The sequence below is a fragment of the Ovis aries genome, chromosome X (assembly GCF_016772045.2).
Source record: "Ovis aries strain OAR_USU_Benz2616 breed Rambouillet chromosome X, ARS-UI_Ramb_v3.0, whole genome shotgun sequence".
Lineage (NCBI taxonomy): Eukaryota > Metazoa > Chordata > Mammalia > Artiodactyla > Bovidae > Ovis > Ovis aries.
This window is the reverse complement of record NC_056080.1, coordinates 99,981,289-100,125,467: the sequence shown is the minus strand read 5'-3', so window position 1 is coordinate 100,125,467 and position 144,179 is coordinate 99,981,289. Positions and strand designations below refer to the sequence as shown.

Sequence of the window (144,179 nt, the reverse complement as noted above, 5' to 3'; positions counted from 1 at the left end):
GAAGCTAAATAAGTAGGGTGACAATATACAGCCTTGATGTACTCCTTTTCCTATTTGGAACCAGTCTGTTGTTTCATGTCCAGTTCTAACTCTTGCTTCCTGACCTGCATATAGGTTTCTCAAGAGGCAGGTCAGGTGGTCTGGTATTCCCATCTCTTTCAGAATTTTCCACAGTTTATTGTGATCCACACAGTCAAAGGCTTTGGCATAGTCAATAAAGCAGAAATAGACATTTTTCTAGAACTCTCTTGCTTTTTTCATGATCCAGCAGATGTTGGCAATGTGATCTCTGGTTCCTCTGCCTTTTGTAACACCAGCTTGAACATCAGGAAGTTCACAGTTCACATATTGCTGAAGCCTGGCTTGGAGAATCACAGCCTTAGTGAATTTAAATAATCCCAATCACCTAGAACAACTCCTGACATGTAATAAGTGAAAGTAAAGTGAAAGTGAAGTCCCTCAGTTGTGTCCAACTCTTTGCGACCCCATGGACTGTAGCCTACCAGGGATCCCGTCCATGGGATTTTCCAGGCAAGAATACTGGAGTGGGTTGCCATTTCCTTCTTCAGGAGATCTTCCCCACCCAGGGATTGAACCCCAGTCTCCTGCATTGTGGGCAGACGCTTTACCGTCTGACCCACCAGGGAAGTCCCTGACACGTGATAAGCAGTCAGCAAATATTTGCTGAAAGAAGAGATGAATGTGAGGCCCCATGTGATCTCGCCTCTGCTGCCCTCTCTGACCTCATCTCCTGCCCCTTTCCCCTTGGATCTCTCCTTCCAAACAGGACTCAACTCCTTCCAAACGGACTTTTCTGAACTCCTCAAGCATGCCATACCCTTCCACTTCAAACTTTGCACTCTTCTCTCTCCTTAGGGTTCTCTCTTCCCCAGCCCACCACCAGTCCCCCCAGGTCAGCACTGCAGTTTCACACTATTCATTTTTCTGGTCTCAAATTCAATTTTAAACACTATTTTTCAAATACATTAACTGAACTAGAATGGACATACAACAAATTACACGTATTTAAAACGTGCAATTTGATAAGTTTTAACATATGTACATACCCATGAAATCATCACAATCAAGATATATATAGATGTATAGATATATAGATACATGCATGCATGCATACTCAGTTGCTCAGTCATGTCCAACCCCTATGGCCTGTAGCCCGCTAGGCTCCCTCATCCATGGAATTCTCCAGGCAAGAATACTGAAGTGGGCTGCTGTTTCCTTCTCCAGGGGATCGTCCCAACCCAGGGATCAAACCCACATCTCCTGTGATTCCTGGATTGGCAGGTGGATTCTTTACCACTAGCGCCACCTGGGAAGCCCCATATAGGTATATAGATAGATATATATCACGTCTTATGCCCCCCAAAGTTTTCCCATAGCCCTGTTTATTCCCTGACTCCCCACCTTACCCTCCTCTCAAGTCAACCACTGATCTGCTTTTAGTCACTGGGAACTGTGTTTTTGCACTTTATTGAGTTATGATTGAATTACAAAAAACTGTACACATTTAATGTCCCGAGTGCACGTTTAGTTTTATATAAATAGAATCATATACTATGTCCTTTTTATTTGGGTCTGGCTTTTTTAAAATTCAGCATGATTTTGAATCTGCATTGTTATGTGTATCAGTAATCCATTCCCTTTTATTACTGAATAGCATTCCATTGTATGTATCACAGTTTGTTTCTCTGTTCAGCAGCTGATGGACCTTTGTGCTGCTTATAGTTTGCAACTATTACAAATTAAGCTGCTCTGAGCATTTGTATACAGTCAGCTTTATTCCTATTATTTTCTTCAGGAAGTATTTTCCATCTTCCAAAATAAGTTAGGTCCTCCTGCTCTCTCATCTAGTCATTTCTTTCTGTGTAAGGGTGTATTTGCTTAGGAGGAATGTTCTGTTAGTTTGGAAGAAATTATTTTGATAAATTGCTCAGGAGAGAAAGTGAGACCCAGAGACAGACAAGAAGAATTAACTTTTCTCTTGAGTGGAATGGGGATAAGGAGGGTGGAGAGAACAAAATCTTTGGATGCGTCTGTTATAATTTGATGCACACATACTATTGTGACAACTTCAAGTGTATTAGGCTTTGTTTGAGATATTGGTAAGAAACAGTAAGATCAATTTTAAATTGATATACATTATTTTAGTTAAGAAAGGGTCTAGTGCTGTGATTTCTGCTTATTATGGTGTCCTAGAATTAACACAGTTTCCAGTATCCTTTGTTCAAATATGCGCTAGCTAAGACTTCTACTCATCCCATTATCCCTGCATTCTTTCCCCGAAAACAAAGAAACCCCATCCTCTTTTACTATTGCAGCCTACTCCTTTCAGAACTCTCTCTCCTCTTCCATGCCTGGCTGCTGGATCTGACCCAGCAATTCAGGACCTAGCAACCCAGTGGAGGTGAGAGACCCACCCAGCAGCCTGGCTCAAGTTCCAGGCATACAGAGCCCTGTTTCCAATCCTGCTGGTCCTAAAAATATCCCAACCATTGGCAGGTGGCCAGGCTATTTTCAACCTTGGGGGCCTCAGGAATCAAAGGATCTTTGCCAGGCCAGGAAGCAAAAGAGCAAGTTCTTATTGGTGGGCTTCAGATAAAAACAGCTGTCTATGGCACTAGTTCAACTCATTCTCAAATGTCTAACTGGCATTGCCAGTTGTTTCACTTTTTAAACTCAATCATATTTTCCATTTCCACTCTAAAACATGAACCCAGGACAGCACATGCCGATATTGGGAGGGTAGGGTGGGAGGCCAGAGAAATGTTTCTTTCTTCAACTTGCCCAACTCTATGTTACTTTCAAGTTACAGAGGAACTCTGAAATACGTTACAGAAGAGCTCTAAAGTTTCTCTACAGTTTCAGCCTTAAACATCACACACATCTAGAAAGTGGGTCATGGTGTCTGCTTCTTCTGCTGGCAAAATTAAAGTACTATTATTATCATCCTCATTTTATAGAGGAGGAAACCCAAGGAATGGAAAGGTTAAATAACTTGCAACTAGAAACTGGCACAGCCAGAGCCAGGAAAGAAACTCAGATTTTTTGGACTCCAAAGGTTATGCTCTTAATCTCTAGTGTTTCCAAAAATGTGGTCCTGAGATGCTTCCCAGAATTGTATTAAGTGGATGACTACCTTATAACCAAGTCCTGTCATGCAATTTCAGCACTGGAATTTGCATTTCATTTACAATCATAATAGTACAAAGACAAACTTTTCTCTTGGATCCAAGAGAAAAGAACAGAGGTGGACCTAATACATAAATGATGTATTTGTTCCAAACAAAGGCAGATAATATCATAGTTACTTCAGAGGAAGTGTTTTAATAATGCACATACCAGTATTCACATTGAGGAAAGTAATTTAGTTTTAGAAAAGCAACATCATCCATCATATTAAATTAATGTTTATGGTTTGAATTTTATTGATTTTGTAGTTTTGTTTGCATTTAATATGCAAACTCATTCCAGTTTTATCATAGTTTAACTACTATAAGTTTATGTCTCATTTTATGCTACCATCTATTGGGTTGGCCAAAAAGATCATTTGGGTTTTTCCATCACAGCTTACAAAAACCCAAACTTTTTGGCCAACATTCAAGTAATATTATAATAAAAGATCAACATTGAGGTTCTGAAGGAATCTTTTTCCAACAGAAAGTCTTCACACATTGCTCATATTTGACAAACTGCTGAATAGCCAGTTGAAGACTGTAAAGAGCTGCATGACTATCCTGGGATTCCTGTTATTGGAATTTTGTTTTCGTTGCTGTTAGTACCTTTGAGATAGCTCAAAGGTTCAAGGTGACACTGGCCTCCCTTTAACCACTTGTGCATGTATGCAACAAAGCTGTGGGTCTTTGGCATTCCTTGACTATTCGGTCTGGCTACTATATCATAGTCATTTGTGTTTTATGTCATTGTTAGTAAATTGTTTATGCTATTTTCTCGGTTGTTTCTCCAAACAAAAATGATGCAGTGACAGGACTAGAGGCAAGAAAAGAGAAAAAGAAAGGAAGAGCTCCTGTTTTCTTTTACTTCCTCTAAGTTGCCTGTTACTTCCTTTCTCTCTACTTCTATTTTCTTACAAACCTGGAAGTAGTTATGAAATTGAGCAACATGCGGTGCAGAATGATTCTCTACTCCCTACCTTCCTCAAAGAGAAAAAGACAGAAGCAAATCAAAGTTCTTTAAGGAAGAACTGGAAGACCCCATTCCATCCCAAAAGTAAAGGGAAATAAATGTTTGGGATGATGCAGACTGGGACTCCAATTCTGGCTTTGCAATTTATAAGCTATGTGATCTTGACTCAGTAAAAACCTCACTGAGCCTCAGTTTTCTTATACCTAAGATGGGAAGAAGATAATATTTTCAACTCCATAGAGTTGTCATAAAGATAAAAGTAAATGATGTCATGTATGAATATAATCTAGAGAGTGCTTTTAGATCTCTTCAAATCTCTTCCCCAGCAGCACTGCACAAACCTTTTATGAACTTAAATTTCCTCTAACCTACAGGGCTGATTTTATTCTGTCCTCATTCTTTCAGGGCAGACACATGGAAAAATGTTTAGGATATAATGTTGAGCCAAAAAAAACAAAACTGAGGAGAAATAGAGGTGCAAAGTGCATGTACACAAGGCTTGCAACCAGGTCTGGGACTTTGTTGCAAACTCAGTCCCTAGATCAGTGAGTGACTGCTACATGGTATGGCCTAATAAATACCTGCGGAATGAAGGGATGAACTGTGCAAAAATCTGGAATCAGGTGAACAAGGACTGAAGGAAGCATCTGGGAATGAAAAATATTGGGGTTGGGTTAAACCAGAGGTTTTCTCCCTCCCTCCTTTCCTCCCTTCTCCCTCTCTTCCTTCTTTCCTCTCCCTGAAAAACTTGTTGTATTTCCAAAGAAAACATGGGAAAATAAATGACAATTCTGTTGGCCTTACAGAAAAATGCACATTAGCTATCTCAGTATGTGTGTTCAGTCGCTTAGTTATGTCCAACTCTTTGCTTCCCCATGGACTGTAGCCCGTCAGGCTCCTCTGTCCATGAGATTTCCCAGGCAAGAATACTGGAGTGAGTTGTCACTTCTTCCTCCAGGGGATATTTCAGTAAGGTACACCAAAGGAGCCACGAATGTATTATTAAATTATAATCCAGTGCTAAGCAGGCTTTACTAGGAATGTTCCTTGGTCCTTTAATTGTGCTCTAAGGAGGAAATATTCAGAATATTTCAAAGCACTCATGCTTGTCAAATAAATATAAAAGAAAGGGACCATTTGGCAGTGGGTGAAATGTCATGCAGGCTTCAACATGTGAACTGAAAGGAGCTACTATAGAGAGTAGTGAATTTATTAAAATTTGTTCTTAAAATAAGTTACTTTACTTTGAGTGTGTGGACAATGGACCTTGTTTCACGCTTTTGTATTTAGACTTTTAAAGTTTTGGATATACCTTGAAAGAGTTCAACCTTCTCATTTTACAGATAAGAAAACTCAACCCCATTTGGGGATGTGATTTGCTAAGGTCACATTTGTACTTCTATCCCTCGCATCCTCATCCCAATCATCCCCTATGCTTGCAGAACACTTCAGAGTTTTCAGTGTGTTTTGATACACCTTGTGGTGTTTCAGGCTCGCCATGAGTCCATGGGGGATAATCTTGGGCACAACCTCATTCAAGGGTATTGTAGGAATTCAGTGAGCTAACTTGGCCTTCAGTAAATGTTAGTTATTATTAATATCTTTATTGGGATAAATACTATCTTGCGGAGTCTTGTCTGCAACCCTGGAAGGTGGGCAGCAGAGGCCATCATTTCACTTGTGAGCTTATGGAAAGGCAGAGGGGTTAAAGTGGCTCATCTGACTTGTAAGTACCACAGTCACATCTGGTGGCACATTCTGCCACCCAATACATCAGTCAACCCCTTGAAGATCCTTTCCAACTCTAAAAGTCTATAGCTTCTATAGAAAGGAGTCTTGTGGCCAACCTTTTAAAAACTTTTAATGTCTTTTGGCTCAGAGAACAAGAAAGTAGAAAAAGGTAGGGCTTAAAGGAAATAACACTGAAGGGAGCCAGCTTCCTAGGATGAATAAACCAGTGATGCCCCATCTACTGTGTGTGTATGCTATCTCTCCCTCCCCACCCCATACAGGAAAATGAAAGAAAGACAAAGAGCTAGTCACTTGCCATTCCATTCAGTGAGCAGATGCCACAGGATGAGTGTGAGACAAGAGGAAATGAGCTGTACAGGATATATGCAAAGGCATGGGTAGTGTACTTGAGGATTTCGTAGGGCTTTTCAAGAATAATTTTAGGGGGATTTTGACTTGACATGACTTTATAATGTCACTTCCACATTAGCTGTCACACTGCTACTGCTACTAATAGCTGCTACCATTTGCTGAGCAATTATTATATGCCAAAGTCCAAGTGCATTATTTCATTTAATTACCATAACAATCCTATGAAGTAGGTACTTATCTCCATTTTAAATGGGAATTTATAGTAATAGTAATAATAACAGTTATAACTTCTTGAATATCTAACAGTTCAAACCGGTCACTTGTCCAAAGTCTTAATAGATCTCAAGCATCAGATCCACAAGTTGAGCCCACTTCAGCGAGGTTAAGACATCACTTGTCAAATGCAAAAGGCACTGAGAGGTGATTTCTTTTTGGTCATCTTTATGTTATCAGTTACTAAGTCTACTTTTTGCCTATAATATGAAGAACAAAAATTTCAAAGAGATCTTCCAAATTCGAGGGATGCTATTTTTCATAGTGATCTCTGTGCACCAAATCTGGAAACAAGTTATAGACCTGAAGACTACCTGCAAGAGCCCATCAACACTGAATGCAAAAGCAAGGATTTTCTGAACAGTTGTGGAAACCATTGAAAATATTTTTCTCTTTCACAACAGGCATTAAAGATGCAATTTAGTACATGCTTCCTCTGTCTCCCTGAGAATCTAATTTAGCTCTTGGGCTGTCTACTTCACATTCATTGTACTTTCTAATTTTACCTTTATTTACTCAAGAACTTTCTCATGTGTTTACCAACCTGGAAGTTGCCTGGACCTCCTACAATTGGAATGTTATGGAGGTTTGTCACGTGAAGAAGTGAAAGAAGTGTTAGTTGCTCAGTCCTGTCTGACTCTGTAATTCCATGGACTATAGCCCACAGGCTTCTTTGTCCATGGAATTCTCCAGGCAAGAATACTGGAGTGGGTAGCTATTCCCTCCTCCAGGGGATCTTCCTGACCCCTGTAGGTTTGATCAATTATTAGCTCTACTTCTAGCCCCTCTCCCTTCCTCTGGAGAATAGAGGGCGGGGCTGAAAATTCTAAGCTTCTAATCATGGCTTGCTCTTTCTGGGGACCAGCCCCCTCCATCCAGGAGCCAGCGAGGAGCCCCTTCTTGCAGAATCCCCCATTAGAACAAAAGATGCTCCTAGCGCTCCTATCACTTAGAAATTTATGAGGATTTTAGGAGCCCTGTGTCAGAGACTGGGGATGAAGACCAAATCAATATTTTGTATTATAAATCACAATGAGGGAGAGACAGAGAAAGGTCTTTACTATCACACAGAATACTCAAAACACTCTGATCACTCTGATACCAGATGAGTGGAGGTTTTCCCCTACCAAGCAATTCTGCAACCCCAGCTGGGTGTCTTACACTTAACCTGAATCCTGAATTCTGACACTACCTGAAGAGAACGTCCCATCACACAGGTTAAGGGTTCAGTCCCACAAGACTCTTGCCACCTGACTTCAGATGCCAATCCCAAGTCCAGGTTGTCACTTGTGTTGCCAAAATCTTGGCTCTCTGTGCACCAATGCCAAACAGAAATATGGAGCCAGAGTTATGGAGAAAGAAAGAACACAGTAGGCTAGCTGCCCAAGAACAGTGCCTCTCTCTCTGGTGAATTTTGTTGTTGCTCAGTCGTGTTCGACTCTGTGACCCTATAGACTGCAGCACGCCAGGCCTCTCTGTCCTCCACTATCTCCCGGAGTTTGCTTAAATTTATGTTGGTGATGCTATTTACTCCTCCTTGATGAATAGGGAGAGGTTATATAGTCAGGTGGGCTTCCCAGGTGGCGCCAGTGGTAAAGAACCACCTGCAAATGCAGGAGACATAAGAGACACAGGTTCGATCCCTGGGTTGGGAAGACTCTCCGGAGGAGGGCATGGCAACCCACTTCAGTTATTCTTGCCTGGAGAGTCCTATGGACAGAAGAGCCTGGTGGGCTACAGCCCATGGGGTTGCAAAGAGTCAAACACAGCTAAAGTGATTTAGCACGCACAGGGTCTTAGGTGGTTCAGTCTCCTAATCTAATGAGCCTCTAAAAGTAAAAGTGAAAGTCGCTCAGTCATGTCCAACTCTTTTTGACCCCATGAACTGTAGCCCGCCAGGCTCCTCTGTCTATGAGAATTCTCCAGGCAAGAATACTGGAGTGAGTAACTGTACCCTCCTCCAGGGGATCTTCCCAACCCAGGGATCAAACCCAGGTCTCCCACACTGCAGGTGAATTCTTTACCAGCTGAGCCACCAGGGAAGCCCAAGAATACTGGAGTGGGTAGCCTATCCCTTCTCCGGTGGATATCCCTGACCCAGTAATTGAATTGGGGTCTCCTGCATTGCAGGCAGATTCTTTTTTTTTTTTAGTTTTTATTTTTTAAATTTTAAAATCTTTAATTCTTACATGCATTCCCAAACATGAACCCCCCTCCCACCTCCCTCCCCATAACATCTTTCTGGGTCATCCCCATGCACCAGCCCCAAGCATGCAGGCAGATTCTTTACCACCTGACCCATGAGGGCTCTGGGCCCTTTAATCTTGCTTCACGTGGTTTTGTGGTTGCTCCTCTCTTGATTAACAACTGTCCTGCCCTTTGGAACTCAGAGACAGTTATGGACGCTGGAGTCTTGCTTATAAGAAATGAGGGACAAAAGGGCTTCCGTGCCTGTGGGCCCCATAAGGCCCTGTTCAACATCACTTGTGATTCTGACCAGTTGGCTATAAATGTATAAATCTGAGTTTCCCGTTTTTCTGATTGCATCTTCTGGGAAGGTGACACATCTCACCTCCATGGGCGTAGAAACTCCTGCACTCAGGACCCTCTGGCTTTACCCTGTGTCTCTGTTCATCAGGCTGCTCGTCTGCATCCTTTATCATATCCTTTTATAAATTTTAAACCTAAGTCAGTGTTTCTCTGAGTTCCTTGAGCTACATGAGTATATTAATCCAACCTGAGGAGAGATCCGAGAAACTCAGATTTATAGCCGACCTGTCAGAAGTCCAGTGGGAAGTCTTGTGGAACGGAGCCTTTAACCAACGGGATCTGATGCTCTCTCCAGGTAGATAGTGCCAGAATTCAGTTAAAGTGTAGGACACCCAGCTGGTGTCACAGAGAATTGCTTGGCAGGAAAAAACCAGCCACACACTTGGCATCAGAGTGATCAGAGTGTTATGAGTGTTCTATGTCATAGTCAAGAAAGACACAAGAGGAGAACTGTAGATTTTTTCAAATTCATTTTCTCCCTCTCCCTATCTCTGTTTCTATGGAGAATCCTGACTAATACAGCCACCAAAGTCCAATAACAATAGCAAATACAAGTGAAAAAGCTTCAGCTCTAACAGGATTGAGTGGACCAAGAGCCCCATCCATTCAGAGCCTCTCTCTCCTTCTGGGTTCCAGAGTTTTGATGAAAACCATTTATCTAGGGTCACCTCTTAGCTCTTAAACTCAAGGAATTTTTTTCTTTTTCTCCTAAAGAAAGGTGTCAATTGAAAAGTAAAAACACTTCAGCATATACTCTTAACTTCAGAGCTAATTACATTATTTACAGAGCTATTTACATTACCTGTTATTGCCACAAACTTAATGGCTTAAAACAACACAACATTAGGGACTTCCCTGGCAGTCCATCCAGTGGTTAGGACTCCACACTTTCACTGCAGGAGGCACAGTTCCCTAATCCCTGGTCGAGTAACTGAGATCCCACATGCCATGAGGCACAACCAAAAAAGAAAAAATCTCCACAGATTTATTTTCTTATAGTTTTGTAGGTCAGAAGTCCAAAATGGATCACACTGGGCCAAAATCAAGGAGAGCAGGGCTACAATTCCTTCTGGAAGCTCCAGGGGGGAATCTGTTCACTTGCCTTTGCTACTGCCCCAAGCCACTTATATTCCTTGGTTCATGCATCTCCCTCCATCTCCAAAGTTAGAAATGAAGGATCTTCAAATGCCCTTCTGACTCTGACACCTTACTCTCTTGCCTCCCTCTTTCACTTATAAGGACTCCTGTGATTACACTGGGCATGACTGAATAATCCAGGATAATACCCCCTCATCTTACAGTCAGCTGATTCAGTTCAGTTCAGTTCAGTTCAGTCGCTCATTCATGTCCGACTCTTTGCGACCCCATGAATAGCAGCACGCCAGGCCTCCCTGTCCATCCCCAAATCCTGGCGACCATAATTCCATCTACAACCTTAATTACCCTTTGCCATGTGCCAAAGCATATCCACAGGTTCTGGAAATTAGGACATGGACACCCTTGAGGGCACATTATTTTCATGAGCACACTATTCCTTAATTGTAGCCACAGAGAACAGTTGTTTTTTTTTTTTTTTTTCCAGAAACACTTATGACCTCTGAGCCACCAGGGAAGCACTTATGTATATGCAAGTGTTAATTCCTGTATAATCTTCTCAATTTGTTTATACATGCAGATGCTTTTAAACATGATATCGTTCTGTAACTTTTTCTTCAATTAAAATATATTTTGATCTTTTTTAATATCATCCCCTATAGGGTCACCTAATTTTTAGTCCACTTAAACAAGAGGATAATTACTGCTGATAATCATAAAGGGCATTGGTTACAGTAAAAATATCCATCAGAAATGAGTCCCAGCTTGTGTGATCCTCTACAGGCCATCAAAGTCTCATCCAATGATGCAAAGCTCAGAGTCACTCTGCAAAGCACAGCAAAAGAAGACAAATCAAACACCAGTACTGATGATAATGTGGCATGTCTGATTCCAGTGACTACAAAAATTTATTTGCTTCAACAAATTTTCCTTTAAAATGAAAAAGAAAATATGTACATTATTAAAATAACTTAAGAGTATAAAAGGATGTACAGTGAAAACTAGATCTCCTTATTAACCAAGGGCCCACGAAACCACTACTCTTAACTGTATCCTGTGTGGCCTTCTAGAAAATTTTTATGCATATATAAGCACAAATATATAGATAGATATAGATATGTATCCTTTTGAGGGCAAGATTTCAGAGTATACTGTACTCAATGCTCTGTGAAACATGCTTTCTAAAAAGACTTGTCACTTTGAGTTAATTGTAGATTTACATGTTTTAAGAAATAAAACAGAATCCCATACAGCCTTTACCAGTTCTCCCAATGGTCACATCTTACCTACAGAATACTGTCACAACTAGGAAATTAACATTGATACAATCCACTGACATTCTTCAGTTTTCAACAGTTTTACATGCATTCCTGTGTGTGTATTTAATTTTATGCAAAGCTGTCACATGTGTAGATGCATGTGATTACCACCATAGTCAAAATGTAGAACAGTTAGATTACAAAGATCCCTTGTGCTACCCTTTTAGAGCCACAGCCATTTCCCTCCCTCCTCCAACATCCTTAAGCCTTGACAACCATACTTCTATTCTCCATCTCTATAGTTTTGTGATTTCAGAAATATTATATAACTAGAATCATACAGTATGTTACCTTTTGAGATTATCTTTTCTCACTCATCATCATTCTCTGGAGATTCATTCAGATTGTTGTGTATCAATTTTTTATCCCTTCTTACTGCTTAGTAGTATTCCACGATGGATATGGATATACCGGGGTTTTTTTAACCATTTAAAAGTTGAAGGACATTTTGGTTTCTTCCAATTTAGGGCTATGATGAATAAATGTTACTTGATTTCTTTACCAAAAAACCCTGAGACTTAGCACTGCCTACATCAGGGATTCTGGGGTCCATGTACTCCTAGAGAGTCAATAAACTTCCTGCAATTATAAATTTGCCATTTTATGATGGCCTGATTTCCATTTTTTCCAATTCTGGTCAGAGGTTAATATGTTCAAGATACTGAAAATAAATGACATGACCTCTTGCTCCATTTCTCTGTACAAGCGGCAAATATGCTCTGTGCTTCCTACTTCTGCAACCAGGTCAAGGCTTCTCCTGCTTATGACTAAATGGCTAATTTTGTCTGATTTTAGAGGAAGGAATAAGAAGTCCATTTTGGCCTTAAGATCATGCTACATTCTCCAACACAGCTTTATTATTAACAAAACTCCTACTTTGATTCTGATTCACATGTATATTTCTCTTTTGGCTCAGATCCCATTAAGGGCGGGATGTGATTCATTACCATCCTTGACTTTCTCCCCCACCACATACAGAGTTTTACATTCAGTGTTCAGAGGATTCCATCATACCACACACACTCCTTAACCCACAGGAAAGTCCACAGCCCTTCACCTGGGATTCAAGTTCTTTTCAAATCTGCCTCTCCAAATTTATCCCCCAGTGCTTTCCATAACAAACCATCTGCTTCTCTCAAAGCAGTCCATCCATCTTTATTCCAACCACTGAATCGTTACTCAGCCATTTCCTCTCCAAGAGATGCTCCCCCCAATCCTATCCATATTTCAGAGCCACATACTTCTCAGTGAAAACTCTCCTGGATATTCCATCATGGAGTCTGAATTTACTTATCTTCTAACGTAAAGTTAATGTCAACTTCCTCTTTCTTTGTCTACACATGTATTCTCCCCACAATTAGATCTGTGAGTCTCTGAAAAACACAGATCGCACCATCACTTCGTCCCCTCGAAGCTTAACATGGGTTAGAATCACAATAAATATCTGTGACTAGAATTTATCTTCTCTTATTCCTCTATTCAGAACACGAGCTAGAGGTTTTAAGGGCGTTAAATTGCTCTTATCCACCATTAATAACAGCAATGTGTGTGTTAGTCTCTCAGTTGTGTCTGACTCTTTGGACCTCATGGACTGTAGCCTGTCAGGCTCCTCTGTCCATGGGATACTCCAGGCAAGAATACTGGAGTGGATTGCCATTTCCTTACCCAGAATAATAGCAATAGATTGTCATAAAAAAATACATCAACAGCTTCTATTTATTAGGCACTTAGTCTCTGCGAGGCACCAGGCTTTATCGGGATTAACTCATGGACTTTTCATACCCCTTTTAGAGATGAAGAAATTGAGGTTGAGATTCAGAAAGCTTAGGTAACTTATTCAAGGTCCACGAGCCCATAAGTGGCAGGGCCAGGACTAAACCTAGGTCTGACTGAACTTGGAAAGCACTGTTTCTCAACTTTGGCTGCACAACACAGGCTTTAAAAATACTGACGCCGGGGTTCCACCCCCAGAGATTCTGATGTAATCAGCATGGGTTGCAGCCTTGGCACTTGGAGTTTTAAAAGCTCCCCAGGTGATGCAAATTGCAGCCAGGGCTGGGCTATTCATTTCGACACTCCCCACTCTCCAGTCTCCAGCATGGGGAACATTGTCAGTGGGGGTGAGATGGTGAGAACCTCTGTTTACTGAGCTGCTTCAGCCCAAGCAAGAACTCAGAGCCAGAGGTGTGTGATTTAAAAAAAAAGCAGGTTCTCCTCCAGATATGCGGACTTGTACAGAGGCTCCTATGGATGGGTTTTAAGCTAATTCTATGGGAATCTCAAATGACAGGGTGACCCCAGTTGACATCTGATTTCACAGACACCCTCTGCCTTCCCCAGATGGTCATCCATTTGCCCTGTGATGGCTATTTGAAAGCCTGGGCAAGGCCTCCTTTTTTAAACTGTCAAGCCTCAAGAGCTTGAAATGTTTAAATAAAATATTTTAAAGTTGCTGATGGAAACAGGGAGGCATCTTCCATAAGTAAGGCCTTATCATTTGGTCTCCTGAGTCAGCAAAATATCACAGTCTTCTCTGGGCCCAGAGCAGGCCTCCTGGGAAGGAGAGTCAGTGAGTCTGGTGCAGGTCGAGGTCCCTCTCTGCAGGGCCATCAGGAAAGGCCATGCTGGGATGAGAGCCCAAAGGACCAGCCCAGCCAGTCTCCTGGGAGGTCCTGGGAAGGTTTTCTTACTGCTCAGGAACTTGGTTCCCTCTGAGGAATTCTCTGCCTCCACCCAGGCTCTACCCCTTCAGGGACCCAGAGCAGGAATGCTGAAGCAAGCTCCCCCTTCACCCAAGGCCCACGGACATAGGAACCTCACCAGTGTGGGTGCCATAGTAGCAGCCATAGGTGATAGGATAGCCCAGGAGAGGTAGCGATAGGGTGGTTGGACTCAGCCTGGTGACTGCAGCCTGCTGGCAGGGCTCCCGAACAGCTCTGGCCCTTGCCAGGAACAGTGGCTACATGGTACTGAACTCTGTGTGCCAGGCACTAGGCACCTTACTGTGTGATATGACACTCTTAGTTGCCCCAAGGGATTTTTCTCCTGTTCCGTTAGTAAAATTCACCCTTTTGAGGTGCACAGTTCAATGGATTTTATCATACAATCACCACCAGAATAAGATGTGGAATCTCTCCATCACCCCCCAGAGTTTCTGCAAATCCCTTCACAGTCAATCCCCTAACTCCTAGCCTGAGCCCCTGGCAACCACTAATCTGATTTCTGTCTCTGTAGCTTGCCTGTTCTCTTGGAATCAGAGCTAAGGACCTAAAACTTAAAGCAAAAGACATTCAATACCCCACATTCTAAGTTCAGAGGACCAGAAGCTACTAGCACCTGCTACCAGCCCACATCACTGTGGGAAAATCAACTTTATGCCCCAGGGCCCAGTTGACAGAAGAGGTCTAGTTGGGGGCTGTGAAATGTTTCCATTCCCTAAGCCAAGAGATGAGAAACTCTAAGAGATCCACTCATTAAAATAAGGGTCATCAGAAGTCACCCACCATCTTACTAAAATGGAGACTGACATCTATCCTTCCTCTGAAAGCTGCAAAGCGCCCATGTTAGCACTGTGCCTGATGCTGCTGGGCCACATGGGAAGGGACATCAGGAGAGATGGAGATCTGGTACACTGCCAGGTGGAAAAGGGGCCAAAGCCTCAATTTCCTGATCTTGAGGAATAGGATATATATGGCACTTGTCTGCAAGCCCAGGAACTGTCCCAAAATGAGAGATAAGATTGGGACCCATGGTCTTGCCAAAAACTACCTTGTTATGGGGGAAAAGAGTTTCACATCTCAGTGGAATGTAGTCTTATGCCTGTATCAGGAGCACACTGCAATTGAGGGATATTTACTGGGAAACATGAAAGAAATAAAATGAAACTATTTTAGGTATATACCCCTAATAAGTGGAGACACCTCATTTCTCCATTAATCCTACAAACACCCTATATGGTAACTACTTTTATTATTCCTATTTTAGATGAAGCAATTGAAGATCAGAGAGGGCAAGTAATGTGTCCGAGGTCACACAACAGGTAAATAAATGACAGAACCATGATTTGGACTCAGGTCTGCTTGACTCTAAAACCTATGTGCCTTTCTCTACATCTGTCTTCCTTCTAGGTGTGTCTTAGGAAGGGAGGAGAGACATAGTAGTAGTGAGATTCCAGAGGAGACTCAAGTGTCCAATTTAAGTGTTAGATCCCTATATTCTTCCCATTGGTGACCTTCCCTCCATCCCCCACACTCTAACTACCAGAATCTTGGTTCTTCAGAATGACCCTTCCGAGGTTCTGGGTCACTTTTTGCTCTAAGGTTTTATCAATATTCTTCTTGTCACTTCACACTGGAACCTTTTGACCTACTCTGACCACACACCCAAACACCAAGCTGCCCCCATGTCTAGGTCTCTGCAGCTATCTCCATCCTTCCATGCTTGGCTCGGCTTCTAATGAGAAGCCTCCAGCTCCACTACTAGGCCCCCAGTTCCCACCGTGGGAAACTGGGCTTTACTCTGAGATCTGACATAAATGCTTCCCAGCAAGCTTTCACCTCAGTATGAGAGTATAACTCAGTAAGAGCTGGTCAGTTTTTTAAACAACCATGTGATACTCAGTTTATGTACTTAACAAAACCTCTTCTTCAATGATAGAAAATAATCATCTCAAACAGATGGTTACTGTAGCCCTAGCACAGGAAAGAAATATCCACCCTAAGCTTCTTGCTAAGTACTTGCCACATGAGTTGTAGCGTACTATGGTATGTATAGGAATTCCCTTAACGTCAGTACTACAATTCTTTTCTTCAGAGCATTTATGTAATGAATAGCAGCAAACATTGAGCATTCATTTATGAAGATTTTAAAGCAGAAGCAGCACTACATGCCAGTCCAGTTTCACAGGTGCTGCTTAAAGCAATGCCAAGATTGCCTTATCAGGATTCACTAGGCCTAAGGATTTTCTATGTTGAAAGGTGGGTAATGCAATGAAACCTTGTTAAGTTTATATGAATTTGCAAAAATGCTGTAGCCACTATTTATAATCTCTTTTTCTTTGATGAAAATATTGGCCAATCCAAATCCTCTTAGTGCTTGAGGTCTCTTTTCTCTAGTTCCTTGCATTTTAAATTAACAAGGTGATCTTGTTAAATGATGCTAATTGCTAGCTAGTTGGATCACCTTAGAACATGGCCTCATTCCAAAAACTGTAAAAATAGAAAGAATGCAAATGGTGTCAACAATCAAGTATATACAGTCCAGGACACTGCTATTGAGTGGAACCAAAAGATGGGAGATTGATAGAAAAGGATGTGTCCCTCGTTGGTACCTGTGTGCTCAGTTGCTCAGTCATGTCTGACTCTTTACAACCCCATGGACTGTAGCCCACCAGGCTCCTCTGTCCACGGGATTTCCCAGGCAGAATACTGGAGTGGGTTGCCATGTCCTCCTCCAGGGGATCTTCCTGATCCAGGGATCGAACCTGTGTCTCCTGCATTGGCAGGCAGATTCTTTACCTCTGAGCCATGTGGAAAGCCCATCCCTCTTCGATATCAGCCTCCAAAAGATGAGGATTCCCTAGACCTCTTGAGATTCCTTTACTACTCTACCAAGCACCCAGGAATTCATGCCAATATTTTTTTTTAAGTTAAGCTTCAATCAGATGCTTAACCATGCCTTTTAAGTCTTTTGTCATTTACAGATAGTTACTTTTGTACTCTGATGATGTTGTAAAAAATGCTTCATCATGAAGGAGATTCATAGATTATGGAAGCAGATACCACAATTCCACCTCAAGAGGATGGCTATGTGGGGATTCCAGCCTATACAGATTAAAACAAGGAGTTGTCCTCCCCCTGGGGTCCCTAGATGAGTCATCCAGAGATTTTTACTCCCTGACAAGCAGGGTCGACATCCCTACTCAGCCTTGAAACAGTTACAGAAGACAAACCGCCACCCCTCTGCTTCCCATAAGACTATGAGAGTAAAAGCTCTGATGGGAGAATGAAACAGGAGGGAACGGTCAGGGCACAAACTTTAAAAGCATGACATAGCCATAGGAAATGATATAAACTGACTAGAACCAAATGGGTCCAAGATGATGGATTGAGTAGACTTCCACTAGATCTTGAGTCTCAGTATATGCTCATTGTAACACATCACTAAACTAAGTGACACACTCACCAGTGCCGTGACAATTCTGAGGCAGACCATCAAAGATCAACAAGTGGGCAGTGGTCCAATTCCTGAAAATCACCACCCCTTCTCCAAAATAATTGGAATAATCCTCCCACTCATTAGCCTATGAAATTACCCAGCTCATAAAAACTAACCGAGCCATATTTCAAGGCTGCTCTCATCTTCTGAGACAGATGGAGTCTGTAGATGGAGTATTTCTTTCTGAATAAATCCACTTCTTACCTATCCAAAACTTAACCTTCAACTGGTGGTGATTAAGCCACTAAGTCATATCTGACTCTTGTGACCCCATGAACTGTGGCCCACCAGGCTTCTCTGTCCTCTGTGCATGGGATTTTCTAGGCAAGAATATGGGTTGCTGTTCAGTCACTAAGTCATTTCCGACTCTTTGTGACTCCATGGACTGCAGCACACCAAGTTTCTCTTTCTTTCACCGTCTCCTGGAGTTTGCTCAGATTCATGTCCGCTGAGTTGGTGATGCCATCCAACCATCTCATCCTGTGTCGCCCCCTTCTCCTCCTGCCTTCAATCTTTCCCAGAATCAGGGTCTTTGCCAATGAGCCAGCTCTTCACATCAGGTGGTCAAAGTGTTGAGCTTCAGCTTCAGCATCAGTCCTTCCAATGAATATTCAGGGTTGATTTCCTTTAGGATTGACTGGTTTCCATGGCAGCTTTCAGACGATGGGTCCATAGCCCACTAGGGGAGGCGGTGCACTGGCTAGCTGTGATAGAAGCCAAGAAGCTGTTGAGTGGCTGTTTTTGCAGTGTTGTCCAAAGCCTCAGTTAGACTCTTCTTTCTTGGGCAGATAAGGCACAGGGGCCTTGAAACCATCACCACCTTCCCTCCCAATACCATTCATTACTCCTGCAGACTTGGCTGTGGAAGGTCGGGCAGCCATGTGAAGGAGAGGCTACAGGGGCTCAAAGTTCCATCTGGAATTGACTCTGTGTTAAGCATTCAACATCCATTTTCACACCCCACTTTTTGAATTGAGTTATGACTTGTATGCAGTACACAAATATGATTATAGCTCGGTGAATTTTTATGTGTGCATACCCTGGTTTGATTCCTAGGTTGGGAAGATCCCCTGAAGAAGGGATAGGCTACCCACTCCAGTATTCTTGGGCTTCCCTGGTGGCTCAGATGGTAAAGAATCCACCTGTAATATGGGAGACCTGGGTTCGATCCCTGGGTTGTAAAGATCCCCTGGAGGAGGGGATGGCAATCCACTCCAGTATTCTTGCCTGGAGAATCCCCATGGAAAGAGGAGCCTGGTGGGCTGCAGTCCACGGGGTCGCAAAGAGTTAGACACGACTGAGCAAGTAAGCACAGTATAGCAGATCTGTGAAATTACCTCCTGGATCAAGATTGGGAATTGCCAGCATCACTGAGCTGCCCTCACCAGTACCTGCTTTCCTGGCAAAGGGAACTATTATTCTATCTTCTCTCACCTACATTAGTTTCTGCCTGTTTTTGGTCTTAATTTCAAAGGACTCATATAATAAGTACTCTTGTGTCGACCTTATTTTGCTCAACAGCATGAGATACATCAATGGTTATATCAGTAGTTTATTTTTCATTGATATTTAGTATTCTATTGTATGAATTATGTATGAATTATTGTATGAATTATACTTTATTTTTTCATTTTATGATTGCTAGATTTGCTATTTCTCAGTTTTTTACTCTTATGAATAGCTTTGCGTAACTCAGTGAAGCTATGAGCCATGCTGTGCAGGGCCACCCAAGATGGATGGGTCATGGCAGAGAGTTCTGACAAAATGTGGTCCACTGGAGAAGGGAATGACAAACCACTCCAGTATTCTTGCCTCAAGAATCCCATGAACAATATGAAAAAAATACTGGCATGGGTAGCCATTTCCTTCTCCAGGGAATCTTCCCAACCCAGGGATCGAACCTGGCTCCTGAATTGTAGGAGGATTCAGGGAAACCCCAATCTTCAACTATTGGGTAAAAAACAATAACCAGAATTATGTCTGCTTCTATTTTCCCATGGATCAACTGGCTTTGACATACTACCTTACCTGGACATCTGGTTTCTGGATACTCACTGTTGATGACCTTTTTGTCATTGACATATGTCTTAGTTTGGGATGCTATAACAAACATCAAAGACTTAGCAACTTAAGCAACAAATATTTATTTATCTTGGTTCTAGAGGCTCAAGATCAGAGTGCTGGCATGACCAAGTTCTTGGTGAGGGCTCTCCCCTTGTTATGTCCTCACATGGCCTTTTCTTGGAACAGGTTGAAGGAACAGAGTCATCACCTGTTTCTTCCTCTTTTTTTATAAGGGCATTAAGCCCATCATGGAGGCTCCATCTTCATGACCTAATCTAACCCTAATTATAGATACTTCCCAAAGGCCCCACCTCCAAATACTATCACATTGAGTGTTAGAGCATCATATGAGTTTGGGAGGGGGAACACAACCCATTATGGTAATTCCTTCTGTCTTGCCTAGGTCAGTTAAATATCCTCGTTGGCTTCTGCCATCCCAGAATCCTCTCATCTCCACTGATACTGGGGGAGGGGGGCAGTTCCACCACAGCATCTCCTACTGTCAATCCTGGTCTAGAGAAGACAGCTACTATTGCTGTCCTCAGGGAAGCTAGTACTCCTGTTCACCAGTGCATTCCTGGTGAAGAAATGTCTTCCAAGCCTTCCCAGCAAACATGACAATGTTTATCTGGCAGTTTATCTGGTCTCACACTGTAACTCTATCCTAACATTGCCACATCCCTGACACTTTGAACCTTCTGACTCCTTCCCCAATATCTAATCAGCTCTGGCACATCCACTTTGTTTGTTGTGACCACTGTTTGTCCTCCTTCTTCCCTCGCTCCTCAGCCTCAAGTTGCCATTCCAGCGGCAGGTTAGTACTGCTAACCATGGGTCCTTACCAGGGCATGAAACTCTGAGTCATAGGAAAGTGCTTCCTAGGTCAGTGAGTTCTCCTCTTCCACCCTTATATTTATCCCCATCACCCCTGACTATCCAACTATCCTAACTAAGGTAGGGGCAGTCTTGGTCTCAACCCTGGACCCAGTGCTGCCCATTCCCTGTTAAGGAATAAGTGAACAAGGAGAGGCCAGCTGGGAACCACTATTTACAAAAAAATTCTAGGGTCTCTCAGGGATCAACAAAGAGGAAACATTGGGTCCCTAAGAACTTGGAGGGGGTGGGTGGCCCTTGACAATATAATGAGGTAAGATGTGTCTAGGAGAAGGCCTTGGCTGCCTTGCTGGATTCACCAGCCACAGGCCTGGACCAGAGCTCCTATTGTTGTTGCTGTTATTGTTCAGTTTAGACTGAACAATAAATTGTGTCTGACTCTTTGTGACCCCACGGAGTGCAACATGCCAAGCTCCTCTGTCCTTCACTATCTCCCAGAGTTTGCTCAAATTCATATCCACTGAGTTGGTGATGTTCCTGACCTTCCCTGTATTCTACTCCTTTTAGTTCCCTTGCAGATGGGAACTTGCAGGTGGGACCATTCCTCACTCATCCTGAGTGTTCTTCATGCCCACCCTCTTATTGATCCCCCACAGACAGTCACCAAATACATTCTGCCCTGGACTCTCACTTTAGTGGGTCCCCTCCCCTCCAACCCCAAGGCTGCCACCCTGACTCCAATGGCCTGCCCTCTTTAGCCTTCTGATGGCAAAGGCCCTGCCTCCAGTGCCCCGCTGATCCCTGAACCTATCTCCCTCTCCCTGCTCCTGCTGTTTCTCTGTCTCATGGCAGCTGAGAGCATACTGCCACATGATCAGAGGAGGGACATTTAGAATTTCAGAACTTTGTTGAACTCAGAGAGATGGTGAGCCATAGTTGGGCCCTGGGATTAAGCCTACAGCAGGCCCCTTGCTGCTACTGCTGCTAAGTCGCTTCAGTCGTGCCCGACTCTGTATGACCCCATAGACGGCAGCCCACCAGGCTCCCCCGTCTCTGGGATTCTCCAGGCAAGAACACTGGAGTGGGCTACCATTTCCTTCTCCAGTGCATGAAAGTGAAAAGTGAAAGTGAAGTCGCTCGATCGGGTCCGACTCTTAGCAACCCCATGGACTGCAGCCTACCAGGCTCCTCCATCCATGGGATTTTCCAGGCAAGAGTACTGGAGTGGGGTGCCATTTCCTGCTCCAGTAGGCCTCTTGAGGGCTGCCTATTTACTTGCCCCCCAAACAGACAACAACTGCTTGAATGAGCCACCAGAGGGCAACAGCTGCTCTGTTCTCTAAACATCTTTGTTTTTTTTCCGCTTATGACAGAGATTTTACAGTCATGAATACTCAATTGTTTGTAGAACATTTGAAAAAGCCATGTGACTTTGAGGCAGTGACTGGGTCTTTGATCGTTCCTCAGAGACCCTTCCCCCTCCTTCCTCCCTCTACGTTAGTGTGGCTGTAGCTTCAAGGGTATGATAGGGGCCCTCGTCCCTCTGCCCTGCCTGGGCCTTCTCACCTTTAGTATCTACTGCCCCTGTGTTCCCTGCTGTATTTTGGTACAAAACTTGGGATCTACGTCTTATAGGCTAAACTTGTCCTCCCCTAAATTCATATGTTGAAATTCTAAGTCTTAGTACCTCATAAAGTAACTGTATTTGGAGATAGGGCCTTTAAAGAGGTGGTTAAGGGTAAATGTGGGGAGGACGGGGGCATCATGAAGGTGGGTCCTAAACCAATCTGACTGGTGTCCTTATAAGAAGACGAAATTTGGATACACAGAGAGACATCATGGATGCCCTCACTCAGAGGGAAGATCACATGAAGATACAGCCAGAAGGCATCCATGTGCAATCCAAGAAAAGAGGCCTCAGGAAAAACCACCCTGCTGACAGTTAGGTCTCTGACTTCTAACCTCCAAAGCCATGAGGAGCTAAATTTCTGTTGCTTAAGTCACTCAGTCTGTGGTATTTCATGATGACCACTCGACAGACTAGTAAGCTGTGTCACTGTTAACATTTTTTGTTTTCTCACTCTTTCAGTCTCTCTCTCTCTCATTATATATATGTGTGTGTATGTGTGTGTGTGTGTGTGTGTGTGTGTACTATGAGTGAGTGAGTAAGTCAAGTCGCTCAGTCGTATCCGACTCTTTGCGACCCCATGGACTGTAGCCCACCAGGCTCCCCCGTCCCTGGGATTCTCCAGGCAAGAACACTGGTGTGGGTTGCCATTTTCTTCTCCAATATGTATACTATATATATATATATACACACACACATACACACACATACACATATACATTACACAGTTACAATTTGATGTAGCTGTGTGTCCTGCCCTTTTCATAATTCTGTAACATATTTATCCCATATTATTAAAAATCTGACAGAATATAATTTTTAATGTTTATATATCTAAGTCTGTGGGTATACCATAATATATCAAAATTTCCAAATTTCTTGTTGTTTTTCAGTCGCTAAGTTGTGTCTGACTCTGCAACCACATGGACTGCAGTATGCCAGGCTCCTCTGTCCTCCACTATCTCCTAGAGTTTGCTCAAACTCATCTCCATTGAGTCAATGATGCTATCTAACCATCTCATCCTCTGCTGCCCCCCTCTCCTTTTGCCTTCCATCTTTCCCAGCAGCAGGGTCTTTTCGAATGAGTTGACTCTTTGCATCAGGTGACCAAAGTATTGGAGCTTCAGCTTGAGCATCAGCCCTTTCAGTGAATATTAAGGGTTGATTTCCTTTAGTTCTCCTTGTTCTCCTTGTTGTCCAAGGGACTCTCAAGAGTCTTCTCCAACACCACAGTTCAAAAGCATCAATTCTTCGGCACTCAGCCTTTCTTATGGTCCAACTCTCACATCCTTATATGACTACTGGAAAAAACATAGCTTTGACAATACAGACATTTGTTGGCAAAGTAATGTCTCTGCTTTTTAATACACTGTCGAGGTTTGTCATAGCTTTTCCTCCAAGGAGCAAGCATCTTTTAATTTCATGGCTGCAGTCACTGTCCACAGTGATTTTGGAGCCCAAGAAAATAAAATCTGCCACTGCTTCCACTTTTTCCCCCTTCTGCGGTGCTGGAGAAGACTCTTGAGAGTCCCTTGGCCTGCAAGGAGATCCAACCAGTCCATTTTGAAGGAGATCAACCCTGGGATTTCTTTGGAAGGAATGATGCTAAAGCTGAAGCTCCAGTACTTTGGCCACCTCATGCGAAGAGTTGACTCATTGGAAAAGACTCTGATGCTGGGAGGGATTGGGGGCAGGAGGAGAAGGGGACGGCCGAGGATGAGATGGCTGGATGGCATCACGGACTCGATGGACATGAGTCTGAGTGAACTCCAGGAGATGGTGATGGACAGGGAGGCCTGGCGTGCTGCGATTCATGGGGTTGCAAAGAGTCGGACACGACTGAGCAACTGAACTGAACTGATGAAGTGATGGGACTTTGCCATGAAGTGATGGGACCAGATGCCATGATCTCAGTTTTTTTGAATGTTGAGTTTTAAGCCAGCTTTTTCACTCTCCTGTTTCACTTTCATAAAGAGACTCTTTAGTCCCTCTTCCCTTTCTGCCAATAGTGTGGTATCATGTGCATATGTGAGATTATTGATATTTCTCCCAGAAGTCTTGATTCTGGCTTGTGCTTCATCCAGCCTGGCATTTCTCATGATGTACTATACATATAAGTTAAATAAGCAGGGTGACAATATACAGCCTTGATGTACTCCTGATAGCTTACAGTGAATGGTGTCAGATTTGTAATCTCAGAAGATTTAGCTTCAGAACCAGGGACCAGGCTTGATCACTCATAGCAGAGTTCTATTAAAGTAAGAAAAGGGACAGAGAAAGCTTCTGACATAGACATAAGAAGGGGGCTGGAGAGTGCCCCCTTCGATAGTCTTATCAAGGCCTTATATGCTTTTACCAGACCCACTCTCACAACATAAGTCTTAAGATAGTGGGATTAGAACTAACAATAGAAAGATCTTACCAGACCCATGGGCTTCCCTGGTGGCTTAGATGGTAAAGCATCTGCCTGCAATGTGGAGACCTGGGTTTGATCCCTGGGTCAGGAAGATCCTCTGGAGAAGGAAATGGCAACCCACTCCAGGACTCTTGCCTGGAAAATTCCATGGATGGAGGAGACTGGTGTGCTAAAGTTCATGGGGCTGGAAAGAGTCAGACATGACTGAACTTTTGACTTTACTTCACTCATCAGACCCACTCCCATAATATTTATTTTAAGATAACAAGATTAGTTCTTGTTAAGGAGAAACATGTCCTTGAGCAAGATACATTGTTTTATTGACTAAGACAAAGCAGTGTAGATAAAACGTTTGTCCTTTTCTCCTCCTTGAGAGCCTCGGACCCCTTTCTCCTTCTCAAGGGCCCTGGAGCCCTTCCTCCTCAAGAGCCCCGGACTCTTCATCAACCTACTTAGGAATTGACTCTCTCACTCCTTTCCCAATTTTGAACCAGTCCATTGTTCCATGTCCAGTTGTAACTGTTGTTTCTTGATCCGCATACAAGTTTCTCAGGAGACAGGTAAGGTGGTCTGGTATACTCATCTCTTTAAGAATTTTCCATCATTTGTTTGATCCACACAGTCAAAGGCCTTAGTGTAGCCAACAAAGCAGATATTTTCCTAGAATTTCCTTGCTTTCTCCATGATCCATGATTGCCATATGCTGTCAATTTGATCTCTGGTTCCTCTGCCTTTATATAAATCCAGCTTCAAATCTGGAAGTTCTTGGTTCATATACTGCTGAAGCCTAGCTTGGAGAATTTTGAGCATAACCTTGCTGGCATGTGAAATGTGTGCAGCTGCACAGTAGTTTGAGCATTCTTTGGCATTGCCCTTCTTTGGGATTGGAATGAAAACTGACCTTCTCCAGTCCTGTGGCCACTGCTGAGTTTTGTAAATTTGCTGACATAATGAGTGCAGCATTTCAACAGCATCATCTTTTAGGATTTTAAAATTGCTCAAGTGGAATTCCATCACCTCCACTACCGTTATTTGTAGTAATGTTTCTCTGAGGCCAACTTGACTTCACACTCTAGGATGTCTGGCTCTAGGTGAGTGACCCCACCATCGTGGTTATCCCAGTTATTAAAACCTTTTTTTTTTTTTTTTTTTGTATAGCATTCCCAAATTAGACAATATTAATTTTTTTCTAATTCTTTTGCTATTTTAAAGGATGCTATTATAAACATTTCCTTATATATGTTTATCTGCTTTTGTGATCATGCTTTAGGTGAGAATTCTAGAATTGGAATTGTATCAAAGCCATGAACATTCTCCAGACTGTTGATAGATTTTCTCAGATTGATTTTTGGAACAGTTATTTCCACTTCTGTTAATAAAGTATCAGTTCAGTTCAGTTGCTCAGTCATCTCCAACTCTTTGCAACCCCATGAATCGCAGCTCGCCAGGCCTCCCTGTCTATCACCAACTCCTGGAATTCACCCAAACTCATGTGCATCGAGTCAGTGATGCCATCCAGCCATCTCATCCTCTGTCGTCCCCTTCTCCTCCTGCCCCCAGTCCCTCCCAGCATCAGGGTCTTTTCCAATGAGTCAACTCTTCGCATGAGGTGGCCAAAGTATTGGAGCCTCAGCCTCAGCATCAGTCCTTCCAATGAACACCCAGGACTGATCTCCCTCAGAATGGACTGGTTGGATCTCCTTGCAGTCCAAGGGCCTCTCAAGAGTCTTCTCCAACACCACAGTTCAAAAGCATCAGTTCTTCGGTGCTCAGCTTTCTTCACAGTCCTACTCTTACATCCATACATGACCACAGGAAAAACCATAGCCTTGACTAGATGGACCTTTGTTGGCAAAGTAATGTCTCTGCTTTTGAATATGCTATCTAGGTTGGTCATAACTTTCCTTCCAAGGAGTAAGTATCTTTTAATTTCATGACTGCAGTCACCATCTGCAGTGATTTTGGAGCCCAAAAAAACAAAGTCTGACACTGTTTCCACTGTTTCCCCATCTACTTCCCATGAAGTGATGGGACCAGATGACATGATCTTAGTTTTCTGAATGTTGAGCTTTAAGCCAACTTTTTCACTCTCCTCTTTCACTTTCATCAAGAGGCTCTTTAGTTCCTCTTCACTTTCTGCCAGAAGGGTGGTGTCATCTGCATATCTGAGGTTATTGATATTTCTCCTGGCAATCTTGATTCCAGCTTGTGCTTCTTCCAGCCCAGCGTTTCTTATGATGTACTCTGCATATACGTTAAATAAGCAGGGTGACAATATATAGCCTTGATGTACTCCTTTTCCTATTTGGAACCAGTCTGTTGTTCCATGTCCAGTTCTGACTGTTGCTTCCTGACCTGCATATAGGTTTCTCAAGAGGCAGGTCAGGTGGTCTGGTATTCCCATCTCTTTCAGAATTTTCCACAGTTTATTATAAGGCAGCCCATATCATTACACCCTCGCTAAAAGTAAACTATTACTTTATAATCATTGTATCTGACAAACAAGAAGGGTACCTAATAATTAATTTCATTTTCATTTCTTTGATTGCCAGTAAAGTGAAGCCTTTTTCATTTTTAGTATTTTTCTTTCGTCTTTCCATGTAATCTGTTCATTACCTTTGCATGCTTTTTTCCATGACTATTATTATAAAGATGTTCTCCTGAAATTTCTACTGTTTCATGTTTCACATTTAGATCACCAGTTCATCTTGGAATTAATTTTTGTGTAAGGTAAGACAGGGATCAACATTCACTTTTTTTCTATTTGGATATCTAATTAAGGGTCCCCAACCTCTGGGCCCCAGACCAGTACCTCCTACCTCCTATGAGATCAATGGTGGCATTAGGTTAGCAATAAAGTGCACAATAAATGTAATGTGCTTGAATCATCCCCAGAACATCTCCCCACCCACCCCCCCTATCTATGGAACAATTGTTTTCAACGAAACAAATCCCTGATACCAAAAGGGTTGCTGCTGCTGCTGCTAAGTTGGTTCAGTCATGTCTGACTCTGTGCGACCCCATAGACGGCAGCCCAACAGGCTCCCCCATCCCTGGGATTCTCTACGCAAGGGTACTGGAGTGGGTTGCCATTTCCTTCTCCAATGCATGAAATTGAAAAGTCAAAGTGAAGTCGCTCAGTCGTGTCCAACTCTTAGCGACTCCATGGACTGCAGCCTACCAGGCTCCTCCGTCCATGGGATTTTCCAGGCAAGAGTACTGGAGTGGGGTGCCATTGCCTTCTCCAGCCAAAAGGGTTGGGGACTGCCAAATTTACCCAGTACTGACTGGAAAAAGGCATCCTTTCTTTGCTGCTGCTGCTAAGTCGCGTCAGTCGTGTCCAAGTTTGTGCAACCCCATAGATGGCAGCCCACCAGGCTCCTCTGTCCCTGGGATTCTCCAGGCAAGAACACTGGAGTGGGTTGCTATCTCCTTCTCCAATGCATGAAAGTGAAAAGTGAAAGTGAAGTCGCTCAGCCGTGTCCGACTCTCAGCGATCCCATGGACTGCAGCCCACCAGGCTCCTCCTTTCTTTAGTGTCCTGCAATATCACAAATCAGACTATCTATGTGGGTTTGTTCCCGGAATCTCTGTTCAGTTCTGTTGGTTAATTTGTCTGTCCTCATACAAATACGATACTCAGTTAATTATTGTAGCTTTATAATAGGTCTTGGTATCTCCCGGTATAAGCCATTCAGGATAAGATTGTCCTGGTTATTCCTGGCCTTTGCATTTCCATATAAATTTCAGAAATAACATATTAATTTTCATGCACACATATGCATAAACTGCTGAGGTTTTCATTGGGATTGTGTTGCCTCTATATATTTATTTTGGGAGAATAGATAGCTTCACAATATCAAGCCTTCCAATTTATGATTCTGGCATATGTATCCACTTAATTTAGGTCTTATTTTTTAACATAGGTTTATTATTATTCAGGTATGGTAAGGCCAACAGATTGGGAGATGACTGCCATTGAAAAGATAGCTTGTAGCAGTTCCCAAGAGGAGGGAGCTCCTCATGAGGAACCACATGAGGAAGGCCCTGGGTTGGTCAGGAGGCAAAGGAAGCAGGTAAATGGGGAGCAGGAAACTTTATTGTGGTTTCTACTGGTGAGACAGGTTAAGCAGATTGAACATGGCTAGTTTGAATAATTTTAGTGGGCTCTGGGTCATAGGGGCTGTCCCTCGTTGTCTAGTACCTGGCCCTGGTGTGATTAGGGCAGGTGGACAGTGGCCCTAAGTGTGACAGCCCCATAGAGGAGATAATTAGTATGGGCTTTGAATTGGTTGACTTGCTCTTGAAAGGTATGCTCCCAGGTGAATTCTTGACTCTCTCTAGGAATTGACCAACCCTGGCAGGGGCAGTCCCTCCAGTGTCAGCAAGGCCCCAGATGTCAAAGCACCAAAACTTAGACTGGGACTTCCCTGATGGTTCAGTGGTTAAGACTCCATGCTCCCAATGCAAGGGGCTCAGGTTCAATACCTGGTCAGGGAATTAGTTCCTACATGCCATAACTAAATATCCCACATGCTGCAAAAAAGATGGAAGATGCCACAAGCTGCAACTAAGGTCTGACACAGTCAAATAAAATAAATAAATAAAAACATATATTAAAAAAAGACTAATAAAAAAATACATGAATGCATTTCCTCCATTTCAGTACTGTTTTATAGTTCTCAGTGTGAGGTTTCAACACATTTTAGAAAGATTTTAAGTGCTGCCTTTGCCCCCCTCAGCTCACCCCACTTAGGCTCTGACAGTCCAGGCTGCTTCCACCCTTCCCTGTGGATGCCCATCTCACTTCACCCAAGCTCAGACACTCTGGCCAAAGCTGCACACACGCTGTTGTCATCTCTTTCAGACTCTAACATTTGTTGCCATGATCCAACCTCCCACCTTTTGCTACTGAAAGCCTTCTTCACTATGCTTGGTTACTATTTTTTTCCAAACATATTCCAGACTTAGTGACAGGTGTATCTGTAGAGCACTTAAAGGCCCATGTCTCCTTTTACTCTAGGAAAATGAGGCAGGAACCAGGATATGTTTTGCTGATCCCAGTACAGATTTTTCAGGTACAGATAGGTTCCCCTTTCGTGTAGTTCTATAGCATATTTCACCATCCCATTTCATATTATATTTGAGAAGTTGTTGAGATCTCATTGACATGTAAGAATTGTATATTTTAAGTTGTGCAATGTGATTTTTGAAATACGTATACATTATGAAATGATTACTACATTGCTTGGTTTCTTATCAGCTCAACCTGGATTGGGCTAGGTCCTGCCTAGACATCCTTCTTGCCCAGTTTAGGCTCTAACACCCACACCAGACCATCCTCACCACTACCCTGCTCATCCCTCACCCTCAACTGTGTTGACTCTCTTTTATGGAGCTCAGGCTCCAAACCCCTGAGCTGGGTTACTGCACTTGTTGACTAGGGCTACCTTAACCAAGTACCATAAACTGGATGATTTTAATAACAGAGATTTGCTATCTCACAGTTCTGGAGACTCAAAGCCCCAAATCAAGGTATTGGCAAGGTTGGTTCCTTCTAAAAGTTGTGAGGGAGAATGTGTTCCATGGCTCTCTCCTTGGCCATCTTCTCCCTCCGTATGTATCTCTATATGTCCAAATCTACCATTTTCATTAAGACACCAGTCATACTGGATTAGGGCCCACTCTTCATCATCTCATCCTAACTTGATTACTTCTGTGAAGACTTTATCTCCAACTATGTTCACATGCTGAGATACTAGGGATTTAGAATTTTATCAGTCCAGTCCAGCTGCTATAACTGGGTAGGTTATAAACAGCAGAAGTTGATTTCTCAGTTTTGGAAGCTGGGAAGTCCAGGATCAAGGCAGGGGCAGATTCAATGTCTTATGAGGACCTCCTTTCTAGTTCGTAGATGGCCATCTTTCTCACATGGCAGGAGGGGGAAGGGAGCTCTCTGGGGTCTCTCAGAATGAAGGGCACTAATCTCATTCACAAAGGCTCCATCTTCATGACCTAATCACCTCCCAAAGACCCTACTTCCACATACCACCACACTGTGGGGTTAGGATTTCACATATGAACTTTGGAGAGACACAAACCCTAAGTCTATAGCAGACTTTGACATATGAATTTTTGTATGACACAATTCAACTACAAGTTACTTCCCATCCCATGTAGCTGTCCTCCTTACTGTCATCAGATCCTGAAACATCTTGCCAGACCTCCCTGCATGAATATCCTCAACATCCTCTCAGTTTCTAAAAAGCTGAGCCAACTGCTACTAACCACCCCTGCCCCTGAAATTGCTCTCCTGGCCTTACCTGGACTCTGACACCCTACATCAGGCCCCTGACACCATCCCCCACGTGGATGCTCTTCTCACCTTGCCCTCAGCTGACACCACATAATATAGGATCACAAAAGCTCCTCCAACACAAACACCTACATTGCTTGACCTCCACTAATAGCCTCTGGACTGAATTGGTCAGTGAGAGGAGAGAAAGAAGAAACCTGATCATTTTGGGTAGCCCTCTACTCCTTGTTCGTGTTTCCAGTTCTTCTAGTTTCTTTAAATATACCAAAGAAGGGCTTTGCTGGTGCTCCAGGGGACAAGACTCCAAGCTCACAATGCAGGGAGCCCAGGTTCAGTTCCTGGTCAGGGAACCAGATCCCATATGCCATAACAAAGACCCACATGCTGCAACAAAGACCCAAGATCCTGTGTGCTGTAACTAAGACCCAGTGTAGGCAAATAAATAAATCAGTATTTTTTAAAAACTAAGTCAAAAAATATATACCATAGAGATCAATTTTACTTTCTAGGTCTACAAAATGAGTGGAAGAATACATTTCTTCTTCAAACTAAAGCAGACATTTCCAATATCTGAGGCCTTTGGAGATTTGGTTTTGCCATTTGTTTCTGCTATCTCTTACTCAGAGTGTTTTTTTCCTTAATTGTCACGTCATGTTTATTGATGATTTACATGTAGGAGAAGGCTGGAAACCCTGCAATCAGGGTGGCTTCCTGTAGGTGCCAAACCAGATGACCTCCCTACTTCGGTGACAAAAGCCTTCCATCAGGTGAGCTGCAGTGGCCACAAAAGTTCTCCAACAGGCAGATATGAGCAGCAATGAGCCTAAAAACAAAGATAAACACACGTCCACAGGTCCAGAGGTTGGAGAGAAAGGGGTGAGTCAGAATCACATTCAGTAAAACAAAATAAAAAGTCCTCATGTTTCCAGTTATGGCAAAACAGCAAATGATAAAAGCAGTTTATGAAACAGTATATCAATGCTATGGGGTGCTCCAGGCCCTTCACGTGAAACTGTGTAGTAGGAATTGGGTTCAAAGGGATCCCTGAAATCATGACTCACAGAAAGTTTGAAAGCCAATGTTTTTGGAATTTTTCCTCTTCCTTTGGGGATCCTAGTAAAAGCTGAACCCCTAAGAAATGTAGAGAGGGTGCCCTGACATCCTGACAAGGGAGGTCGTGGGCCAGAGGAGGCTGTCTGGCTAGATTCAGTGGTCACAGGCCCAGCCCAGATCTCTTAACCTTCCCTGTATTCTGCTCCCTTTGGTCCCCTTGCAGGCCACACTACCATCCCTCACTCATCCCAAGTGCTCTTCATGCCCTCCCTCTTATTGATCATCCACAGACAGTCACCAAATCCATTCTGCCCTGTACTCCCACTTTAGTGGGTCCCCACCCCTCCAACCCCAAAGCTACCACCCCAATTCCAATGGCCTGCCCTCTTTAGCCTTCTGATGGCAAAGGCCCTGCCTGCAGTGCCCCGCTGATCCCTGAACCTATTTCCCTCTCCCTACTGCTGCTGTTTCTGTCTCATGGGAGCTGAGGGCATATAGTCCCCACACAGTCAATATGAGGACAATATGAAACTCTGTTGTGAAACAGAGAGTTTCACAACACTGCTCCTCTAGGACACAACCACTAGTCCTAGCAAAATATTTGGGAATTTTGAAAGTTCTGCCTTGGGAATAAGGCCTGCAGTAGTATCTGCTCTTCTGTCTGAGTGGATACAATATTCCTTCCTCAGACTAAGGACCATTACTGGATAAACCACCAGGGGGCAAAGATGCTCTATTTAATTCTAATTGCCTCATTATAAAAGTGGGGAACATTTGGAAAATATACATAAGCCAATAGTAGAAAATAAAAACCATCTGATACCCTGTATATCAGATAACCATTCAGAGCATCATGGCATTTTGCTTACATTATTTTTCCCATCTGAAAGTGAAGTTGCTCAGTCGTGTCCGACTCTTCGCGACCCCATGGACTGCAGCCTACCAGGCTCCTCTGTCCATGGGATTTTCTAGGCAATAGTACTGGAGTGGATTGACATTACTTAAACATAAATAAAATTTAAATGTAACATTTATCCACATACTATCTTGTTTCTACGTTGAAATAAAATCTTGTAAAGATCTTTCCAAGGTGTTATTTATTCTTCTATGGCATTACTTTCTCATATTTAATTATTGCTAAACACATGGACAGTATACTTCATTGTGGTTCAATTTCTATGCATAGAGAGGAAAAAGAAAGTTCCCTCTGCCCTTCTAGATTCTTGACTGAGACTCCCCCCTCCCCTTCATAATAAAAGACAAATACACAGGAGAAAAACAAACACGTTTAAAGACATAGATACCTCCTGCATACACAGGAGAGACCTAAGAAAACTGAGTAACTCGCCCAAATGGCCCAAACTACCACATTAAATAACATCTCCAGCTAAAGACAAAAGGAGATGTTGGGGGTGGGGGGCGGTTACAGGAGGGAACCAGGAAAGAAATAGTAAACAAGGCTAAAGTTGTGATGCAGACTAAAGTCTTTCTCCACTGATAAGAGTTTCAGGAGATAAAGTCATCCATCCCCCACCCCCTCTTTCTGGGAGCAGGAGACACCCTTACAAATGGAGATTTCCAGAAGTGTAAAGGTATTTTATAAAAGAGTAACTTCTACTTGGTTTTCAGAGCTTCTCCTCTGTAGCATCTCAGAAATAACCAAACCCAAATGATCAATATGCCAAAGGGGCATATTTTGGTGTGGCAAGCTCTGCTCTCCCTTCAATACCATTGATAAGCCCTTTAGTTTAGGGGATCAATGACCAGAAGAGAAATTGCTGGCTCCAAGGCAAGCCAACCAATCCTTTTAGGTCTGGACACCTATTGCCAAGTTGCTTTCCAGAAAGACTCTCTCTCTCTCTCAAAGTGTGAGAGAATGCTGCTGTGATCTTGTCATTTGCAACACTGGTCTTATCTTTTGAAGTCTTTGCCAATTTGGTGGGCAACATATTTCTTCATAGGTGTTTTAAACTGTGCCTTGTCAATCAAATGTAAAAGAAATATTTACTGAGCATTGATTCATTGTCATACCTGGTACACACTGGGAACCCAGAAGAGAGTAAGACAGATACCATGCCACTCTCCCCAGTCTCAGGTTCTAGGGAGATGTGCTGTGCCCAGTTGCTCAGTCGTGTCTGACTCTTCGCTACCCTATGCGCTGTAGCCAGCCAGGCTTCTCTGTCCACGGGATTTCCCCATTTCCTCCTCCAGGAGATCTTCCCAACCCAGGGATCAAACCCACATCTCTTGTGTCTCCTGCATTGGCAGGCAGGTTCTTTACCACAAGCACCACCTAGGAAGCCCAAAGTTAAACATTTCCTCCTCTAAATGATCATCAGCTACGTGTTTCCTCTTTTGTGAACTGGGGTGGGATGGGGGATAGGGGGTAAATGGTAGCTGATGATAAGAAGAAAACCACAGGCCAGAATACTGGAGTAGGTAGTCTTTCCCTTCTCCAGGGCATCTTCTCAACCCAGGGATCAAACCCAGGTCTCCCGAATTGCAGATGGATTCTTTTCCAGCTGAGCCACATAAGAAGCCCAAGAATACAGGAGTGGGTAGACCCAAGAATCAAACCGGGTTCTCCTGCATTGCAGGCGGATTCTTTACCAATTGAGCTATCAAGGAAGCCCCAAAGCTCATGAAACCAAAACTAGATTTAATACATGATCCAATTGTTGTTTCAATTTCTCCCAGAAATGTAATCTTAATCAACATGTCTGGAATTACCAATAAGGTAATCTGTCTCATAAACCCTCTCTATCCCCCAGAGGACGAAAAGGCCATCTGCATGAAAGAAAAAAAAACCCTTCCCTTTCCTTGCTCCCCTAATCACCCGATATCCTACATCTTGAAAAGGACAAATTCAAAGCCCCCGCCATTCTCTCTGGGCTGGCAACTGAAATGCTCACCTGGCCTTGCACTAAGAGGTAGCCTGTCTGTTCCCTATTTCACCAGGAAAGCAGATACATTATAATGCAGCAGACCCAATTAAGGGTCGTTCTCTCCGCTCCACTGCACGACGCATGCGCTGGGGGGGTGTGGGGGCGCGTGCGCTGCGGGGGGGTGTGGGGGGCGCGTGCGCTGCGGGGGGGTGTGGGGGGCGCGTGCGCTGCGGGGGGGGGGGGGGGGCGCGTGCGCTGCGGGGGGGTGTGGGGGGCGCGTGCGCTGCGGGGGGGTGTGGGGGGCGCGTGCGCTGCGGGGGGTGTGGGGCGCGTGCGCTGCGGGGGGTGTGGGGGGCGCGTGCGCTGCGGGGGGGGGGGGGCGCGTGCGCTGCGGGGGGGGGGGGGCGCGTGCGCTGCGGGGGGGTGGGGGGGGCGCGTGCGCTGCGGGGGGGTGGGGGGCGCGTGTGCTGGGGGCGGGGCGCGTGCGCTTGCGGGGGGCGCGGCGGGCGTGCATACACCAAGATAAACCACTGCTTGTGATAAGGATCACGCAGAAGCAGTCAGCCTAAGTCCCTGAGCAGAAACCCTGAACCCTTCCACCGTCCTTAAGCGGAGTCACAGAGAGGAGGCTTCAAGCCCGAAAATCTGTAATGACAGTACGCAGTATTATTTTAGAAAACGTGAAATAAGGAAGCCTTTGGCTTCCAAAATTCCTCCCGTACAACCTTTCTTGTCACTATTTTCCTGAATTCCTGAGTAGCCAGGAGACAAGGTGAGTTCTGGAGGGTTAACTTAACCTTCTAGTTTCTTCAGCAATCCATCATATTTAGGATCAGCTCTGTCATCCTAGACTGACGTTTGGTCTGTAAAAGTATTGGTGGAGAACATGCTTTTTCACATCTATAATTTTTTTTTTACTTGCTGCAAAACAACTTCAAAGCGACATCAAAAGAAGTAGTTGTATTGGGTGAGAAGCAAAAGAAGGCTAAAATCTCATCCCACTCATGCAGCTAGTACAGTCATTTTTTTTCACTCTTTTTCCTTTGGGACTTGACCTCTGAATAACAGGAGCATCTAACACAGAAGATTTGGATACAAGTTTCAGTTGGTGGTAGTATCAAAGATAAACAAAGCCAGACACTAAAGTGGTCAGGACAGATTTTAATCAGTAACATACTATTGCAACACAGAAAATATTCCAGTGTGAACTTTGATTTGTACAGAAGTGACTGGGTGTTTTTAAAGGGAAAATAAAGGAATAAGAAAGGAAGTGAAGGTTCAGTAGAGTCAGGGAAGTAAAAAATTACAAAAAGTGGAAAGTTGTTTGAGGGGAGTCAGTGTGAAACCCATCTGGGTTTATTAACTGGTGCCTGTCAATATTTAGGTCCTCCCCTCCCACAGAACCTGGGAGAAAGGGACCCTATGTTCTGCTGCTGCCTGGAAGAAACAGTAAATTATTTTGGCCGCCTTGAGTTTTCGAACACAGGCACTTTGAAGGGGACTAAGATCATCCTTGGGAGGAGACCCTGAGCTGTTAGAAACTATTTTAGTGTTTGTTCACATCTTTGTTGACCAAGATTGAGACTTAAGTGAGAAGAGGGCTCAGAGGAGACTAGCTAGAGTTTGGTCGAGGAGAGCACCTTTGTCAGCAGACCACAAGGCTTCAGTGGTATGTGACGCCAATCACAAGCCCACAGGATAGAGCAGAGGGGATCTCATAGGCCAAGATGGATGGAACTGCCTTGTGTGGGACAGGAGAGCAGGGCCTGAGCCACCCACAGTGTGGACTCTCTCTTTCCTCTCAGTTCTGTCCACTCATGCATACAAAACAAAGTTCTGTTCTGGTGAGATTGAACCTGCAAGACAACTTTGACAGGGAGCAAGAATTTAGACAACAGTGGCCAGCCTGCAAAATGTGTATTGGAGAGAGCCCAGATGCTCCTTCCTCTGTGCCCTGCTGTCCTGAGGACAGCTTGTGGATGGTTTACATTAATATATGCCCAGATAGCACTCAGGGACTTTGCTCTGCCCTCCTGGAAAACTGCTAGCAATGTGGGGCCTTGGAGAGGATAGGGTCAAGAGCTATTGGTCCTTTGTGTCACATGCAGACAACATGTCAGTATTTTCCAGGCTAGCTTTTGGGGTGGGGATGGAGTTGTGGGTGGGGTACACATGCCTTCCTGAACTCGTGCTCAGGAGCTCTGCTTGAAGAGTGGCTCAGGAGTCTTAAGTATTTCAGAGTTCTCCAGGAGATTTAAGCTTCCAGGCTTCCAGATATGGAGGTTTCACGGTTCCAAGAGTCTCCTTGACTAGGCTCAGAACTCCTACAGTATCACCCACCACCACCACCACATTCTACAGGTCAAGGCCAAGTCACAGACCAGCTCAGATTCAAGAGGGTAGAGAAATAGACTCCACTTCTTGATGGAAAGACTGGCATAGTCCCAGTGCAAAGGGCTGCACATCTAGCAATGGAAGGAATTGTTGGAACCTTCCTTGCAATTAACTGACCAGTCTACCTAGAATCAATATTTCACCATTCCAGGTGCTAGGGAATTGTTATGGAGTACTTGGCATGCAAGGATTCACAGCTCCTCCTTTAGCCATTTTGAAAGGACATCCAAATGATCCTCTCTGGAAATGGTGGCTTGCCATGGTTAATAACTGATTATCATGGTTAAATGGTATGTTCAAGAAGCAGGCCATGGGCTGGAATTGCACAGTACCATCAGTCATACATAGATATGTCAATAATCATTCTTGTTTTTACACAACAGAATCCACTCAACTAGTTTAAATTAGCAAATACATATTATAGATATATTAGGTTATAATCTGTGGGAAAGATAGTGGAACAGACTCTAGGTTGGGCTTCTTGGACCAACTCTGGTGGAGAGGTGAGGGAGAACTTAGAAATCACTAGCATGAGACTGGCAGAACCTAAGTTATATGTCTAAAACTTAGCAGCAAGGGAAGCTAGGAAAAGTAGGGGTTTTAGCGAGGAAAGAGGGCATACAGTTCTATGGTTTTTAATAGTCTTTTTATACAGTAGTTTTATCACTCCCCAAAGAACTCCCTTCTACAATCCCTTTATATTGATACCCTCCCCCTAGCAATATACTCTGGCACCCACTAATCTCTTCATAACTCTAGTTCTATCTTTTCAATAAAGTCATATAAATGGAATCATATAGGATGCAACTTTAGTGATTAGCTTCTTTCACTCAGCACACCTTTGCAGTTCATGCAACTTGTTAAATATATCGATAATTCATTCCTTTCTATTGCTGTATCTCAGTGTATGAAAGTATCAGTGTTTGCTTATCCATTCACTGGTTGAATGATATTTGAGTTGTTTCTAGTTTCTGGCAATGATGAATTGAGCTGCTATATGTGTGTACAAGTTTTTGTGGGAACACTGGAGTGAGTGGGTTGCCACTTCCTTCTCCAGGGAATCTTCCAACCCAGGGACTGAACCTGGGTCTCTTATGTCTCCTGCATTGGCATGTGGGTTCTTTACCATTAGCACCACCTGGGAAGCCATGTGGTAAGTGTATGGTTAACTCTATTAGAAACCACCAAAAACTGTTTTCCTGAGTGGCTGTACCATTTTGCATTCCCTCCAGCAATATATGAGAGTTCTGGTTGTTCTCACCAGCATTTAGTAGTGTCAGTATTTTTAATTTCAGCCATTATAACAGGTGCTGCTGTGGACTTTTCTCTGTGTGTGTCTCCCAAAAATGTACATACTGAAACCCTAATCTCCACTGTCTGGTATTAAGAGGTGGGGCCTTTGGAGGGTAATTAAGTCATGAGAGGGGAGCCCTTTTGATGGGATTAGTGTCCTTGCCGGGAGCCAGCGTGGAAAATCCTGCCCATGGCGAAGGTCATGAGGAAGAGGCCTGACGGGCAAAGGCAAGATCGGGACTCAAGGGACCCCCTGGACTTGCTCGAGCATCTACCCCCAAACCAGAATCTGTCTGTCTTACTATTTTATGCCTTTCATCAATTCCTCTGATATTAACAGGGGGCTGCCCCGACCACCTTTCTCTGGAAAGAGTTAACTTAGGGCTCTAGTTGATAAATCTCCTGGGCATGAAAGGAGTGTTTCAAACCCCCTGTTAGCATTCTAGTTTACTTGTCAGGTTTATCCAGACTCTTGCAACATTGTTGAGCCTATGCTTGCTGCCAAGTTCTCACATCCCTTATCCATTGTGTTCCTGGGAGTGCGTATAGTCAGGATGTAGTAGAAACAAGTAATAGCCTTAGCATTAGCAACATTAGACTTTGAGTTAATAAGTTCTTTCTTTGCTGTAACCCGCTGAATCTTTGCTCCATAAAAATGTAACTCTGTACTTTAAGGGTGACGCAGGCTAGGAATTTAAGAAAAAACACTTTAAGAGAAGATTATTGTTCTGGCTGACCAACATTTATCAAAAAGAGGTCATGGAATATCAACAGGCCTCCAGGACGGAAAATGATGTACAAAAAATCAGACTCTTGCAGGAAGGAACCTGATATCGATAAAAGTTATTACTGATGGAATGTTGAATTGACTCTGCATTTTTCACCTTGCTGTATGTATAACTCAGGGTATAAAAGCCCTGAGGTAAACAAAGTAAACAGGCTTCGCTCACCGAAGAAGCTTGGTCACCCCGTGCCTTTCCTTATCTCTTTCTCTATCTTTCTTCATTCGCTGATGTCGTCCATCCTGAGGATATCCCTGGACTCTGCTGAGGCTGGACCCCGGCATGTCCTTATACGAAGGCAATGGCAACCCACTCCAGTACTCTTGCCTGGAAAGTCCCATGGACGGAGGAGCCTGGTGGGCTTCACTCCATGGGATCACGAAGAGTCGGACACAACTGAAGTGCCTTAGCAGCAGCAGTGTTCTTATAAGAAGAGATAGGAGAGAACTGGCTTTCCCTCGCTGCTCTCTGCTATGTGAGGCTACAATGAGAAGATGACCATCTTCTCCATAGAGGTATCTAATAGTGGTCTGAATTTGCATGGAAATTGCTGAACATCTTTTCATGTGCTTATTTTCCATCTGTATATTCCTCTTTGTGAAGTATCTGTTTGAGTCTTTTGCTCACGTTTAAATTGCATTGTTGTACTGCTGTATTGTACTGTTGTTCTTTATAATATTTTGAATGAGTCCTTTGCCAGATATGTGATTTGCAATATTTTCTCTTGGTCTGTATCTGTTGTGAGAGACAATTCACCATGGGGCATGTATGTCCCTGCACATTCTTTGCTGGGTGAGGCCCTAACCATGTTTTACCCTGGCCATCTCTCACCCTGAGGGATGTGCTATCTCACCCCAATAAGGAAGAGGCTCGCTCCTGCTTATTATGAAAGAAACAAGGGACTTCCTTGGTGGTTCAGTGGTTACGAATCAGCCTTCCACTGCAGGGGAAATGGTTTCAATCCCTGGTCAGGGAACTAAGATCCCATCTGCCATGGAGCAACTAAGTCTGTGCACCACAACTGGGGAGTCCATGTGTCACAACAAAAAATTCCACATGATGTAATGAAAATCCCACATGCCACATCTAAGAACTGACTCAGCCAAATAAATAAACAAAAATTTTAAAAAAGAAAGCAGTGAATCTGCCAAACTCAGCATTTCCTCTTATAACACAGTGCACTCTGTGTGCAGGCACCCATGGTGGACCCTTTGCATCAGCCCCTGGGACTTGGGTGCATGAGGCTGGCACAAGCATTACACGAACACTCTGCTTCTACTTTTGCAGTGAGTAATAAAGTGCTTTGTCTGATTCTATAGCCTTGTGTCTTCTTTCAGCATCCATGAAACATGTATATATAACAGGTTAACTTGTTCATTTGTAAGTAGGATAAAATCTCAGATCCTGCACAGTACTTGACAGCTTTGGAGATAAGGGTGGGAGGCTGACAGAGACAGGGATTTCTGGAAGATAAAAGATAAGGGCCCACACAAGCCAGGTTAGAGAATATGAGAACACTTCTTGGGATCCAGTAGAGAATGCTGTTGCCCAAATGGTGAGCAAGTGAGAATGAATTAAAGATCCCTCACTGTCCTACCTGTTAATGAACTGTTGACTAAAAAAACGTACAACTTGAGACTTGTGAGTTAAGTTTTATTTGGGTAAAATGAGGACTGCAGCCTGGGAGGCAGCATCTCAGATAGCTCTGAGAGCCTGCTCCAAAGCAGCAGTGGGGGAAAGTCAATATATAAGGTTTTGGTGAAGGGGGAGTTCAATACCATGAAGCACTCATTTTACAAAAGGTTTTTTGTTAGTCATGAGGGTCTGATGGCACCATGAAGGGATTTAGTGCTTCTCCAGATATGAGGAGATGCAAGGATTGAGATTATATAATCTGTTCCTAAAAACATCCAACTATCTAAAGACCCACCAGATTCCCTGGAGCACAGAGTGCCTCACCCCACCCTGAACTCCCTCAGGGGTTGTGAAAGTCAACAGCTATAGCAGCATGGGGCTCAATTTCCATAGAGGCAGATGGCAAATGCCTTTGTTATTCAGTCGTTGGCAATGCTCTTGGTACGTGCCAATTTGTAGTTGACACGGCCCCCTTGTGGTCATAAATCTGACCATACTTTGGGGGGCATTTCATGACCACTGTGTCCCGCATTGCTGGGAAGGCTCATACCCAATTCTGAAGAAGGTTTTTGTTGATAAGATACTCAGTGTGCTGTTACTGGACTAGGTCTTAATAGTCAAAGATCTCTGGACACCTGTCTTCTAGTTATGGTCCAGAAAAGTATTCCCTCTCGTTGCATCTTTCCATACGGAGAGTTACACTGTTACAATCATTCATCATATATCAAGCTATACATTTGATCAACTGCTTCAAGTCTAGTCATCATTTTCATTGGACGCTCAGTCACACACTTGGTAATACAATAATAATCTTGTGAAACAAGCAAAATACAAATGGTATCAGTTCAGTTCAGTCACTCAGTCATGTCCGACTCTTTGCAACCCCATGAATCACAGCACGCCAGGCCTCCCTGTCCATCACCAACTCCCAGAGTTCACCCAAACTCATGTGCATCGAGTTGGTGATGCCATCCAACCATCTCATCCTCTGTTGTCCCCTTCCCCTCCTGCCCCCAATCCTTCCCAGCATCAGGGTCTTTTCCAATGAGTCAACTCTTCGCATGAGGCGGCCAAAGTATTGGAGTCTCAGCTTCAGCATCAGTCCTTCCAATGAACACCCAGGACTGGTCTCCTTTAGGATGGACTGGTTGGATCTCCTTGCAGTCCAAGGGACTCGCAAGAGTCTTCTCCAACACCACAGTTCAAAAGCATCTATTCTTCGGCACTCAGCTTTCTTCACATTCCAACTCTCACATCCATACATACTACTGGAAAAACCATAGCCTTGACTAGATGGACTTTTGTTGGCAAAGTACTGTCTCTGCTTTTGAATATGCTATCTAGGTTGGTCATAACTTTCCTTCCAAGGAGTAAGCGTCTTTTAATTTCATGGCTGCAATCACCATCTGCAGTGATTTGGGAGCCCCCAAAAATAGTTTGACACTGTTTCCCCGTCTATCTGCCATGAAGTGATGGGACCAGATGCTATGATCTCAGTTTTCTGAATGTTGAGCTTTAAGCCAACTTTTTCACCCTCCTCTTTCACTTTCATCAAGACGCTTTTAGTTCCTCTTCACTTTCTGCCATAAGGGTAATGTCATCTTAGTGGATTTAAAAGTAAATATTTTAGCCATGAGCCTCCCACACCAGTTTTTTTTTTAAAAGATCACCAAGACTTAAAGCAGAAATCTGATTTTTCATGTGGTTCAAATGTGTTACATTAAAGGATTTACCAGGTATGAAAATATAGCATTCAGTTTGAATTATAGCACAGATATCTCCCTGAGATGCTGTAAGGTGTCAAGGGCCTTGCAGTTGTGTAGCAATGCATTTCTCATCATAGATATCTCAGAATTCAATAGGCTAATAGCCCAATTACTATCATTTAAAGCTTATGAAAGTTGTTAAGACTTAGAAATGGTCAATTACATCCTCCAACCCCACTGAAGGCACACACACACACACACACACACACATAAGCTGCTAAATTGTCATACCAGTAGAATACAGATCTTTGACCCATTGGGATCATACCAATGGTAGATTGGTTAGGGCTACACCTTCATATCCATCCCTGTAGATGTGAAGGCCATAAATTAGTTTCACAAATCCACTGAATTCCATACCAATCACTCTCTCTAAGGGTAATAATAGACATAGTTCATAAAGCACCCAGGCTTGTCTCATGATTACCATGTTGATTATTTTTAGTATGATTTAACCCTTGCCAACATAAAGGAGCTTTTAAATGACCATAGCCTGATATTAACCATGTAGATCTACCCCATAATTGTGGGAATTTTCCTTTTCATAGATGAGAGGTTAATTTTTTAAATTGAGACTTAGCTCATCACTCTGACTGAGTTTAAATGACCCTAAGAGAAAAAAATCTATGGCCAGCACCCCCAGAGCAGGTATTATTAACTGGCCAGGTGAGAGAATCCCATCTAGTAGTATCATGAAGATAGAACAGGACTGAACACTCATCTAAAATAAATTTCCTAGTGGGTATCCCTAGAGAACAGAAATCTATCAAGGTAACCCAGAAGTACTAGACATAGGTAATTGGCCACAACCAAACAATTGAATTGAGTTTTACTTTTTTTTTAAGGCCAATTAGATTAGAGCTCATTTACAAACTGATCTCAGCAATCAGCAATATTATCAAAGAAACAAAGACACACACTGAGACATACATACATCCAAACAGACACAAGAGATCCTATAGCTGTGTTTTCCAAACTTGGTTATGCATAAAAAATGGTTGGAATAAGATTTTAAAAGGCTTTGTTCCCCTTTTTGTTCCTTTTGGTTTCAGGAATTAGATATGGTCTAGATCCAGAGAGATCTGGTCTAAAGGTATAGGAAGAATTATTTCCTCAGGGCAAGAATTCTTAAAGAGATAATTTTTCTTCAAGCTTTCTCTGGAGTGTAAAGAATATTGTGACCACATTGTCATAAATTGTATTTTTTGTGTGTGACCATAGTTTTACAGCCAAAATTTAGACCAGATAGTGCTCAACTTGGCCCTGATAACAAGGGCAAATTGGTCCCAGCAGGGATTGTCCCTCTGGGGAAGTAGGGGTCTTGGTTTGATCAGCTCCAGGCTGTTGATTACAGGAGGAAGTCCTGGACATAAGGGAACTTCAGTTCATTTTCCTATCCTATGTCAATAAAGATCTAATAGTTTCAGGCCATTTTTCTTGTCATTTTATCATAGCTATAGATTGACCAGTCATTTAAAAATATTTTCCCAAGGGGTTCCCAGGTCGGGTGTGGAACCTTAATTCACATATTAGCTCAAACAGTTTGTTTGTACCAGATGTCTATGCACTCAAACCAAACCTAACCAGAACTTCACCAGCCAGGAGTCACACTCCAAACAAAACAAAAGGCAAAGAGATGCCCAGAAATCAAAAGCCAAGTGGCAAGAGTGCCCCAAAAAGGTGGTAAGGTCATGCCCAAAAATCAAAAGCCAAATGGCATAAATGCCAAATGTGACTTCCCAGTTCAATCAGACCTGCAACCTGGCAAAGTCAGTGCTAGCAGCCTTTTTAGTTCTGATAGTTTCAAGCAATTTCTTGTTGATTTTCTGCGAAGAAGTTACTCTATCATTTCTTGTTTTAGAAGCTTCTAGATACCATGTAAAAATATCAATTTTAGAATATCAGAAGGACCCAAATTTGGCCATTTTAGGTTGAGATCTCTTTAGTATAATTTCTCCAATTAACTAGGTACTTGCAAGTATGAGCTCCGTATGTACTGTACATGAACCTGGCTGGAGTGTTAGTCAGAGGCTGGCTTTCTGACACCCCTTTATTTCTGTTGAGAGATCACTAGTGAACTTGTGTAGTGGGCCCATGTGCTGCTTGTGAGCCTAACTCTTCCAGGAGTTACCCCAGAGTCATTTCAGCTTGTCTTATTTGTCTCAGATTCTGCCTCCAGCAATCTAAAACCACCATGTCTGCTCAGGTCGCTGAATGACCAGTTCTTATGTGCAACCCCTGAAAGAGCAAGTATTTTAATTAATTAGTGTGTTTTCCTATGGGCCCACTGCACGGTATGAGGACTAGGCCTCCACCACTCCCATAAATTTCTCAGTCACCTGAGAAAACCGAAACCAGTCGGGAGGAGTCTTGTCCCTTTTCTTCAGAGCAAAGCTCTCGTGTATTTTCCTCACTTTTATCCTGACAAATTCTATAAAGGCAGTCAAATTGAAGAAAAGTGTCAGATCAGCCTCTTACTTAACCGCTCAGCCAAGACGATTCAGTCCCCTACAACAGAGCAACCTCGGCATCTTTCAGCCAAGCCCCAGGTATTCCTCGATTTTTTCCCAATCGAGCCCCACTACTCACTACCTTTCCACTGGGTGGGCAATTCTCCTGGCATCTTTCAACCAGCCCCCCACCTAGCATCTTTTGACTGGGTGGGAATTCCTCGGTATCTTTCAACCAAGCCCCACTCAGTGTCTAGACCATGAGTGGGTATGCCCCAGATGTTTCACCTGCCCCCCCCCCCCCAGTATCTTTCTTACTAGGAGGGGGTAGGTAACCTGCTCCACCACCAAATAAAACTCAGAATCTCAATCAATACGGGAAATTCAAGAATGAGGAGAGACTTACCCAAATTCATCTGCACTCCCCAAGGAGGCAGATGGGCACAAGGGGCAGCTGCTGGTACCAAAGCTCCAGTTCCTCATGGAGTCTATTCAAAGGAAGGAAGTCTACTCTGGGTCACTTTGTCAGTCTCCATAACTGTGCTGCTTGTGAGATTCTGTTTCCCATTTTAAGCTGTATTAGAGGATATGTGCTGAGAGTCAGGATTGAAACAAGCCACCTGATTGGTTCCTGAGTTCTTTTTTTCTGTCTCTCTCCCCTCCCTGGGTCCCATAGGTACCATCTCAAGAGAAAGGGTATTAGCTTCTAGGCAATAGTTTCCTTCAACCATCTACTTTTCCTATGACTTAGTATTCATTTCAGTATTCTGGTCCCATCACTTCATGGGAAATAGATGGGGAAACAGTGGAAACAGTGTCAGACTTTATTTTGAGGGGCTCCAAAATCACTGCAGATGGTGATTGCAGCCATGAAATTAAAAGACACTTACTCCTTGGAAGGAAAGTTATGACTAACCTAGATAGCATATTCAAAAGCAGAGACATTACTTTGCCAACAAAGGTCCGTCTAGTGAAGGCTATGGTTTTTCCAGTGGTCATGTATGGATGTGAGAGTTGGACTGTGAAGAAAGCTGAGTGCCGAAGAATAGATGCTTTTGAACTGTGGTGTTGGAGAAGACTCTTGAGAGTCCCTTGGACTGCAAGGAGATCCAACCAGTCCATCCTAAAGGAGACCAGTCCTGGGTGTTCATTGGAAGGACTGATGCTGAAGCTGAGACTCCAATACTTTGGCCACCTCATGCGAAGACTTGGCTCATTGGAAAAGGCCCTGATGCTGGGAAGGATTGGGGGCAGGAGGGGAAGGGGACGACAGAGGATGAGATGGCTGGATGACATCACTGACTCGATGGACATAGGTTTGGGTAGACTCTAGGAGTTGGTGATGGACAGGGAGGCCTGACGTGCTGTGATTCATGGGGTCACAAAGAGTCGGACACAACTGAGCGACTGAACTGAACTGAATTCATTTCAGAAGTCATCATTCTCTAGGGAATTTTCAATTAAGACACAAAAATTCATCTGCTGGATACCTTGGTCCTTATTCCCCCTGGTTTTATTGTGATATAATTGACATCCAGCACTCCCAAAGAAAGGCAATGCCAAAGAACATTCAAATTACCACACTGAATGTTCAAATAACCGTACTCGTTTTATATGATAGCAAGATTATAGTCAAAATCCTTCAAGCTAGGCTTCAGCAGTATGTGAACAGAGAACTTCCAGATGTCCAAGCTGGATTTAGAAAAGGCAGAGAAGCCAGAGATCAAATTGCCAACATCCACTGGATCATCGAAAAAACAAGGGAATTAAAAAAAAAAAATCTACTTCTGCTTCATTGATTATGCTAAAGCCTTTGACTGTGTGGATCACAACACACTGTGGAAAACTCTTAAAGAGATGAGAATACCAAACCACTTTATCTGTTTTCTGAGAAACCTGTATGCAGGTCAAGAAGCAACAGTTAGAACCAGACACAGAACAAAGGACTGGTTCAAAATTGGGGAAGGAGTGCAGCAAGGCTATATATTATCACCCTGCTTATTTCACTTATATGCAGAGCACATTATACAAAATGCCAAGCCGGATGACTCACAAGCTGGAATCAAGATTGCCTGGAGAAATATCAACAACCTCAGATATGCAGATGACACCACCCTTATGGCAGAAAGCAAAGAACTAAACAGCCTCTTGATGAAGATGAAAGAGGAGAGTGAAAAAAACTGGCTTTAAAACTCAAGATTCAGAAAACTAAGATCATGGCATTTGGTCCCATCACTTCATAGCAAATAGATGGGGGAAAAGTGGAAACATTGATAGATTTTATTTTCTTGGGCTCCAACATCACTGTGGACAGTGACTGAAGCCATGAAATTAAAAAATGTTTGCTCCTTGGAAGAAAAGCTATGACAAACCTAGACAGTGTATTAAAGAGCAGAGACATCATTTTACTGACAAAAGTCCATGTAGTCAAAGCTATGGTTTTTCCAGTAGTCATGAATGAATGTGAGTTGAACTATAAAGAAGCCTGAATGTCAAAAAAATGATGCTTTCAAACTGTGGTGCTGGAGAAGAGTCTTAAGAGCCTTGGACAGCAAGGAGATCAAATAAGTCAATCCTAAAGGAAATCAGTTCTGAATATTCATGGGAAGGACTGATGCTGAAGTCCAATACTTTGGCCACCTGATGCGAAGAGCTGACTCATTGGAAAAGACCCTGATGCTGGGAAAGATTGAGGGCAAGAGGAGAAGGGGATGACAGAGGATGAGATGGTTAGATGGCATCACTGACTTAACGGACATGAGTTTGAGCAAACTTGGGGAGATAGTGAAGGACAAGGAAGCCTGGTGTGTTACAGTTCATGGGGTGGCAGAGTCGGACACGACTGGACAGCTAAACAATAACAACTAAACAATAACAACAATAATAACAATACTTATACAAACAGTATATGTTTAAGGTGTACAGCATGATTTGAATTACAAACATCATGAAATGATGACCACAGTAAGTTTAGTGAACAACCACCATCTCATATAGATACACAAATAGAAAAACAGTTTTCTTTGTGATGAGAATGCTTTAGGATTTACTCTCTAACAAACAACCATCATAAACTGTATGAGTGAAGTGAAAGTGAAAGTCACTCAGTCGTGACCGACTTTTTGCAACCTCATGGACTACATATAAAGAGTATACAGCAGTGTCAATTATACTATCATGTTGTACATTACATCCCTAACATTTATCTTATAACTGCAAGTTTTACCTTTTGACCACATTCCTCCAATGCTCTCTCCCGCCACCAGTCTAATCTCTTTTTCTACAAGTTTCACATCTTAGTTCTTGATCCCTCCTCTGGGACGACAGAGGAAGGGTCGTTAAAACATTATCATGACAATGGGGCAGCCCTGGATCCCTAGTTAAAGGGAATATGGTTGCTGAGTCAAGGGGTCTCCTAAGCTGAAATAAACAGTATCAGAAATGAAGATGTACTGCTTTAGGTCATGAAAAACATGAGAGATTCAATAGCTGAGCCCAAGTGGGCAGCCACTCAAAATTGAAAGTGAATGGAGAGCCCTGCTTGCTGGTGCAGAGCTGCTCTCTCCCTTCATACCCTGTGATGCCTCCCTCCTCCTCTACCCAGATTCCAGGTGCTTTAAAGAACAAAAGAGTACACAGGGAACTTGCAGGGGGAGGGACACAAACTTTTATGACTGTTGACAATGAACGTCCAAGCCACCATCATACACAATCCTTTGGCAGGAGAAGGCATTGGGCACACACATGGCCAATGGCCTTGCAGTCTCCAGGGTAGAGCTGTAGCGAGTGGAGAGGCAGAAAGGAAGACTCCCAGAGCACAGCACTCTGGAAGGTACTAGGGGTGGAGGGAAGCTACTCCTAGTGCTAGGAGACAAAGAAAAAAGCTGGCCTCCTCCAGCCCACTTCCCTCCCCATCTTCCCTCCATCCATGCCAGGAGCTGCCTGGAGCTGCGGTTATAACTGCGGAAGTGCAGGTGCTAAGCAACTTGGGCTGTGTTCCCACAGGAGAACAAAAAGAGCCTGAAGTCAACTGGTAGAGCTTGAGTAAAACTCTCGGTGAAGGGAAACAGTTCAAGCGATCTTGTGGTTAGAGCACTCTGTGCCAATTCAATCTACTGATGTGAAAATGTACAAGGAAACTGGTGTGTTAAATGGCTTGTACTGTACTATAAAAGCTCACAAAGAGTCAGCAGAGGGACTCCCCTTGCAGTTCAGTGGTTAAGACTCCGAGCTTCCAATGCAGGGGTTGCAGGGTCCATCCTTGATAGGGCAAAACTAAGATCCCACATGCCCTGCAGGGCAGCCACAAAAAAAAAAAAAAAAAGTCAAAGGAGATACATCCTCTTTGCTTTCTGCCATAAGGATGGTGTCATCTGCATATCTGAGGTTGTTGATATTTCTCCAAGCAATCTTGATTCCAGTTTGTGCTTCATCCAGCCCAGCATTTCGAATGATGTACTCTGCATGTAAGTTAAATAAGCAGGGTGACAATATACAGCCTTGCTGTACTCCTTTCCCAATTTTGAACCAGTCCTTTGTTCCATGTCTGGTTCTAACTGTTGCTTCTTGATCTGCATACAGATTTCTCAACAGGGAGGGAACACCTGTGCTCAGTGGGCAGAATTCAAGGCTGTTCTCATCAGTTTGGTCAACCTGCCCCTTGATGAAACGTGTTATACTTTTACTGGCTCTGGGGCTTGGCCATTCAATCTGTCAGTTGAAAGAATACAGACTGGCAGATAAAAGATACCTCTTGGGGTGGGGGGCTATAAACTATGGAAACACAAACTGTGGGTGTTAATGAGAATATCTGGCTCACTCATAGGGATGCCTACAGTAAAGATCTGTTCTTTTCTCTTTTTGGGCTGTGTTGGGTCTTCATTGCTGCTTGGGTTTTTCTCCAGTTGTGGCGAGCAGGGGCTACTCTCTAGTTGCGGTGTGCAGGCTTCTCATTGTGGTGGCTTCTCTTATGGCAGAGCATGGGATCTAGGGCACAAGTGCTTCAGTAGTTGTGGCACAATGGGCTGAGTAGTTCAGGCTCTAGAGCCAAATCTTCCCAGACCAGGGATCAAACCCATGTCCCCTGCATTTGCAGACAGATTCTTTTTTTTTTCTTTACTTCTTTTTAACTTGCTTTTAATTGGAGGATAATTGCTTTACAATATTGTGTTAGTTTCTGCCATACATCAACATAAAATCAGCCATAGGCATACATGTGTCCCCTTCCTCCTGAACTTCCCTCCCACCTCCTACCCCATCTCATCCCTCTAGGTTGTCACGGAGTCCTGGGTGTGAGCTCCAGGCAGGTGGATCCTTAACCAATGGACCACCTGGGAGACCAACTAAAATTAAGCTGCTGATCAAGGCTGCACTGACACAATGTGATCAGACATGGCAACACATCTGGCATTGGGGACTAGGCACAAACTAAACGACTCTGTCTCTGATGCAGAAGCCACTACCATGTGCCAGATTTGTGACTTTTGCCAAAAGTTGGCCTGTTTGTTTGCAACAATGGGAGCCACAATGCATGGGAAATTGACTTTGCTCCCTCCTAACAGATTGACTACATGAGACCTTTTACTGTCCCCCTCAATGCCACCCATGGTCTCATCACTTTTGACACCTTTTAAGGTTATGTGTTGCTGTTTCAGCCTGATCACTTGACTTCGACTACACCATATGGCTTCTGTGAGTCTTATCTGTGTTACATTTTCAGTTCTCCAGTCCCTCTGCAGCAGGACAAATAGTACATCTTTTTTCCCCCTCAAATGTCACCCAGTAATGGACCAATAGTCAAAGTATTTGATGACCATTCCACACACCCTACCATCCATTAGTATCTGATATTGTTAAGCACTGGAATGACTTATGACTCTACTTCTGCTTGGTCCACACAACTTAGTGGGGCAATTTGGTCACTGAATGCAGCTGTCCCCAGAAAGAGATCGCTTGGCTGCCTCCTGTGCAATGGCTAGGATGAAAGTTCTGCATACAAGCAGAGAAAAAGTGAAGTTATAGGTATTAGGAAGGGCCACCCCAATCATGTGGCAGAAAAGGGAAATTACCAATCCCCAGCACCTTGACAGAGAACACCTTAGACCTCCAAGGATGGAGGGTGATTAATGCTGTTTTTGTCCCCTGGATCCAGCACTGTCACCTAAGTCAGGCAGCAACTGCACTGGCAATCTGACTTGCTGCTTAATATTGTAATCCCCTTCCATGTTCTATGAAATCAGAAAAACTCACGTGGTTATGACAGGTCTAGTGCCGGGGTCCAGCCCCAGTGGATCCAGGGTGATTTGAAGGTGGGGACGGAGTCAGCATCCTTAGAAAAATACATATTTAATCACAGAGAGATTAAGAGAGATTAGATTATATAGAGAGATTAGAGACAGATAGTGTAGTAGGAAGATTAGTGAAGAAAAAGAGGCTGAATAACTTGGATTACGTGGAATAGCATCCATGCTCCAGATCGGAATTCAGCCAGAAAAACGAGGAGCAAGAAAGAACGACATGGGGGAATCAGTCTTTCAGGAAACTGATCCGATTTCTTTATTTTGGGGTTTGCTTATATACCTTTTGTTACACATAGGGATGAATACAGAGTCACGCGGGGGTCAGCAGTCCTGACCTTTATCAAAATCAGGTGCTTCACATAAATGTAAAAAAAAAGGTCTTAGGAATATTACATCATCTTCTGGCCATGAGACCCGCTGACATTTTATGATCCTTTCTTTCTGATAACCAAAAAACTTATTTTTTCCAAGGGTGTTTTTTCTTAAACCAGGCACCACCCTCCAAATAAAGTTACATTCCTATAGGATGAGGGTGTAGTGAGTTACAATCAAGAAAGGAATTTATTTAACCCAAGGTTAACATGATTAATCTTAAAGGTTAATGCTTATTTCTCCTATATGCTAGTTATATTCATTATAAGGGCAGGGAATATGGAGATTTAGCAGCAAACATCAGCCCAAAAAATAAAAATCCTTTCACCAATGTTCCCCTTAAGATCTATTTAGTCTTAAGATAGTGATAAAGTTACATTTTTACGTAGCAAGGACACAGTGATTTATAACAAAGTACAGTGATCTATTACAAAAGAGAAAATTCATTAACTCAAAAAGTCTAGTATTGCTAACATCAAAAACTACTATATTTCCTTTTCTATATTCCAAATACATTGGTTAATATATTCCCAGGTGCCTAAGGATATGGAGGCCTGGCGGCAATCATTGACTCAACAAGAAGAAAAGGCCCTATGCTAATTAAGACTCTCAAAATACTCCAAAGCTCTCTGTGCTGTTTATGGTTGAGAGGTAGTAAACAATCATGTGCGTAGTGGCAGCAGTATGGATAATCCTGTCACAGAAGCTAGTCTGTCAGCAGAGAGGTTTGACCTGAGACATCCTTGTCCCACCCAGAGCAGGGAATTAGCAGCAATTATTGACACAACAAATGAAAAACCCTTCACCAATATAATTCCTAGCCAACCCACTATACTAATAATTTCTAACTCCCCAAAAGAATTTGCCTTTAGTAAGTCTAAAACATCTCATGCCTCTCAGGTTGGGAGGTTGTAAACAATCACATGTGGCCGGACGAACCTATACAGGTGGGCTAGATAACCTTCAGAGGAGTCTGTAAGCTGAAACACTCTTGTCACGCCCAGGAATTTTTATTGCCTTGGAGCTGCATGTTTACTTCTTCTCCGAGAGAAACGGCTGTGGGGGAAAGCATAAAACAGACTCTGGTTTTGGGGTAGATGCTCGGGAACAGGGGGTTTCCTGAGGCTTGATCACGCCTTTGCATATGCCAAGCCTCCTTCCTCATGACCCTTGCCATGGGCAGAGTTCCTCACACTGGCCCCCGGCAGTCTAGAACTATTTTGTTATATCTAATGCCATCAACAGCATCCCCTGAAAGTGAACATGTATAAACATGTGATCCAGTATAATGTTGTTTCGATCTAATTCGGATTCATATGCTTCTCTTGACACCCAAGTGGCCTTGAGTTATGTATGAAGACTGAGGCTACAAATACCTGGTGACACTGCCCATGTGGCTTGAGCAAACCAGTGTAATGGTGACAACAAATCCTGAACTGTGCCCTTTTGGGTCATATGTTTGTATGTGGGGGGAAGTGAGCCATGGCCTCTCTCCATTGGGAATAGGGATTGCTTTTTGGCCCTTATAATTATTGGCAATGATATTCAAGATCGTCAGGATAGTCTAAACTCCCTTTTGTGGGTTGTTATGGATAGTAGTCTGGCCTGAGACTATATCCTTAGTGTGTAAAAAAAGACCAAGTGCTCCCTGCTAGGACTTATTCAGAGTTGGGTGAGACTAGGACTCTGGGAGGGGTGGATGAGGTGACTACTGCTAGGCAGTCTCATCTTGCAGCTTGGAGTTCTGGTGAAAACAGTTTATGAGACAAACTCAACAGATTTGATCCCAGACTCTCTTGGTCAGATTAAGGTGGCATATTCATGCAAAAAAAAACAAAAACAAATTTGGCCCAGAATGTTGGGAGAGACAGTCACCATGGGCCACCTTTGCACATCTTTCTGATGGGCTGGCCAAGACTGGAAACACTGACCCTCTTTACCTGGCCATTTTTCAGGATTGTGTTTATATCAGAGCAAACAGCCTTGACACTTGTTATAAAAGCAATGTATTCACCAAGCCCACTGTCCCTCTCCTGTAATGTAGCCCCTGTGTGTCCTAACATCCACAATAGAGGCTTTGCATCACCTCCGTGGGACTTAGTGAGCATGAGGAACCAACATGAGCATCATGCTGATCCTCTAGCTATGGCTTTTGCCAGGAGCAATAAGGTCATTTGTGTCAGACCCAAGAGTCTTTTGCCAGTACCCATGAAACAGGTTAGCTTTTTAATCTTCTAAGTGTGATAAAATCTCATATCATCAAGTTCTTGATAGTACCTTGTCTTTTCATTTCCTTAACAATGACTTCTAAAGAGCACAAGTTTTTAATTTTGATAATGTTCATCAATTTTTTTCATGGATTGTGCTTTTGTGTCATGCTTACTCATTCTTTGCCTAATCCCAGGTCATACAGATTTATTCCTGTGCTTTCTTCTAAAACTTTTTATACTTTATGTTTTACATTTAGATTTATCATCCAGTTCAGACTTTTTAAATAAAGTATTATTTTTAAGTTGAGACAGTTTTTCTTTTTTTTGCCTATTGATGTTCAATTATTTCAACACATTAGTTGAAAGGCTGTCTTTTCTCTATTTAATTGCTTTTTCATCTTTGTAAAAAATCAGCTAGCCATATGTGTGTAGGTCTATCTCTGGGCTCTCTTCTGTTCCACTGGTATGTGTATTTATTTCTTCTTCAATACCACACTATTTGATTACTGTAACATTATAGTGTAATAATAGTACAGAATGTGTTTCCTACAATGCGGAAGAGTGTAATTCATATCCTATACTTTATAGTATCATCACATACTGCACCTAAAGATATAAACTAGTGAGTTCCTTAAGTATTAAATAGCTAGATAGTTGGATTACAAATGCTTTATATTGTACAGAAAACAGCGGATTACATAGATTTTTAAAGAGTCTTTTAGTAACATTTGGGAAAATGGGTTTGGCTAAGCTAAGAAACATTATTTTTCCCACTTAAAATAATGAAAGATAGGCTTCTGCTATCCAACAATGTGCTATTCAATGTATTTTCTGTAACAGATTAGATTTAAATAATGATGGATGTCTATTCAATCTTTTTCCACAATTAAAATTCCAAATAACAATGGTGACAACAATAAAATGTTCCAGGGACTTCCCTGGTGGTCCTGTGGTTAAGAATTTGCCTTCCAACACCGGGAATGCAGGTTGAATCCTTAGTCAGGGAACCAGGAGCCCACATACTGCGAGGCAACTAAGCCCACATGCCACAACTAAGACCAAATGCAGCCAAATACATAGTTTTTTTTTTTAAAGATGTTCCATTTAGCATATAACAACTATGCCTCGTACAAAACAAATCACACTCAACTTTTTCCCCAAAAGAGAATGCCCAAACTCTCACAAGTTATCACACCCAGCTCTAAATTTAGGATTTTTGACCCATGTTCATTCCTAAGTTCAACATAATCACATACTGATATTCTATAATTTGTGGACTAAATTGTGAAGTTCAGTCACAATCAACATCCCCTAGATAAGGGGACAAGGTGAAGAGGGTACATTAACACATCTAGAACACACACACATATTGCAAAATGAGAAAATGGAAAATAGAAATAACTATTTCCATTTTCTTTCTGAAACTAGCCACAAAGCTATAGTTGCTATTTATTAATATAACTTCATACTGTTCATACTGTTCATGGGGTTCTCAAGGTAAGAATACTGAAGTGGTTTGCCATTCCCTTCTCCAGTGGACCACATTCTGTCAGACTTCTCCACCATGACCCGCCTGTCTTGGGTGGCCCCGCACGGCATGGCTTAGTTTCATTGAGTTAGACAAGGCTGTGGTCCATGTGATCAGATTGACTAGTTTTCTGTGATTATGGTTTCAGTGTGTCTGCCCTCTGATGCTGTCTCACAACACCTACCATCTTACTTGGGTTTCTCTTACCTTGGCTGCAAAGCGCAGCCACTGCTCCTTACCTTGGACGAGGGGTATCTCCTCACAGCCACCTATCCCGACCTTGAATGTGGAGTAGCTCCTCTCGGGCCTCCTGCCCCTGCACAGCCACTGCTTCTTGGACGTGGGGTTGCTCCTCTCGACCACTGCCCCTGACCTTGGGCGAGGGGTAGCTACTCTCGGTCATGCTAATCACGATGGTGTGATCACTCACCTAGAGCCAGACATCCTGGAATGTAAAGGCAAGTGGGCCTTAGGAAGCATCACTACGAACAAAGCTAGTGGAGGTGATGGAATTCCAGTTGAGCTCTTTCAAATCCTGAAAGATGATGCTGTGAAAGTGCTGCACTCAATATGCCAGCAAATTTGGAAAACTCAGCAGTGGCCACAGGACTGGAAAAGGTCAGTTTTCATTCCAATTCCAAAGAAAGGCAATGCCAAAGAATGCTCAGACTACCACACAATTGCACTCATCTCACATGCTAGTAAAGTAACGCTCAAAATTCTCCAAGCCAGGCTTCAGCAATACGTGAACTGTGAACTTCCAGATGTTCAAGCTGGTTTTAGAAAGGGAAGAAGAACCAGAGATCAAATTGCCAACATCCACTGGATCATGGAAAAAGCAAGAGAGTTCCAGAAAAAAACATCTATTTCTGTTTTATTGACTATGCCAAAGCCTTTGACTGTGTGGATCACAATAAACTGTGGAAAATTCTGAAAGAGATGAGAATACCAGATCACCTGACCTGCTTCTTGAGAAACCTATATGCAGGTCAGGAAGCAACAGTCAGAACTGGACATGGAACAACAAACTGGTTCCAGATAGGACAAGGAGTACATCAAGGCTGTATATTGTCACCCTGCTTATTTAACTTCTATGCAGAGTACGTCATGAGAAATGCAGGGCTGGAAGAAGCACAAGCTGGAATCAAGATTGCCAGGAGAAATATCAATAACCTCAGATATGCAGATGACACCACCCTTATGGCAGAAAGTGAAGAGGAACTAAAAAGCCTCTTGATGAAAGTGAAAGAGGAGAGTGAAAAAGTTGGCTTAAAGCTCAACATTCAGAAAACTGAGATCATGTCATCTGGTCCCATTACTTCATGGGAAGTAGATGGGGAAACAGTGGAAACAGTGTCAGACTTTGTTTTTTTGGGCTCCAAAATCACTGCAGATGGTGACTGCAGCCATGAAATTAAAAGACACTTACTCCTTGGAAGGAAAGTTATGACCAACCTAGATAGCATATTCAGAAGCAGAGACATTATTTTGCCAACAAAGGTCCATCTAGTCAAGGCTATGGTTTTTCCAGTGGTCATGTATGGATGTGAGAGTCGGACTGTGAAGAAAGCTGAACACCAAAGAATTGATGCTTTTGAACTGTGGTGTTGGAGAAGACTCTTGAGAGTCCCTTGGACTGCAAGGAGATCCAACTAGTCCATCCTAAAGGAGACCAGTCCTGGGTGTTCATTGGAAGGACTGATGCTAAAGCTGAAACTCCAATACTTTGGCCACCTCATGAGAAGAGTTGACTCATTGGAAAAGACTCTGATGCTGGGAAGGATTGGGGGCAGGAGGAGAAGGGGACGATGGAGGATGAGATGGCTGGATGGCATCACCGACTTGATGCACATGAGTTTGGGTAAACTCCGGGGGCTTACAGGGAGGCCTGGCATGCTTCGATTCATGGGGTCACAAAGAGTCAGACACGACTGAGCGACTGAACTGAACTGAATATAACTTCTTTCTTCCACTACTTATTCCATTTTCTCTTGCCCTCAGTCAGTTTCTCAGCTATTGAGTTCTTTTTGCCCAGTGGGCAGAGGTAAAGCTTCATTACTCAGAGGTTTGAGCTTTCAGTGATCTTGCCTATGTGATGTGGCTGTAATCTTTCATTAACTTTGACCCCTGAATATTCCAGTTTCAAGAGGAGCCACAGAGTTTCAGACTTAATTTTCCCTGCATGCGTTGTGTGAGAGAAGCCAAACATCCCCTTGATGATCAGGATCAATCACACCAATCAAACTCATATTTTGCCTGCTGGCCCAGTGATACATGAAGCCCAAATGGCTAGGTTGCAGTCTCAACAATCTATTCAATAGAATCTCTGTTATTTCTACTGGTAGACTAATAATCAGAGTTTTAAATCAGCAGAGGCCAAAATGTGAAGAAAATACTTGCAAATGGAGGTTGAATAGGCAATTCACCATTTTAGATGATGGAGGGTAAGGTATGACCAGGGTGAATTCTGTTTAACTCTTTTTTTGCCTTTTTTCTATAAAAGAAGTTCCTTAGTCAGAAGCAGTGTTGTGTGGGATATCATAACTGTATGCCCGCGAGAGTGGTGCTGGCTGCAGTGTTGCAGTTAGGGACGGCAAGTACATATTCCTGCCCCTTCTATCATGGAAGGGGTCCAATGTAATTAATGTGCCACCAGATGGCTGGTTGGAACCTTCCTCCCAGAAGGAAATGGCACGTATCAAGAGTTTGGTATTGGCCTCTGCTATTGGCAAGTTAGGGTTGGACACTCAACTGATCTGATAACTACATCAGCCTGGGTGAGGGGACACCCATGTAATTGAGCCTGTGAAGAGCCTCTGTCCCTGCAGCCATGGCCACTTTGTATATGGGCCACTGAGCAAGATTCAGGGTGGGGCTGGCTGACATTCTTAGGTAAGTCGCCTTGTTTACGTGATTATTGAGAGCCTTCATCATAGCTAACATGCTCTGTTGGGCATTTATATGAAGCACAAATGTACTCACACTCTCTAGCCATTCCTAGAGGTCCAACTACATATTACTCCTCCCAAACCTTCTTGTCACCAGTACTACAAATTATTTTCTTTCCTAGTTCCTGAACACCAGACAATGTAGAGCCATACCTTAGGCCACTTCTCCTTCTAAGCAAAGTGAACAACCAGATATACCAATCTTCAGGGAAGATTTTACTTTTGCACTGTTTTTCTTGGCCTGCTCCTATGTGGGGCTGGAATGTTGCAGCAATATGCTTCTTGCTGGTGCCCTAATGTCATGCAAAGCTGTACTTCAATAGATCCCTTACTGAGTAAGGACATCCATCCTCACCAGTTTGGTGAGAGGACCTGAAAGGAACAAAAAGGCAAAGGGAGGATTCTCTCCCTTTTTGAGCTGGGACATCCATCTTTTCCTACCCTCAAACATTTGATTGTGGTGCTGGTTCCTGGGCCTTTGAACTCCAGGATTTATACCAGCACCCCTGGTTCTCAGGCTTAGGATTTGGACTGAATTATACCACTGGCTTTCCCGGTTCTCTAGCTAGCTGACAGCAGACTGTGGAAGTTCTTAGCCTCCATAACTGTGTGAGACAATTTCTGTAATAAATCTTTTCATATATATATCAGTTCAGTTCAGTTCATTTCATTCGCTCAGTCGTGTCCGACTCTTTGTGACCCCATGAATCGCAGCACACCAGGCCTCCCTGTCCATCACCATCTCCCGAGTTTACTCAAACTTATTTCCATCGAGTTGGTGATGCCATCCAGCCACTTCATCCTCTGTTATCCCCTTCTCCTCCTGCCCCCAATCCGTCCCAGTATCAGGGTCTTTTCCAATGAGTCACCTCTTCGCATGAGGTGGCCAAAGTATTGGAATTTCAGCTTTAGCATCAGTCCTTCCAATGAACACCCAAGACTGGTCTCCTTTAGGATGGACTGGTTGGATCTCCTTGCAGTCCAAGGGACTCTCAAGAGTCTTCTCCAACACCACAGTTCAAAATCATCAATTATTCGGCGCTCAGCCTTCTTCACAGTCCAACTCTCACTTCCATACATGACCACAGGAAAAACCATAGCCTTGACTAGATGGACCTTTGTTGGCAAAGTAATGTCTCTGCTTTTGAATATGCTATCTAGGTTGATCATAACTTTCCTTCCAAGGAGTAAGCGTCTTTTAATTTCATGGCAATCACCATCTGCAGTGATTTTGGAGCCCCCAAAAATAAAGTCTGACACTGTTTCCACTGTTTCCCCATCTATTTCCCATGAAGTGATGGGACCAGATGTCATGATCTCAGTTTTCTGAATGTTGAGCTTTAAGCCAACTTTTTCACTCTCCTCTTTCACTTTCATCAAGAGGCTTTTAGTTCCTCTTCACTTTCTGCCAGAAGGGTGGTGTCATCTGCATATCTGAGGTTATTGATCTTTCTCCTGGCAATCTTGATTCCAGCTTGTGCTTCCTCCAGTCCAGCGTTTCTCATGATGTACTCTGCATAGAAGTTAAATAAGCAGGGTGACAATATACAGCCTTGAAGTACTCCTTTTCCTATTTGGAACCAGTCTGTTGTTCCCTGTCCAGTTCTAACTGTTGCTTCCTGACCTGCATATAGGTTTCTCAAGAGGCAGGTCAGGTGGTCTGGTATTCCCATCTCTTTCCTATTGTTTCTCTGGAGAACCCTGACTAATACAACTGGTCTATAAAGAAGTCCCTATATTAGTTTGCCAGGGTTGCCATGACAAAGAACCACAGAATGGGTGGCCCTAACAACAGAAATTTACTTCCTTAGAGCTCTGAAGGCTAGAAGTCAGAAATTAAGGTATCAGCAGAGTTAGTTTCTTTTGGACCCCTCACCTCTACCATCTTCTCCATGTGTCTTCACATGGTCCTCTCTCTAGGCCTATTTGAGTCCTGATCTCTTTTTATAATCTCCCTGGTGGCTCAGTTGGTCAAGACACTGCCTGCAATGAGGAAGACCCAGGTTCGATCCCTGGGACAGGAAGAAGGAAATGGCAATCCACTCCAATATTCTTGCCTGGAGAATCTCATGGACAGAGGAGCCTGATGGGCTACAGTCCACAGGGTCACAAAGAGTCAGACATGACTGAGTGACTTTTACTCAGTCACTCACTCACTCTTCTTAAAGGAACAGCAGTCATGCTGGATTAGGGCTCACCTCAAGCACCTTATATAACCTCAGTTATATGTTTAATGACCTTGTCTTTGGACTTCCCTGGCTGTCCAGTGGTTGAGAGTCCGACTTCCAGGACAGGGGACACGGGTTCCGTCTCTAGTCTGGGAAGATCCCACATGCCTCCAAGCAATTAAGTCTGTGTACCACAACTACTGAGCCTGAGTGCTACAACTACTGAGCCTGCACTCTAGACTCCACGAGCTGCAACTACAAAATCCTGTGCTTCACAACAAGAGAAGCCACTGCAATAAGAAGCCTGAGCACCGCAACTAGGAGTAGCCCCTACTCGCCACAACTAAAGAAAGCCTGCACACAGCAACAAAGGCCCAGCATGGACAAATGAAACATATTCAGTTTAGCCCATAACAGTTCCCATGAAACTGTAAGTGGGGGTTGACAAAAGGAAAGCAATGTGGCAGGTGGAGGCACACTGGCAGTGTGAGTCACTGCTCACAAATGTTACTTGTGCCTTCAGAACCTACTCAAAGTCAATCCATATGTATCATTTCTATTTCAAGAGCCCTCTGTACTCTTCACTAGCCAAACAGGTATATCACATAAGAATGCTATGTAATAGGGATCACTACACTGGAATTTTAAAGTCTTGATGGTGACCCTAATTTCTGAGTCTCCCATGTCTGCAGTATTGGTTACAGTTTACTATTTAGACAGTACAGTATAATGGTTAATAGAATGGACTCTGGAGCCAGCTTCTGGTTTAAGTTCCACCTTACCAATTATTAACTGGTGACCTTGGGCAAGTTACTTAAGCTTAACTTTTCTGTAAAATGTGTACAATAACAGTACCTACTTTGAAACTAATACAATATTGTAAGTCAATTATACTTAAATTAAAAAATCATTTTAAAATACCTAAAAGCAAACAAAAATAGTACCTACTTTGTAGTGCTGTTTTGAGGAATAAATTTTTAATGTAGGTAAAGTGCTTGGAGGAGTGTCTGGCATGTAACAAGAGCTATATTTGTGTTTGCTATTCCTGCTACAATTGGAAAGGAGAATAAGTTCCAGGTTTCCACCTGTCCCTTCCTTAACAGAAAAATTCTTTTTCCACGGGGAGCCAGTTGGGGTATTTTGCCAGTTGCTGGTTTTACCTAGTACAACTGTAAACCTAAGAACTGGAGAAATTACCAGAGAGTGGGTTTGTACACTCCTGGCCCCACTATGAGTTGGATTTATCCATTTATCATTTGACATTCATTAGCCCTCACTCTGACTGTGGGTAACAGTGATGCTCTCATTCACGAGGATGACTGTTAGCTCAAAGCCATTGTCTAATAAACCTTGGAGAGTATGTGGGTTTTTATTTCTCTGCTACACAATTACTTTGGGAAATTGCTGTGGGTCCTTTCAGGGGTAACTAGGAAGATTTACTGTACATAATTACAATGTTACCATAACATCCTTCCTCAAGGCTCTCAGTCTCCCCTTCATTCTAGGGACCCTGGATATACAACCAGAGGAGCTATGACCCTCTCTCATGGTGACCCAACTCTCTTTTTGCCAGACTTCTTTTGGTTAAATGAGTCATGCTTCTATTTCAGTCCTAGGGCCCCATGATTCACGTAATTTCCACCAAAGATCAAACCACTCAAAACCTAGAGCCTTAAAACAACTGCCATTTATTTAATGTACAGTTGTTGGGGGTTGGCAATTTGGGCTGGGCTCAACTGGACTGTTCTTTTGCTTGTGTCCCCTCTCACGTATCTGTAGTCAGCTGCTGCTAGCAGTCTTGGTGACACTATGTCTGGGAGTTGGTTGGCTATTATTTAGGGATACAGGGATAATTGGGGCATGAGTTTGATCATCCAGTCTGGTGGCAGCAGGTTTACAAGACTAGCAATAGTGCGGGCCCCAGTGCATAGGCACTTTTCTAGCTTTTGTCTGCATTGTTTTTGCCAATGTCCCATTGACCAAAGCAAGTTAAAAGATATCTTCAAGAAAAAAACAAAGCAGGTCACCTCTTGACAGATCTGTAGTATCAGTGCAAAGTTATGGATTCAGGGAGAGGAAGCACTTGTGGTGATTTTTACTCTGCCCCAGGCACCAATTTTCCCCCCACCCCCTATTCTGGAGCCCTAGCCTTTTGCAGGTATATCCCTCAATTTCTTTAGAAAAAACACTGTTCATTTTCATCCAGGAGATAAACTTCACTGGTGATGAGGGAAAGGAAGATGGTGGAACCAAAACCCAAATTATTCAACCATTTTTCAAATAATTTTTATTTATTTATTTTCTTTTTTTTTAATTTTTATTTTTACTTTATTTTACTTTACAATACTGTATTGGCTTTGTCATCATTTCCTTTCCCCTCATCCTCCCATGTCCACTTTCCGTACTGGTCCTTCTTCCCTCAAAGTGGCTCTGCTTCTGCAGCATCCTTTGCCTGCCTGAGATTTGTTGGGCTGTGGTGCCCTCCTGTATGATTTCAGTTTGAGCCAATCTGTATTCATTCCAGGAATTTATCAAACATTTTGGGCCACTAGGGGCTTCCCTGATAGCTCAGTTGGTAAAGAATCCAATTGCAATGCAGGAGACCTGGGTTCGATCCCTGGGTTGGGAAGATCCCCTGGAGAAAGGAAAGGCTACCCACTCCAGGATTCTGGCCTAGAGAATTCCATGGACTGTATAATCCATGGGGTCTTAAAGAGTTGGAAAAGACTGAGCAACTTTCACAAGGTTATACAGTTCCCAAAGACAATGCATTGCCTGAGGCTGTCTTGTCTACTCTGTTTCTTCTAAAGCTGGGGTTGAGATTTTATCATTTATAGATTGCTTGCACTGTTCTGCTTGCCTTAGACAAAAATTTTAATATAAAAATGAGCAAAGGAACAAGAGCTTGGGCAACTTGAGGAGCAAAAAGACAGGGGTGAGGAGAAGGGAAAGTTAACTCAAAGCTTAACTCTCCTCTCTCCTACTGTTGCCACTGCCCCTGGGGTTTCCAAGACCCTTTTAGTCTGCCTTCCAGTCATCTAGTCCATGGGGCCCTCCTTCCTTTTGAGGCCACTATGAATGACCAATAAACATAATATTCATCTTCAACTGTAATCAAATATAAGCAAATTAAATAGAATAATGCTTTGTTTTTAGATTAACAATAATAAAATAATACATAATATGAGTGAGGATGTGGAGAAATGGACAGCTTCAAACATTACTTGAGGGAGTGGAAATGGGTACAAACTTTCTTACATGGAAATTGAATATACTGATTAAAATGAAGACTGCAAATCTTTTTTTTAGCTTATCCAAATGTTTATATGTATACATATTTATTTAATATATATTTAATTGAGGTATAATTTATTTACAATATTGTGTTAGTTTCAGGTGTACAATAAAGTGATTCAGTTATATATGTGTGTGTGCACTCAGTCATGTTCAATTCTTTGTGATCCCATGACTGTAGCCTGCCAGGCTCTTCTGTCCATGGAATTTTCCAGGCAAGAATACTGGAGTGCGTTTTCATTTCCTACTCCAGGGGATCCTTCTGACCCAGGGATCAAACTTGTGTTTCCTGCACTGGTTTACCATTGTACCACCTAGGAAGCCCTCAGTTTTATGGAAGGCTTTACTGTCTGAGCCACCAGGGAAGCCTATATATCTATATCTATATATACTTTTTCAGATTCTTTTCCACTGTAGGTTATTACAAGATATTGAATATAGTTCCCTAAGCTATACAGGTCTTTGTTGTTTATCTCTTTTATATATGAAAAAGTGAAAGTGTTAGTCATAGACATTCCCTTCTCCAAGGGATCTTCCTGACCCAGGGATCAAACCTGGGTCTCCCGCATAGCAGGCAGATTAGATTCTTCACTACCTTTTATATATAGCAATGTGATAATCCCAAACTCCTAATTTTTCCCTCTCCCTCCAGTAACCATAAATTTGTTTTCTATAAGACTACAAATCTTTTGGCAGAGTACTTTCTTTCATGCAAATGTGCAACAATATCTGTACATATAAAAGATGTCTAACCTTGCCAGTAAACAAAATATGCAAATTAAAACAATGAGATGTCCTTTTCACCTAGAACGCCCAAGATTTAAAAGAACATCAATGCCATTATTAAGAAAGTAGAGGATGTTCATGGATACCTTAGAGCTGTGTGGAAGACAGTTTGATAATATGTATCAAAATCATTAAACAAATGAAAAACTTTTGATCCAAGAACTCCATTTCTAGGAATGTACCGGATGTACCGGAGTGAGACATCAGAGAAGTATATAAAGATATGCATGAGGATGCTAATCTCAACACTGTTTATGACTGTGGAAACTTTGAAACCATCCAAATATTCTTCAGTTAATGATTGGCCTGCCATAAGGAGTCATACACAGTACTACTGATCACAAAGAATCAATATGGAAGGATAAGCAAAATATATCATTATGTTTAAAAACAACTGTCAAGGCAGTATGTTAGTATGATTTCACTTTTGTTTTACTATTGGTGTGTGAAATATATATGTGTGTGTGTGTGTGCTTCGTTTATTAAAATTGACTAAAACATATACCAAGCTGTTAATAGTCTTTTTTTTCCTGGTGGTTGTGATCCTAAAAACTTTACTTTTCTCATAATATATACTTAAGGGTCAATGATTTACAAACAATTGGTAAAAATTATATATATAAAAAATTAAGAAATTTTTTAAAGTTGCTAAGCTTCTCTGATAATTAAATAAATGCAAATTAGAAGAAGAATAAGATACAATTGTTGTCTATCATGTTGAGGAAAAAAATTCCAAGACTGACACTTAATGTTGTATAGAGCTTCCTTCTCTAAACTTTGACCAACTGCATGTATTAGGAAAACTTATTGACCTCAAACACTAAATATCTATGCTATGTGTAGGTTTTTTATAATAAAGATGGAATCATATGATTCATCCTCTTCTGCCACTTGCAAATTCATGTTTACAATGATGCTATTTCAATAAATTTTGGCATAAAAAAAAACTGGAAACATTCAGAACGCCCATCAAGGGACTTGTTAAATGAATTATTGAACATTATGAGCTAATATATGTATTGGTGTAGTTATCCATCTTCATGGAGAGTGAGGCAGTTTTGTGTTATTGACATGGTAAGAGCACCTTATCAACACATCACATCTGGAGGTATATTCAGGAAACGTTATCTCAGTTCATGGCTGCTGGGGCGGGGTAGGGAAAGGGAAGCTAAGCAGGGCATTTGCTTTCCATTGTTCTCATTGTGCTGTTGACAAAGTCGAAAAACTTGCTTTTAGACTTTTCCCATTAGCAGAATACTACAGATATAAAGCAAAAACAAATAAGACGCTTGAATGAATAAAGCAGAATGCACACAACTTAAAGTTAAATTAGTTGGTTTGGTGTGTTTGTACTAGCTTACAACTGGGGACCGAAAAAATTCCTAAAGGGATCTGAAGCGACAGGAAATGCGTTCAAGCTTCGAAGGAAAATTTCTAACGTTTGGAGCAAGTTTCACTTTGCTTCCATTAAAATTTAAAAATGAAGAGTTAAAAAAGGACCACTGGGGTCAGGAAGCTAGGTCTCCTGGACAAACTGCCCGCCCCTCTCCGTTGCTCCTGACTCCCCCTTAACATTCCCCCTTCCCCGTCCCAGGGCTCTGGATCCCTGGCACTCTGCCTGATCCCGCCCCACGTGGCCCCAAGGCAACCTAGGAGGGCGGCCCGGCAGGGCACCAGTGACCGCTGCGGCCAGAGCACAGCCAGAGGAGGAGGGAGCACAGCCAGAGGAGGAGGGATCCCGCAGTGCAGCGCAATTAGCAACTGCTGCCGCGCGATCCACCTACCGTGCTGATTCCCCCCGCGAGCGTCCTTCTGTCCGCTGAACCAGCGAGAAGCACCTGGCTCTGGGCGCTGTATCCCGGGCCACAGCAAACCGATGGCAGCAACAGCAGCCCTGTTGGGCGTAGCAGTGCGGCTGTCGCGCTCAGCCACGACCCGCGGCTCGTATGGCGCCTTCTGCAAGGGGCTCACGCGCACGCTGATCACCTTCTTCGACCTGGCCTGGCGTCTGCGCATGAACTTCCCCTATTTCTACATCGTGGCCTCGGTGATGCTCAACGTCCGCCTGCAGGTACATATTTAGAGCAACTAACTTTGTGGCAGTTGGGAGGCCCAGCAGGATGGCTGACCTCCACCCACTGGCTCACCCGCCCTAGGGCACAGTGACCAGCTTGCCTGGCGCACACACACTTGCTGACCTGTCCTGCTATCGCCCCATCTTTTCATATAAACGGGCAGCTAGAAATCATTATTTGCGGAAAGCCTGCAATATAACCAGGAAACTCTAAAATAAACGAGAAGCTGAATCTCAAGGAAGGAACAGAACTTAAAAATCTGAAAATCCTCAGAAATATTTAAGTTCTTCCATACATAAAGGGCTTCCCTCGTGGCTCAGCTGGTAAAGAATCAAATGAGCACGCACATTGGGAAATGACAATGAGCACAGGATGCCCTAAAGGAGAAAAGAGGAAAAGTTACCAACGACTTAAATAAGCTGCACAAGAATGGTCTGCAAATCTTCCAAATTTGAAAAAGAAGTGAAAGGACTTCCAACTGGATGGAATCAATTCTAGGCAATAGATGGATGGAGTTAGAAGCTGGAGGAAACTGATCGCATGATCTGGATGGCATACTTTTCTTCATCCCCCAAAGAAAAAAAACAGAACCTTCAAGGAAAAACAAACATTTCAGACTGTACAAGGAGAACATGCTTCAGATATGAAGCAACCTGTTTTCAAGCGTTGCGGGCAGTGTGAGAAAGGGAATCGGAACACTGGCATACGTGGATCAAGACTCTGCAATCACAGAAAATCCAATCATAGCTGCAACATCCCTATTCAATGAACAGTGTTTAAATAACCATTACAGTGGAAATATTAGTTATGCTTTTTTGTTTTTAGAGTAAATCTCTAGACAAAGCAGGGAAGACTTAATTATGGTCATAGAACAGAATGGGAATGGTAATCAACTTTGACAAGTACAGGCAACAAGTTGCCAAACAGAGGGGAGGAAAGGGAATAGTGGTGTTATTCTTCTAAACTAGCAAGTCTCTAGGTGAAAGAATAAGGCAAATTTAGGGGTTAAATTTTTAAACTGAAGGAGTTAATCAACAGGAAACTTAAAAATAGTGATACAATGGTAGGGAAGTGGGGAAGGAAAAGCCAGGAGACAGCAGGAAGGCAGCAGAAAATGTCTCAATTCATCAAAGTTAAAAAATAGTAAGAAAAGCATATTACTAGGAAAAATGGAGTTAACCTCTAAACAGACATGTAAAGTTTTTGCCTCTGGAATGGGAAAGTAAAAGTTAAGAAGGGTAGGCGGGGATTCACTGCTTTTCATTACATGTTCTTTTGTATTGGTTGATTTTTTTATTATCCTTTTAATGCATGTATTATCTTGATTAAAAATTAAAACTTATTAAAAGTGAATTTACTGCAGTTGGAAGGAAATTTGGGGGAAGGGGGTTGGGGAGTGGCCCATGAGTCCAGGTAGGTTCTGCCTTCCTATCTTTCTGCAACAATTTCCTAAACTGTTCCCTAATGAGCACATGAAATATGATTTCCTTGCTTTCTAAGTACACCATAAGACCATAAGGAAATGCCTAATGAAATGATCAGCAATCTTCAGATAGCCCAGAGCTTCCTTACGCTATGAAACTTCTCATGAGCTAATCTCTGCAGTGTCATGGTTAAGGTAAAAACAAAACAAAACAAAACAAAACAAAAATGTGATTTAATTTTTCAAAACTGAAAAATTGGGCAAGTACCCCATGATGTTTAGACAAGGTTCTCACATTTTAGTATTGATCATAATAGCAAGAGGGGGGACATAAGCTAAATGTGCAACAGAAGCTGGGCTAAATAGAAATAGTCTATCAATGGAATGGGGTAGTATGTGCATGCTCAGTTGCTCAGTTCTGCCCGACTCTTTGTGACCCCAGGCTCCTCTGTCTGTGGCATTTTCCAGGCAGGAATACTGGAGTGGGTTGCCATTACTGAGCCAGAGAGAAATATATATTATATAGCATACACTCTTCTTAATTATAGAGAAATAATACTTGGAAACACTATTGCACATTTACTATAACCATGTAATATCCCAAGCACTTTGTAAGCATCATTTCATTTAATCCTCACAACTCAGAGATATGTAACTATCATCACCCCTGATTTGCAGGAGAGGAGACAAACACGGAGAAGGATAGTGGCAGAGTGATGAAATATTGCCAACAATATTATTCTTCCTACTAATGTGAGACATTCATAGCTATGATTTGTTTTTTCTTTGCGTTATTCTGCACTCCCAATGCAGAGGGCCCCGGGTTTGATCTTTGGTCAGGGAATTAGATCCCATATGCCATAAATAAGACCTGGCACAGCCAAATAAATAATAAAATAAATATTAAAAAACTTTAGTGTAAAATTCACTATCCAAGTGGATGGCATGGATGCTAGGATTTGGGGAACACAGGGTTAGACACCCCATTCCTACACCCTTGGGTTAGCACTCCCAAGTACGTGTACCACTGCACATGAATGGAGGGTCAGGTGTAACTCAGAGTCACTCAGGATTTGAATTTTAACCAAATAAATTAGGTTTGATGAGATATTAAATTCATTCTTGCAACAATACTCAAAAGCAAAATAGCTTTAATGTGGAAACTGTAACTGTAATTAAATGCAATTAATTAAACTGTAATTAAATGTCACTCTCCTCAGAAAACAGTTTTTGCCCATTAACAGAGAAACATCAAATATACACAGTTCTAAACAGTTGCAGTTTAAAATTTTTTAACTTGCATAGATTATGTACAGATTTTTGGTTTCGGGGTTCACTTTTCAAATTATTTCCCCTAATTCACTGCAGGTATAATTTCTCTTTATCTGACAGACCGGAAAAAAAAAAAAAAAGACAGCTAGTGAAACCACAGCATCCTCAGGTTCATTAACCTGCTCAATTCCATGACCATCTGACTTTCATGAGCCAAATATTCCCGGCAACTTTTGGCATAGATTTAATTGTCGAGTGAGATGCAGTTCTCTTGAGCACTGCTAACACTATCCTAGAGCAACAGAAAATGTCCTTTAATTCAGGCTTTCCTAAACATGCAATTCTCTGAAAGCACCAGATGGGAGGGAACGCCTCTTTCACATATAAGATGAAAAGAATTCCTTTTCTTTCTTTTAAATTGAAGTATAGTTGATTTCCAGTGTTTCAGGTGTACATCAAAGTGATTCAGTTATGCATACAAATATATAAAGACTTCCCTGGCGGCCCAGTGGTTAAGACCCAGTGCTTTCACTGCCATGGACACAGATTCAATCCACAGATTCAATCCATATATATATATATATGACATATGTCTGGAGAAAACTCTTAATTCAAAAAGATACATGACTTCAATATTCATAGCAGCATCATTTACAACATATATATACATATATATAGGCTTCCCCAGTGGCTCAGTGGTAAAGAATCTGCCTGCAATGCAGGAGATGGGAGTTCAATCCTTGGGTTGGGAAGATCCATGGCCCCTGGAGGAGGGCATGGCAACCCACTCCAGTATTCTTGCCTGGAGAATCCCATGGACAGAGGAGCCTGGTGGGCTACAGTCCATAGGGTCACATAGAGTCAGACATGACTGAAGTGACTTAGCAGGTAGGCAGGCAGGCATATATGTGTGTATATATACATACATACATACATATATATATATATATATATATATTTGTTTTCAAATTCTTTTCCATTATATGTTATTACAAGATACTGAGTACAGTTCCCTGTGCTATACAGTAGGACATTGTTGTTTATCTGTTTCATACATAGCAGTTTGCATCTGTTAATCCCAAACTCCTAATTTCTCTTCCTCCCACCCCCTCTATCCCCTTTGGTAACCATAAGTTTGTTTTCTATGTCTGTGAGTGTATTTCTGTTTTGTAAATAAGTTGATTTGCATTATTATTTTTTAGATTCCTCATATAAATGATATCTGTCTTTCCCTGTCTGACTTATTTCACTTAGTATGGTATTCTCTAAGTCCATCCATGTTGCTGCAAATAGCATTATTTCACTCTTTTTTATGGTTGAGTAGTATCCTGTTGTCTATATAGACCACATCTTTTTTATCCATTCATCTGTCAGGGGACACTTAGGTTGCTTCCATGTCTTGACTATTGCAAATAGTGCTGCTGTTCACATTGGGGTGCATGTATCTTTTCAGATTGAGAGTTTTTGCATTCCTGTATACTAACAATGAAAAAACAGAAAGAGAAATTCAAGAAAAAAATCCCATTCACCATTGCAACAAAAAGAGTAAAATACTTGGGAATAAATTTACCTAAAGAAACAAAAAACCTATATACAGAAAACTATAAAACACTGATGAAAGAAATCAAAGATGACACAAATAGATGGAGAAATAGATGGAGAAATAGTCCGTGGATTGGAAGAAACAATAGAGTGAAAATGAGTATACAACCCAAAGCACTCAATATGCCAGCAAATTTGGAAAACTCAGCAGTGGCCACAGGACTGGAAAAGGTCAGTTTTCATTCCAATTCCAGAGAAAGGCAATGCCAAAGAATGCTCAAACTACCGCACAGTTGCACTCATCTCACATGCTAGCAAAGTAATGCTCAAAATTCTCCAAGCCAGGCTTCAGCAATAGGTGAACCATGAACTCCCTGACGTTCAAGCTGGTTTTAGAAAAGGCAGAGGAACCAGAGATCAAATTGCCAATATCTGCTGGATCATGGAAAAAGCAAGAGAGTTCCAGAAAAACATCTCTTTCCGCTTTATTGACTATGCCAAAGACTTTGACTGTGTGGATCACAATAAACTGTGGAAAATTCTGAAAGAGATGGGAATACCAGACCACCCAACCTGCCTCTTGAGAAATCTGTATGCAGGTCAGGAAGCAACAGTTAGAACTGGACAGGGAACAACAGACTGGTTCCAAATAGGAAAAGGAGTACGTCAAGGCTGTATATTTTCACCCTGCTTATTTGACTTCTATGCAGAGTGCATCATGCGAAACGCTGGACTGGAAGAAGCACAAGCTGGAATCAAGATTGCCAGGAGAAATATCAATAACCTCAGATATGCAGATGACACCACCCTTATGGCAGAAAGTGAAGAGGAACTAAAAAGCCTCCTGATGAAAGTGAAAGAGGAGAGTGAAAAAGTTGGCTTAAAGCTCAACATTCAGAAAATGAAGATCATGGCATCCGGTCCCATCACTTCATGGGAAATAGATGGGGAAACAGTGGAAACAGTGTCAGACTTTATTTTTGGGGGCTCCAAAATCACTGCAGATGGTGACTGCAGCCATGAAATTAAAAGACGCTTACTCCTTGAAGAAAAGTTATGACCAACCTAGATAGCATATTCAAAAGCAGAGACAGTACTTTGCCAACTAATGTCCATCTAGTCAAAGCTATGGTTTGTCCTGTGGTCATGTATGGATGTGAGAGTTGGACTGTGAAGAAGGCTGAGTGCCGAAGAATTGATGCTTTTGAACTGTGGTGTTGGAGAAGACTCTTGAGAGTCCCTTCGACTGCAAGGAGATCCAACCAGTCCATTCTGAAGGAGATCAGCCCTGGGATTTCTTTGGAAGGAATGATGCTAAAGCTGAAACTCCAGTACTTTGGCCACCTCATGCGAAGAGTTGACTCATTGGAAAAGACTCTGATGCTGGGAGAGATTGGGGGCAGGAGGAGAGAGGGACGACCAAGGATGAGATGGCTGGATGGCATCACGGATTCGATGGACGTGAGTCTGAGTGAACTCCGGGAAATGGTGATGGTCAGGGAGGCCTGGTGTGCTGCGATTCATGGGGTCACAAAGAGTCGGACATGACTGAGCGACTGAACTGAACTGAACCCAAAGCAATCTATAGATTCAATGCAATCCCTATCAAGCTACCAGTGGTATTTTTCACAGAACTAGAACAAATAATTTCACAATTTACATGGAAACACAAAATACCTCGAATCTTGAAAAAGAATAGAACTGGAATAATCAACCTTCCTGACTTCAGACTATACTACAAAGTTACAGTCATCAAGACAGTATGGTACTGGCACAAAGACAGAAATACAGATCAATGGAACAAAATAGAAAGCGCAGAGATAAATCCACACACCTATGGACACCTCATATTTGACAAAGGAGGCAAAAATATACAATGGAGGAAAGACAGTCTCTTTAACAAGTGGTGTTGGGAAAACTGGTCAACCACGTGTAAAAGAATGAAACTAGAACACTTTCTAACACACAAAAATAAACTCAAAATGGATTAAAGATATAAATGTAAGACCAGAAACTATAAAACTCTTAGAGGAAAACATTGGCAGAACACTCTGACATAAATCATAGCAAGATTCTCTATTACCCACCTCCCAGAGTAATGGAAATAAAAACAAAAATAAACAAATGGGAGCTAATTAAACTTAAAAGCTTTTGCACAATGAAGGAAACTATAAGCAAGGTGAAAAGGAATCCTTCAGAATGGGAGAAAATAAGAGCAAATGAAACAACTGACAAAGAATTAATCTCCAAAATATACAAGCAGCTCATGCAGCTCAATACCAGAAAAATGAACAACCCAATCAAAAAGTGGGCAAAAGAACTAAACAGACATTTCTCCAAAGAATACATACAGATGGCTAATAAACACATGAAAAGATGCTCTACACCACTTCTTATCAGAGAAATGCAAATCAAAACCACAATGAGGTATCATCTCACGCCAGTCAGAATGGCCACCATCAAAAAGTCTACACACAATAAATGCTAGATATATCTTCAGATATATGCCCAAGATTCCTGGGATTCCTGGATCATATGGTAGCTCTATTTTTAGTTTTATAAAGAACTTCCATACTGTTTCCCAAAGTGCCTGTGCCAATTTACATTCCCACCAACAGTGCAGAAGGGTTCCTTTTTCTCCATACCTTCTCCAGCACTTGTTATTTGTAGACTTTTTGATGACAACCATTCTGACTAGTGAAAAAAATTCCTTTTCTACCTTGACTCTATCAATTCCCCCTTCCTTTCCCCAAGGTCCTCTCCAGGTAGGACCAAACTTCTGACTTCACAGGCACAGATGATTTCCTTGGGCAGGACTACAGCCTGCACTTCCCATTGTGACCCTTGACCCCTTTTCTTGAACACAGTCCCATGACTGCCTTCAGACTGGTTCTGGTCACTTGAATGATTACTGGTGATGACTCCCTTCTCCAGCGACTCAGAGAGACTATCTTTAGAATCCTGGGCCCCAGGATAGGTGTGGGAGTGGTCAGAGAGTGAGAAACAGTCTGTCTTTTAAGACATGTTACCCTAAGTCCAGACCTTGGGTAGTGTTACTGAAAATCTAAGAACTTTGCTTCAAATCCTTCCCAAAGGATGCTTGGGAAGCTAGAAGTCAAGTTCATAAGCTAAATTTTGTTGAACCAAAGAATCTGAGTAATTCTGGGTAAGGTAACCAAAGTTTTAAAAGGTGGAGGCCTTTAAAAGAACAAGCAAGAGTCCTTTGGGTGTCCAATTTGGGGATCCTTTGCTGGGTACTGCTGTCCTTCCATCATCTGTATTTCTATACCAAGCACTCCTATGGTCTGAAGAAGAGAATCCCTGTGATTTTCAGCAGTTCCCTAAAGGAGTAAATGTTAGGTAGACAGAAACGTAATATAGGGGACTTCCCTGATGGTCCAATGGCTAAGATTCTGTGCTCCCAATGCAGCAGACTCAGGTTCAATCCCTGGTCAGGGAACTAGATCCCACATGTCTCAACTAAGACCCATGCAGCCAAATAAATAAATATTTTTTTAAAATAAAAGTAATATAGATGGTAACTACCTTCTACTCCTAGCTTGTACAAACACCCTTCTTCCGTTCATACCATTCCAAACATGGCTCCCTCCTGGCATACTTTAATTACTCCACATACCACCAAGAACTAACCAGAGAGAAACAACACATACAAACATTTCCAGCTATCACAGTCAAAAGTGAGGTTATGGGGCGTCTGTTTACAGTTCAGGTTTTCTTCACAATCTCTTCTTTCTCTAGAACCACATTATCCCAACTTATTGTTGTTATTCTACAGTTCCATGACCTAAATGGTGAATTCACTCCCACTCTATCCTATTTGAAGACTTTACTCTGGCTTAGAGGGTAAAGCATCTGCCTGCAATGCAGGAGACCTAGGTTCGACCCCTGGATCGGGAAGATCCCTTGGAGAAGGAAATGGCACCCCACTCCAGTATTCTTGCCTGGAAAATCCCATGGACAGAGGAGCCCGGTAGGCTACAGTCCATGGGGCCGCAAAGGGTCGGACACGACTGAGCGACTTCACTTCACTTCACTTCACTTCACTATCCTATTTACAATACTAAAGAAGAGGTGAGAGAGTTTTTAAAAAACAAAATCAGCCGGGCAACACAGGTAGAGGGTAAGTCCTTGTGTCTGCACATAGCCACAAGGTGGTCCTGTTATTTATTTATAACTTCTCTGTTAATTTCACTGTCCTTTTGCCTTACCTACTGGGGGGGTGGGGTGGAGCACAGTTTCATTCCTGAGGAGTCTGAGCTTTGGTGGGCTTCTTAGGGATGCAGTACTCTGGCGTGTAACCCCTCAGCACAGTCATATAAGAAGAGACCTTAGGGGATCCAAGTCTCATTTGTATTCCTCCCTGTTCTCATTCTAAAGAATGAACACCATAACCACCTGTTTTGAGTGGCTCCAGGAACTAAGAGTGAACTTCACATTTTGTGGAACCATTGTTTTGTTGCATACTAGATGTGCTTCTTCTAGGGAATGAGAACTTCTAAATCAGCAGAGATCAGACTTGCAGGGACAAAGTACAACTGTTGCAGATGGGTCAGATTTATTTATGAGAGACACCACCTTTGTTTCTGCCCTTCTGTTCTGAAACTTGCAAATCTTGGCAATGGGAGAAACAGCACCATAAATGGGTTCCAGGTTCATAATGGATATTACCTCCTAGCAGCCTGAGCTACAATTCTCCTTGCCACATGCTCCACAGAGCAAGCATACTGATTCACCCTAAACGTTTTGGGCACCACAGGATCTGCTACATGATAAGAGCCAAGAGGCTGACCTACTAGCATGGAGAGCCTGTTTTAGCTGTGGATCCACATTAGCCTGGGTGTGGTAGGAATAACAAGTGCTTTTTGAAGTCTTGGATGGTGGCCAAAATCTCTGAAATTCCCATAAGGATAAGCTACCCCATTTTACTTCCTCTATTGATAAGGAGGTGATTCGCTCCTTCTGAACCTCATAGCTCTTTCTCTAGTGGCCAGGGAGCATGGGGCAGTAGACAGGAGATGAGAGTCTGTCTCTGTCTGGAAATTTCTGAAGTCAGGAGGTTTCCTGGAGCAGTCTATTCCAGCAGGGTGAGCAGAGACCAATATGTGGTGGATTACGGAAGAAAGGATGGAGACAAACTTCCACACCCAGTCTTAACTCTGCATCCCTCAGAAGGTGCAGAAGATGATTTCAGTGTTTTCAGAGATACAACCGGTTGGAGCACAGAGGTTAGAGGAAGCAACAGAACATTAGGATAGCCCTGACACTTACCAGCCATATAGAAATAGATGACCATTCATCACCACATTTATCCTCACAGCAGTGTTTATGTGGGAGACACTTACAGCCTGGCTTTAAAAAAGCTCTCAATAAATGGAAAAAAATATGCACCTCCTCTCAAGTCTTCCCCAGGCCCCAAATCCCTTGGTCTCCTATAAAACACAAAGCATGTCAGTAGATTAATTAATTAATACCTGTCGATCCTGTATTAGGAGTACAGATGAGAAGAAGACCCACTCCCCATATCCAAATCTCACCATGTTTCTCTCCTTGCTGCTGACTTGGGCTTGCATAGCTAAGTCGGGTAGCTCACATCTTAATGGATAAGTCATTCTTTAACATAGTGAAGTGAAGTCGCTCAGTCGTGTCCGACTCTTTGTGACTCCATGGACTGTAGCCTATCAGGCTCCTCCATCCATGGGATTTTCCAGGCAAGAGTGCTGGAGTGGATTGCCATTTCCTTCTCCAGGGGATCTTCCTGACCCAGGAATCGAACCCAGGTCTCCCACATTGCAGGCAGATACTTTACCGTCTGAGCCACCAGCGGTAGGTAATAATACTGAGATAAAGAGGTAAATTCCAGCTCTGATGAGAGAACAGAGAACTTTCTTTGACATCTGCATCCTGAGGAAGCCCTTGGGCAGGAGGTGACACTTTGCAGCTTTGGGGGACCCCTAGACTGAGATGGCAAGATGTGAGTTGCGGATACCCACAGCCTATAAAATCTTTATGAATAATCGGGGAGAGACCCGAGCCCACCCACCTAGCGGGCACATCTTCAATCAGGACAGACTGTGACAGTCTTGCTTTCTTTTCCCCAGGAGGATGATTTCAATGAGGACAAGGTTTTAATGACCACCCTCCGCCCTCCCTGCCTCGGCCACTGCACCCCCAACTTGCGCCGCCTCACTCCAAGGCTGTGTGAGCCTTGTGCCTGCACAAGCCTGCTAGGTCTCATGGCCATGTGGAATAGGGTGTGCCTGTGGATGTCGGCATGGTAGGCAAGGTTGACGGCGTCGCCCAAGAAGCAGTTCCGGCAGCCATCAACCCCATGTTGGACCAGGTCAACACCTGCCTGGACCACCTGGAGGAGAGGAATGACCACCTCCCTGGCCGCCTCCAGGAGTGCTTGAATCTAGCTGGCAGACACATCTTGAGTTCCAGCAGTCACTCAGGGAGGCCCCAAGCGATTGGCAGCCCCTAGTGGAGCCCTCCAAGGGTCCTGGGGCCAGGCCTCAACACTGCCTGCCTGAGCCCTCACCACCTGGCTTAGGGCAGCCTGCAGATGTCCTGGGGGATCTGTTTGCCTGGGCCATCCTTCTGGTATTTCCCTTAGTGGGCCTGGCATACCCCCACCTCCTGGCATCCCCACCTAGCGTCAGGTGTGGGCCTATGACCCACCCAACTTGCCTGCCTGCCCAACTCCTGGATGCTGCTCACTCTGCCCAGGCCTTGAGTGTTCACAATGAAGTAGTCTCCAACAGTGTGTGCACACTCACACACATACACACATAAAGGTCCTTAATATTCTCAAGTTTATATAATATGGGCAAACCTCACACAAAAGAAGGGGTTAGGCTTGGTTTGGTGGATTCTAAATGGAGGTCAAAATGTCCCTTTTGAGAGGGTCCTTAAAATCACGGCAGATGGTGACTGCAGCCATGAAATTATAAGACGCTTACTCCTTGGAAGGAAAGTTATGACCAACCTAGATAGCATATTCAAAAGCAGAGACAGTACTTTGCCGACTAAGGCCCGTCTAGTCAAGGCTATGGTTTTTCCTGTGGTCATGTATGGATGTGAGAGCTGGACTGTGAAGAAGGCTGAGCACCGAAGAATTGATGATTTTGAACTGTGGTGTTGGAGAAGACTCTTGAGAGTCCCTTGGACTGCAAGGAGATCCAACCAGTCCATTCTGAAGGAGATCAACCCTGGGATTTCTTTGGAAGGAATGATGCTAAAGCTGAAACTCCAGTACTTTGGCCACCTCATGAGAAGAGTTGACTCATTGGAAAAGACTCTGATGCTGGGAGGGATTGGGGGCAGGAGGAGAGGGGACGACCAAGGATGAGATGGCTGGATGGCATCACTGACTTGATGGACGTGAATCTGAGTGAACTCTGGGAGATGGTGATGGACAGGGAGGCCTGGCGTGCTGCGATTCATGGGGTCGCAAAGAGTCGTACACGACTGAGCGACTGAACTGAACTGAACTGAACTTGGCTCTATCAGGGGAGTTCGGATGCCTTCAGGCTTGACATCAACCACAATTACAAAAATGCATACGCTAAGCAGTGTGCAGATGTTGCCTGATGCTAAGTGTTCCTGGGAACTGGTAGAATAATCCTAGAGGACGGGGTCAGGGTCTCCCTGAGCCTTCTGAGTTTCAACCTCCGAGAAGAACCCTTTTCCCTAACCTCCAAAAGTACTCCCTCCATTCTGTGCTAGGTACTACTGCGGGGGTGTCCTGGATCCCTTGGCAGTAGTTTTGCCTTAAAGGCAGTTTCCAGTTAGCCTCTGGAAGGCGTGTGGCTATCCTGCTTCCCTCTGTAAGTTGCCAGGGTTAACTGGTACAGGTACTTTGGGGCGAGGCCAAGAGGAAATTTCACAAGTGTTACAAAGGATTCACCTGACCATCCTCTAGTCTAAGGACTCTGGGTGTGAATAAATCATGCCTGGGAATTGAACGTGAGCTATTCCTTTGTTAGGCTAGTGTGGTGACTAAAATGCCAGGCACTTCTGTTGGCCAGACCTAAGAATCTTTTTGGTTATAGAAATCAAATTAGGCCCGGGTGGGTTATCTGCAGATTTCATTCACAGGACCTCCAAGGTTAATTACCCATGGCCAGAGATCTGTACATATGTTTTAGTCCACTCAGGATGCTGTAACAAAATGCCACAGACTGGGTGACTTAAATAGCTCACATTTATTTTCTCATAATTTTGGAGCCTGAAAGCCCAAGAATAACACTGCCAGCAGGATTGGTTTCTGGTGAGACCTGTCTTCCTGGCTTGCAGATGGTCCCCTTCTCTTTGTGCCTTCACATGGTCTCTCCTTTATGTGTTTGTAGAGAGAGAGAGATCTAGTGTCTCTTCCTCTTACAAGGACACTCATTCTATCAGAATAGGGCCCCACCCTGATGACTTCATTTAACCTTAATTATATCCTTAAAGGCCCCGTCTCCAAATATAGTCACATTGGGAATTAGGGCTTTGACATATGAATTGGGGGAGGGGAGCACAATTTGATCCATAACATGTCAGATAATCCCCAGATGTATGTTATATCTTCTTTGCTACTGATGTTAACTGTCACCACCTAAACTCATCTATGCCTGGCCCTCTCCAATATGCTACAAATCAGAGAGCCCATTTCAATGGCATCTACTTAAAGGCAAACTCAGTCTCAGCAGAAGTGCTTTTGCAAGCTTTTGATGCTTCCCTCACCCACTAATTTCTCAAGGTAAGGGTTACAGGAAAGATGCTTTAATTTCTTTGGAGGGCAAAGTTAGCAGTGAATGGGTAGACCCTCTTAAGATTCAATACAGTACTCTCATGTTCAGAAGTTTTGAATTTCCCCCCCTACATTATGCCAGTAGCCTTCAAACCACTCAATACCATATGTAACAGGCTAGCATCTGGTCCAGGTTTGCATTAGATAACCCAGAAAACAGAATCACAGCCTGCTGCCTGAGCTCACCACTGTAAATAAAATTCATGAATGCCTACTACTCTTTCCATTTAACTCTATTCCTTAAATGACACTGCATCTCACTTGCCATCCCTGGATAATATACCTTTAGTCAATCTAGAAGGATGACAGCATCTTTGGACAGTAAATAATATTACCATCTCCATGAGGTGGCCCCTTTCCCTCTGCACATAAATACATAGGGCCCATGGGATAGAATAAATGGACAGCAATTATTGAATCATATCACGAAAATGACCATTTAATACTTCTCATTAGGAATGACTTCATCTTTGCACCATAGCATTTTATCTTTCCAACTTGGGGACAAAAGAGAGTTAATAAACAGTTAATTTCAGTACTTCCTTTCCCGGAAAAAGATTAGTGCAAGCTCTTCAGGATTCTATCATTCCCTTTGTCAGCGTGTGAAAAAGAAATGGAAATATGCTTTAGTCGGGACCAGTGAGATGTGAAAAGTGTACTAGGGTGCTTCTAAGAAATGTTTGTTCTCTCCTAAGAACTAAATGCACAGAGGGGTGGTCCTTTTGTTTTCCCTGTGGAAATTGTTAGATCTGGATGTGACTCCTGGGAACTGCTGTAGCCATCTTGCCAAGAGCCTGACAATGAAGCCAAATCATGGAGGATGACGGATACAAGGGAATCACAAAGAAGTGGAACTGGAGCTCTGTGTCTAGAGCCTGCTATACTTCTGGACTTCTCCCCTGATGATACTAAAAAAGAGGGAAGCTCTTAATAAGTATGTAACAGGTATTGGAAACCCACGTATGCGGTTTCCTCTGTGTGTGTATCTGTGTGTGTGTGTGTGTGTGTGTGTGTATCTTGCTCAAGGTAAATTATTAGAGTCACTGGGCTTCCTTGGTGGTACAGTGGATAAGAATCTGCCTATCAATGCAGAGGACACAGGTTTGATCCCTGGTCCAGGAAGATTTCACATGCTGTGGAACAACTAAGCCCATGTGCCACAACTACCAAGCCCACATGTGGCAATTACTGAAGCCTGTGCGCCTAGAACCTGTGTTCCACAACCAGAATCCACTGCAGTGAGAGACCCATGCACCACAACAAAGAGTAGCCCTCACTCTCTGCAACTAGAGAAAGCTCACATGCAGCACAACCAAAAACTGAAGACCCAGCACAACCAAAAACAAAGTCATTTAAAAATAAATTATTAGAGTCACTGAAATCAAGTATTAGCCATCATCCAAATAGGCACTGATTTACAGAAGGAGTTTAATGCAAATAAATTAGATGATTAAACAGAGACTGAAGAAGGGAAGGAGATTTGCCTAAGGTCACTCTGGAAGTTAGTAGCAGATATAAGACTGGAACCCTAGTATTGGCCTGGGAGACGCTGGAACTCTCCAAATATTCTAGGATGCTGATGAAGAGTAGCAGGGACAAGAAAAAAGGATCTCAAAATGACAGACTTTCAAGAGGCATCTCTCTAAATGACCCATCATCAGATATATTTTTTAAATATGCATTCTTAAAGAATATATCAACAGAAGGATGGCTTGGGAAAACTAGCTGTCTCAGCCTGACATATATCTCTGCCCATCTCAAGATTTAGGAGATGGCACTGTGGGCAGAGTAGGCTCTACAGGAAAGGTACCCTTCACCTCTCCTTTCCTAATCTAGACTTCTCTTGCCCTCAGTTCTCCTCTTCCCAGGCCAGAGACCTGGCCTGTGAGGAATACAATAAACACCCCAGCAGATGCTTCATCTGCAGCACTGATTCACGAAATACAAAACTGTTGTATTTCAAGATTCAAATGGATTCAGTAACCATTCAACTTCTTCACCTGTGCAGGCACAGACTAAAACGAAGACACAGACTGCCACCTAGAGGTTATTTTTCAGTTTAGTTCAGTTTAGTTCCTCAGTCCTGTCTGACTCTGTGTGACCCCATGGACTGCAACACACCAGGCCTCCCTGTCCATCACCAACTCCTGGAGCTTGCCCAAACTCATGTCCATTGAGTCAGTAACGTCATCCAACCATCTCATCCTCATGTCTTCCCCTTCTCCTCCCACCTTCAATCTTTCCCAGCATCAAGGTCTTTTCCAGTGACTCAGTTCTTCCCATCAGGGGGCCAAAGGATTGGAGTTTCAGCTTCAGTATCAGTCCTCTCAATGAATATTCAGGACTGATTTCCTTTAGGATGGATTGGTTGGACTCCATTCAGTCCAAGGGACTCTCAAGAGTTTTTTCCAACACCACAGTTCAAAAGCATCAATTCTTCGGCACTCAGCTTTCTTTATGGTCCAACTCTCACATCCATACATGACCATTGGAAAAACCATAGCTTTGACTCGATGAACCTTTGTCAGAAAATAATGTCTCTGCTTTTTAATATGCTGTCTAGGTTGGTCATAGCTTTTCTTCTAAGGAGCAAGCGTCTTTTAATTCCATGGCTGCAGTCACCATCTGCAGTGATTTTGGAGCCCAAGAAAATAGTCTGTCAGTGTGTCCATTGTTTCCCCATCTATTTTCCATGAAGTGATGGCATAGGATGACATGTTCTTAGTCTTCTGAATGTTGAGATTCAGAAAAAAACCCCAGGTTTTTCACTCTCCTCTTTCAACTTCATCAAGAGGCTCTTCAATTCCTCTTCACTTTCTGCCATAAGGATGGTGTCATATGCATATCTGAGGTTATTGAAATTTCTCCCAGCAATGTTTGCCAAGAGAACGCACTGGTCATAGCAAACACCCTCTTTCAACAACACAAGAGATGACTATACACATGGACATCACCAGATGGTCAATACTGGTATCAGGTTGATTATATTCTTTGCAGCTGAAGATGGAGAAGCTCTATACCGTTAGCAAAAACAAGACCGGAAGCTGACTGTGGCTCAGATCATGAACTCCTTATTGCCAAATTCAGACTTAAATTGAAGAAAGTAGGAAAACAACTAGACCATTCAGGTATGACCTAAATAAACTCTCTTAGGATTATACAGTGGAAGGGACAAATAAGTTTCAAAGGATTAGATCTGAAAGAAAGACTGCCTGAAGAACTAGGGTCAGAGGTTTATGACATTGTACAGGAGGCAGTGATCAAGATCATCCCCAAGAAGAAGAAATACAAAAAGGCAAAATGGTTGTCTGAGCAGTCCTTACAAATAGCTGAGAAAAAAAAGACAAGCTAAAGGCAAAGGAGAAAAGGAAAGATATACCCATCTGAATGCAGGGCTCCAAAGAATAGCAAGGAGAGATAAGAAAGCCTTCCTAAGTGATCAATGCAAAGAAACAGAGGAGAACAATAGAATGGGAAATACTAGAGCTCTCTTCAAAAAAATTAGAGATGCCAAGGGAACGTTTCATGCAAAGATGGGCACAATAAAGGACAGAAATGCTATGGACCTAACAGAAGCAAAAGATATTAAGAAGAGGTGGCAAGAATACACTGAAGAATCATACAAAGAGAGCTTAATGACCCAGATAACCACGATGGTGTGACCACTCATCTAGAGCCAGACATGCTGGAATGTGATGTCGAGTGGACCTTAGGAAACATCATTATGAACAAAACTAGTGGAGGTGATGGGATTCCAGCTGAGCTGTTTCAAATCCTAAAAGATGATGGCGTGAAAGTGCTGCACTCAATATGCCAGCAAATTTGGAAAACTCAGCAGTGGCTACAGGACTGGAAAAGGTCAGCTTCATTCCAATCCCAAAGAAAGGTAATGCCAAACAATGTTCAAAGTACTGCACAGTTGCACTCATCTCACACACTAGCAAAGTAATGCTCAAGATTCTCCAAGCCAGGCTTCAACAGTACGTGAACTATGAACTTCCAGAAGTTCAAGCTGGATATAGAAAAGGCAGAGGGACTAGAGATCAAATTGCCAACATCTGTTGGATCATCAAAAAAGCAAGAGAGTTCCATGAAAACATCTACTTCTGCTTTATTGACTATTCCAACGCCTTTCACTGTGTGGATCACAACAAAATGTGGAAAATTCTGAAAGGGATGGGAATACCAGACCACCTTACCTGCCTCCTGAGAAATCTGTATGCAGGTCAAGAAGCAACAGTTAGAACCGGACATGGAACGACAGACTGGTTCAAGATTGGGAAAGGAGTACGTCAAGGCTGTGTATTGTCAACCTGCTTATTTAACTTATAGGCAGGGTACGTCATGCGAAATGCCGGGCCGGATGAAACACAAGCTGGAATCATGATTTCTGGGAGAAATATCAAAAACCTCAGGTGTTATTTATGGTGGAGGGGGAGATGGTCCAAATATTTGCTCTGTGCTCACGCTTGGGCAAGCAATTTCCCTACAAGGATCTTAATTTCGTCGCCTATAACATGAGAGGGTTGTCCTGGAATAGTAGTTCCCAAACTCAGCTCCACAAAACTCTCTATGCTTTTAGTCATTCATAATCTGGGGCACTCTGCCCCTAGGGATTCTGGTTCAGTAGGTGTGGAGTTAGCAAAGTCAAGGCCTGCACAGGTGTGAAACAAGAACAAAAACAATCCCCCAGGGCTTCCACAGGCCCCCATGTAAGAAATCTGTGATGTACATGTTCAAAGGTGCTCCTCCAACAAGGTAACCAGGTTTCCTCACTCTCGGGCTCTGAAAGTCTTTAATAGTCTAATGCAAGTTGTGAACTAGCAATAGATGTTAATATTATGCAACATTCTCAAAGGCGTTTGACCATAGAACCAAGACCTACTAACAGTCCAGGCACAACAGCATTTTCCAGATCACAGTTAAGAAAACCCTAGATTAGGTGTCTTAGCTCAGATTGTCAAAACAAAGAATCATAGACTAGGTAGCTGAAACTACAGAAATCTATTTCTCACAAATTTGGAGGCTGTTAACTCCAAGATTAAGGCGCCAGCATATGATTGCCTTCTCCCTATGTCCTCACACGGCCTTTCCTCAGTGTGTGTAGGCAGAAAGAGATCTCTCGCTCTCTCTTTTCCTCTTCTTCTAAGGCCATCAATCCTGTTGGATTAAGACTCCCCCTCATGACGTCTTTTAAATCCATCTCCAAAACTTTCTATCCTCAAATATAATCACGTTAGAGTTAAGTCTTGAAAAGACTAATTGGGGTGAGGAGTGGTTACACAAGTCAGGCTATAGCACTAGAAGATATCCAAGGCCACTCTGAGTCTATATCCTAAGATTCTCAGTGAACCATTTTGTTCTCATGAACCATTGTTCACAATATGAAGGAATTTCCCATGCGAAATAGTATAGATAACGTGAGTTCAGCTCAGTTCAGTCACTCAGTCGTGTCCGACTCTTTGGGACCCCATGAACCACAGCATACCAAGCCTCCCTGTCCACTGGTAGACTGCCGGAGTCCACCCAAGCCCATGTCCATTGAGTCGGTGATGCCATCCAACCATCTCATCCTCTGTCATCCCCTTCTTTATCAAGCCCATCTTTGCATGAAATGTTCCCTTGGTATCTCTAATTTTCTTGAAGAGATCTCTAGTCTTTCCCATTCTATTGTTTTCCTCTATTTCTTTGCATTGATCACTGAGGAAGGCTTTCTTAGCTCTCCTTGCTGTTCTTTGGAACTCGGCATTCAAATGGGTTTATATTTCCTTTTCTCCTTTGCTTTTCGCTTCTCTTCTTTTCACAGCCATTTGTAAGGACTCTTCAGACAGCCATTTTGCTTTTGTGCATTTCTTTTTCTTGGGGATGGTCTTGATTCCTCTCTCCTGTACAATGTCACAAACCTCTGTCCATACTTCATCTGGCACTCTATGTATCAGATCTAGTCCCTTAAATCTATTTCTCACTTCCACTGTATAGTCATAAGGGATTTGATTTAGGTCATTCCTGAATGGTCTAGTGGTCTTCCCAACTTTCTTCAATTTCAGTCTGAATTTGGCAATAAGGAGTTCATGATCTGAGCCACAGTCAGCTCCTGGTCTTGTTTTTGCTGACTGTATAGAGCTTCTCCATCTTTGGCTGCAAAGAATAGAATCAATCTGATTTGGGGATTGACCATCTGGTGAGGACCATGTGTAGAGTCTCCTCTCGTGTTGTTGGGAGAGGGTGTTTGCTATGACCAGTGCGTTCTCTTGGCAGAACTCTATTAGCCTTTGCCCTGCTTCATTCTGTACTCCAAGGCCAAATTTGCCTGTTACTCCAAGTGTTTCTTGACTTCCTACTTTGGCATTCTAGTCCCCTATAATGAAAAGGACATCTTTGGGAGGTGTTATTTCTAGAAGGTCTTGTAGATAACCTCACAGAGGTGTATTTTCAAAGTGTTCTTAGTGCCTCCAATGAAAGAGATTGCCAAAGAACAAAGCACTACCGTGATGACCAGTCCTTTTGGGTGGGGGAGGGGAGGTTGTCCTTTCTATGAATACTGGAACCAAAACAGGAACCAATATTCTGAACCTGCTCAGAACGCTAGTCCATATCACGTTACCACTTCTAACTCAGATGGTGCCAAGCCACGCCTTATTTATCATCATGTCAACACAAATAACCGATAAAACGATCTGTAACAGGGATAGAAATAGAAAAGAGTTTTCTTTGAACCAAACCGAGGACTATAGCCTAGGGAACAGCTTATCAGTAACTCTCAGAAGCTGTGCTGGAGAAGCCTGGTTTTCATCACAGTTTTGTGTCTTTTCAGAACAAAGAACCATCAAAGAGAAACATGCAGGGGTACATTCCTTCAAGATTTCAAAAGGGATAGATTAGCACGTACAAGAGTGAATCAGCAGGACCTTGGTATCTGGGAAGAAAAACTTATCTTTAAAGGAATACTTGCATAAGCATCATAGGAGAGGGTAGCATTTATCCCTACCTTCAAAGTGGACATACTTTACTTCTGGATAATGAATTCTTTTCTTAATGGCTAAAGCAGATGTACACTGCATGATAATCAGGTCATAAGACAGGCTGTTCTGGTTAGCATAAAGTTCAAGCTAAATCACATATAAGCCAGAATGATTTCCCCATACCTCAATTGTGAAAATTTCTTCCATCAATCACAAACTTGTACTGATCCCAAACAGTGGTCTAAAACTCTACCCCTGCATCTGAACTTTGCACAACATTCAAGTTGTGGGCTATATGCTTATTTTCTCCTCTACTCTCCTGGAGGTAGAAAGGAGATTCCTTTTATTTTCTGCTCCTCTTAGGATATGGAGAGAGCACACTGAGCTGAAATTCTAACCCCTTGCAAATCCACAGATGTTTCCTTTACAGCCATTTTTGATTCTGTGTCTACCCTAGTGGATTAGAAGGGATTCATACACCTTCAGTAAGCACACACCTTACCTACTGACTTTGTTTCTATATATTAGCTCATGTCTTTTTATGAGTCCGTATTCTGCTTATGGGACTCTGCTTCTAGGTATTGGCTCATATTTACCCATACAGACTGTGGTAAACTGACTGAAAAAAAAAGGCCACAGCAATTCCTCCTGTTCCTGGATGTGCAGCCCTTTGCTTATACGTTGAAAGCAGAGCTGAGGATTTGCTGATGCAGTTAGTGTGGGACATGAAAGAAACAGAGGCCTCAAGGAGGATGCCAAGGTGCTTGGCCTAAGCAATATGAAGAAAAGAACTTTCATTTACACAGGGGAAGAAGACAGAGGAAGAACAGATTTGGGAGGGGCAATAAAGCAGGCAGTGAGTAAAACCTTCATGAATACCAAACCTATTTTTTTTAAAGTAAACTTATAAAATCTGTAAAACTAAGATTCCCTTAAATGTTCCAACATATGTGCAATATATTAAGTAAGAGTTCAACTGAAATCCCAACTCCAAACAGGTTAGTTAATTACATATTTTCCTTTGGAACAAGAGTCACATCCTCTTCGGGTTGAGCTGTTGTGGGTATCCAGAGAGGTTGACCTGTAGCACTGTCTCATAAAACACATGATTTGTGAAAGAAATTGGTGTGCCATTGCCCTAAGTAAACAGTGAATTATGTACATATATGTGATGATGATGTCAGAGAAAGTAACTTAATGATCTGAGTGGTAATTTGATTTTCTGGTATTGGTAATAGACTAAAAGCAAATGCCTCTGGTAACATCAGATAACCCTTCATTTTTATCTTTTCAAAGCTGATGCAGATGACCAGATGATTATTTTCTTTTAGTCTTTTAATACAGAAAACTAAGAGATTTCTTAGCATTCAATCTTCCTTACATTCCCTGGTCACGGTGCACTCTTTGAACATGCTGCTCTGGATTATGCTGACTAGTATTTGGGACTTTCCCATTAATGTTGCAGGCAACATCGGCAGCGTAGGTGCCAATAATCTGTCTGAGAGATGCATGAATAAGCAGGGAAATGTGTTCACAGAACCTCATGCAAGCCAAGGAACTCAGAAGGACAAGTGAGGGGCGGGCTCGGCAAGGAGGGTGGGCACCTGGCTGACTCCTCTGCTCCAAGTGCAGCGGGCCTCGCCGCCATCCTGTAAGACGCAGAGTTCTGGGCTCCTCCCCTGGGCCCTGGCCCCTGCCCTACACCCCCGCCCGCCTGGGGAAACCTAGGCCCCGCCCCTCGTTTCTGATCCCGCCTCCTTACGCCCACCAGCTCCACCCTCCCCAACCCTCTTCTTCCGCCCCTTCAGCCCTAGCTCCGCCTCCATATTGCGCCTGTGCACTAGCAACCATCTGCTCAGGAGGGCGGTGCCTGTACAGGCGCCAGTATGGCTCACGGCCCCGCCCACCTCTGCCCTGGGCCCGCCTCCAGGAAAGCGCTGGTGAGGCTTGGCGTGTCAATTAAGATCAGAATGGTAGTGGGATTTCACGGTGTTTGGCAGCTGCTAAGTCGCTTCAGTTGTGTCCGACTCTGTGCGACCCCATAGATGGCAGCCCACCAGGCTCCCCTGTCCCTGGGATTCTCCAGGCAAGAACACTGGAGTGGGTTGCCATTTCCTTCTCCAATGCATGAAAGTGAAAAGTGAAATTGAAGTTGCTCAGTCGTGTCCGACTCTTCGCGACCCTATGGACTGCAGCCTTCCAGGCTCCTCCGTCCATGGGATTTTCCAGGCAAGAGTACTGGAGCGGGGTGCCATTGCCTTCTCCGGTGTTTGGCAGTCTACCTCAGGTAAAATCATACCCACTGACCTGAAATAGGGCCAGTGGGAGATGGCTTACAGTCTTTTGTGAGACTTGTTCTGTAGCAGGAGAGAATAATAAAAGGGATATAAAGTTCCAGCTGCAATTAGAGCAAAGGAGAAGTAATCTGAGCTCTGCATCCTGATGAACCTCTCGGGCAGGAAATGAGACATGGAAGCTTGGGGCCCTCTAGACTGAGTGGCAAGAACAGAATTGCTGCCACCTTCAGCCCAAGATCTTTATGACACCCAGGCACCCTGAAGATCTACAGGCAGAAGAGACTTCTCCTTTCCTGTGGGGGTGGAGAGAGGGGTTACTGACCACAGTAAGGCGATTTGGGGGGAAAGTGTTTTTTTTTTTTAATATTTATTAATTTGGCTGCACTGGGTCTTAGTTGTGGCATGTGGAATCTATTTTCCCAACCTCGGATTGAACATGGGCACCCTGCATTGGAAGCATGGAGTCTCAGCCACTGGACCACCGGGGAAGTCCCTGCTGAAATGTTTAAACCATGGTAAGTTATACGTAAGACCTGCAATTTTAGTTAATTGCATGTCTAATTCCAGTTAGAACTGGAAAGTGTGTTGTTATGTTTAAAGAATAAACAATGCCAAAAAATTCTACCCACTTGGCTGATTTAATTCTGCTATTACAAAGTCTTTGTAAGACCTAGTGGTGTGGCGTAATAAAAGATGTCTCAGGCACAAGGGACCGAGATGCTAATGCAGACTTCAGCAGGAATTAATTGTGTGCTTGCTGCTTCTAGTTTGGTCCTACTGAATTCTGAACTAATCTTCTATAAAACCATGCTGGTCACCCTACCTCTGCTTGCCCTCGGGAGTATCAGATTTCTCCACGATCCCCAAACATGCATTCATGGCCTTCATGAAGTGGCTAAAAGTATCACTTCTCATAGGGAGGTATTAGATAACCTGCTACCTTTAGGGGATCGGGCTTCCCAGGTGGCTTGGATGGTAAACAATCTGCTTGTAATGCAGGAGACCAGGGTTCGATCCCTGGGTTGGGAAGATCCCCTGGAGAAGGGAATGGCAACCCACTCCAGTATTCTTGCCTGGAGAATCCCAAGGACAGAGGAGCCTGGCGGGCTACAGTCCATGGGGTCGCACAGAGTCGGACACGACTGAGTGACTAACATTATGGGGAATACTTCCCTAAACAAAGGGGCGAGCTTTACAAAGCGGGGAACTTGTAGCATGGCCTGGAGACCCCATCCCCTTGCCACCCGCTCCTGTTCTTAATGCATCAGACTCCAGAGCTTAGAGCTCCGCCCCGGTTCAGGTGACAATGCACATGACAGAGCCACAGCTTTCTTGATCATGCTGGTGTTCACTGAGAATAAGAAAAACATACAAGTGAGAGCTTCTGAAGCAAATGAATTTTATTGCAAGAACACAAGTATTTAACAAAATACAAGAAACTTAAGCAACAAATACATTTTAAAGACACAGAAATGAGGCTAGCTCAGGGAAACTCAGCAGTATGTCCTTTTTTTTTTTCTTTTGGCCGTGCCGTGCAGCATGTGGGATCTTACCTCCCCACCAGGGATTGAACCCTCTCCACTATATTGGAAGCACAGAGTCTTAACCACTGGACTGCTGGGGACGTCCCAACAGTATGTCTTTTTATATTCTCTGCAGTAGAAGGTTACTAGTGAACCTTTGCAGGCTCTCACTCATTCTTGCGGGTCTAGTCCCAAACTATAACAAAAGTATTACTGGCTCAACTAGGATAAGATGAGAAGTATACCAAACCAAGTAGCTCTGGCCAGGAAACTCAGTGACACAGCAAATAGAAGGCTGTGGGAAGGTCTCAGAGAAAAGAGGCCTGCTAGAGAGACCAATGAGCCTGAGACAGTGCCTTCCTCCCTGTGGAACAGACGTACAGCACACACGCACTTTGACATGCCCCCATGGGAATAAAATTTTTAAAGATTTATTGAGTAAGCACAAAAGCATACATTATAGAAAATGAAAACAACCCAAAGTCCAAGCCATTCCCAAAGGCACAATACCCCAAAGTCAATTTCTGGTCAAATGACAACTCGCTGATGTCACAGGGTCACTCCTTGAGCCGAAGTCCTCCACATGAAGTTGGCGACTTCTGTAGAACTGCTGTGATTCTATGAAATTCAAAATCCTACGGACTAAAGGTTAACCTTATACACCACTAATGCAAATACTAGGTATCCACAGAAAAACCAAGGCAAACCCATAATACAGAAGCTGTAAATGGCATTACCCATTTCCCCAAGGAGAAATATTCTTCCCTTTCAGTTCTAAAATCTAAAAACACTTGGAGGGAGGGCACTCATTTGTGATCACGGAAGGGTCTTTTTATTATTTTTAAACCCCTTTATTGAGGAATGAGGAATGACTGACATCCAAAAAATGTACACATTTAATGTATACAATCTAATGAGTCTGGAGATAAGTATACATCCATAAAGCATCTCCATAATCTATATCGTAAACACACCCATCCGCTCCCATGAATTTCTGATCTAGCCTTTTCAAGTTTTCCAGATCACTTTAACCAATCCTAGCTCAGCTCTAGTTAATCTTTCAAATTCTGGAATGCTCACTTGAGGTGTAAACCTTGAATCCCTCACCATGAAGTGAGCCCAGTGCTATCTTTCCCAGAGCTAAGTAGTTAGGCTTGCACTGATACACGCTCAGAAAGAACCCACATCTTCTGGAAGGAGTAAAAGCTTCCTGGAGTCAGGGACTGGGAGGGCAAATTCATGTCCAAAGGATGAAGAGACAAGAAATTTTACAGTCTTCAGCTCCCAGCTATTAGACTGAGTCTCCCCAGTTTCCAGTAGACAAGACACAGAAATGGCCTCTGCCCGTATCATCAGACACTTGGGAGGGGGACGTGAGAGCTGGAGGAAAAGCTCGTGCCAACAGGCCGTTTTCCTCAGGATTTAGAGGTAAGGTGTAAGTTACTAACCTTTTACGGTGTGAGTTAGTCGGGTAGAGTGTCCTGATGGACACTTTGACAGACCTGGGTGGAGAGAAGATCAGGCACCCACATTGTAAGGATGCTGAAACTTGAGGAAAATTTTCTTTGAATGTGGGAGCCCTGCTTTGTACTCAAAGTGTGCGCTCGGCTGGGGCGCCGGACAGTCTCCAGCCATGGGCTGATTCTGCTTTCTGTTGTATGCGTTTTATTGGTCCAAATGTTGAGGCCTTGTGACCTCTTAACCATTGAGGGTAAAGAAAAGCAGAAAAGGCTCTGAAGCGGTGTTAGGACAGCTGACGCTGCCAGAAGTTTGCCCCAGCCAGTCATGTTACGGCTCCACCTAACTGCAAATCTGTAAGCAAGTCTCCTTGTAGATCTGTATAATCACTGTTTCCCAGGACCTGTGATGGACAAATCTAGTACCAGCCTATGGGCCTGTAGAGTGGACCCGGAATTAGCTGTCCAGACCTGCCAGATGAGTAAGTGCTACCTTATGCGGGGCCACAGATGCTGGGAGGAGGTAGCATCCATCCCATCAGCTGTACCACATGGTGTTGAAATGTCTTCCTGAGTCTCTAAGACAGAACTTCAACAATGTCAGGATCACTCCTGAGCGCTGCTCAGACACTAGGTTTATAATCGATGCCTTCAACTAGTCAGTGGCATCTTTTCCAGTTCACCGTGAGTGCCCTTCTTACAGACAGACTGAATTTATTAGAATGTCACATTTCAGAAAGCCTGATCTTGCCATCCTCACATCAGAGCTCTGATCTGTCTTTTATCCTTTTGGAAAACACTTGTAATACCAGGCAGAAGCAGGCTGGACTGGATGGGATTGTGAAAAACAAACTTCAGGAATCCAGAGGCTGTGGGAGTGCTGTTTTCTTTCAGGTAGGGAACATGGATTTGAATGTAATATAAAGCCAGCTCTGTTTGAAAGATGAGGCCTGTACACCAAGTGAGCGGCAGAGAATGATAGTCTGCCAGTCTATCCTCTAAGCGGGTGGGCCTTTACTTTGCAGGGGTTCTGGAGGTGTAGGCTAACAATTCAAGTAATATGCAGGTCAATACTTGACTAAATATTTACCCTTCCACAGTTTGTCGGGCTTTTCTTTTTCTTTTTTTTTTGCTTTGCAGATGTTGCTGAGACAATACATCGTGTTTCATTCAAAATAAATTTTAGTGTCTGAGTCTGACCCTTTCTTACTGTCATCTTTGAGCCTCAGTTTCCACATTTGCAAAATGGGAATGACACCTGCTCTCGGGGATATCTCTTGTGTGGTTTTGTAAAGTGCTCAGCACGCAGGAGGTACGGAGGGAATTAGTACACCGTTTCCAGAAAGGGAAGGGAACATTGTGGCTTCATTTAGCTCGTCTCCCTACCTGTCCAGACCCCCATTTCAACCAAACGTTTGTTTCCTTTCACAGGGCCAGCAGATTTCCTCAGATATTACTGGGCTGCTCTTTGGAAACCAGCCTCATTAATCCTGCTATGATGCCAAGAGGTAGCCCAGCAGCTCACACCTTGCCTTGCCCTGAGCCACTTTCTGTTCTGGCCATCTCTGACGCCTTATGCTGAAGCTGATGTGGCTCAGCACCAAGTTCAGGCACCAAGAAGGTGCTTGTTAACTGGCAGTGTGGGAAAGTCTGTATAACGTTACTTCTTTCCTGGGCAGGGGTTAAGTTGTTGAAAATGTGCGGAAGAGTTTTCACAGTTGGGGTGGGGAAACGCGCCAAATAGAAATATGAACTCTTCTACGGTGCATTCAGAGACACTTCTAACCTCCAGTTTCATAGAAACCTCGGCTCCTCTGTTGCTTTATTAGCACGGGTTTTATCCGGAAGGAGGCATCACAGAACCTGAATTTCATTCACCGAAGGTTAAAAGGAAATCCACATTTCTTTGTGATTGGAAACTAAAGTGTGTAGTCTTTAGAGGGCATGTTTAAGGGCTCTTTGGTTATCCCTGTAATTGGTGAAATTACCTTAAAGCTGTGAAAGAGGGGGTGGTGATAGTTTCCTACTCAGTGAAAACCTGAAGCCTGAGATACTTAGAGAAACCTGTCCTAGGCGCATGTGCCTTCACCAAGTGACATGACGATGATCAAAACTGGCTTATTTCCTAGTCAAAACAGTTGTGAAACTTGAGGATAACCGTGAGGCCTTCTTCCCCTTCCATACACTTGTTCCCACTGCCCATCAAAGTGAACCTGGCTGACTTCGTTGGAGGCAGGGGTCAAGAACACCTAAATGGATGGTTTAATAGGTAAATCTGCTGTGTATTGGCACTTAAAAATAAGTCACAAGGTTGAGGATTCCAAAAGGTGACTCTCCAACTGGTGACAGTCTCACAGATCAGGGCTCTCATGGAAGAGAAGGTAATCCTCTTCTGAATTTGAGGTGGAATCTGGCTTGCTGGTTCCTTCCCAGGAATTCATTCCTAGGCCAGCCATGTCACTTAGGCTCATGAGACAGCACCTCAGTGAATGTCTACTCACTCGTGGGAATGTTAATGTTCTATAAATTCTTGGTGGGAGGTATTCCTTTGGATACATACCACAAGTGGGATTGCTGGACTAGATGGTGGTTCTGTTTTTAATTTTGAGGACGTTCATACTGTTTTCCATAGTAGCTGTACCAATTTAATCTTGAACTAAGTGAGTTTCGTGAGCAGTGGTTAGGCCACTCTTGATTGTCGGTTCTTTCAGGAGAAGTACTGTAGAGATTAGAGGCTCAGAGGGAACGCACTTCCTGATCAGGAAAGGTGGAGTGACTGACTACATAAGGACCTTGGTTGGGGTGCCTAAAGCCTAGAGGTGGGGAAGGGGCTGGGAAGAGTGACCTCTATGGAGCTGCTCTCAGAGCACAAGGAGAAAGCTGGACAGGAGGACATAGGCCCTCAGTGTGAAAAGGTGCATCGGGCTTTCTGTGGTCCAAGATGTCTGCTGCCTATTTCTCAAGCCCTGGTACTGCCTGGGATCACTGCAGCACGGGGACTGAAGGTAATAGTGCACATCGCTGAGTGTGACATGAGAGTGGATTACTTCCTGGCCAAGGAGACTTTGATGATGAAGGCTTTACCCTATGCTACAGCCTTCCTCAGAATTTTGGACTTCGCTGTTAGAGATGTTCTTGTGTTCCTGCTTCCGTCTGTGCACTGCCTTAGGCTGTCGAGCGGCTCAGGAAAGGTGACCTTTCCTCCTATACTGTGGCCTAGGGCAGTAATCTGGGGCGTCTCCTGGGAGGCGCCCACTGATGTTGACTGCACTTGTTTGTGAGACCGCTCAACTCTTCTGTTGGGACTACCTGTGGCCATGAAGAGGCACGTGAAAGTGAGCTGCTGTTGCTGCTGTGTTCTCCTGATATGGCAGCCAGACACTTCTTCCTTCAACACCCACACAGCTCAGGTGCCTTGCTAAAGTCCTAAGGAAGGCGCATGTTGGCAATGGCAGCATGTGGGGCATGGGAAATGTTGAGTCTGGGGCAGAAGTTGGCCGTAGCCCGATGTCAGAATTCTGTGCCATTGTGCAGAGCGAGGCACATTGGGATTCCCGAGGAGTCCCAAGTCTGTAGGAATGTGGTTGGAACTTTCCACGTTCGCTTTCTGCACTCTCCCACTGAGCACGCTCTGCACGTTGGTTGGAAGAAAGAGGTCCGATGGGTCTTGTCAATGAACTGTGCGTGAATCGGGGCCATTTGCTTCTTCCGGGGCATATGCCGATGAGCCTGGATGTCCAGGAACCTCCGAGTCAGGTGCCCCAGCTGGAGGATGAAGCCCTTGTATTCCTCTTGCTGGAGAGGGCTACACCGGAGGCTGTACTGTCTCTCCCACTGTGTATCTGCTGGAAAGCCTTTCTAGCAGAAAGGCTGGCTACTGGTGGCTCCTCTTCCATTTGGGTCTTCCTGGTGGTGGTGGGGGTGACATTACCTCAAGGGGACCTTCCCTGCATCTCGAGGAAGAAGGTGGTGTTGGTAAACAGTGGAGAGACAGTTCTGCATTGTTTGTGGTGGTGTGCTACTGGAGTGGGGGAGGAAAGGGAGCTCAATTTGGGAGGAAAAGGTCCCATGGTGTCCCCGTTTCAGGCTTTTGCTTTCTCTTGATGAGGGAAATGTGGGCCCAGCAGGGCTGTGAGCAGGAGGCTCTGAGAGTATACGGAAAGACTGACAGTGGCGAGGACAAGGGTTTTGGTGTGAAAATTGTGGTGGACATTGTGGGTTCAGGGCTCTTTCTCCTGTCTCCTGGCCCTGTTCCCTCACTACCATTGGGTGGCCATAACTGTGGTATAGAAGATAGTAAAGCACACGGATATGTGTGAAGTGAGTGGATGTGGGCCTCTATTCAAGATGAGGCATTAATATTCGGATCAAGTCTTCACATTTCATCTTCCCAGTGAATTGTGGGCCTCTCTCCCAGGAGATCATTTTGCCACCGCTGCTCTTTCTGTGCACCATTTAATGTTGTTTATAATGTTTTATACCGTTGCACAATAACATAACCCGAGGAGTTCTGAGAAGGAACACCTCTTGCTTCTGAGGATGCTGTAATCCTCCTGAGATGCTGCCTGCCCTCACCTTTTCATGATCTTCTCCTGCAGCTCTATTGACTCTGGTGCGTTGCTTTGATAGTCATTTCTTTCTCTGATTGTCCAGAAGGTCTAGCAGTTTCTGGTTTCAACTGCTTAAGTTGTTCCCTCTTTACCTAGTTCTCCTTCGCAAGGATTTTTGCTTCCAGGTCCTTAAAGAAGCGTTCCTGGGTTGTCAAATTGGCAAGAGGCTTATTGAGCTTTCTAAAACGATTTCCACATATTGCAAAGAGACAGAGAAAGAACTGACAAGTTTTCCAAAGTAAACCTTCTAAAGCAAAGGGAGGAGAAAGCCTGCTCTCACTTGTCAATGGGGATAGTTAAACCTTTGTTTCTTATGTCACTTTGTATTTGCCCTCCAATATCCTAACATGAGATACCACGTTCCCCCACCCCCAGGTATCTGTCCCCGCAAATTGTGATTGTGACACCCTGGCCAAACTGAGGCCACAGGGAACTTCGTTCAGTGGAACTTGTGCCAAAGGTACTGCAAGGAAAAGGAATAAGTAGGAGCCGTTGTTCACCCTCCAGCTCGCTTATAGTTTACCAATACCTGTGCCCTTATGGCGAGTTCTCTGTGGTCATTTGCAGTAGGGAATATAACCAGAGGCCTTGTTTGCAGATGGTTTCAGTTGCTATGCTGATCTCACCAGTCTTGGCAAGTGGAAGATACACTGTTCCACTCTGTCAGAAGGAACAGAAGATTGTGTAAAATATTTTGAATCTGTAAAATTGTGTTTTTCAATAAAATGTGTATGATGGAAAAGCTCCGACTTGTGAATGTGATTATTTGTGACGACTCCAAGCGTGACCAATGAAGATGTGGCTCTGCGTGTGCATCACATCAGGTACCGAGTGGGACTCTGGGCTCAGTAATCTGGGGCGTTGATGACAGGGGCGTGGGGTGGCAGGGTGAGGGTCTCCGGGCCGTAATTGAAGTTCTCCTTCTTAAGGTAAGAAGGATGGTAGGTAATCTGACATCTTTCTAGGTGAAGTGATCCTTCTGGCCACTTCATGAGGATGACAGATACTTGCCTGGATATTGAGGGGTGATGGGGATATCTCCCGTTCCTGCTCTGGGTGAGGATGTGAGGAGTGGCCCAGCATGGTTCTGAAGAACATGAGAAGTCCTGGGAACAAAAATCTGGAAGCACACAATAAGCTCCTGGTCCGTTTTGTATTAGAATGCAGTCCCTTGATTATTAGGATTTTCCCTATGTAACACTCATTACCAGAGTATGAATGGGCAGAATCCAAAAGGTAACTGAATGGCAGAATTGGTTTGTGCTTAAAAAGAAAAACTCTCCATACATTGCATAACATTTCTAATAGTAAATTTAGAACCCCTTTGTAGAGCAGCTTGCAGACAACATTTTATGGAATAGCCATTCGCTTGGCATAATGGTACGAATACACATTCGGAGAATGTTAAGATAACTCTCAATCGGCCTCATGAACCTAGGCAGAGAGGAGCATCCAGGATTTGGGCAGGTAGGCAAGTTGGGTGGGTCAAGGCCCACACCTGATCACGGGGCGGGGCGGGGGCGGGGGGAATGCCAGGTGGTGGGGCATGCCAAGCATGCAAAAGGAAGTAGAAAGATGGCCCCGATCCCCAGGTCATCTGCAGGCCTCGCTAAGCCAGGCGGTGAGGGCTCAGGCTAGAGCCCGGCTCAGGCAGGCAGGGTAGAGGCCTGGCCCGGGGCCCTTGGAGGGCTCCACTAGGGGCTGCCAATCACTTGGGGCCTCCTGAGCAGCTGCTGGGTCTCAAGATGTGTCTGCCAGCTAGATTCAAGCACTCCCGGAGGCGGCCAGGGAGGTGGTCCTTCCTCTCCTCCAGGTGGTCCAGACAGGCGTTGACCTGGTCCAACATGCAGTTGATGGCGGCATACACTGCCTGTCCGGCTATGTCGCCGTCCTGGTCTTCGGCACACATATCCACAGCCCTGTTCCACGTGGCAGCAGACAGGGCGGCCTCGTGCACACGCAGCACTCACGTGATGTTGGAGTGAGGCCGCGAGGGGTGCTCAGTCTGCCTTTTTCTGCTGACCCTCTGTTTTGATCTCTTCTGCACACTGACACCAAAATGGTAGATTAGAAAAGCAGGTTGGATCTTAATGGACTTTACCACGTCCAACCCATGTGTCCTTGCTATGGGCCACTTAACTTTTCTCTTTATCTTTTGCAGTTTATATCATCAACTCTCTTCTCCCATGAGGCCAGAATGTGCGTTCTTCCTGAGAAGGCCATATTCTTTCACATTCCTGCTCCTGTGCACTTGCTCCTCCTTAATCCTTTAAACTGCCTCCTCTCTTGCCCATGTTCGCGTCAACTCTCTTGCAACACACATTTCAGCCTGGTGCATCTTTTCTTCACAGACGGGCCTGATACGGTCAACCAAATCTTCAGCACATTTTTGCCAATTCCTCTTATCAGGGCACCACCCGCATTGTGCCTTCTGGTAAAACCAATGAGTGGACAAGGGAGTTTATGACCTTCTCATGGGAATATCGAATATCACGGGGCTCTCCTAATGAAAGGTACTATTTCAGTGTCCCCTTATGTGCTATAGAATCTTCATATGTGTTGCGCTCTATATTGAGCTATATGATACCAGGAGAAAATGAGCAACTAAGCTGATGAATTGGAAACTGGTGGTAAAAGTTTTAAGAACAAGACATATAGATGAAGACATGCGCAAGTTAATAAGTCAACAAAGACATTAGCATAGATGAAGGTAATAATTGCGGAACAAAACAACCGGCAAACTGGCCAATACGTTGTAAGATGTGGATTAGGCTACGTGAAGGTAAGTCGAAGAAAAATCAGAGAAAGTAGATCAGTGTCGGCAGAGCTAGCATGGGAAAGTCTCCGGAAAGGACGTTGTATTTGACGAGAGACACGCACGGTGATAAGGTAACAGTCCTAGTTGTCGTTTCATGAAAGCTTAGTGCGTGTTAGTCACTGGTCTAAATGCTTTCATGAACTCACTGAGGGTCATGGCAGCCTGAAGGCACAGTTCTTATTAGGATCCTCACTCTACTGATTAGGAAACTGAGGCACAAAACAATGAAGGATGTTCAGCTGGTAGGAGGAATAATTGTGATAGGAATGCCAAGAGCATACCTCAAGCCCATGGACTGTACACAGTAGGTAAGAAGATATGGTTTTCTTCAGACAGACCATGAATGTGGAATGAAGTATAACTGAGACAAGAATGAAAGGCAGGACTTTCCTGGTGGTCCAGTGGTTAAAACTCAGTGCTTTCGCTGCTGTGGGCCCAGCATCGGTCCCTGGTCAGAAAACTAAGAACCCATAAACTGTGCGAGACAAGAGAAAAATAAAATAAAAAGAATGAATGGTGACCACAGATCGAGGAGACACTGGTGATCGGAAAGATAGGACCTGTGTGGTAGTGGTCATTGTGTGCCAGGGATTGAAAGGGTCCAGCGTGTATCCATCTGCTGACGCCAGTCAGAGGGACAAGCCTAGTAACACATGGGCAAGACTCGGCAGATCCTGGGGCAGGATTCACATCGACGGCCCCAGTCTTGCTTGTCTTCCCTCCCCACGTGGATTAATCATCCTTTACTGGTTCCTGGACAAGGCCTGCAACAGCTCTCCTGCCCTCTGGATCTTTGTCAGAGTCTCACCTAACAAGCCCAGGTCTAGAAGAGCTCACCTGTAGGCTTTCTCGGGGCTTGCAAAGGAGCAGCTAACCTACTGGAAAAGAAACCCCTCTGGGCCAATGTCTGGCTGTTTGTTTCTGGTATCTTAGTTTCCTCACTCATAGTTTGGAACTAATTTTCATGTATTTGATTTTGCTGTTTCTTCTGAGTTCTAGTTGAGGACTATGAAGCCAAGTGTAACAGCTGCAGCAGGCTGCGATATTCCAGGTTTATTAGTCAGAGGTATTCAAGGAAACAGAACCAATAAGAGACATTTTACATCTATATCTATCTATCTATCTATCTATATCTATATCTATCTGTCTATTTATCTATATGTTGGCTGTTGGTTTAGTCACTAACTCGTGTCTGACTCTTGTGACCCCACAGACTGTAGCCCGCCAGGCTCCTCTGCCTATGGGATTCTCCAGGCAAGGATACTGGAGTGGGTTGCCATTTCCTTCTCCAGGGGATCTTCCTGACCCAGGAATCAGACCTGGGTCTCCTGCATTGCAGGCAGATTCTTTACCAACTGAGCTAAAAGGGAAGCCTATATATATACATAGATACATACATATATACATATATGTATATATCTTGAGGTTTATCTTGCGTTTAGTTCCCTATTTCTGGAGGCTGAGAAATTCCACAATCTCCTGCCTACAAGGTATAAAGCCAGGAAAGCCAGTGGTATAATTCAGTCCAAGTCTGAAGGCCTGTGAACCAGGGGGCTGGTGGTGTGAATCCTAGTTGAAGAGAAGGAGAAAACTAGGAGAAATGTTCTATCTCAAGCAGCGAGATAGGGAAAAAGGGAAGAATTCTTCCTTTCTCTGCTTTGGTTCCATTTGGGCCCTCAACGGATTGGATGATGCCTACCCACATCGGGGAAGCCCTTCTATTTTGCTAAGTCACCGATTCAAATACTCATCTCATCCAGAAACACCCTCACAGATACAACCAGAAATAATGTTTAATTCGGACGCTCCATGACCAGTCAAGTTGGCACCTAAAATTAGCCGTCACAGTGGGCAGGGCAGCATCATGGACTGCTGCATAACACGGCACACCACGAAGCCTCAAGTGAGCTTTCCCATGGGAGGGACAGTGCTAGCATTAGATCATCTTTCCTAGGAGCAGTGTGCACTGTGACCATGCAGTCCAGCTAAGGGACCCCGTGGCTATGTGGTCCACACACCATGTAGAGGGTAGATGAGTTAAACACTCGAGGTAGCCAGGCCTAGGGGAACTGTGCCCTCTTGTTTGTACAATTCACAAGTTGCGAGCAGGTGCAGAAACCTCGCAGCAAGGGGCCTCCTGGAAGGAAGTGGGCTTCCAGTCTCACCTTGGATAACTGTGAAGCTTAGGGACATTTGCAGCAGAGATATGAACTCCTCATATCTTTCTTCCTCTAGCAATAGGAGGAATAACTCTTGTGGTTGGGGTGGGAACATGAATTCAGGAAAAGAGTTAGGAAGTGATCTATGCCTGGGCCTTGTAGGAAGGACAAGATTTTCACAGATAGAAAAGCAGGAAAGGATATGAACTTCCTGAAAAGGGTCGTGCCAATCCTAGCAAGCTTCTAAGAGTTAGCCTGTTGTCAGTGTTCCCTGGTCTTCCCCAAATGTCTGCAACCTGAACTCACTTGCAAAATATCCAGGTGCAAACCTTGGGTCCCTCACACCATGCACAGCCCAGTACTATCTGACCCCAGAGGTCAGAGACAAGTCCTCTGCATCTCTGCTCTGATACATCTCCATGTCCGTATCTAATATGAAGAACTCACATTTTGCCTGGAAGGAGTAAAACTTGGAAGGCTTCCTGGAGGGGGAGGTAATTGATCTAGGCCCGGGTAAATTGAATGTGCATGCTTTCCAAAGTCTAAGATGACAAGAAACAAAGCACAAGGTATGTGCAAAGGCCTAAGAAGTCGAGCTAGGCCTTGAGGGATGGACACGGCTATAGAAAGACGCAGGAATACGACCAGAGATTTCCTGACGTCAGCTGGGCCTTGGGAAATGGCCAGTTTCCGCCAGTAGACCTGCCTGAGAGGAATGGCCGTTCTCCCCGTCAATCATCGCAGGCCCACCAATGACGATGTTGGGAGGCGGGGCGTGAGAGCTGGAGGAAGCCCTAGCGCGTGCCTAAGCTCGTGCCTAAGCTCGTGCCTGTCTGCATTGTGCTTCCGTAGACCGTTTTCCTCGGTTAGGATTTAACGTGGCGGCTCCTTTCCGGAGATCGTAAAGGTGTAAGTTTTACTAACCTTACTCGTATTTGGCTGTCTGCGGTGTGAGTTGGAGAGTCGGGTAGATGGCGTGTCCTGATGGACACTTTGACAGACGTGTCTGCGGGCTCCTGGGTGGATGGCGGAGAAGACCTCTCAGGCACTTCCGGGGGGGGTTGGTGTGGGGCATTATTGTAACGGCATGCTGAAACTTGAGGAAGATTTTCTTTGTTTAAATGTGGGTCTCGAAGCTTCCATCCCAGTTATGGTCTTAATGCTTTGTAGTGTTTGCGGCTCAAAGTGAGGGAAGGGCGGGTGCGCTCGGCTGGGTGGGTGGGGCGCCGGACAGTCTGCCTGGTTGACTGGCGGCCGCCATGGAGCTGATTCTGCTTTCTGTTGTAGGGCGTTTGGGGTGGATATATCGCTGCCGGGATTGGTCCAAATGTTGATCTTGGCCGTTTTGTGACCTCTCTTAACCATTGAGGGTATTTCTGTTATTTTCCACGTGAAACGAGACAGTAAGGCTCTGAGGGATCGCGTGCGGTGTTAGGACAGCTGACGGCCCTTGGCTGCCTTGGTGTTTTGTGGATAAGGAAAGGGAAGTTTGCCCCAGCCAGTCATGTTACGAGCTTCCAAGTTACCTAATTTTCCTGCAACTGTGTTCGGCTGTCCATCTGTAAGCAAGTCTCCTTGTAGATCTGTATAATCACTGTTTCCTTCAGGACCTGTGATGGACAAATCTAGTACTGGCCAGCCTATGGGCCTGTAATGAGAAGAGAGTGGACCCGGAATTAGCTGTCCAGACCTGCCAGATGAGTAAGTGCTACCTTATGCTGTGTGGGGCCACAGATGCTGGGAGGAGGGTAGCATCCATCCCATCAGCTGTACCATTATTTAACATGGTGTTGAAATGTCTTCCTGAGTCTCTAAGACAGGAACTTCCAACAATGTCAGGATCACTCCTGAGCGCTGCTCAGACACTAGGTTTATAATCGATGCCTTTAACTAGTCAGTGGCATCTTTTCCAGTTCACCGTGAGTGCCCTTCTTACAGACAGACTGAATTTATTAGAATGTCACATTTCCAGAAAGCCTGATCTTGCCATCCTCACATCAGAGCTCTGATCTGTCTTTTTATCCTTTTGGAAAACACTTGTAATACCAGGCAGAAGCAGGCTGGACTGGATGGGATTGTGAAAAACAAACTTCAGGAATCCAGAGGCTGTGGGAGTGCTGTTTTCTTTCAGGTAGGGGAACATGGATTTGAATGTAATATAAAGCCAGCTCTGTTTAGGAAAGGGGAGAAAGATGAGGCCTGTACACCAAGTGAGCGGCAGAGAATGATAGTCTGCCAGTCTATCCCCTCTGTAAGCGGGTGGGCCTTTACTTTGCAGGGGTTCTGGAGGTGTAGGCTAACAATTCAAGTAATATGCAGGTCAATACTTGACTAAATATTTACCCTTCCACAGTTTGTCGGGCTTTTCTTTTTTTCTTTTTTTTTTTTTGCTTTGCAGATGTTGCTGAGACAATACATCGTGTTTCATTCAAAATAAATTTTAGTGTCTGAGTCTGACCCTTTCTTACTGTCATCTTTGAGCCTCAGTTTCCACATTTGCAAAATGGGAATGACACCTTGCTCTCGGGGATATCTCTTGTGTGGTTTTTGTAAAGTGCTCAGCACGCAGGAGGTACGGAGGGAATTAGTACACCGTTTCCAGAAAGAGGGAAGGGAACATTGTGGCTTCATTTAGCTCGTCTCCCTACCTGTCCAGACCCCCATTTCAACCAAACGTTTGTTTCCTTTCACAGGGCCAGCAGATTTCCTCAGATATTACTGGGCTGCTCTTTGGAAACCAGCCTCATTAATCCTGCTATGATGCCAAGAGGTAGCCCAGCAGCTCACACCTTGCCTTGCCCTGAGCCACTTTCTGTTCTGGCCATCTCTGACGCCTTATGCTGAAGCTGATGTGGCTCAGCACCAAGTTCAGGCACCAAGAAGGTGCTTGTTAACTGGCAGTGTGGGAAAGGTCTCCTCTCTTTCGTTGTCTGTATAACGTTACTTCTTTCCTGGGCAGGGGTTAAGTTGTTGAAAATGTGCGGAAGAGTTTTCACAGTTGGGGTGGGGGAAACGCGCCAAATAGAAATATGAACTCTTCTACGGTGCATTCAGAGACACTTCTAACCTCCAGTTTCATAGAAACCTCGGGCTCCTCTGTTGCTTTATTAGCACGGGTTTTATCCGGAAGGAGGCATCACAGAACCTGAATTTCATTCACCGAAGGTTAAAAGGAAATCCACATTTCTTTGTGATTGGAAACTAAAGTGTGTAGTCTTTAGAGGGCATGTTTAAGGGCTCTTTGGTTATCCCTGTAATTGGTGAAATTACCTTAAAGCTGTGAAAGAGGGGGGTGGTGATAGTTTCCTACTCAGTGAAAACCTGAAGCCTGAGATACTTAGAGAAACCTGTCCTAGGCGCATGTGCCTTCACCAAGTGACATGACGATGATCAAAACTGGCTTATTTCCTAGTCAAAACAGTTGTGAAACTTGAGGATAACCGTGAGGCCTTCTTCCCCTTCCATACACACTTGTTCCCACTGCCCATCAAAGTGAACCTGGCTGACTTCGTTGGAGGCAGGGTCAAGAACACCTAAATGGATGGTTTAATAGGTAAATCTGCTGTGTATTGGCACTTAAAAATAAGTCACAAGGTTGAGGATTCCAAAAGGTGACTCTCCAACTGGTGACAGTCTCACAGATCAGGGCTCTCATGGAAAGAGAAGGTAATCCTCTTCTGAATTTGAGGTGGAATCTGGCTTGCTGGTTCCTTCCCAGGAATTCATTCCTAGGCCAGCCATGTCACTTAGGCTCATGAGACAGCACCTCAGTGAATGTCTACTCACTCGTGGGAATGTTAATGTTCTATAAATTCTTGGTGGGAGGTATTCCTTTGGATACATACCACAAGTGGGATTGCTGGACTAGATGGTAGTTCTGTTTTTAATTTTTGAGGGACGTTCATACTGTTTTCCATAGTAGCTGTACCAATTTAATCTTGAACTAAGTGAGTTTCGTGAGCAGTGGTTAGGCCACTCTTGATTGTCGGTTCTTTTCAGGAGAAGTACTGTAGAGATTAGAGGCTCAGAGGGGAACGCACTTCCTGATCAGGAAAGGTGGAGTGACTGACTACATAAGGACCTTGGTTGGGGTGCCTAAAGCCTAGAGGTGGGGAAGGGGCTGGGAAGAGTGACCCTCTATGGAGCTGCTCTCAGAGCACAAGGAGAAAGCTGGACAGGAGGACATAGGCCCTCAGTGTGAAAGGTGCATCGGGCTTTCTGTGGTCCAAGATGTCTGCTGCCTATTTCTCAAGCCCTGGTACTGCCTGGGATCACTGCAGCACGGGGACTGAAGGTAATAGTGCACATCGCTGAGTGTGACATGAGAGTGGATTACTTCCTGGCCAAGGGGAGACTTTGATGATGAAGGCTTTACCCTATGCTACAGCCTTCCTCAGAATTTTGGACTTCGCTGTTAGAGATGTTCTTGTGTTCCTGCTTCCGTCTGTGCACTGCCTTAGGCTGTCGAAGCGGCTCAGGAAAGGTGACCTTTCCCCTCCTATACTGTGGCCTAGGGCAGTAATCTGGGGCGTCTCCTGGGAGGCGCCCACTGATGTTGACTGCACTTGTTTGCGTAGACCGCTCAACTCTTCTGTTGGGACTACCTGTGGCCATGAAGAGGCACGTGAAAGTGAGCTGCTGTTGCTGCTGTGTTCTCCTGATATGGCAGCCAGACACTTCTTCCTTCAACACCCACACAGCTCAGGTGCCTTGCTAAAGTCCTAAGGAAGGCGCATGTTGGCAATGGCAGCATGTGGGGCATGGGAAATGTTGAGTCTGGGGCAGAAGTTGGCCGTAGCCCGATGTCAGAATTCTGTGCCATTGTGCAGAGCGAGGCACATTGGGATTCCCGAGGAGTCCCAAGTCTGTAGGAATGTGGTTGGAACTTTCCACGTTCGCTTTCTGCACTCTCCCACTGAGCACGCTCTGCACGTTGGTTGGAAGAAAGAGGTCCGATGGGTCTTGTCAATGAACTGTGCGTGAATCGGGGCCATTTGCTTCTTCCGGGGCATATGCCGATGAGCCTGGATGTCCAGGAACCTCCCGAGTCAGGTGCCCCAGCTGGAGGATGAAGCCCTTGTATTCCTCTTGCTGGAGAGGGCTACACCGGAGGCTGTACTGTCTCTCCCCACTGTGTATCTGCTGGAAAGCCTTTCTAGCAGAAAGGCTGGCTACTGGTGGCTCCTCTTCCATTTGGGTCTTCCTGGTGGTGGTGGGGTGACATTACCTCAAGGGGACCTTCCCTGCATCTCGAGGAAGAAGGTGGTGTTGGTAAACAGTGGAGAGACAGTTCTGCATTGTTTGTGGTGGTGTGCTACTGGAGTGGGGGAGGGAAAGGGAGCTCAATTTGGGAGGAAAAGGTCCCATGGTGTCCCCGTTTCAGGCTTTTGCTTTCTCTTGATGAGGGAAATGTGGGCCCAGCAGGGCTGTGAGCAGGAGGCTCTGAGAGTATACGGAAAGACTGACAGTGGCGAGGACAAGGGTTTTGGTGTGAAAATTGTGGTGGACATTGTGGGTTCAGGGCTCTTTCTCCTGTCTCCTGGCCCTGTTCCCTCACACTACCATTGGGTGGCCATAACTGTGGTATAGAAGATAGTAAAGCACACGGATATGTGTGAAGTGAGTGGATGTGGGCCTCTATTCAAGATGAGGCATTAATATTCGGATCAAGTCTTCACATTTCATCTTCCCAGTGAATTGTGGGCCTCTCTCCCAGGAGATCATTTTGCCACCGCTGCTCTTTCTGTGCACCATTTAATGTTGTTTATAATGTTTTATACCGTTGCACAATAACATAACCCGAGGAGTTCTGAGAAGGAACACCTCTTGCTTCTGAGGATGCTGTAATCCTCCTGAGATGCTGCCTGCCCTCACCTTTTCATGATCTTCTCCTGCAGCTCTATTGACTCTGGTGCGTTGCTTTGATAGTCATTTCTTTCTCTGATTGTCCAGAAGGTCTAGCAGTTTCTGGTTTCAACTGCTTAAGTTGTTCCCTCTTTACCTAGTTCTCCCCCTTCGCAAGGATTTTTGCTTCCAGGTCCTTAAAGAAGCGTTCCTGGGTTGTCAAATTGGCAAGAGGCTTATTGAGCTTTCTAAAACGATTTCCACATATTGCAAAGAGACAGAGAAAGAACTGACAAGTTTTCCAAAGTAAACCTTCTAAAGCAAAGGGAGGGAGAAAGCCTGCTCTCACTTGTCAATGGGGATAGTTAAACCTTTGTTTCTTATGTCACTTTGTATTTGCCCTCCAATATCCTAACATGAGATACCACGTTCCCCCACCCCCAGGTATCTGTCCCCCGCAAATTGTGATTGTGACACCCTGGCCAAACTGAGGCCACAGGGAACTTCGTTCAGTGGAACTTGTGCCAAAGGTACTGCAAGGAAAAGGAATAAGTAGGAGCCGTTGTTCACCCTCCAGCTCGCTTATAGTTTACCAATACCTGTGCCCTTATGGCGAGTTCTCTGTGGTCATTTGCAGTAGGGAATATAACCAGAGGCCTTGTTTGCAGATGGTTTCAGTTGCTATGCTGATCTCACCAGTCTTGGCAAGTGGAAGATACACTGTTCCACTCTGTCAGAAGGAACAGAAGATTGTGTAAAATATTTTGAATCTGTAAAATTGTGTTTTTCAATAAAATGTGTATGATGGAAAAGCTCCGACTTGTGAATGTGATTATTTGTGACGACTCCAAGCGTGACCAATGAAGATGTGGCTCTGCGTGTGCATCACATCAGGTACCGAGTGGGACTCTGGGCTCAGTAATCTGGGGCGTTGATGACAGGGGCGTGGGGTGGCAGGGTGAGGGTCTCCGGGCCGTAATTGAAGTTCTCCCCTTCTTAAGGTAAGAAGGATGGTAGGTAATCTGACATCTTTCTAGGTGAAGTGATCCTTCTGGCCACTTCATGAGGATGACAGATACTTGCCTGGATATTGAGGGGGTGATGGGGATATCTCCCGTTCCTGCTCTGGGTGAGGATGTGAGGAGTGGCCCAGCATGGTTCTGAAGAACATGAGAAGTCCTGGGAACAAAAATCTGGAAGCACACAATAAGCTCCTGGTCCGTTTTGTATTAGAATGCAGTCCCTTGATTATTAGGGATTTTTCCCTATGTAACACTCATTACCAGAGTATGAATGGGCAGAATCCAAAAGGTAACTGAATGGCAGAATTGGTTTGTGCTTAAAAAGAAAAACTCTCCATACATTGCATAACATTTCTAATAGTAAATTTAGAACCCCTTTGTAGAGCAGCTTGCAGACAACATTTTATGGAATAGCCATTCGCTTGGCATAATGGTGCACGAATACACATTCGGAGAATGTTAAGATAACTCTCAATCGGCCTCATGAACCTAGGCAGAGAGGGGAGCATCCAGGATTTGGGCAGGTAGGCAAGTTGGGTGGGTCAAGGCCCACACCTGATCACGGGGCGGGGCGGGGCGGGGGGGGAATGCCAGGTGGTGGGGCATGCCAAGCATGCAAAAGGAAGTAGCAGAAAGATGGCCTAAGCTGGCCGATCCCCCAGGTCATCTGCAGGCCTCGCTAAGCCAGGCGGTGAGGGCTCAGGCTAGAGCCCGGCTCAGGCAGGCAGGGTAGAGGCCTGGCCCGGGGCCCTTGGAGGGCTCCACTAGGGGCTGCCAATCACTTGGGGCCTCCTGAGCAGCTGCTGGGTCTCAAGATGTGTCTGCCAGCTAGATTCAAGCACTCCCGGAGGCGGCCAGGGAGGTGGTCCTTCCTCTCCTCCAGGTGGTCCAGACAGGCGTTGACCTGGTCCAACATGCAGTTGATGGCGGCATACACTGCCTGTCCGGCTATGTCGCCGTCCTGGTCTTCGGCACACATATCCACAGCCCTGTTCCACGTGGCAGCAGACAGGGCGGCCTCGTGCACACGCAGCACTCACGTGATGTTGGAGTGAGGCCGCGAGGGTGCTCAGTCTGCCTTTTCTGCTGACCCTCTGTTTTGATCTCTTCTGCACACTGACACCAAAATGGTAGATTAGAAAAGCAGGTTGGATCTTAATGGACTTTACCACGTCCAACCCATGTGTCCTTGCTATGGGCCACTTAACTTTTTCTCTTTATCTTTTGCAGTTTATATCATCAACTCTCTTCTCCCATGAGGCCAGAATGTGCGTTCTTCCTGAGAAGGCCATATTCTTTCACATTCCTGCTCCTGTGCACTTGCTCCTCCTTAATCCTTTAAACTGCCTCCTCTCTTGCCCATGTTCCGCGTCAACTCTCTTGCAACACACATTTCAGCCTGGTGCATCTTTTCTTCACAGACGGGCCTGATACGGTCAACCAAATCTTCAGCACATTTTTGCCAATTCCTCTTATCAGGGCACCACCCGCATTGTGCCTTCTGGTAAAACCAATGAGTGGACAAGGGAGTTTATGACCTTCTCATGGGGAATATCGAATATCACGGGGCTCTCCTAATGAAAGGTACTATTTCAGTGTCCCCTTATGTGCTATAGAATCTTCATATGTGTTGCGCTCTATATTGAGCTATATGATACCAGGAGAAAATGAGCAACTAAGCTGATGAATTGGAAACTGGTGGTAAAAGTTTTAAGAACAAGACATATAGATGAAGACATGCGCAAGTTAATAAGTCAACAAAGACATTAGCATAGATGAAGGTAATAATTGCGGAACAAAACAACCGGCAAACTGGCCAATACGTTGTAAGATGTGGATTAGGCTACGTGAAGGTAAGTCGAAGAAAAATCAGAGAAAGTAGATCAGTGTCGGCAGAGCTAGCATGGGAAAGTCTCCGGAAAGGACGTTGTATTTGACGAGAGACACGCACGGTGATAAGGTAACAGTCCTAGTTGTCGTTTCATGAAAGCTTAGTGCGTGTTAGTCACTGGTCTAAATGCTTTTCATGAACTCACTGAGGGTCATGGCAGCCTGAAGGCACAGTTCTTATTAGGATCCTCACTCTACTGATTAGGAAACTGAGGCACAAAACAATGAAGGATGTTCAGCTGGTAGGAGGAATAATTGTGATAGGAATGCCAAGAGCATACCTCAAGCCCATGGACTGTACACAGTAGGTAAGAAGATATGGTTTTCTTCAGACAGACCATGAATGTGGAATGAAGTATAACTGAGACAAGAATGAAAGGCAGGACTTTCCTGGTGGTCCAGTGGTTAAAACTCAGTGCTTTCGCTGCTGTGGGCCCAGCATCGGTCCCTGGTCAGAAAACTAAGAACCCATAAACTGTGCGAGACAAGAGAAAAATAAAATAAAAAGAATGAATGGTGACCACAGATCGAGGAGACACTGGTGATCGGAAAGATAGGACCTGTGTGGTAGTGGTCATTGTGTGCCAGGGATTGAAAGGGTCCAGCGTGTATCCATCTGCTGACGCCAGTCAGAGGGACAAGCCTAGTAACACATGGGCAAGACTCGGCAGATCCTGGGGCAGGATTCACATCGACGGCCCCAGTCTTGCTTGTCTTCCCTCCCACGTGGATTAATCATCCTTTACTGGTTCCTGGACAAGGCCTGCAACAGCTCTCCTGCCCTCTGGATCTTTGTCAGAGTCTCACCTAACAAGCCCAGTTCTAGAAGAGCTCACCTGTAGGCTTTCTCGGGGCTTGCAAAGGAGCAGCTAACCTACTGGAAAAGAAACCCTCTGGGCCAATGTCTGGCTGTTTGTTTCTGGTATCTTAGTTTCCTCACTCATAGTTTGGAACTAATTTTCATGTATTTGATTTTGCTGTTTCTTCTGAGTTCTAGTTGAGGACTATGAAGCCAAGTGTAACAGCTGCAGCAGGCTGCGATATTCCAGGTTTATTAGTCAGAGGTATTCAAGGAAACAGAACCAATAAGAGACATTTTACATCTATCTATCTATCTATCTATATCTATATCTATCTGTCTATTTATCTATATGTTGGCTGTTGGTTTAGTCACTAACTCGTGTCTGACTCTTGTGACCCCACAGACTGTAGCCCGCCAGGCTCCTCTGCCTATGGGATTCTCCAGGCAAGGATACTGGAGTGGGTTGCCATTTCCTTCTCCAGGGGATCTTCCTGACCCAGGAATCAGACCTGGGTCTCCTGCATTGCAGGCAGATTCTTTACCAACTGAGCTAAAAGGGAAGCCTATATATATACATAGATACATACATATATACATATATGTATATATCTTGAGGTTTATCTTGCGTTTAGTTCCCTATTTCTGGAGGCTGAGAAATTCCACAATCTCCTGCCTACAAGGTATAAAGCCAGGAAAGCCAGTGGTATAATTCAGTCCAAGTCTGAAGGCCTGTGAACCAGGGGGGCTGGTGGTGTGAATCCTAGTTGAAGAGAAGGAGAAAACTAGGAGAAATGTTCTATCTCAAGCAGCGAGATAGGGAAAAAAGGGAAGAATTCTTCCTTTCTCTGCTTTGGTTCCATTTGGGCCCTCAACGGATTGGATGATGCCTACCCACATCGGGGAAGCCCTTCTATTTTGCTAAGTCACCGATTCAAATACTCATCTCATCCAGAAACACCCTCACAGATACAACCAGAAATAATGTTTAATTCGGACGCTCCATGACCAGTCAAGTTGGCACCTAAAATTAGCCGTCACAGTGGGCAGGGCAGCATCATGGACTGCTGCATAACACGGCACACCACGAAGCCTCAAGTGAGCTTTCCCATGGGAGGGACAGTGCTAGCATTAGATCATCTTTCCTAGGAGCAGTGTGCACTGTGACCATGCAGTCCAGCTAAGGGACCCCGTGGCTATGTGGTCCACACACCATGTAGAGGGTAGATGAGTTAAACACTCGAGGTAGCCAGGCCTAGGGAACTGTGCCCTCTTGTTTGTACAATTCACAAGTTGCGAGCAGGTGCAGAAACCTCGCAGCAAGGGGCCTCCTGGAAGGAAGTGGGCTTCCAGTCTCACCTTGGATAACTGTGAAGCTTAGGGACATTTGCAGCAGAGATATGAACTCCTCATATCTTTCTTCCTCTAGCAATAGGAGGAATAACTCTTGTGGTTGGGGTGGGAACATGAATTCAGGAAAAGAGTTAGGAAGTGATCTATGCCTGGGCCTTGTAGGAAGGACAAGATTTTCACAGATAGAAAAGCAGGAAAGGATATGAACTTCCTGAAAAGGGTCGTGCCAATCCTAGCAAGCTTCTAAGAGTTAGCCTGTTGTCAGTGTTCCCTGGTCTTCCCCAAATGTCTGCAACCTGAACTCACTTGCAAAATATCCAGGTGCAAACCTTGGGTCCCTCACACCATGCACAGCCCAGTACTATCTGACCCCAGAGGTCAGAGACAAGTCCTCTGCATCTCTGCTCTGATACATCTCCATGTCCGTATCTAATATGAAGAACTCACATTTTGCCTGGAAGGAGTAAAACTTGGAAGGCTTCCTGGAGGGGGAGGTAATTGATCTAGGCCCGGGTAAATTGAATGTGCATGCTTTCCAAAGTCTAAGATGACAAGAAACAAAGCACAAGGTATGTGCAAAGGCCTAAGAAGTCGAGCTAGGCCTTGAGGGATGGACACGGCTATAGAAAGACGCAGGAATACGACCAGAGATTTCCTGACGTCAGCTGGGCCTTGGGAAATGGCCAGTTTCCCGCCAGTAGACCTGCCTGAGAGGAATGGCCGTTCTCCCGTCAATCATCGCAGGCCCACCAATGACGATGTTGGGAGGCGGGGGCGTGAGAGCTGGAGGAAGCCCTAGCGCGTGCCTAAGCTCGTGCCTAAGCTCGTGCCTGTCTGCATTGTGCTTCCGTAGACCGTTTTCCTCGGTTAGGATTTAACGTGGCGGCTCCTTTCCGGAGATCGTAAAGGTGTAAGTTTTACTAACCTTACTCGTATTTGGCTGTCTGCGGTGTGAGTTGGAGAGTCGGGTAGATGGCGTGTCCTGATGGACACTTTGACAGACGTGTCTGCGGGCTCCTGGGTGGATGGCGGAGAAGACCTCTCAGGCACTTCCGGGGGGGTTGGTGTGGGGCATTATTGTAACGGCATGCTGAAACTTGAGGAAGATTTTCTTTGTTTAAATGTGGGTCTCGAAGCTTCCATCCCAGTTATGGTCTTAATGCTTTGTAGTGTTTGCGGCTCAAAGTGAGGGAAGGGCGGGTGCGCTCGGCTGGGTGGGTGGGGGCGCCGGACAGTCTGCCTGGTTGACTGGCGGCCGCCATGGAGCTGATTCTGCTTTCTGTTGTAGGGCGTTTGGGGTGGATATATCGCTGCCGGGATTGGTCCAAATGTTGATCTTGGCCGTTTTGTGACCTCTCTTAACCATTGAGGGTATTTCTGTTATTTTCCACGTGAAACGAGACAGTAAGGCTCTGAGGGATCGCGTGCGGTGTTAGGACAGCTGACGGCCCTTGGCTGCCTTGGTGTTTTGTGGATAAGGGAAAGGGAAGTTTGCCCCAGCCAGTCATGTTACGAGCTTCCAAGTTACCTAATTTTCCTGCAACTGTGTTCGGCTGTCCATCTGTAAGCAAGTCTCCTTGTAGATCTGTATAATCACTGTTTCCTTCAGGACCTGTGATGGACAAATCTAGTACTGGCCAGCCTATGGGCCTGTAATGAGAAGAGAGTGGACCCGGAATTAGCTGTCCAGACCTGCCAGATGAGTAAGTGCTACCTTATGCTGTGTGGGGCCACAGATGCTGGGAGGAGGGTAGCATCCATCCCATCAGCTGTACCATTATTTAACATGGTGTTGAAATGTCTTCCTGAGTCTCTAAGACAGGAACTTCCAACAATGTCAGGATCACTCCTGAGCGCTGCTCAGACACTAGGTTTATAATCGATGCCTTTAACTAGTCAGTGGCATCTTTTCCAGTTCACCGTGAGTGCCCTTCTTACAGACAGACTGAATTTATTAGAATGTCACATTTCCAGAAAGCCTGATCTTGCCATCCTCACATCAGAGCTCTGATCTGTCTTTTTATCCTTTTGGAAAACACTTGTAATACCAGGCAGAAGCAGGCTGGACTGGATGGGATTGTGAAAAACAAACTTCAGGAATCCAGAGGCTGTGGGAGTGCTGTTTTCTTTCAGGTAGGGGAACATGGATTTGAATGTAATATAAAGCCAGCTCTGTTTAGGAAAGGGGAGAAAGATGAGGCCTGTACACCAAGTGAGCGGCAGAGAATGATAGTCTGCCAGTCTATCCCCTCTGTAAGCGGGTGGGCCTTTACTTTGCAGGGGTTCTGGAGGTGTAGGCTAACAATTCAAGTAATATGCAGGTCAATACTTGACTAAATATTTACCCTTCCACAGTTTGTCGGGCTTTTCTTTTTTCTTTTTTTTTTTTTTGCTTTGCAGATGTTGCTGAGACAATACATCGTGTTTCATTCAAAATAAATTTTAGTGTCTGAGTCTGACCCTTTCTTACTGTCATCTTTGAGCCTCAGTTTCCACATTTGCAAAATGGGAATGACACCTTGCTCTCGGGGATATCTCTTGTGTGGTTTTTGTAAAGTGCTCAGCACGCAGGAGGTACGGAGGGAATTAGTACACCGTTTCCAGAAAGTGGGAAGGGAACATTGTGGCTTCATTTAGCTCGTCTCCCTACCTGTCCAGACCCCCATTTCAACCAAACGTTTGTTTCCTTTCACAGGGCCAGCAGATTTCCTCAGATATTACTGGGCTGCTCTTTGGAAACCAGCCTCATTAATCCTGCTATGATGCCAAGAGGTAGCCCAGCAGCTCACACCTTGCCTTGCCCTGAGCCACTTTCTGTTCTGGCCATCTCTGACGCCTTATGCTGAAGCTGATGTGGCTCAGCACCAAGTTCAGGCACCAAGAAGGTGCTTGTTAACTGGCAGTGTGGGAAAGGTCTCCTCTCTTTCATTGTCTGTATAACGTTACTTCTTTCCTGGGCAGGGGTTAAGTTGTTGAAAATGTGCGGAAGAGTTTTCACAGTTGGGGTGGGGGAAACGCGCCAAATAGAAATATGAACTCTTCTACGGTGCATTCAGAGACACTTCTAACCTCCAGTTTCATAGAAACCTCGGGCTCCTCTGTTGCTTTATTAGCACGGGTTTTATCCGGAAGGAGGCATCACAGAACCTGAATTTCATTCACCGAAGGTTAAAAGGAAATCCACATTTCTTTGTGATTGGAAACTAAAGTGTGTAGTCTTTAGAGGGCATGTTTAAGGGCTCTTTGGTTATCCCTGTAATTGGTGAAATTACTTTAAAGCTGTGAAAGAGGGGGGTGGTGATAGTTTCCTACTCAGTGAAAACCTGAAGCCTGAGATACTTAGAGAAACCTGTCCTAGGCGCATGTGCCTTCACCAAGTGACATGACGATGATCAAAACTGGCTTATTTCCTAGTCAAAACAGTTGTGAAACTTGAGGATAACCGTGAGGCCTTCTTCCCCTTCCATACACACTTGTTCCCACTGCCCATCAAAGTGAACCTGGCTGACTTCGTTGGAGGCAGGGGTCAAGAACACCTAAATGGATGGTTTAATAGGTAAATCTGCTGTGTATTGGCACTTAAAAATAAGTCACAAGGTTGAGGATTCCAAAAAGGTGACTCTCCAACTGGTGACAGTCTCACAGATCAGGGCTCTCATGGAAAGAGAAGGTAATCCTCTTCTGAATTTGAGGTGGAATCTGGCTTGCTGGTTCCTTCCCAGGAATTCATTCCTAGGCCAGCCATGTCACTTAGGCTCATGAGACAGCACCTCAGTGAATGTCTACTCACTCGTGGGAATGTTAATGTTCTATAAATTCTTGGTGGGAGGTATTCCTTTGGATACATACCACAAGTGGGATTGCTGGACTAGATGGTAGTTCTGTTTTTAATTTTTGAGGGACGTTCATACTGTTTTCCATAGTAGCTGTACCAATTTAATCTTGAACTAAGTGAGTTTCGTGAGCAGTGGTTAGGCCACTCTTGATTGTCGGTTCTTTTCAGGAGAAGTACTGTAGAGATTAGAGGCTCAGAGGGGAACGCACTTCCCTGATCAGGAAAGGTGGAGTGACTGACTACATAAGGACCTTGGTTGGGGTGCCTAAAGCCTAGAGGTGGGGAAGGGGCTGGGAAGAGTGACCCTCTATGGAGCTGCTCTCAGAGCACAAGGAGAAAGCTGGACAGGAGGACATAGGCCCTCAGTGTGAAAGGTGCATCGGGCTTTCTGTGGTCCAAGATGTCTGCTGCCTATTTCTCAAGCCCTGGTACTGCCTGGGATCACTGCAGCACGGGGACTGAAGGTAATAGTGCACATCGCTGAGTGTGACATGAGAGTGGATTACTTCCTGGCCAAGGGGAGACTTTGATGATGAAGGCTTTACCCTATGCTACAGCCTTCCTCAGAATTTTGGACTTCGCTGTTAGAGATGTTCTTGTGTTCCTGCTTCCGTCTGTGCACTGCCTTAGGCTGTCGAAAGCGGCTCAGGAAAGGTGACCTTTCCCCTCCTATACTGTGGCCTAGGGCAGTAATCTGGGGGCGTCTCCTGGGAGGCGCCCACTGATGTTGACTGCACTTGTTTGCGTAGACCGCTCAACTCTTCTGTTGGGACTACCTGTGGCCATGAAGAGGCACGTGAAAGTGAGCTGCTGTTGCTGCTGTGTTCTCCTGATATGGCAGCCAGACACTTCTTCCTTCAACACCCACACAGCTCAGGTGCCTTGCTAAAGTCCTAAGGAAGGCGCATGTTGGCAATGGCAGCATGTGGGGCATGGGAAATGTTGAGTCTGGGGCAGAAGTTGGCCGTAGCCCGATGTCAGAATTCTGTGCCATTGTGCAGAGCGAGGGCACATTGGGATTCCCGAGGAGTCCCAAGTCTGTAGGAATGTGGTTGGAACTTTCCACGTTCGCTTTCTGCACTCTCCCACTGAGCACGCTCTGCACGTTGGTTGGAAGAAAGAGGTCCGATGGGTCTTGTCAATGAACTGTGCGTGAATCGGGGGCCATTTGCTTCTTCCGGGGCATATGCCGATGAGCCTGGATGTCCAGGAACCTCCCGAGTCAGGTGCCCCAGCTGGAGGATGAAGCCCTTGTATTCCTCTTGCTGGAGAGGGCTACACCCGGAGGCTGTACTGTCTCTCCCCACTGTGTATCTGCTGGAAAGCCTTTCTAGCAGAAAGGCTGGCTACTGGTGGCTCCTCTTCCATTTGGGTCTTCCTGGTGGTGGTGGGGTGACATTACCTCAAGGGACCTTCCCTGCATCTCGAGGAAGAAGGTGGTGTTGGTAAACAGTGGAGAGACAGTTCTGCATTGTTTGTGGTGGTGTGCTACTGGAGTGGGGGAGGGAAAGGGAGCTCAATTTGGGAGGAAAAGGTCCCATGGTGTCCCCGTTTCAGGCTTTTGCTTTCTCTTGATGAGGGAAATGTGGGCCCAGCAGGGCTGTGAGCAGGAGGCTCTGAGAGTATACGGAAAGACTGACAGTGGCGAGGACAAGGGTTTTGGTGTGAAAATTGTGGTGGACATTGTGGGTTCAGGGCTCTTTCTCCTGTCTCCTGGCCCTGTTCCCTCACACTACCATTGGGTGGCCATAACTGTGGTATAGAAGATAGTAAAGCACACGGATATGTGTGAAGTGAGTGGATGTGGGCCTCTATTCAAGATGAGGCATTAATATTCGGATCAAGTCTTCACATTTCATCTTCCCAGTGAATTGTGGGCCTCTCTCCCAGGAGATCATTTTGCCACCGCTGCTCTTTCTGTGCACCATTTAATGTTGTTTATAATGTTTTATACCGTTGCACAATAACATAACCCGAGGGAGTTCTGAGAAGGAACACCTCTTGCTTCTGAGGATGCTGTAATCCTCCTGAGATGCTGCCTGCCCTCACCTTTTCATGATCTTCTCCTGCAGCTCTATTGACTCTGGTGCGTTGCTTTGATAGTCATTTCTTTCTCTGATTGTCCAGAAGGTCTAGCAGTTTCTGGTTTCAACTGCTTAAGTTGTTCCCTCTTTACCTAGTTCTCCCCTTCGCAAGGATTTTTGCTTCCAGGTCCTTAAAGAAGCGTTCCTGGGTTGTCAAATTGGCAAGAGGCTTATTGAGCTTTCTAAAACGATTTCCACATATTGCAAAGAGACAGAGAAAGAACTGACAAGTTTTCCAAAGTAAACCTTCTAAAGCAAAGGGAGGGAGAAAGCCTGCTCTCACTTGTCAATGGGGATAGTTAAACCTTTGTTTCTTATGTCACTTTGTATTTGCCCTCCAATATCCTAACATGAGATACCACGTTCCCCCCACCCCCCAGGTATCTGTCCCCGCAAATTGTGATTGTGACACCCTGGCCAAACTGAGGCCACAGGGAACTTCGTTCAGTGGAACTTGTGCCAAAGGTACTGCAAGGAAAAGGAATAAGTAGGAGCCGTTGTTCACCCTCCAGCTCGCTTATAGTTTACCAATACCTGTGCCCTTATGGCGAGTTCTCTGTGGTCATTTGCAGTAGGGAATATAACCAGAGGCCTTGTTTGCAGATGGTTTCAGTTGCTATGCTGATCTCACCAGTCTTGGCAAGTGGAAGATACACTGTTCCACTCTGTCAGAAGGGAACAGAAGATTGTGTAAAATATTTTGAATCTGTAAAATTGTGTTTTTCAATAAAATGTGTATGATGGAAAAGCTCCGACTTGTGAATGTGATTATTTGTGACGACTCCAAGCGTGACCAATGAAGATGTGGCTCTGCGTGTGCATCACATCAGGTACCGAGTGGGACTCTGGGCTCAGTAATCTGGGGCGTTGATGACAGGGGCGTGGGGTGGCAGGGTGAGGGGTCTCCGGGCCGTAATTGAAGTTCTCCCCCTTCTTAAGGTAAGAAGGATGGTAGGTAATCTGACATCTTTCTAGGTGAAGTGATCCTTCTGGCCACTTCATGAGGATGACAGATACTTGCCTGGATATTGAGGGGTGATGGGGATATCTCCCGTTCCTGCTCTGGGTGAGGATGTGAGGAGTGGCCCAGCATGGTTCTGAAGAACATGAGAAGTCCTGGGAACAAAAATCTGGAAGCACACAATAAGCTCCTGGTCCGTTTTGTATTAGAATGCAGTCCCTTGATTATTAGGGATTTTTCCTATGTAACACTCATTACCAGAGTATGAATGGGCAGAATCCAAAAGGTAACTGAATGGCAGAATTGGTTTGTGCTTAAAAAGAAAAAACTCTCCATACATTGCATAACATTTCTAATAGTAAATTTAGAACCCCTTTGTAGAGCAGCTTGCAGACAACATTTTATGGAATAGCCATTCGCTTGGCATAATGGTGCACGAATACACATTCGGAGAATGTTAAGATAACTCTCAATCGGCCTCATGAACCTAGGCAGAGAGGGGAGCATCCAGGATTTGGGCAGGTAGGCAAGTTGGGTGGGTCAAGGCCCACACCTGATCACGGGGCGGGGGCGGGGCGGGGGGGGAATGCCAGGTGGTGGGGCATGCCAAGCATGCAAAAGGGAAGTAGCAGAAAGATGGCCTAAGCTGGCCGATCCCCCAGGTCATCTGCAGGCCTCGCTAAGCCAGGCGGTGAGGGCTCAGGCTAGAGCCCGGCTCAGGCAGGCAGGGTAGAGGCCTGGCCCCGGGGCCCTTGGAGGGCTCCACTAGGGGCTGCCAATCACTTGGGGCCTCCTGAGCAGCTGCTGGGTCTCAAGATGTGTCTGCCAGCTAGATTCAAGCACTCCCGGAGGCGGCCAGGGAGGTGGTCCTTCCTCTCCTCCAGGTGGTCCAGACAGGCGTTGACCTGGTCCAACATGCAGTTGATGGCGGCATACACTGCCTGTCCGGCTATGTCGCCGTCCTGGTCTTCGGCACACATATCCACAGCCCTGTTCCACGTGGCAGCAGACAGGGCGGCCTCGTGCACACGCAGCACTCACGTGATGTTGGAGTGAGGCCGCGAGGGGTGCTCAGTCTGCCTTTTTCTGCTGACCCTCTGTTTTGATCTCTTCTGCACACTGACACCAAAATGGTAGATTAGAAAAGCAGGTTGGATCTTAATGGACTTTACCACGTCCAACCCATGTGTCCTTGCTATGGGCCACTTAACTTTTCTCTTTATCTTTTGCAGTTTATATCATCAACTCTCTTCTCCCATGAGGCCAGAATGTGCGTTCTTCCCTGAGAAGGCCATATTCTTTCACATTCCTGCTCCTGTGCACTTGCTCCTCCTTAATCCTTTAAACTGCCTCCTCTCTTGCCCATGTTCCGCGTCAACTCTCTTGCAACACACATTTCAGCCTGGTGCATCTTTTCTTCACAGACGGGCCTGATACGGTCAACCAAATCTTCAGCACATTTTTGCCAATTCCTCTTATCAGGGCACCACCCGCATTGTGCCTTCTGGTAAAACCAATGAGTGGACAAGGGAGTTTATGACCTTCTCATGGGGAATATCGAATATCACGGGGGCTCTCCTAATGAAAGGTACTATTTCAGTGTCCCCTTATGTGCTATAGAATCTTCATATGTGTTGCGCTCTATATTGAGCTATATGATACCAGGAGAAAATGAGCAACTAAGCTGATGAATTGGAAACTGGTGGTAAAAGTTTTAAGAACAAGACATATAGATGAAGACATGCGCAAGTTAATAAGTCAACAAAGACATTAGCATAGATGAAGGTAATAATTGCGGAACAAAACAACCGGCAAACTGGCCAATACGTTGTAAGATGTGGATTAGGCTACGTGAAGGTAAGTCGAAGAAAAATCAGAGAAAGTAGATCAGTGTCGGCAGAGCTAGCATGGGAAAGTCTCCGGAAAGGACGTTGTATTTGACGAGAGACACGCACGGTGATAAGGTAACAGTCCTAGTTGTCGTTTCATGAAAGCTTAGTGCGTGTTAGTCACTGGTCTAAATGCTTTTCATGAACTCACTGAGGGTCATGGCAGCCTGAAGGCACAGTTCTTATAGGATCCTCACTCTACTGATTAGGAAACTGAGGCACAAAACAATGAAGGATGTTCAGCTGGTAGGAGGAATAATTGTGATAGGAATGCCAAGAGCATACCTCAAGCCCATGGACTGTACACAGTAGGTAAGAAGATATGGTTTTCTTCAGACAGACCATGAATGTGGAATGAAGTATAACTGAGACAAGAATGAAAGGCAGGACTTTCCTGGTGGTCCAGTGGTTAAAACTCAGTGCTTTCGCTGCTGTGGGCCCAGCATCGGTCCCTGGTCAGAAAACTAAGAACCCATAAACTGTGCGAGACAAGAGAAAAATAAAATAAAAAGAATGAATGGTGACCACAGATCGAGGAGACACTGGTGATCGGAAAGATAGGACCTGTGTGGTAGTGGTCATTGTGTGCCAGGGATTGAAAGGGTCCAGCGTGTATCCATCTGCTGACGCCAGTCAGAGGGACAAGCCTAGTAACACATGGGCAAGACTCGGCAGATCCTGGGGCAGGATTCACATCGACGGCCCCAGTCTTGCTTGTCTTCCCTCCCCACGTGGATTAATCATCCTTTACTGGTTCCTGGACAAGGCCTGCAACAGCTCTCCTGCCCTCTGGATCTTTGTCAGAGTCTCACCTAACAAGCCCAGGTCTAGAAGAGCTCACCTGTAGGCTTTCTCGGGGCTTGCAAAGGAGCAGCTAACCTACTGGAAAAGAAACCCCTCTGGGCCAATGTCTGGCTGTTTGTTTCTGGTATCTTAGTTTCCTCACTCATAGTTTGGAACTAATTTTCATGTATTTGATTTTGCTGTTTCTTCTGAGTTCTAGTTGAGGACTATGAAGCCAAGTGTAACAGCTGCAGCAGGCTGCGATATTCCAGGTTTATTAGTCAGAGGTATTCAAGGAAACAGAACCAATAAGAGACATTTTACATCTATCTATCTATCTATCTATATCTATATCTATCTGTCTATTTATCTATATGTTGGCTGTTGGTTTAGTCACTAACTCGTGTCTGACTCTTGTGACCCCACAGACTGTAGCCCGCCAGGCTCCTCTGCCTATGGGATTCTCCAGGCAAGGATACTGGAGTGGGTTGCCATTTCCTTCTCCAGGGGATCTTCCTGACCCAGGAATCAGACCTGGGTCTCCTGCATTGCAGGCAGATTCTTTACCAACTGAGCTAAAAGGGAAGCCTATATATATACATAGATACATACATATATACATATATGTATATATCTTGAGGTTTATCTTGCGTTTAGTTCCCTATTTCTGGAGGCTGAGAAATTCCACAATCTCCTGCCTACAAGGTATAAAGCCAGGAAAGCCAGTGGTATAATTCAGTCCAAGTCTGAAGGCCTGTGAACCAGGGGGCTGGTGGTGTGAATCCTAGTTGAAGAGAAGGAGAAAACTAGGAGAAATGTTCTATCTCAAGCAGCGAGATAGGGAAAAAGGGAAGAATTCTTCCTTTCTCTGCTTTGGTTCCATTTGGGCCCTCAACGGATTGGATGATGCCTACCCACATCGGGAAGCCCTTCTATTTTGCTAAGTCACCGATTCAAATACTCATCTCATCCAGAAACACCCTCACAGATACAACCAGAAATAATGTTTAATTCGGACGCTCCATGACCAGTCAAGTTGGCACCTAAAATTAGCCGTCACAGTGGGCAGGGCAGCATCATGGACTGCTGCATAACACGGCACACCACGAAGCCTCAAGTGAGCTTTCCCATGGGAGGGACAGTGCTAGCATTAGATCATCTTTCCTAGGAGCAGTGTGCACTGTGACCATGCAGTCCAGCTAAGGGACCCCGTGGCTATGTGGTCCACACACCATGTAGAGGGTAGATGAGTTAAACACTCGAGGTAGCCAGGCCTAGGGGAACTGTGCCCTCTTGTTTGTACAATTCACAAGTTGCGAGCAGGTGCAGAAACCTCGCAGCAAGGGGCCTCCTGGAAGGAAGTGGGCTTCCAGTCTCACCTTGGATAACTGTGAAGCTTAGGGACATTTGCAGCAGAGATATGAACTCCTCATATCTTTCTTCCTCTAGCAATAGGAGGAATAACTCTTGTGGTTGGGGTGGGAACATGAATTCAGGAAAAGAGTTAGGGAAGTGATCTATGCCTGGGCCTTGTAGGAAGGACAAGATTTTCACAGATAGAAAAGCAGGAAAGGATATGAACTTCCTGAAAAGGGTCGTGCCAATCCTAGCAAGCTTCTAAGAGTTAGCCTGTTGTCAGTGTTCCCTGGTCTTCCCAAATGTCTGCAACCTGAACTCACTTGCAAAATATCCAGGTGCAAACCTTGGGTCCCTCACACCATGCACAGCCCAGTACTATCTGACCCCAGAGGTCAGAGACAAGTCCTCTGCATCTCTGCTCTGATACATCTCCATGTCCGTATCTAATATGAAGAACTCACATTTTGCCTGGAAGGAGTAAAACTTGGAAGGCTTCCTGGAGGGGAGGTAATTGATCTAGGCCCGGGTAAATTGAATGTGCATGCTTTCCAAAGTCTAAGATGACAAGAAACAAAGCACAAGGTATGTGCAAAGGCCTAAGAAGTCGAGCTAGGCCTTGAGGGATGGACACGGCTATAGAAAGACGCAGGAATACGACCAGAGATTTCCTGACGTCAGCTGGGCCTTGGGAAATGGCCAGTTTCCCGCCAGTAGACCTGCCTGAGAGGAATGGCCGTTCTCCCCGTCAATCATCGCAGGCCCACCAATGACGATGTTGGGAGGCGGGGGCGTGAGAGCTGGAGGAAGCCCTAGCGCGTGCCTAAGCTCGTGCCTAAGCTCGTGCCTGTCTGCATTGTGCTTCCGTAGACCGTTTTCCTCGGTTAGGATTTAACGTGGCGGCTCCCTTTCCGGAGATCGTAAAGGTGTAAGTTTTACTAACCTTACTCGTATTTGGCTGTCTGCGGTGTGAGTTGGAGAGTCGGGTAGATGGCGTGTCCTGATGGACACTTTGACAGACGTGTCTGCGGGCTCCTGGGTGGATGGCGGAGAAGACCTCTCAGGCACTTCCGGGGGGGGTTGGTGTGGGGCATTATTGTAACGGCATGCTGAAACTTGAGGAAGATTTTCTTTGTTTAAATGTGGGTCTCGAAGCTTCCATCCCAGTTATGGTCTTAATGCTTTGTAGTGTTTGCGGCTCAAAGTGAGGGAAGGGCGGGTGCGCTCGGCTGGGTGGGTGGGGGCGCCGGACAGTCTGCCTGGTTGACTGGCGGCCGCCATGGAGCTGATTCTGCTTTCTGTTGTAGGGCGTTTGGGGTGGATATATCGCTGCCGGGGATTGGTCCAAATGTTGATCTTGGCCGTTTTTGTGACCTCTCTTAACCATTGAGGGTATTTCTGTTATTTTCCACGTGAAACGAGACAGTAAGGCTCTGAGGGATCGCGTGCGGTGTTAGGACAGCTGACGGCCCTTGGCTGCCTTGGTGTTTTGTGGATAAGGGAAAGGGAAGTTTGCCCCAGCCAGTCATGTTACGAGCTTCCAAGTTACCTAATTTTCCTGCAACTGTGTTCGGCTGTCCATCTGTAAGCAAGTCTCCTTGTAGATCTGTATAATCACTGTTTCCTTCAGGACCTGTGATGGACAAATCTAGTACTGGCCAGCCTATGGGCCTGTAATGAGAAGAGAGTGGACCCGGAATTAGCTGTCCAGACCTGCCAGATGAGTAAGTGCTACCTTATGCTGTGTGGGGCCACAGATGCTGGGAGGAGGGTAGCATCCATCCCATCAGCTGTACCATTATTTAACATGGTGTTGAAATGTCTTCCCTGAGTCTCTAAGACAGGAACTTCCAACAATGTCAGGATCACTCCCTGAGCGCTGCTCAGACACTAGGTTTATAATCGATGCCTTCAACTAGTCAGTGGCATCTTTTTCCAGTTCACCGTGAGTGCCCTTCTTACAGACAGACTGAATTTATTAGAATGTCACATTTCCAGAAAGCCTGATCTTGCCATCCTCACATCAGAGCTCTGATCTGTCTTTTTATCCTTTTGGAAAACACTTGTAATACCAGGCAGAAGCAGGCTGGACTGGATGGGATTGTGAAAAACAAACTTCAGGAATCCAGAGGCTGTGGGAGTGCTGTTTTCTTTCAGGTAGGGGAACATGGATTTGAATGTAATATAAAGCCAGCTCTGTTTAGGAAAGGGGAGAAAGATGAGGCCTGTACACCAAGTGAGCGGCAGAGAATGATAGTCTGCCAGTCTATCCCCTCTGTAAGCGGGTGGGCCTTTACTTTGCAGGGGTTCTGGAGGTGTAGGCTAACAATTCAAGTAATATGCAGGTCAATACTTGACTAAATATTTACCCTTCCACAGTTTGTCGGGCTTTTCTTTTTTTCTTTTTTTTTTTTTTGCTTTGCAGATGTTGCTGAGACAATACATCGTGTTTCATTCAAAATAAATTTTAGTGTCTGAGTCTGACCCTTTCTTACTGTCATCTTTGAGCCTCAGTTTCCACATTTGCAAAATGGGAATGACACCTTGCTCTCGGGGATATCTCTTGTGTGGTTTTTGTAAAGTGCTCAGCACGCAGGAGGTACGGAGGGAATTAGTACACCGTTTCCAGAAAGAGGGAAGGGAACATTGTGGCTTCATTTAGCTCGTCTCCCTACCTGTCCAGACCCCCATTTCAACCAAACGTTTGTTTCCTTTCACAGGGCCAGCAGATTTCCTCAGATATTACTGGGCTGCTCTTTGGAAACCAGCCTCATTAATCCTGCTATGATGCCAAGAGGTAGCCCAGCAGCTCACACCTTGCCTTGCCCTGAGCCACTTTCTGTTCTGGCCATCTCTGACGCCTTATGCTGAAGCTGATGTGGCTCAGCACCAAGTTCAGGCACCAAGAAGGTGCTTGTTAACTGGCAGTGTGGGAAAGGTCTCCTCTCTTTCGTTGTCTGTATAACGTTACTTCTTTCCTGGGCAGGGGTTAAGTTGTTGAAAATGTGCGGAAGAGTTTTCACAGTTGGGGTGGGGAAACGCGCCAAATAGAAATATGAACTCTTCTACGGTGCATTCAGAGACACTTCTAACCTCCAGTTTCATAGAAACCTCGGGCTCCTCTGTTGCTTTATTAGCACGGGTTTTATCCGGAAGGAGGCATCACAGAACCTGAATTTCATTCACCGAAGGTTAAAAGGAAATCCACATTTCTTTGTGATTGGAAACTAAAGTGTGTAGTCTTTAGAGGGCATGTTTAAGGGCTCTTTGGTTATCCCTGTAATTGGTGAAATTACCTTTAAAGCTGTGAAAGAGGGGGTGGTGATAGTTTCCTACTCAGTGAAAACCTGAAGCCTGAGATACTTAGAGAAACCTGTCCTAGGCGCATGTGCCTTCACCAAGTGACATGACGATGATCAAAACTGGCTTATTTCCTAGTCAAAACAGTTGTGAAACTTGAGGATAACCGTGAGGCCTTCTTCCCCTTCCATACACACTTGTTCCCACTGCCCATCAAAGTGAACCTGGCTGACTTCGTTGGAGGCAGGGGTCAAGAACACCTAAATGGATGGTTTAATAGGTAAATCTGCTGTGTATTGGCACTTAAAAATAAGTCACAAGGTTGAGGATTCCAAAAGGTGACTCTCCAACTGGTGACAGTCTCACAGATCAGGGCTCTCATGGAAAGAGAAGGTAATCCTCTTCTGAATTTGAGGTGGAATCTGGCTTGCTGGTTCCTTCCCAGGAATTCATTCCTAGGCCAGCCATGTCACTTAGGCTCATGAGACAGCACCTCAGTGAATGTCTACTCACTCGTGGGAATGTTAATGTTCTATAAATTCTTGGTGGGAGGTATTCCTTTGGATACATACCACAAGTGGGATTGCTGGACTAGATGGTAGTTCTGTTTTTAATTTTTTGAGGGACGTTCATACTGTTTTCCATAGTAGCTGTACCAATTTAATCTTGAACTAAGTGAGTTTCGTGAGCAGTGGTTAGGCCACTCTTGATTGTCGGTTCTTTTCAGGAGAAGTACTGTAGAGATTAGAGGCTCAGAGGGGAACGCACTTCCCTGATCAGGAAAGGTGGAGTGACTGACTACATAAGGACCTTGGTTGGGGTGCCTAAAGCCTAGAGGTGGGGAAGGGGCTGGGAAGAGTGACCCTCTATGGAGCTGCTCTCAGAGCACAAGGAGAAAGCTGGACAGGAGGACATAGGCCCTCAGTGTGAAAGGTGCATCGGGCTTTCTGTGGTCCAAGATGTCTGCTGCCTATTTCTCAAGCCCTGGTACTGCCTGGGATCACTGCAGCACGGGGACTGAAGGTAATAGTGCACATCGCTGAGTGTGACATGAGAGTGGATTACTTCCTGGCCAAGGGGAGACTTTGATGATGAAGGCTTTACCCTATGCTACAGCCTTCCTCAGAATTTTGGACTTCGCTGTTAGAGATGTTCTTGTGTTCCTGCTTCCGTCTGTGCACTGCCTTAGGCTGTCGAAAGCGGCTCAGGAAAGGTGACCTTTCCCCTCCTATACTGTGGCCTAGGGCAGTAATCTGGGGCGTCTCCTGGGAGGCGCCCACTGATGTTGACTGCACTTGTTTGCGTAGACCGCTCAACTCTTCTGTTGGGACTACCTGTGGCCATGAAGAGGCACGTGAAAGTGAGCTGCTGTTGCTGCTGTGTTCTCCTGATATGGCAGCCAGACACTTCTTCCTTCAACACCCACACAGCTCAGGTGCCTTGCTAAAGTCCTAAGGAAGGCGCATGTTGGCAATGGCAGCATGTGGGGCATGGGAAATGTTGAGTCTGGGGCAGAAGTTGGCCGTAGCCCGATGTCAGAATTCTGTGCCATTGTGCAGAGCGAGGGCACATTGGGATTCCCGAGGAGTCCCAAGTCTGTAGGAATGTGGTTGGAACTTTCCACGTTCGCTTTCTGCACTCTCCCACTGAGCACGCTCTGCACGTTGGTTGGAAGAAAGAGGTCCGATGGGTCTTGTCAATGAACTGTGCGTGAATCGGGGGCCATTTGCTTCTTCCGGGGCATATGCCGATGAGCCTGGATGTCCAGGAACCTCCCGAGTCAGGTGCCCCAGCTGGAGGATGAAGCCCTTGTATTCCTCTTGCTGGAGAGGGCTACACCCGGAGGCTGTACTGTCTCTCCCCACTGTGTATCTGCTGGAAAGCCTTTCTAGCAGAAAGGCTGGCTACTGGTGGCTCCTCTTCCATTTGGGTCTTCCTGGTGGTGGTGGGGGTGACATTACCTCAAGGGGACCTTCCCTGCATCTCGAGGAAGAAGGTGGTGTTGGTAAACAGTGGAGAGACAGTTCTGCATTGTTTGTGGTGGTGTGCTACTGGAGTGGGGGAGGGGAAAGGGGAGCTCAATTTGGGGAGGGAAAAGGTCCCATGGTGTCCCCGTTTCAGGCTTTTGCTTTCTCTTGATGAGGGAAATGTGGGCCCAGCAGGGCTGTGAGCAGGAGGCTCTGAGAGTATACGGAAAGACTGACAGTGGCGAGGACAAGGGTTTTGGTGTGAAAATTGTGGTGGACATTGTGGGTTCAGGGCTCTTTCTCCTGTCTCCTGGCCCTGTTCCCTCACACTACCATTGGGTGGCCATAACTGTGGTATAGAAGATAGTAAAGCACACGGATATGTGTGAAGTGAGTGGATGTGGGCCTCTATTCAAGATGAGGCATTAATATTCGGATCAAGTCTTCACATTTCATCTTCCCAGTGAATTGTGGGCCTCTCTCCCAGGAGATCATTTTGCCACCGCTGCTCTTTCTGTGCACCATTTAATGTTGTTTATAATGTTTTATACCGTTGCACAATAACATAACCCGAGGGAGTTCTGAGAAGGAACACCTCTTGCTTCTGAGGATGCTGTAATCCTCCTGAGATGCTGCCTGCCCTCACCTTTTCATGATCTTCTCCTGCAGCTCTATTGACTCTGGTGCGTTGCTTTGATAGTCATTTCTTTCTCTGATTGTCCAGAAGGTCTAGCAGTTTCTGGTTTCAACTGCTTAAGTTGTTCCCTCTTTACCTAGTTCTCCCCCTTCGCAAGGATTTTTGCTTCCAGGTCCTTAAAGAAGCGTTCCTGGGTTGTCAAATTGGCAAGAGGCTTATTGAGCTTTCTAAAACGATTTCCACATATTGCAAAGAGACAGAGAAAGAACTGACAAGTTTTCCAAAGTAAACCTTCTAAAGCAAAGGGAGGGGAGAAAGCCTGCTCTCACTTGTCAATGGGGATAGTTAAACCTTTGTTTCTTATGTCACTTTGTATTTGCCCTCCAATATCCTAACATGAGATACCACGTTCCCCCACCCCCAGGTATCTGTCCCCGCAAATTGTGATTGTGACACCCTGGCCAAACTGAGGCCACAGGGAACTTCGTTCAGTGGAACTTGTGCCAAAGGTACTGCAAGGAAAAGGAATAAGTAGGAGCCGTTGTTCACCCTCCAGCTCGCTTATAGTTTACCAATACCTGTGCCCTTATGGCGAGTTCTCTGTGGTCATTTGCAGTAGGGAATATAACCAGAGGCCTTGTTTGCAGATGGTTTCAGTTGCTATGCTGATCTCACCAGTCTTGGCAAGTGGAAGATACACTGTTCCACTCTGTCAGAAGGGAACAGAAGATTGTGTAAAATATTTTGAATCTGTAAAATTGTGTTTTTCAATAAAATGTGTATGATGGAAAAGCTCCGACTTGTGAATGTGATTATTTGTGACGACTCCAAGCGTGACCAATGAAGATGTGGCTCTGCGTGTGCATCACATCAGGTACCGAGTGGGACTCTGGGCTCAGTAATCTGGGGCGTTGATGACAGGGGCGTGGGGTGGCAGGGTGAGGGGTCTCCGGGCCGTAATTGAAGTTCTCCCCTTCTTAAGGTAAGAAGGATGGTAGGTAATCTGACATCTTTCTAGGTGAAGTGATCCTTCTGGCCACTTCATGAGGATGACAGATACTTGCCTGGATATTGAGGGGGTGATGGGGATATCTCCCGTTCCTGCTCTGGGTGAGGATGTGAGGAGTGGCCCAGCATGGTTCTGAAGAACATGAGAAGTCCTGGGAACAAAAATCTGGAAGCACACAATAAGGTCCTGGTCCGTTTTGTATTAGAATGCAGTCCCTTGATTATTAGGGATTTTTCCCTATGTAACACTCATTACCAGAGTATGAATGGGCAGAATCCAAAAGGTAACTGAATGGCAGAATTGGTTTGTGCTTAAAAAAGAAAAAACTCTCCATACATTGCATAACATTTCTAATAGTAAATTTAGAACCCCTTTGTAGAGCAGCTTGCAGACAACATTTTATGGAATAGCCATTCGCTTGGCATAATGGTGCACGAATACACATTCGGAGAATGTTAAGATAACTCTCAATCGGCCTCATGAACCTAGGCAGAGAGGGGAGCATCCAGGATTTGGGCAGGTAGGCAAGTTGGGTGGGTCAAGGCCCACACCTGATCACGGGGGGGGGGGGGGGGGGGGGGGGAATGCCAGGTGGTGGGGGCATGCCAAGCATGCAAAAGGGAAGTAGCAGAAAGATGGCCTAAGCTGGCCGATCCCCCAGGTCATCTGCAGGCCTCGCTAAGCCAGGCGGTGAGGGCTCAGGCTAGAGCCCGGCTCAGGCAGGCAGGGTAGAGGCCTGGCCCCGGGGCCCTTGGAGGGCTCCACTAGGGGCTGCCAATCACTTGGGGCCTCCCTGAGCAGCTGCTGGGTCTCAAGATGTGTCTGCCAGCTAGATTCAAGCACTCCCGGAGGCGGCCAGGGAGGTGGTCCTTCCTCTCCTCCAGGTGGTCCAGACAGGCGTTGACCTGGTCCAACATGCAGTTGATGGCGGCATACACTGCCTGTCCGGCTATGTCGCCGTCCTGGTCTTCGGCACACATATCCACAACCCTGTTCCACGTGGCAGCAGACAGGGCGGCCTCGTGCACACGCAGCACTCACGTGATGTTGGAGTGAGGCCGCGAGGGGTGCTCAGTCTGCCTTTTTCTGCTGACCCTCTGTTTTGATCTCTTCTGCACACTGACACCAAAATGGTAGATTAGAAAAGCAGGTTGGATCTTAATGGACTTTACCACGTCCAACCCATGTGTCCTTGCTATGGGCCACTTAACTTTTTCTCTTTATCTTTTGCAGTTTATATCATCAACTCTCTTCTCCCATGAGGCCAGAATGTGCGTTCTTCCCTGAGAAGGCCATATTCTTTCACATTCCTGCTCCTGTGCACTTGCTCCTCCTTAATCCTTTAAACTGCCTCCTCTCTTGCCCATGTTCCGCGTCAACTCTCTTGCAACACACATTTCAGCCTGGTGCATCTTTTCTTCACAGACGGGCCTGATACGGTCAACCAAATCTTCAGCACATTTTTGCCAATTCCTCTTATCAGGGCACCACCCGCATTGTGCCTTCTGGTAAAACCAATGAGTGGACAAGGGAGTTTATGACCTTCTCATGGGGAATATCGAATATCACGGGGCTCTCCTAATGAAAGGTACTATTTCAGTGTCCCCTTATGTGCTATAGAATCTTCATATGTGTTGCGCTCTATATTGAGCTATATGATACCAGGAGAAAATGAGCAACTAAGCTGATGAATTGGAAACTGGTGGTAAAAGTTTTAAGAACAAGACATATAGATGAAGACATGCGCAAGTTAATAAGTCAACAAAGACATTAGCATAGATGAAGGTAATAATTGCGGAACAAAACAACCGGCAAACTGGCCAATACGTTGTAAGATGTGGATTAGGCTACGTGAAGGTAAGTCGAAGAAAAATCAGAGAAAGTAGATCAGTGTCGGCAGAGCTAGCATGGGAAAGTCTCCGGAAAGGACGTTGTATTTGACGAGAGACACGCACGGTGATAAGGTAACAGTCCTAGTTGTCGTTTCATGAAAGCTTAGTGCGTGTTAGTCACTGGTCTAAATGCTTTTCATGAACTCACTGAGGGTCATGGCAGCCTGAAGGCACAGTTCTTATTAGGATCCTCACTCTACTGATTAGGAAACTGAGGCACAAAACAATGAAGGATGTTCAGCTGGTAGGAGGAATAATTGTGATAGGAATGCCAAGAGCATACCTCAAGCCCATGGACTGTACACAGTAGGTAAGAAGATATGGTTTTCTTCAGACAGACCATGAATGTGGAATGAAGTATAACTGAGACAAGAATGAAAGGCAGGACTTTCCTGGTGGTCCAGTGGTTAAAACTCAGTGCTTTCGCTGCTGTGGGCCCAGCATCGGTCCCTGGTCAGAAAACTAAGAACCCATAAACTGTGCGAGACAAGAGAAAAATAAAATAAAAAGAATGAATGGTGACCACAGATCGAGGAGACACTGGTGATCGGAAAGATAGGACCTGTGTGGTAGTGGTCATTGTGTGCCAGGGATTGAAAGGGTCCAGCGTGTATCCATCTGCTGACGCCAGTCAGAGGGACAAGCCTAGTAACACATGGGCAAGACTCGGCAGATCCTGGGGCAGGATTCACATCGACGGCCCCAGTCTTGCTTGTCTTCCCTCCCCACGTGGATTAATGATCCTTTACTGGTTCCTGGACAAGGCCTGCAACAGCTCTCCTGCCCTCTGGATCTTTGTCAGAGTCTCACCTAACAAGCCCAGTTCTAGAAGAGCTCACCTGTAGGCTTTCTCGGGGCTTGCAAAGGAGCAGCTAACCTACTGGAAAAGAAACCCCTCTGGGCCAATGTCTGGCTGTTTGTTTCTGGTATCTTAGTTTCCTCACTCATAGTTTGGAACTAATTTTCATGTATTTGATTTTGCTGTTTCTTCTGAGTTCTAGTTGAGGACTATGAAGCCAAGTGTAACAGCTGCAGCAGGCTGCGATATTCCAGGTTTATTAGTCAGAGGTATTCAAGGAAACAGAACCAATAAGAGACATTTTACATCTATATCTATCTATCTATCTATCTATCTATATCTATATCTATCTGTCTATTTATCTATATGTTGGCTGTTGGTTTAGTCACTAACTCGTGTCTGACTCTTGTGACCCCACAGACTGTAGCCCGCCAGGCTCCTCTGCCTATGGGATTCTCCAGGCAAGGATACTGGAGTGGGTTGCCATTTCCTTCTCCAGGGGATCTTCCTGACCCAGGAATCAGACCTGGGTCTCCTGCATTGCAGGCAGATTCTTTACCAACTGAGCTAAAAGGGAAGCCTATATATATACATAGATACATACATATATACATATATGTATATATCTTGAGGTTTATCTTGCGTTTAGTTCCCTATTTCTGGAGGCTGAGAAATTCCACAATCTCCTGCCTACAAGGTATAAAGCCAGGAAAGCCAGTGGTATAATTCAGTCCAAGTCTGAAGGCCTGTGAACCAGGGGGGCTGGTGGTGTGAATCCTAGTTGAAGAGAAGGAGAAAACTAGGAGAAATGTTCTATCTCAAGCAGCGAGATAGGGAAAAAAGGGAAGAATTCTTCCTTTCTCTGCTTTGGTTCCATTTGGGCCCTCAACGGATTGGATGATGCCTACCCACATCGGGGAAGCCCTTCTATTTTGCTAAGTCACCGATTCAAATACTCATCTCATCCAGAAACACCCTCACAGATACAACCAGAAATAATGTTTAATTCGGACGCTCCATGACCAGTCAAGTTGGCACCTAAAATTAGCCGTCACAGTGGGCAGGGCAGCATCATGGACTGCTGCATAACACGGCACACCACGAAGCCTCAAGTGAGCTTTCCCATGGGAGGGACAGTGCTAGCATTAGATCATCTTTCCTAGGAGCAGTGTGCACTGTGACCATGCAGTCCAGCTAAGGGACCCCGTGGCTATGTGGTCCACACACCATGTAGAGGGTAGATGAGTTAAACACTCGAGGTAGCCAGGCCTAGGGGAACTGTGCCCTCTTGTTTGTACAATTCACAAGTTGCGAGCAGGTGCAGAAACCTCGCAGCAAGGGGCCTCCTGGAAGGAAGTGGGCTTCCAGTCTCACCTTGGATAACTGTGAAGCTTAGGGACATTTGCAGCAGAGATATGAACTCCTCATATCTTTCTTCCTCTAGCAATAGGAGGAATAACTCTTGTGGTTGGGGTGGGAACATGAATTCAGGAAAAGAGTTAGGGAAGTGATCTATGCCTGGGCCTTGTAGGAAGGACAAGATTTTCACAGATAGAAAAGCAGGAAAGGATATGAACTTCCTGAAAGGGTCGTGCCAATCCTAGCAAGCTTCTAAGAGTTAGCCTGTTGTCAGTGTTCCCTGGTCTTCCCCAAATGTCTGCAACCTGAACTCACTTGCAAAATATCCAGGTGCAAACCTTGGGTCCCTCACACCATGCACAGCCCAGTACTATCTGACCCCAGAGGTCAGAGACAAGTCCTCTGCATCTCTGCTCTGATACATCTCCATGTCCGTATCTAATATGAAGAACTCACATTTTGCCTGGAAGGAGTAAAACTTGGAAGGCTTCCTGGAGGGGAGGTAATTGATCTAGGCCCGGGTAAATTGAATGTGCATGCTTTCCAAAGTCTAAGATGACAAGAAACAAAGCACAAGGTATGTGCAAAGGCCTAAGAAGTCGAGCTAGGCCTTGAGGGATGGACACGGCTATAGAAAGACGCAGGAATACGACCAGAGATTTCCTGACGTCAGCTGGGCCTTGGGAAATGGCCAGTTTCCCGCCAGTAGACCTGCCTGAGAGGAATGGCCGTTCTCCCCGTCAATCATCGCAGGCCCACCAATGACGATGTTGGGAGGCGGGGCGTGAGAGCTGGAGGAAGCCCTAGCGCGTGCCTAAGCTCGTGCCTAAGCTCGTGCCTGTCTGCATTGTGCTTCCGTAGACCGTTTTCCTCGGTTAGGATTTAACGTGGCGGCTCCCTTTCCGGAGATCGTAAAGGTGTAAGTTTTACTAACCTTACTCGTATTTGGCTGTCTGCGGTGTGAGTTGGAGAGTCGGGTAGATGGCGTGTCCTGATGGACACTTTGACAGACGTGTCTGCGGGCTCCTGGGTGGATGGCGGAGAAGACCTCTCAGGCACTTCCGGGGGGGGTTGGTGTGGGGCATTATTGTAACGGCATGCTGAAACTTGAGGAAGATTTTCTTTGTTTAAATGTGGGTCTCGAAGCTTCCATCCCAGTTATGGTCTTAATGCTTTGTAGTGTTTGCGGCTCAAAGTGAGGGAAGGGCGGGTGCGCTCGGCTGGGTGGGTGGGGGCGCCGGACAGTCTGCCTGGTTGACTGGCGGCCGCCATGGAGCTGATTCTGCTTTCTGTTGTAGGGCGTTTGGGGTGGATATATCGCTGCCGGGGATTGGTCCAAATGTTGATCTTGGCCGTTTTTGTGACCTCTCTTAACCATTGAGGGTATTTCTGTTATTTTCCACGTGAAACGAGACAGTAAGGCTCTGAGGGATCGCGTGCGGTGTTAGGACAGCTGACGGCCCTTGGCTGCCTTGGTGTTTTGTGGATAAGGGAAAGGGGAAGTTTGCCCCAGCCAGTCATGTTACGAGCTTCCAAGTTACCTAATTTTCCTGCAACTGTGTTCGGCTGTCCATCTGTAAGCAAGTCTCCTTGTAGATCTGTATAATCACTGTTTCCTTCAGGACCTGTGATGGACAAATCTAGTACTGGCCAGCCTATGGGCCTGTAATGAGAAGAGAGTGGACCCGGAATTAGCTGTCCAGACCTGCCAGATGAGTAAGTGCTACCTTATGCTGTGTGGGGCCACAGATGCTGGGAGGAGGGTAGCATCCATCCCATCAGCTGTACCATTATTTAACATGGTGTTGAAATGTCTTCCCTGAGTCTCTAAGACAGGAACTTCCAACAATGTCAGGATCACTCCCTGAGCGCTGCTCAGACACTAGGTTTATAATCGATGCCTTTAACTAGTCAGTGGCATCTTTTTCCAGTTCACCGTGAGTGCCCTTCTTACAGACAGACTGAATTTATTAGAATGTCACATTTCCAGAAAGCCTGATCTTGCCATCCTCACATCAGAGCTCTGATCTGTCTTTTTATCCTTTTGGAAAACACTTGTAATACCAGGCAGAAGCAGGCTGGACTGGATGGGATTGTGAAAAACAAACTTCAGGAATCCAGAGGCTGTGGGAGTGCTGTTTTCTTTCAGGTAGGGGAACATGGATTTGAATGTAATATAAAGCCAGCTCTGTTTAGGAAAGGGGAGAAAGATGAGGCCTGTACACCAAGTGAGCGGCAGAGAATGATAGTCTGCCAGTCTATCCCCTCTGTAAGCGGGTGGGCCTTTACTTTGCAGGGGTTCTGGAGGTGTAGGCTAACAATTCAAGTAATATGCAGGGCAATACTTGACTAAATATTTACCCTTCCACAGTTTGTCGGGCTTTTCTTTTGCTTTGCAGATGTTGCTGAGACAATACATCGTGTTTCATTCAAAATAGATTTTAGTGTCTGAGTCTGACCCTTTCTTACTGTCATCTTTGAGCCTCAGTTTCCACATTTGCAAAATGGGAATGACACCTTGCTCTCGGGGATATCTCTTGTGTGGTTTTTGTAAAGTGCTCAGCGCGCAGGAGGTTCGGAGTACACCATAGTACACCATTTCCAGAAAGTGGGAAGAGAACATTGTGGCTTCATTTAGCTCGTCTCCCTACCTGTCCAGACCCCCATTTCAACCAAACGTTTGTTTCCTTTCACAGGGCCAGCAGATTTCCTCAGATATTACTGGGCTGCTCTTTGGAAACCAGCCTCATTAATCCTGCTATGATGCCAAGAGGTAGCCCAGCAGCTCACACCTTGCCTTGCCTTGCCCTGAGCCACTTTCTGTTCTGGCCATCTCTGACGCCTCATGCTGAAGCTGATGTGGCTCAGCACCAAGTTCAGGCACCAAGAAGGTGCTTGTTAACTGGCAGTGTGGGAAAGGTCTCCTCTCTTTCACTGTCTGTATAACGTTACTTCTTTCCTGGGCAGGGGTTAATTTGTTGAAAATGTGCGGAAGAGTTTTCACAGTTGGGGTGGGGGAAACGCGCCAAATAGAAATATGAACTCTTCTACGGTGCATTCAGAGACACTTCTAACCTCCAGTTTCATAGAAACCTCGGGCTCCTCTGTTGCTTTATTAGCACGGGTTTTATCCAGAAGGAGGCATCACAGAACCTGAATTTCATTCACCGAAGGTTAAAAGGAAATCCACATTTCTTTGTGATTGGAAACTAAAGTGTGTAGTCTTTAGAGGGCATGTTTAAGGGCTCTTTGGTTATCCCTGTAATTGGTGAAATTACCTTAAAGCTGTGAAAGAGGGGGGTGGTGATAGTTTCCTACTCAGTGAAAACCTGAAGCCTGAGATACTTAGAGAAACCTGTCCTAGGCGCATGTGCCTTCACCAAGTGACATGACGATGATCAAAACTGGCTTATTTCCTAGTCAAAACAGTTGTGAAACTTGAGGATAACCGTGAGGCCTTCTTCCCCTTCCATACACACTTGTTCCCACTGCCCATCAAAGTGAACCTGGCTGACTTCGTTGGAGGCAGGGTCAAGAACACCTAAATGGATGGTTTAATAGGTAAATCTGCTGTGTATTGGCACTTAAAAATAAGTCACAAGGTTGAGGATTCCAAAAGGTGACTCTCCAACTGGTGACAGTCTCACAGATCAGGGCTCTCATGGAAAGAGAAGGTAATCCTCTTCTGAATTTGAGGTGGAATCTGGCTTGCTGGTTCCTTCCCAGGAATTCATTCCTAGGCCAGCCATGTCACTTAGGCTCATGAGACAGCACCTCAGTGAATGTCTACTCACTCGTGGGAATGTTAATGTTCTATAAATTCTTGGTGGGAGGTATTCCTTTGGATACATACCACAAGTGGGATTGCTGGACTAGATGGTAGTTCTGTTTTTAATTTTTGAGGGACGTTCATACTGTTTTCCATAGTAGCTGTACCAATTTAATCTTGAACTAAGTGAGTTTCGTGAGCAGTGGTTAGGCCACTCTTGATTGTCGGTTCTTTTCAGGAGAAGTACTGTAGAGATTAGAGGCTCAGAGGGGAACGCACTTCCCTGATCAGGAAAGGTGGAGTGACTGACTACATAAGGACCTTGGTTGGGGTGCCTAAAGCCTAGAGGTGGGGAAGGGGCTGGGAAGAGTGACCCTCTATGGAGCTGCTCTCAGAGCACAAGGAGAAAGCTGGACAGGAGGACATAGGCCCTCAGTGTGAAAGGTGCATCGGGCTTTCTGTGGTCCAAGATGTCTGCTGCCTATTTCTCAAGCCCTGGTACTGCCTGGGATCACTGCAGCACGGGGACTGAAGGTAATAGTGCACATCGCTGAGTGTGACATGAGAGTGGATTACTTCCTGGCCAAGGGAGACTTTGATGATGAAGGCTTTACCCTATGCTACAGCCTTCCTCAGAATTTTGGACTTCGCTGTTAGAGATGTTCTTGTGTTCCTGCTTCCGTCTGTGCACTGCCTTAGGCTGTCGAAAGCGGCTCAGGAAAGGTGACCTTTCCCCTCCTATACTGTGGCCTAGGGCAGTAATCTGGGGGCGTCTCCTGGGAGGCGCCCACTGATGTTGACTGCACTTGTTTGCGTAGACCGCTCAACTCTTCTGTTGGGACTACCTGTGGCCATGAAGAGGCACGTGAAAGTGAGCTGCTGTTGCTGCTGTGTTCTCCTGATATGGCAGCCAGACACTTCTTCCTTCAACACCCACACAGCTCAGGTGCCTTGCTAAAGTCCTAAGGAAGGCGCATGTTGGCAATGGCAGCATGTGGGGCATGGGAAATGTTGAGTCTGGGGCAGAAGTTGGCCGTAGCCCGATGTCAGAATTCTGTGCCATTGTGCAGAGCGAGGGCACATTGGGATTCCCGAGGAGTCCCAAGTCTGTAGGAATGTGGTTGGAACTTTCCACGTTCGCTTTCTGCACTCTCCCACTGAGCACGCTCTGCACGTTGGTTGGAAGAAAGAGGTCCGATGGGTCTTGTCAATGAACTGTGCGTGAATCGGGGCCATTTGCTTCTTCCGGGGCATATGCCGATGAGCCTGGATGTCCAGGAACCTCCCGAGTCAGGTGCCCCAGCTGGAGGATGAAGCCCTTGTATTCCTCTTGCTGGAGAGGGCTACACCCGGAGGCTGTACTGTCTCTCCCCACTGTGTATCTGCTGGAAAGCCTTTCTAGCAGAAAGGCTGGCTACTGGTGGCTCCTCTTCCATTTGGGTCTTCCTGGTGGTGGGGGTGACATTACCTCAAGGGACCTTCCCTGCATCTCGAGGAAGAAGGTGGTGTTGGTAAACAGTGGAGAGACAGTTCTGCATTGTTTGTGGTGGTGTGCTACTGGAGTGGGGGAGGGAAAGGGGAGCTCAATTTGGGGAGGAAAAGGTCCCATGGTGTCCCCGTTTCAGGCTTTTGCTTTCTCTTGATGAGGGAAATGTGGGCCCAGCAGGGCTGTGAGCAGGAGGCTCTGAGAGTATACGGAAAGACTGACAGTGGCGAGGACAAGGGTTTTGGTGTGAAAATTGTGGTGGACATTGTGGGTTCAGGGCTCTTTCTCCTGTCTCCTGGCCCTGTTCCCTCACACTACCATTGGGTGGCCATAACTGTGGTATAGAAGATAGTAAAGCACACGGATATGTGTGAAGTGAGTGGATGTGGGCCTCTATTCAAGATGAGGCATTAATATTCGGATCAAGTCTTCACATTTCATCTTCCCAGTGAATTGTGGGCCTCTCTCCCAGGAGATCATTTTGCCACCGCTGCTCTTTCTGTGCACCATTTAATGTTGTTTATAATGTTTTATACCGTTGCACAATAACATAACCCGAGGGAGTTCTGAGAAGGAACACCTCTTGCTTCTGAGGATGCTGTAATCCTCCTGAGATGCTGCCTGCCCTCACCTTTTCATGATCTTCTCCTGCAGCTCTATTGACTCTGGTGCGTTGCTTTGATAGTCATTTCTTTCTCTGATTGTCCAGAAGGTCTAGCAGTTTCTGGTTTCAACTGCTTAAGTTGTTCCCTCTTTACCTAGTTCTCCCCCTTCGCAAGGATTTTTGCTTCCAGGTCCTTAAAGAAGCGTTCCTGGGTTGTCAAATTGGCAAGAGGCTTATTGAGCTTTCTAAAACGATTTCCACATATTGCAAAGAGACAGAGAAAGAACTGACAAGTTTTCCAAAGTAAACCTTCTAAAGCAAAGGGAGGGGAGAAAGCCTGCTCTCACTTGTCAATGGGGATAGTTAAACCTTTGTTTCTTATGTCACTTTGTATTTGCCCTCCAATATCCTAACATGAGATACCACGTTCCCCCCACCCCCCAGGTATCTGTCCCCCGCAAATTGTGATTGTGACACCCTGGCCAAACTGAGGCCACAGGGAACTTCGTTCAGTGGAACTTGTGCCAAAGGTACTGCAAGGAAAAGGAATAAGTAGGAGCCGTTGTTCACCCTCCAGCTCGCTTATAGTTTACCAATACCTGTGCCCTTATGGCGAGTTCTCTGTGGTCATTTGCAGTAGGGAATATAACCAGAGGCCTTGTTTGCAGATGGTTTCAGTTGCTATGCTGATCTCACCAGTCTTGGCAAGTGGAAGATACACTGTTCCACTCTGTCAGAAGGGAACAGAAGATTGTGTAAAATATTTTGAATCTGTAAAATTGTGTTTTTCAATAAAATGTGTATGATGGAAAAGCTCCGACTTGTGAATGTGATTATTTGTGACGACTCCAAGCGTGACCAATGAAGATGTGGCTCTGCGTGTGCATCACATCAGGTACCGAGTGGGACTCTGGGCTCAGTAATCTGGGGGCGTTGATGACAGGGGCGTGGGGTGGCAGGGTGAGGGGTCTCCGGGCCGTAATTGAAGTTCTCCCTTCTTAAGGTAAGAAGGATGGTAGGTAATCTGACATCTTTCTAGGTGAAGTGATCCTTCTGGCCACTTCATGAGGATGACAGATACTTGCCTGGATATTGAGGGGTGATGGGGATATCTCCCGTTCCTGCTCTGGGTGAGGATGTGAGGAGTGGCCCAGCATGGTTCTGAAGAACATGAGAAGTCCTGGGAACAAAAATCTGGAAGCACACAATAAGCTCCTGGTCCGTTTTGTATTAGAATGCAGTCCCTTGATTATTAGGGATTTTTCCCTATGTAACACTCATTACCAGAGTATGAATGGGCAGAATCCAAAAGGTAACTGAATGGCAGAATTGGTTTGTGCTTAAAAAAGAAAAAACTCTCCATACATTGCATAACATTTCTAATAGTAAATTTAGAACCCCTTTGTAGAGCAGCTTGCAGACAACATTTTATGGAATAGCCATTCGCTTGGCATAATGGTGCACGAATACACATTCGGAGAATGTTAAGATAACTCTCAATCGGCCTCATGAACCTAGGCAGAGAGGGGAGCATCCAGGATTTGGGCAGGTAGGCAAGTTGGGTGGGTCAAGGCCCACACCTGATCACGGGGCGGGGCGGGGCGGGGGGGGGGAATGCCAGGTGGTGGGGGCATGCCAAGCATGCAAAAGGGAAGTAGCAGAAAGATGGCCTAAGCTGGCCGATCCCCCAGGTCATCTGCAGGCCTCGCTAAGCCAGGCGGTGAGGGCTCAGGCTAGAGCCCGGCTCAGGCAGGCAGGGTAGAGGCCTGGCCCCGGGGCCCTTGGAGGGCTCCACTAGGGGCTGCCAATCACTTGGGGCCTCCCTGAGCAGCTGCTGGGTCTCAAGATGTGTCTGCCAGCTAGATTCAAGCACTCCCGGAGGCGGCCAGGGAGGTGGTCCTTCCTCTCCTCCAGGTGGTCCAGACAGGCGTTGACCTGGTCCAACATGCAGTTGATGGCGGCATACACTGCCTGTCCGGCTATGTCGCCGTCCTGGTCTTCGGCACACATATCCACAACCCTGTTCCACGTGGCAGCAGACAGGGCGGCCTCGTGCACACGCAGCACTCACGTGATGTTGGAGTGAGGCCGCGAGGGGTGCTCAGTCTGCCTTTTCTGCTGACCCTCTGTTTTGATCTCTTCTGCACACTGACACCAAAATGGTAGATTAGAAAAGCAGATTGGATCTTAATGGACTTTACCACGTCCAACCCATGTGTCCTTGCTATGGGCCACTTAACTTTTTCTCTTTATCTTTTGCAGTTTATATCATCAACTCTCTTCTCCCATGAGGCCAGAATGTGCGTTCTTCCTGAGAAGGCCATATTCTTTCACATTCCTGCTCCTGTGCACTTGCTCCTCCTTAATCCTTTAAACTGCCTCCTCTCTTGCCCATGTTCACGTCAACTCTCTTGCAACACACATTTCAGCCTGGTGCATCTTTTCTTCACAGACGGGCCTGATACGGTCAACCAAATCTTCAGCACATTTTTGCCAATTCCTCTTATCAGGGCACCACCCGCATTGTGCCTTCTGGTAAAACCAATGAGTGGACAAGGGAGTTTATGACCTTCTCATGGGGAATATCGAATATCACGGGGGCTCTCCTAATGAAAGGTACTATTTCAGTGTCCCCTTATGTGCTATAGAATCTTCATATGTGTTGCGCTCTATATTGAGCTATATGATACCAGGAGAAAATGAGCAACTAAGCTGATGAATTGGAAACTGGTGGTAAAAGTTTTAAGAACAAGACATATAGATGAAGACATGCGCAAGTTAATAAGTCAACAAAGACATTAGCATAGATGAAGGTAATAATTGCGGAACAAAACAACCGGCAAACTGGCCAATACGTTGTAAGATGTGGATTAGGCTACGTGAAGGTAAGTCGAAGAAAAATCAGAGAAAGTAGATCAGTGTCGGCAGAGCTAGCATGGGAAAGTCTCCGGAAAGGACGTTGTATTTGACGAGAGACACGCACGGTGATAAGGTAACAGTCCTAGTTGTCGTTTCATGAAAGCTTAGTGCGTGTTAGTCACTGGTCTAAATGCTTTTCATGAACTCACTGAGGGTCATGGCAGCCTGAAGGCACAGTTCTTATTAGGATCCTCACTCTACTGATTAGGAAACTGAGGCACAAAACAATGAAGGATGTTCAGCTGGTAGGAGGAATAATTGTGATAGGAATGCCAAGAGCATACCTCAAGCCCATGGACTGTACACAGTAGGTAAGAAGATATGGTTTTCTTCAGACAGACCATGAATGTGGAATGAAGTATAACTGAGACAAGAATGAAAGGCAGGACTTTCCTGGTGGTCCAGTGGTTAAAACTCAGTGCTTTCGCTGCTGTGGGCCCAGCATCGGTCCCTGGTCAGAAAACTAAGAACCCATAAACTGTGCGAGACAAGAGAAAAATAAAATAAAAAGAATGAATGGTGACCACAGATCGAGGAGACACTGGTGATCGGAAAGATAGGACCTGTGTGGTAGTGGTCATTGTGTGCCAGGGATTGAAAGGGTCCAGCGTGTATCCATCTGCTGACGCCAGTCAGAGGGACAAGCCTAGTAACACATGGGCAAGACTCGGCAGATCCTGGGGCAGGATTCACATCAACGGCCCCAGTCTTGCTTGTCTTCCCTCCCCACGTGGATTAATCATCCTTTACTGGTTCCTGGACAAGGCCTGCAACAGCTCTCCTGCCCTCTGGATCTTTGTCAGAGTCTCACCTAACAAGCCCAGTTCTAGAAGAG

At 44.9% G+C, this 144,179-nt stretch overlaps 1 protein-coding gene and 5 long non-coding RNA genes across 8 annotated transcripts; all 6 read left to right on the top strand.

The window, feature by feature from the left end:
* Window positions 1-66,539: 66,539 nt before the first annotated feature.
* SMIM10 (small integral membrane protein 10) lies at window positions 66,540-68,265 on the top strand. Its single transcript, XM_027963088.2, has one exon. The coding sequence runs from the start codon at window positions 66,714-66,716 to the stop codon at window positions 66,918-66,920; it is 207 nt and encodes a 68-aa protein (XP_027818889.1). The 5' UTR covers window positions 66,540-66,713; the 3' UTR covers window positions 66,921-68,265.
* Window positions 68,266-92,553: 24,288 nt separating this feature from the next.
* On the top strand, window positions 92,554-93,843 carry LOC121818290 (uncharacterized). The gene is made up of 3 exons (XR_006058346.2): window positions 92,554-92,682; window positions 93,013-93,094; window positions 93,632-93,843. It is a non-coding gene; the product is annotated as an uncharacterized LOC121818290 (long non-coding RNA).
* Window positions 93,844-103,315: 9,472 nt separating this feature from the next.
* On the top strand, window positions 103,316-105,012 carry LOC121818289 (uncharacterized). The gene is made up of 3 exons (XR_006058344.1): window positions 103,316-103,488; window positions 103,837-103,918; window positions 104,481-105,012. It is a non-coding gene; the product is annotated as an uncharacterized LOC121818289 (long non-coding RNA).
* A 9,213-nt stretch (window positions 105,013-114,225) lies between these two features.
* Window positions 114,226-115,922, top strand: LOC121818288 (uncharacterized). The gene is made up of 3 exons (XR_006058342.1): window positions 114,226-114,398; window positions 114,747-114,828; window positions 115,391-115,922. It is a non-coding gene; the product is annotated as an uncharacterized LOC121818288 (long non-coding RNA).
* An 8,476-nt stretch (window positions 115,923-124,398) lies between these two features.
* Window positions 124,399-130,299, top strand: LOC114111441 (uncharacterized). Of its 2 annotated transcripts, XR_003587479.3 has the most exons (4): window positions 124,399-124,531; window positions 125,234-125,327; window positions 125,679-125,760; window positions 126,324-130,299. It is a non-coding gene; the product is annotated as an uncharacterized LOC114111441 (long non-coding RNA). The 2 variants fall into 2 exon arrangements; XR_006058341.2 differs by having other exon boundaries at window positions 124,399-125,327.
* A 5,053-nt stretch (window positions 130,300-135,352) lies between these two features.
* Window positions 135,353-141,240, top strand: LOC114111524 (uncharacterized). Of its 2 annotated transcripts, XR_003587517.3 has the most exons (4): window positions 135,353-135,485; window positions 136,189-136,282; window positions 136,634-136,715; window positions 137,263-141,240. It is a non-coding gene; the product is annotated as an uncharacterized LOC114111524 (long non-coding RNA). The 2 variants fall into 2 exon arrangements; XR_006058338.2 differs by having other exon boundaries at window positions 135,389-136,282; window positions 137,263-138,091.
* Window positions 141,241-144,179: the final 2,939 nt, after the last annotated feature.

What these genes read in the sequence shown, in the direction of transcription:
- SMIM10 (XM_027963088.2), top strand. Translation starts at nt 66,714, where the DNA reads ATGGCAGCAACAGCAGCCCTGTTGGGCGTAGCAGTGCGGCTGTCGCGC.